The sequence below is a fragment of the Perca flavescens genome, chromosome 8 (genome assembly GCF_004354835.1).
Source record: "Perca flavescens isolate YP-PL-M2 chromosome 8, PFLA_1.0, whole genome shotgun sequence".
Classification (NCBI taxonomy): Eukaryota; Metazoa; Chordata; class Actinopteri; order Perciformes; family Percidae; genus Perca; species Perca flavescens.
In genome coordinates, this window is record NC_041338.1 from 28518910 (window position 1) to 28663088 (window position 144179).

At 38.2% G+C, this 144179-nt stretch overlaps 1 protein-coding gene across 2 annotated transcripts; it reads right to left on the bottom strand.

Annotated features, from left to right (window-relative positions):
• Window positions 1–55350: 55350 nt before the first annotated feature.
• On the bottom strand, window positions 55351–117612 carry lingo1a (leucine rich repeat and Ig domain containing 1a). Of its 2 annotated transcripts, none has more exons than XM_028586504.1 (2): window positions 117544–117612; window positions 55351–59294 (listed from the first exon to the last, which is right to left on the bottom strand). In XM_028586504.1, the coding sequence occupies exon 2, from the start codon at window positions 59280–59282 to the stop codon at window positions 57435–57437; it is 1848 nt and encodes a 615-aa protein (XP_028442305.1). In that variant the 5' UTR covers window positions 59283–59294; window positions 117544–117612; the 3' UTR covers window positions 55351–57434. The 2 variants fall into 2 exon arrangements, with proteins under 2 accessions (XP_028442305.1, XP_028442304.1); XM_028586503.1 differs by lacking the exon at window positions 117544–117612 and adding an exon at window positions 82092–82558 and having other exon boundaries at window positions 55352–59294.
• Window positions 117613–144179: the final 26567 nt, after the last annotated feature.

Below are 144179 nucleotides of genomic sequence, written 5' to 3' on the forward strand. Positions count from 1 at the left end.
ATAGAGGTGGGACTCCGCTATGTTCAAAATGGCAAACCTAATGGACACAACCTTATTTCTGTTTGATTTAGTGTCTTCAATGCTTGTTTATTGAAGAATTCAATTTTCTGATTATTTTGAAGGCTTTGCATGCCCCCCTACTTAGTTATCTTTCTGAAATTTCAATTCCCTTTGAGCGTGCATGTGGCCGTTTTATTTTTATGTATGTGGCAAAGCTTATCAGGCACATAATTCTAGATTCTTCCTTTTTAGGTTAAAGACTAAAGGTTGTTGCTATGGGAGTACCTGCCTATGATTTTCTTATTCTCTTTATGTGTTGCTTTGAACAGTGTCAGACCTAACCATTCTTTTTTTTAGCACTGTAAAAACATTTGAATATTTGTTCTTAGTTGTAAAAGATGCTTCATTTTTTAGACGTATCAAAACATATTTTGGCAATATAAACTCATTTTTCTATTAACTATGTTATGCCCTGCCTGAATTGGAGAAATTGGATTGGTTTTTGGCAATCAGCCCATGAACAGATCCAAGTCATATCCCCTGTCTCCTGACCTTGATAGGGACATGTTAGGTGAGCTCTTGGAAATACCTTTTGGAGAGTGACATTAAACTCACCTCTCTTGGCGCCCTGGAAAAGCAATGGTCTGATCCCCTCTTGTTAGCCAGCGGAAGGGAGATAGTGACTCCCTGACAACATTGGGACTCAATTGCCTGTGCTTATTATCCTTTGGCATAGAAACATCTCACGTCTTGCTTGCTGCACAGGCTGACCTCTATTTCATCACTTAACCGCTGATGATAAGATGGGGGGGACTCGAGCTGACTTATTCATGTTGAACCAACCAAGGTGAATACACAGCATGTTAGAGTTCGCAGGTCAATCATGTTGACACGTCAGTTGTTCAATAAATTCAAACAATAAGAGTGAAGGTTAGTTCTACATATTCAAGTAGTAATATCTTTCTCCCTCGTGTTTTGGTAGGAAAGTAGCTTCATGGCTTTTTTTTTGGTTTATTTTTTATGGCAGATTGCATTATTGAACTTTCATTGAGTAATCTGCGCTATAACTCTGCATATACCTTTTGAATAATGACTACACGTACCATTAAACATTCAATATCCCTTTCCATTGCAGCTCTAGGGTTCATTGTGGAGGAAAGGTCAATGGTGTAGGGTTTGGTGATGCTATTAGATATCTGCAAGCTAAACCAATCATTGCCCAACCTTATGAGAGTGCCTACCAGCTATAGAGTGTAGGCCAATCTCACATATTCTTGTTGAGATTGTTGACATGAAAGGATGAATGGCCAAAATAGATTAAAAGCATTCTTGGATCCTTGAATGATAACACTTGCAGCATAAAATCCGCTGGTCAGCCTAACATAATTAACTCATGTTTTAGATTTTTACTGTTTCTGTCTTTTTTGTTTTTTTACTGTTTTGTTTTCTGTTTGAGTGAAAGAGTGGGCAGTGATAATCTTTTATTTACACAGTTAATGTAGCATTTAATAGAATATTTACAAGGGTTTAGGAAAGGGCAAAGTGCTGTTAGTCTCTAAGAGCTGATTTGTTTTATTTCCCCATCATGTGTTCAGCTGTTAAATCATTTAGAGTTTTAGGAACCTCCTCATCGATAATGTATTCTGTTATCTTTTTTGATTTACCATTTGGCGCATGAGAAGCCAATTATAATATAGTTGAGTTTGTGCTTAATGTGCTGTATGAAATAAAAATGACTAAAATGCTATCTTTATTTAAATGAGAAGTTGCACTTCATTAATCTTGCTTTGACGTGATATGGCATTACACGGAATTCAACGCAGATAGAAAGAGTATAATATGTTTTAAATTCATAATCAACGTAAACAAAACTAACATTGAATGAAACGCTAACCTTTTCCAATTGTTTTAAAATGTTATTTTCATTAATAATCTACTTCTATCATGTTAGTGTTCCAGACAAGTATGACTTGTCAAGAAGGACATTTATTGCACTGCATTCATGTGAACTCTTTGATTCTGTGATATGCTATCAGCAAGCATGTCAAAACATCTTCACATGCCATCTGTCGACATTTTCAAAGGTGCAATGAAAGAGATCCTGTGAACCTTGTAATACACACAAACTCACACAGATCTCCGCTCCTACGGGGGTTTTCAGATCATTAACGTACATGCACATGCACATGCACATAATTGTGTCCAGCAAAACTGTTAATGAGAGGAGGAAGCAAATTTAAGTACATGGGGTGACCTGCAACGTTATGATGCATGCTTCCCAGTTAGTAGAGGTTTACATGGGTTAACTGTCTGGTTTGATGAGACAGAGATAAATGGATTATTGTTGCTGATTAAAGTGGTTGCCGTGTTACCTACTGACTCACTGTCAAGGTAGCAGAATTTGATACAAGTATGCATACAGTGGCCTTCTCCTGTAATGGTACATTTACCAAGGGTAACATTTTTGTTTATATATGGAATCTGGATATTTTTTCATACTTACAGAGTTTTGGCTATAATTCCCATTGATTGTGATAACACCTTGAGCTTAGAATATGAGCAGAATAGCACAGGTATTAAATGTTAGAATTTAAGAAACAGAATATGGTTGTGGCAACCAATTAACAGTAAAACAGCTTTTATGTAGACTTAGTTTAGATTGTTTTGTCTTTTTTTGAAAGTGATGTTAAAATACAAATCATGCTTTATTATTTGATTAGTTCAGGTACATGGTTAAAATATGATGTTTTGTATATTTTGTTGCCAGCTATAGATGCATGAGGAGAATATATCGTGGTCAATTGCAGAAAATGAAGTACAGATATTAGACAAGCAGATACAGGTTAGGGCTGTCAATGCGATATCAACTTGTGTGATAAACACATTGCAAAAGACTATGACACTTCCAAAAGAGACTTTTTTTAGTTAGTTAAAAGAGAGTAATTTGTAAAACTGATCTTTAAAATGTCAGTTTGATTTGTTCAATTATTCCAATGTTAATTACCTGTGTAAAAATAATTTTATTTTATTTGAGTTGATGTGACAGACACATCAACATTAACAACAGAAAAAATATATAATGTGTGTGTGTGTGTGTATATATACACTACCAGTCAAAAGTTTGGGGTCACTTAGAAATTTCCATTCCACTCCATTCCAGACACAATACCTGCTGAGATCAGTTGTATTGTTTTTTTTAACCAGGGCAGCAGTTTTCAGATTACATTATTTGCTTACATAATTGCAAAAGGGTTCTCGACTGTTGTAGAAAGAAGTGGCTGAAGAAACACTTGAAAGTCATGCTTTTTGGTCTAAACGTCATACCCAAATTAAAAGTGGTACAGCTCCCATATACTTTGACACTCAGGGGTGTGCCTGATATCATTGGAAAGGTGATTGATGTGGGTTTGTTTGTGTTTTTGAGAAGTGTTGTATTTTGTAGTTTTTGGCTTTTTATTTGCACTTTTCAAATAGAAATAAAAAAATCTAAACGCACAGACATATTTGTAGAAAAGAATTCATATAAAATCCATTTTTGAGTTTTTTGTCTTTTAGCTTCTGAATTTTTCTGTAGTAAGCTGAGACGTGGCTAATGCTGTGTTGTCTGTCACCTGTCAGATGTGTTTACAGCAGTGTATTTTAATAATTTTACAGATTTATAACTTGGACAGAAATAAAAATCTCCATTCTAGCCTCTGTAACTCTGTGTCAGTAAGGCCTAGAATCACCCTGACACAACTTGAGTGTTTCCTTTCCAATGATATCAGGCACACCCCTAAGTGTCAAAGTATATGGGAGCTGTACCACTTTTAATTTGGGTATGACGTTTAGACCAAAAAAACGCATGGAATTTCAAGCATTTCTTCAGCCACTTCTGTCTACAACAGTCGAGAACCATTTTGCAATTATGTAAGCACATAATGTAATCTGAAAACTGCTGCCCTGATTAAAAAAAACAATGCAACTGATCTCTGCTGGTATTCTGTCTGGAATGGAAATTTCTAAGTGACCCCAAACTTTTGACCGGTAGTGTATATATATACATATATACATATACATATATATATCAATGCGGATTCCGGCCCTGGTCGGAACAACGGACCAGCTCTTCACTCTCGCAAGGATCCTGGAGGGAGCCTGGGAGTATGCCCAACCGGCTCATATATATGTGTATATATACACACATTATACATTGTTTCAACAACATATATGTATATACACACACATACATACACAACTGAAATATCCCACCCCAAACAAACCAATTTATCAAGCAATCTGTTTTAGCAATATACTGAAACCAGCAGAAAGGCAGAACTGAATACTTTAACTTTAATACACACCAAGGGCCCTATCTTGCACTCAGCGCAATTGCCTTTGTACACCGACGCATGTATCATTCCTATTTTGCACCCGACGCACAGCGGACTTTTCCCTCCACAGACGCACGTCGGTAAATTAGGGAATGTATTTGCGCTCCCTGGGGTGGTTCAGCGAAAAGAGGAAGCGTGTTCCGGCGCAAACGTTACTTGGTGCTATTTTGCAGTTTCAGAAAACAGTTCCGCCAAAGACCAGGAAAAACCTGGTCTAAAGTCAGTGGCGCTAGTCTAAAGTCAGTAGCGCTTTATTCAGATGCTATTTTAGGGGCGCATGCTTGGCCATAATGTAGCGTGTGCACAATGCGCATACACTTCTCTCATCTAAACGGACGCAGCAGTTCCCATTTTTGCAAACCATACATAATTACAAAGGAAAAATATTACTGAAAATGCGCTTCAGGTGTTTGGATAGGTCAGGAGGCACTATACAGTACAGTCCTCAAAGCGTCGCAGCATTCTTTGTGGCTTGTTGTGATTTACACAACATATCCATGAATCATGGATGTGTTGATGACATAAATGAGGAAATATTAGAGGACTTAAGGAGACGTGATGTTGAACCACGGCAGGATCTGGTCCGGGAGTAATGCGCAATGTGCTCCTGATGGAGCGGGTGGACGGAGATGGAGTGGGGGGAGGAGGAAGGGGCACAACAGGTGCAGGTGGTGCGTTTGGAGGCCCACGCTCCATGGTTGCAGCAATCCTCTCCAGACTTGAGGAGATGCGCCCGAGAGGCCGCAGCAACATCGCCACCCGGCCAAGACGGGCATTTATTACTTTGCCGCATCTCGGACAGCTCCCGTTGGCGTGTGCCAGGCAAATGGAACAAGTGTGCCTGCTCTTAAAGGGAATGTGAGATGACGCTCTGATTGGTTTATTGCACATTACGCCCAAACCACAACTAGCTACTTCAGACCAACCCATTTTAGATTTGCGTCGGACGCAAGACTCATTTATCCCGCCGGTATAATAGCAACAGCGCCAGAGATCCGCCCACAAAGCTACTTGCGTTTTGCGTTTCATACTTGCGTTTCAGATCGTTAAAATAGGGCCCTAATATCTGTTTATTAGGGCTATCACGATTTGCAGATTTCGTGATTCCCACACTATTTTTTTCTCTCTCCACCCTCGCCTACTTGTGCACGTCTGAAGAACACAGTGTAACTTACCAGCCGGTAGAATGCAGCTAATGACACAGGCTAACACTAGCTTATAGCCTGCAGCTTGACTATTCCAGACACCATGGCAACTGACGAGTCAGAAATAACGGAGAAGCAACAGAAAATCTTCTTGCTTTCCTGAAGTCACCAGCCAACCACCAACATTTTACTTTTCCCGCGAGTGAGTTATGTAAACAAACAATGAAGTTAAGCATGTGGGCTCCAATGGGACTCTATGGTGCCTTAAGGTACACGTCATTAAACTAAGGGTGCATTCAATTGCGCCACTAAAAAAAACTCTGAGAAACTCAAAATGTTGTTGCTATCTAGTAGCTCTTATTGTGGCATTGCTGTCCCTTGAAAAAAAAAAGAGTTTAAATTGAAAATCGAAACGTGACCTCAAAATGGAAAGTCAAATCATGGATTTGGAGAATAATGACACCCCTACTATTTATTTATCCCAAGTAATATTGTTATTGCCATATTCAACGTTATTACATATTTTCCTTAAAGGAGAATTCCGGCCAATTTTTACGTTAATCTTGATCGCTATAGCTACGCGAGTACTTTCGATAGAAAAAACCCTGACCCGAATCAGTGCAGGTAACACTGAGAAGCTGCAGCTACGTACTACAAGCGTCCCCTGAGCTAAAACGGCAGTGCTCGGGGCAAGTTTTAGAGTGCCTTTGTGCCTCTTAACAGACACAAAATGCAATTAATATGTCTGTGCCACAAGAACAGGGCCCTTACGTGTCAACTCAGACATTGTTTAAATTCACCTACCCTGGTCCCTGTCTCGATCCTGCCAGTAGCTAGCCTGCCCTGCTAGCTGATAGCCGTTAGCTGCTAGCTGCCGTTTGGTGAGTGTATTCAGACAGGCTTCTGTGATAATCATCCCAAAAACAATCCACGGAGCGGTGGTGGTGTGGCTATGTCCTCCAGAGGACAGGTCATGTCATGTCTTGAAGTGTATTCCCCCCTAAAAAAAACAATAGTGCGGTAGTAGCTGTTAGCTGCTAGCTGCCCTCCGGTGAGTGTGTACAGCCAGATAGCTGTTAGCCGTTAGCTGCTAGCTGCCGTCCGGAGAGTGTATTCAGCCAGGCATCTGTGCTAATCATCCCAATAAAAATCCACGGAGCTCAGGGGACGCTTGTAGTACGTAGCTGCAGCTTCTCCGTGTTACCTGCACTGATTTGGGTCGGGGTTTTTTCTATCGAAAGTACTCGCGTAGCTATAGCGATCAAGATTAACGTAAAAATTGGCCGGAATTCTCCTTTAATATTGTGTAGCCCTAATACAGACAGTAGCTTTGTGTTATTTCTCTCTGTCTGACCAGGCTAGAAAGTATGTTTTAACATGAGTAATGAACTACCTTATCCAGAGTTTTATGACTCCACTTCCTTAATGTAAAAACAGAGTGAGAGGGAAACGGGGATGGCCTGAAGTGGTAGAAAATAACAACTGGACTTGAGCTTTAAATCTGTCTGTCTGAACTGTCACACACACATATACACAGACAAACACCAGTCATGGACTGGATGTGTTTTATTATATCAAATGTCTGTGCTGTCAGTGAACAAGGCTGTTGGCTGTTTGTTGCCAAAAGATGGACTGCAAAAAAATTCCAGCTGTCAAATATGGCCAAATAAAACGAGACAAGTTGCATCTGAACATAGCTTGCTTGTGGGATGTGGCAGTCTCTTTGAGTTTGGAGGACACTTTTACTTTTAGAACAACTGCTTTGCACTCTGGTTCCCACACCGCACTGCAGCTGCTCAGGAACAAAGGCAGCCCTGTTCCTCTAGAGTTCACTTTAAAATGCAATGAGTTGAAACCCATCTAACCAGTGGTTGTGAGTCTGATTCAGAGAATGTGCCTTTGTCCTGACAACCACTTCTACTGTACCCCAAGAGACTGGAGCTTCATAGAGCACCTACATATCATTCCTTGAGTTTGTTTTAGAAAGATTCTTCTTACTGCTAAACGTACAGTATATTAAGCTTAAATATAAGATGCCAGATCCATAGTCACCAACCTCAGACACAGCACTTCACTTCTACATTACAACTTTTTGGCAAACTAATTCCATTTAATACTTTTATATAATAACTCATGCAATTGTTTGATCATGTGTGGCTTTCCCCCCCTCATGTCCTTTTGTTGTATGTGAATCATTTTCTTAAAAGCAAAATGTATCTCAATTATATCTTAATGAGCTGCAAACACACAACAATTGCAAATTGGCTAATACAATGATATTGAATTTAACATGAAATACCATCATTTGGCATAATGTGACATCATGTATTTAAATGCTTTTTCAGAGAGTAGGTATCACTTTTTTATAGCGAATCTCTTTATCAGACATTGTTAGAGAAGTGCTACAGTGAGGGAATCCCCTTAGTTTATTTTCTTTTCTGACAGTGATGTCATGGTACTATGCATTAATACTTAGCATCAGCATTATGAAAATACTTTTTTTTTTTGGTTTGCTAAAACCACTTGAAATTAATGTGTAGCAATGGAGATAAAATTACATGCTACTGAAGCCTACTCAACTAGCAGAAACATGTTCACTGGGGACCTGACACATCAGCACCTGGCATCACAAACATCACATTAGAGTCTAATTATGCATGATATGCATAATTAATAAAAATTAAGTATTCCTTTTACAAAATTACAATCCAAATTACTCAAGATCATAGCCACAAATTGTGTGTGTGTGTGTTATTTTTAGCAAAATAATCCATTTCCCAGATGGTAAAATGTGTCACCCTTCATAACGTCATTGTTGTAAAAATAATAATTAAAAGCAGTGATACTTAAGCCTCTGAAATGATGCAGCTCTGCTACAATAAAGTTCCAACCTGCTCCTGCCTATTGCTAACTAACTACCCTGCAAACAGAGAAACCTTTCCAGGCATTATATTGCCAGCACTGTAATGTAACCAGACTTGAAGGGCTCAGGCTACAGCACACAGTTAAGCATTTGCACCATAAAGCTTCGTTCACAGAGTGAGCCAGCAAAGATTTCCGAACAGCCCAAGTCCTGGGGGGAGATGCCAGTGACTTAGCTCAAAATCCAATCAGACGAGGAAAAGAACAAAGAGGATTGATTGCACTCTACCTGTTCATTCCATGTAAAGTATTGACAGTGCACTGCGCTGCAGGGTAATCCACTCAAAGAAGAGGAAATTGTAATTCTGGTCCACCGAGGCTTGGTAAACAGTTTAGAAGTTGTAGCAAAATAATTTATTTCCCAGATGGTAAAATTGAACCGAGATGATTACTTATTTGTTTGCGTTCCACTAAATTTAAGTTGATTTTGGGCTCAGATCAGATGCTCATGCACATTTAATATCATGCGTTTGTTTTCTTTGTTTGGTTAAGTTCACCTGGACTCAGTGTTTGCAACCATTATGGTACTGTAATGCAGACTTTTTCCTCAATAGAACTTTTATGTAGATTTATTACTTAAAATCTGGGCTTAAATAACATGATGGCATCAAGAAACGCATATGAGCATAGCCTTTATAGTACTGTTTTATGTATTTACATAATAATACATAGTACTTTTCTTTATCTTTGGAATACCATATGCAGCATTTTAATCCTACTAATACTATTTATAGATGTAAACAAGTGAAGAATACACAACAATGATTCAATTGAGAGATCATCTCATCTAACAAAACAGATTGCAGGGAAGCTTTACTAATAATCCTGGACTCTTAACGTCAGTCTCTGCTTTGTGGGCTGCGCATTTTCATGTAATTAAAATGGGGTGGCAGTAGCTCAGTCCGTAGGGAGTTGGGCTGGGAACCGGAGGGTCATTGATTCATCTCCCCGTACAGACCGAAGTACGGAGTGTGGACTGGTACAGGTAACACAAATGTCTCAGATTTGTTTCAGCACCTCAGCAACATTTTCCTGTAAAAGACTGTTGGCTCAACTATCTGGTTTCGCTTCACAAGAACCTAATGTTGACAAATGACGCTGTCTTGTCAAGGTGGTTTATTCATGGTCGGTGTACAGTACTTATTGTGTGCACAGCTCAGTGACTTGACGGTCTGACATACCTCCACCATCTTGCATCTCAGCTCTCCAACTTATTCTGTCACTGCTTGCCAGATGCAACTCCGCCTGTGTTCAACAAAATACTAATAACTTGTTTGGATCTTTGCTGAACTTGCCTAATGGGTAACACTTTATTTGAAGGGTGTGCAACAGACTAACATGACCCTGACTGTCAGATGCATATACTGTATAATTGAAGCCAAAACATCTTGATCGTCCCTGGCGGCTGGCAGTATAGGCCATAAATCCACTCCATGTTAGCGGATGGCGCATGTACCAAACTAAAAAGTCAGAGTACATGTTGAATACATTTTTCCCAAAGATGGTTTCTGTTGTTTTAGTTATCACTCTGATGTATGTTCAAGTGTTCATTTTTCTGATGAGTTTGTTTTTCATTAGTTATTTGATGCTATAAAAACTAGGGCTGCACAATTTGGAGAAAAAGTCATATTGCCATTGCGATATAACGTTATCATGAGTCAACTTGCTTGATTATTAAGGAAAATACACAAAATACTAAAATTTTTAAATATGTATTCTGCAACTTGAACATACAAAGTTGAACAAGCATAATAAGGAATACATAAACAAAACATGTGCAATACTTTTTTAAATAACAAAATAATCTTTTCAAAATAGACATTTTTGCATGCATTTCTGCATGCTTTGAAACCCTCTACACTTCTGATACTCACGTGATCATGCATGACACAGACGCTACAGCCTAAACAGACTGACTGGTCATATAGTTGTACATTGTAGACGTTGTAGGGGTAGGGTAGCGCTTAGTCTATATCGACGACGTTCCCAATTCCGGGAATGTTCCGCTGCCATCGGATTTTACTCTTTTTGGCCAGATGTCCGTTACCTTCCAATTTTATTGTGTTGGAATTTTAAACTCTGGTCGATTTATAAGTATTAATTATGGTCAACTGCTCCTCAGATCTCTGCACGGTTAATTTGAGACAGCTAGGTAGACTATCTGTCCACTCTGAGTTTTCTGTTGCATGACTACAACTTCTGAATGTACACGTTCCACCACAACAAGTTCCTTCCCGAGGCTATTTTGCAGCAGCACCGTGGCTCCATCGTGTGCTTAGCGCCACCCAAGACGATGGTGATTGGTTTAAAGAAATGGCAATAAACTACAGAACGTTATACTCCCATCCCAGAATGCTGTGTGGAGTCCACACAGGATTCTGGTGTGAACTAGCCGGACCCTCCTCTGCAGCGCTGTGCACAAAGGTCTGGCAATGTAGCGCTTAAACATACAATATGTAACTTTCTGCCGCTAGGGGTCTCTCAATCAAAACAATGGATGGTAAACATGGACTTTTGATGATGTTGGGAAGTTGCATGGAATTATGGGAGTTGTAGATTTTATTGTTAAACACCATCGCCACGTTACGTTTAGAAATGTTTATTCATTTTCATTCTAATAAAATAGCTGCATTTTCCCCAACATAATTAAATTTTTCTTGATCCAATTTGTATTGGTAGCTGACCAGTTAGCTAATGAGCCAGCAAGCTAACATTAGCCAGCAGCTAAAACCACACTATCACAATATATTTCACATGTCAATTTCACCTTTTGGATGTTTTCAACACCGGGATGGATGGGGTTTATTGTAACGTTACTCAAGGTGGCTGAGAGACGGGTGTTTTTGGGGATTCCTGGGGGAATCTCCGGGACAAGGGCGTTTGATGACTGTTGTGCAGCAGAAGAACATCTCCCAGCTGCCTGGAATTATCTCTCCCTTCACTTTGCTGTAATCTTAACTAGTCGTTTTGGTGCTTAACCTACCTTTTGTCAGGTTAATTAACTATAAAGACATCTAAACGTGAAGGGGGGGGGGAATTCGGCACAAACACCGGTAGCGCTAATGGAGACGTAGCTAACGTTATGGATGGATGCTGTTATGACTTGGGGGCCTGGGTCTGATATGGTCTGTTTCCCGACGCTTCATTAAACCACCGTTAGCGTTGTTAGCACCCGGCACTGAAGTTAAGTGCTGGCTGGGTTCGGATTGCTGTAACGATAGTGGCTTGCTGCAATGATAGTGGCTTGCTGCTAGCTAGCTGGGGGCTAACGGTAATTATATGTCCCGGGGCTGTTGTAAGTTGTCATCCCGACGGAAGTCTCTGTGCCGGGGGAGTGAGGGAGACTGACTGGGGTGTGCTAGCTGGCTAAATTAGCATTAGATTAGTTGTCTATCTATACAGCTAACGTTACTGGTGAACTTATTTGTGGGCTGGAACAGTGCTGTTATCTGTGGTCAAAACAATCATACTAAAAATAACTTTATGAATGTGTTGAACGATGTTGTAACCTTATTGTTAACCACCAAGCATTAGCATTAACGTTAGCTACATGTCAGCCAGCACATTGTAGTAAATACATTAATACAAATAAATAAGGTCTATACTGTATTACTGTGTTGCAAAGTGGCATGTAATTAATTTAGGGTGAATTTAGGTGAATTTAGGGTGACCAGATCCGGAGCTAAAACCGGGACACTTTGTGCGTGACCGTAGTGCTTGTGCACGCACACGCTTTTTAACATGAACATGTGCCAGACCAGGTCAGACATATACACAGACAGGAACTTCATTATTTTGATCGTAGGCTCCTCATCTAATAAGTTTTTTTTTTTTCGTTAAAATTAACTAAATTGCAGTAACAGTCTTTTTCAGTTCATTTTGAGATTTATGTTGAGATTTTTTCTAAAAACAGATTTTTTACTAAACTTTATTACTAAAAAACTAAATGATTTATTTAAAATTTTGAGCATTAAACACTTCATTTCCTGCATTCTGGTGAATTTTTATGCACCTATTTCTACCTTTTTCTGAATCAATGTATGCTGCAAATATCTTTATGTGAAGAGAAACATAGATTTCAATCCAAACATAAAAGCATAATGGAATATATTGAAGTTGTGATGTGTGGCAGAAGATGGAGGACCCAAATGCAGGTAGAGGCAGGCAGGCAGGAGATGGTTTTTAATATAACAAAAAACGGCAGTACAAAGACTGGAAAACTCACAAGTCAGGGAGAACTAAAAAACAACGGCAGCAGGAGATAACATGCACAAATACATGTATAAACATGAGGTAATGAACAAACGAGGGACAGGTGATACAACAGGTGAAACACATTAGGAGAGACAGGGTAATCAACAAAGGCAGGAAAACACAGGAAGTAAAACCAGACAAGACAAGACAGAAAACAGGACTATCAAAATAATAACAGGAAACAGAAACACACAAAACAGTCAAAACAGGGTAAACAGAAACCTACACAATGAATAGGGAAATAAATAAACAGAAATAGACAACAGAAATATACAAAACAGGATAAACACACAAAAGGGAACAGAAATATACAAACATGGAACTGAATTCTGCATAACTGCAACAGAAGTAAGGCTCTCAGGCATTCTGTTTTGCTTTCAACTATGTATTCTCCTGTAGATCTACTTTTCTAATTATATCTGAGTCAGCACACATTTAGCATAATACTCCTCCCTACTGTTTTGCGTCTTTTGTTGTTAATGTATTAATAAACACCTGGACTGTAATATTTCAGATGTGTTTGAGCAATGTCCAAAACTTTGTGCACATTCAAAATACAGTATATCTGTGTTCTCTGTGATTTGGAGGAGTCGTGATATTTTGAGAAAAATAAAGTTATAATAGGCTATCACAAGAATAAAGTCACTATATTTCAGAAAATAATCTATAGGCTACCTAGCTGCACCACAGTCTGCTGTGGTGCAGCTTGATTGCTCTGCTGATAAGGTAGATCTAAGAACTTCTGACAGACACAGAGCCCCGTTTGGGTGTCTGAATCAGGCACGGCGCCAGGATTCCAGTTTTGGATGGGCCAGACCAATTGTGGGTGGGCCTTAAATTAAAAACATTATCAAATCCCTGTTTAACCTAATACAAATGACTGGCTAATATACTGTTATATTATATATATATATATATATATATATATATATATATATATATATATATATATATATATATATATATATATATTATATGTGCTTACATAATAAAGATTGTAATAGCTTGATGCTATTTATATGTTGCTGCATTGTAAAAAGTTTCGGTGCAAAGGACGGACCTATCCGCGATCGCTCTCCTTGGTTCTGCCCAAAAGAAGAGCGCTTTGGAATCTCCATTACGCACCTTACCTGGCTGTGCTATAGCGCATCTCTCCTAACCTAAGGCCTATAGACTGTAAAAGTAGTCAGGAATCTAATATTTCCCCAAAACATAGTTTAGTTCTGCTCGTATAACATGAGGCCGAATATTTCACAATTCTTTTCAATTGTTTTAAGTTTTCAACAATATACAAATCAACAACACTGCCCGACAGTTTCAATCAATACTCGGCCACAGAACTTGTTCATTGACAACGTTATCTGTCATGATAAACAAGACTCAAGTTATTTCCTTACTTTAGTGTGATGATTCATGTTATAAACATGTTTAACAAAAATAAATAAATCGCATTAACAAGCCCTAAAGCATCATTGGCCATAACAAGAGAAAATCATGAGGGAACAACAACTTGACAACAGTAACAAGCTGTTATAGAAATAGAACTGCGCCTGCAACTCTGTAGCGGGTTATGAATTGATTATTTTAATCCATATATCTCATATAACGACATAATACAATACAGGCAGAGTAGCCACATACCTTACTGTTATCCTCTGGCAGTCCTACACAATTAAACTCCCTAAAGCAGAAGAAGTGACCGGATACTTTAGAACTGGTTGAGTTGCGGGCTCATCCACGGAATACCGATCCACAGGGCTATATCCATAGAGGCTATATCATCCACTCGCAAGGCAGAGGCAAAGGCACTAGCACCGGCGCAGGTCGCGCTAGCCGCGCTGGCCGCGCTTATCCGCTAACATCCTGCGGTAGCCGAGACAAAGATGAGCTAGGCGTTGTGGATCTCAGCTCTCCTTCATCTCCTGGTTGCAGCGATGACTCTGAGACCGTTCGTGCACGTTTAAGGTACCTAAACAACGACTGTTGCAACCTTGTCCTTTACTGGAAATGATTTTCATACTCTCAGATCACTGGGAGCTAGCCTAGCATACCTACAAGCTACATCCGATCCAAACCTCACTGTCTGCTGAACTTGCGCAGAAACATAAAATTAGACATTTTTGAAAACTAAACATTTAGACAATTTTAGCACAAATTATGAGATTATTTGCCGATTTTAATAATTCTTCACCAAATTATGATATATTAATTAATTAATGTTTTTTGAGGAAATGTTTTGGGTGGGCCTGTTGAAAAGCGGGTGGGCCTAGGCCCGTCAGGCCCACCCATAACGCCGTGCCTGGTCTGAATGAGACAAAGAGTTTAGCTAGGGAAGTGGCTGAACGCTGCTCTACATCGGAGGTGGAAACCCAAAACTACTGCAGAAATACTCGGAGCACAAACTCAACACATCTGCCGCAGCATCTCAACAGCAGAGCGTATCCATAAACCTGAAGCTGCCCAGCATTTTACAGAGAGAGTGGACACTAAGCGACGCACAGGTCTGCTTCAGAGCTCCGTGTGTTTGAGTGTTAAAACCACAGCTGTTCACAGCTTTCGTCACGTAGAGACGGTTGCTAGGTGATAGCAACAAATACAGCATGGTCGGACCCCGCACGTAGCTACCCCGTTCTATTCGCCTCGGAAAAATAAACTGGACAAAGTTACATTCGGGGCTACATTCAAAACATTCGGGGCTGAATCCCCGGCAAAATCAGCTGACGCCGCTCATGGTGTAAACCGGAACATTTTAGCGCCCCGACAGGCTTTTGTCGGACGTCTGGTCACCCTAAATTAATTACAAAATGATGCCGTGTGGCAATAAAACAGCAGTATTACTGTTATGAGTATTTCTTTCTGTGACATTGTATGATTTACAATTACTCTCGACGTATCATCTGGGTGCCCGTGTTTTGACGGACGTCACAAGTAACGAGGGCTTAATTTGAGCCGAAACACCTCCGACGTTGGATCCGGAACCTTTTTAATTGGATCCAGCACCTCCTGTGTCACTATGAAAAATTAATCGCCTAAATGAAAAAAATAAATTACTGTTTGTGAAGTGTTCAATTTTGTTATCAGTCTTGTTAGTCTTTATTCCCCATTGAAGTTCCACAAAAATCTTGTGTTTGCATTTTCGACGTGTTTTGAGGTAAATTTTCAGGGTAAGACAGAGGGGGGAGAGGGACGGAGGGAGGGAGGGAGGCACTTCAAGTGACACATGCGCTTGTGCTGGTTGAGATTGTTGTTAGCCTCGTTTCACTCAGGGGAAAAATGTCAAAAAGACAACAAAGTTTGCTTAACTTGTTCAAAGACGCTGGCCAGTCGGATCCCAAACAAGGAAAAATTGTTTCCGCCAATCAAGAATGTGGAGACATTACATTTTGTACCAATGCAGTGCATGTTCTGAAATTAAAATAAACATTGCCCTGATGTACACACAGCGTTGTTTAGGTTATTTTAGTCAGAGAAGCTACATAGGAAGTGTAATTTGAATGCGTAAGTAATGTGTGGTAGAGCGAGTGAGAGAGTGATGGGAATCAGCTTTGGGGCAAGTAGCGGTGTCGGACTAAGCGACTATGTGAGGGAAAAGCGAGAGGAAAAAGAGATAGCAAAGACGATGTAAAGTGAGTTAACTGAAAAATAAAATCATCAAGCTTTTTAAGACATGGTGGCTTCATCTGTTAATATGGTAAAGTGAATGGTGTTACAACGTGGATCGGTCTGGTGTACGGGTGGGACTTCTATGCCGCGGCTCCATCGCCCGATCTCTACTGCACAGACACTGGCTCCAAATTTACAAGATGGCAACGCCCGTATCTGGTACATTATGATTGCACTTTTGTACAGTAGGAGGAAGGGGAGACGCGTCATCCATCTTTTTTTACATTCTTTGGTCATGACCATGACATGACCATTGTCATGAACATGGAGTCTTTATGAATGTTGGACTGTTTTCATTAAGGGCCATTTGGTAAATTTGGACACTTTTAAAGTTCACATTGTTTGAAATGTCTTTGTTATGACAAACGTTAATGTCAAGTTGTCCAAACACAGACTTCCTTAAGCAATGCGAACTGTATTTACATATAAACAGAATAATGAACTTTCTGCTACTGCATGTCATTCTACTGACAAAAGAAACCTCTCCTCCACTGTTTATTAATTTCTATTATTGTAAAATGACGAGAAATTAGCAATGGAGGAAGATAAGTGGGTCTGAATGGTGTTGATATTTGAAAGAATATAATAATGAATGCATACAACAAAAGCAGGTACAGTGAATTCTAAATATTTTCTTATTCCCTGCCTTAACCAGTGGTAGAAAGGACGACTCACCCCTTTTCCTTACCTTGAGTTCTCCCCCCTCCCTCCCAGTGTTTATTAAATCACAGAGCACATAAACACTTTATTAAATGAGAAAATTTTGAAATTCAGACATTCCTCTCCAGTTGAGTTTGTTCTCACACTCCTCTGCTCTTAAATTGATTTCACGCTCTGTGGCTATCTGCATGGGAAATAATGTGCAGCATTATTAACTGGGAGAAAGGGAGGAGAAAATCACATGGGAGGACAGGAGGCTCTAACTAAGAATCTGGGCCCCAGATAAACTCCGGCAGTCTGTCAACTAAAGCTGCATCCAAATCTAAAGTGGGTATTCAGATCAACTTAACATTGTTCTGTTGATGCCGTGCTTCTTCTAAGGACGAAGCCATTTGAGCTTTGGGAAACTAGTGTTGAAGGGCGTCTCTAGTTTTAAAGTTTAGACAATGCAAAGTCTTTTTGTTCTGCTTCTGATCATTGATTCTTTTTTAATTAAACTCTTTCCTAACATCACATTGTTTCCTTGAAAACCATGTTGTAATTGTAAAGTCAAACAAATGAGTAGAGATGTTGATTGCAACACTTCAAACTGAAAAACATTTTCTTCTTGCTGTGCACCAAAACACCTGGTAAACTAAACTATACATCTTGCAAGTTCTAATCCCTTGCCGTTGCATTCATTGTTAACTTGGTATCTCGCAAATTTTCATTATCAAAATATTAAAAATATTCTCCAACATCTTCCATGAAAAATGAATTCCCCCTACAGCTCCCATCTGTTCCATCCATTAGACAATGTGGATGACGTAGGTGTGGGTGGAGGCCAACAGTTCTCTGCAACACTAGTTGTTCTGAGTAGTTCTGAGGGTAGAAGTACACAGAACACCAGGAAACACTGACATCGCCTGCACCCGGCCAACAGTGGGCAGATCAATTGTGCTGCCTGTTCGGATTAATTTTAAAACTGCCCAAACTCCGGTTAAAACTGTTGCTGTTTACCAGGAAAGTAGACCCTGGCATGCTTGTTGCACTCTGTGTATCTACACTGAGAGCCCGCACTCGCTAAGTAATGCACACTTTTGAGCAACCAAATCAAATTTGGAATAGTAATCACTTTTACACCCCCACTACATGTTTAATTTCTCGTGACGATATGACAGCTAAAACACTTTACGCAACTGAGGCTGCATAACGCAAGTAAATGAAGTCAGTAAAAATTAATATCTTAAATTGGTGAAATAGATTCCAAAATATACTGTAGATATTGTAGATTCTGCTAAACTGGGGAGAAACACTGGTGGAATTCATCCTGTAAAAGTAGAGCCTCATACTCTATGTATTACAATTTATGTACGGTATATACAGTTGTTAATGATGGGGCATGCAGGGAATGAATTCAACAACAAAACCAGAAGAAATGCATTCATTGATTCAGTTTTGTTAGTGTGGCATAGTGCTTCCTACATCAGGGAAAACAAATTCAACTAAAAGACCCCAAACATGACAGCTTGAAAACACATTGAGTCAGATAGCTGGCAGCACAATGTCTGGGAGATGAAACAAAACTCCTCATCAGCTGCCCAGTATCACAATTGGAATCCCTTGATGATGGCAGGAAAGCAAATTACACAGTTTGAGTTCAACTGTACCGTTTTAGAGCTCAAACCATGTTGAAGACCGAGTTGTGTCGATCATTCAGTTTGAGCATTTGCTGCCATGCTGTTTCATAACCCACTAAGAGATCTGCTCAGCAAATAAACATTGTTATGAATACCAACAACAAGGTGATTAAAGACTCAAATTGTGTTTCACTTGCATAATAACTTGTTGTTTACTACACTGTGTGTTTTATGTAATCCAAATGCAATCCAAATGTTGTTTATGGATGTGATGGCAATCTACAGGCATGCTCTATCTTTAATTTAAAGCTAAACAGGTTAAACGAGATGGTACTAATGAAAGCAAGTACTTCATTTATAACAACTGCAGTGTAGCTGCTCTAGAACAGAAAAAAACATGATGAGAACAAGTGCAAACTTGGACAGCAGTATAGTCTCTTACAAAACCAGATAAGAAAGTGCAAATGTTACACCCATAAATCCTGAGGGCAAACACTGAGCTTGATACTCTGGGCCAGATTTAGAAAGTGTGCATGGACAAAAAAGTGTCTACACTTCCTATTGGTTCAGGTGTTTTTGGAAATCTGTATAATCAGTATATGTGCCTGCTGTCTATATGTAGCCTTTGTCTCCATTTGGATATTCCACTCATTTTGTGTAAGAAAATTAGATATTGTCTCCAAATAGCCTACGTTTGATCATCAGAATTAATAAGGAATTGTAAATCTGCCATGACATGAATTACTAAAAGCACATAATGTCTTGACTCATTGCTGTAGGATTGATATGTTGCAGCGCTGTAACACATTCTCACGAGTGGGTCCGTATGATATCGTACGAAAATGTATGCGCACCAAAACATATGATATCCTACGAAATTAGAAGACCACGGGCTGGTCATGCGAGTGGCAGTTGCTAGCTGTTTAAGCCGCTACAGAGCTTTGCAACACGGGCTACGGACCTCAGTCACAGCTTGGTCGTATCAGTGGCAGTTAGTAGATGTGTTTAGTCGAAAAAGGGAGACTTTGAGCTGGGTACAGAGCACTGCGAGCTGCCGCTCGTTTTGGCTGATATTACGGTTAAATTTAGTCCACAAAATATAAGTTATCTTAACAAAAGTTAAGATTAGGCACCAAATCGACCAGATACATTTAGAAAAGGATCGTGGTTTTGTTTGGATTAAAACACCCCCCCCCAGGAACACACATTTCCTGGGTGAATGTCTTTTGTTATCTCCGGGAAGCGAACTACAGTCCCAGGCTTGATAATCCTGTGTGTTAATGCCCACCCATCCACCCCGATCACCTCCCTATGCAGCCAGCCGAGTTCTTTAAAAAGTGGCCGTCAATGTAGTGAATACAGCAAAAAAACAAAAAAAACATGGAATGCTTACGAATTACAGTGCTTAACTTTTTGTAGCATTTTGAACAAATGGTTCATAAGAACAGGCTGTGTATTGTTTATGTGGAAATATGAAAATGTGTTGAGTCAAAGCTGTGTTAAGTATAGCCAAGACTGGAGACGGGGAAACCACTAACCTGGCTCTCTTTAAAGTCCAAAAATACACATACCAACACCTCTGTAAGTGTTTTATTAACACAATGAATCTTTCTATTTTAGTTTGAACGGAAATATAAAAGCAGTAATTTGTGATTTTATGTGTTTCTGCTATTTCCTGATGAACAACAGTTTATTCACCCATCCAGCACTTCTGTGCAGTTTCTCTGGCTATGACTAGTGAGCACAAGTTTGGATTTAGTGTCTGTACAGGCACAATGATGCCAAACCTTGGCAGTCACTGTGCACAGCTGTTGTTCACAAGAAATAGTCAGAACATAACTCCCCTAAAGCCACAAACTGTTGTTTTTACATTTCCGTTAAACAAAAAAGATGCATAGTGCAAGTAAGATGGTTTTAGATTTGGGGTTCAGCGCATTTCATTTTTGAACTTTGGATAAAGTTGGCTAGCTGTTTAGCTGCTTAATGCTAAGCGAGGCTAACTCCAGCTCTGTACTAAATGCATAGATATGAGATTGACATCAATATTTTGATTGCACGGTCAGAAAGACAATGCATAAATTTGCTTCTCAAAATGGTAAACTAAATGATTTAACACACAAAATTGAATCTCCACATATTTACATTTCAAAAATTCAGGATGGATTAGCATCAACTCTTCAGTGCACAAAATAATCCATCTGTCTAGGCTCACCTGCTTTTGATTTAATACACGTGTCTTTGTCTCTCTTATGAATCTTTGATGCACTGTTGGCTCAGAATCATTTCTCAAAACACTAAACAGAACATACAGTGAATCAGGGACAACATGATCCATGAATTGGTAACTGAAGAAGATCTGGTCAAAAAAAAAAAAAAACACACAACAAACCTTGCAATCTGGCTCACGATGACGCAGAAAGTGCTTTTTAATCTAATAGAGAGCTTTTGAGCTGTGAATTAGTGTGTGTACAGAGTGGAGGTAGTAATCCTCGAACTGGCATGAGCTGGTGCTCTGAGTCCTCCTACGCTGCTACAGGGTGACACAGACAATTCTCTCTGTAAATTCTCTTCCTGTCTTTGGGTTGTTAGCGATGTATGAAAATCTTTGTAAACAGTCCTGAGAGGACCCTGTCAAATACTGAATAATGTTTTGCTGCACTACAGTGCTACATTAGACTAATATAGTACTTCATGCTCCATTTGCGTGTAAATACACTCATCTTAGTGAAGTGAGCTTGGAACAGCGTGACATCTGGTGCCTTGCTCAAAGGCATTATGACAATGATGGAGAGTTTTTGTACTGCAGTCACTGGCTCTCATGGCTCTTGCATCACTACAGACACAAGCGTATATATTAATAATTCAGCTGACATGTACTCTCAGTTGCACATTTCAGTTTACCTACTTTCCAAATTGAGAGAGTGGAATTCCATGTTTTGTTTCTTTAATCTCTGTCACTGAGTGACTCACTCACTCCAGGACACAGGAGGTTAGGAGAGATACACACTGAAGGCTGGGGACAGATTCACAGAATGTCAGTCTGGGGAATTGAATCATTGCTTTGGAGGACAGTGAGTGAGTCTCCAGGGCCAGCAACTGCTCTGATATACTCGACCAGACATTTCTGCTGCTTCCCCTGCTAGCCTCCTGTGTCCTACTGTCCTCTCACTTTGTCAAAACTGCAGCATCCCCGGAGACAAAGGTAAAATGAAAATGGGGAAGCTCTACCTTTGCAGGCTCTACCTCACTGTCTTCAAAATAGCCCATCATTCTGTAAATGGTAAGATTTACACTGAACAACAGCACTCTCAGGTCATTCCTTGCTTTGTTTGCAAAAAAATTATTTATTCTTTGTGACTGTTCTATATTTAATATTTCTGCTGAGATCAGGAGTTTATAGCTTTGTAGAAATGTGTCCATGATCCGTTCTGAACACCTGAGCACATCACAACAGCTAAAATACACCGTACAACAGATTTATATTGGTTAACGGGTCAGGTTTGTTTTCTTCAAAGGCTTGTCTTTCAGAAAATTGACAGTTGCCAGGAAGGCTTTTTTACTGTTTTTTCAAAACCACAGCTATCATAGATCTGCTTCAGCTCTAGCCAGCTTCCAGACCATTATATATGACCACCCACTTCTCAGATTTGTTGAGCGATGCAGTGCGTTTGGTGTTGTCATTGACTGTTGTTTCCCCTGGTTGGAGAGAAAAGCTGAGCTAGGGCTGTCATTGAATATTCTAAATTTGAATATATATTCAAATTGCAAGGAAAATCAGACATTCCAATCTGATAACTTATATTAAATAGTATTAACTTTTCGTAGAAAACTAATGAATGGTTCATGAGAACAGGCTTTGTGTTGTTTATGTGGAAATATGAAAATAGACATGCAATACTATATGGTGATGTTATAAAAACTTTCAAAGAGTAAAACATACTAACTGATGTTTATTTTGTTATTTTTGAGAACGAGAAGAGATTGATCAATTACATGTCCGTGTGTTAAGTCCAGAGGTGGAAAGTAACAAAATACATTTACTCACGTTACTGTATTGAGTAGTTTTGTTGTGTATTTTGTAAGTAGTTTTTAAAATCGGTATTTTAAAATGTACTTGATTACATTTTGAGTGAAGGATTGTATTTCGCTACATTACAAATTCTATCCGTTACTGAGTAAAAAAAAAATATGCAAAATTGTATGCACCCTGAATGCACCAGCATTCTTTCTTTTGCGCGAACGCATGCAGCTTCTTCTTCTCTGGTTGCAAGTCGCAATTAAAAAGAAGTAGAAGAAGAACTGCAATGTGTCGCACCCAAGGGGGTAAGCTTCGCTTCAGAACTCGAACCTCCTATGGCGCCATTTTGATGCTACAAAGCGATCACCTCCCGTTAGCATTCCATTGACTGCCATTCATTTTGACGTCACTTTGACAGTGAATAACTTTACATCTGAAGCGTTTAAAGACTCTATTTGTCCAATGTTTATTTCTAAAGAAACAACAATACATAAAAGGCTCCATTACCTTGTATCTCACGTTATGGCTCCGTAACAGACGTTTTTGTAAAAATAGGCTAACGATTGTGTCATAACCACGCGCCTTGCTGTCGCATAGGAGAGGAATTACCGCATAGTACAGGAGAAGCTCGCAGGCAGTTTCGACTTACTTTAGCTGTTTAGTTTAATTACTAATGTTAACTAGCATTTTAGTTAGCAATAATTAGCCTGTGTCCATGTTATCTCCTTACATATGCCTACGCTCTCCGTCTCTGCAAGATTGGGAATGATTGAGATTTCTCTTGACGCAGCTACCAGAAGACTTCCAACTTTCAGACAGGTTGCTCACGTCACATTTACGTTGTCTCTCTCAGTTGGAGGCTGCGCAGTAACACTCAGCGCTCACCGGAAAAGTGCTTCTAATATCCTTCACTGGTCTCCGTCCAGAGCAACAGGGTCTGTTGGTCCATTATATACTGTCTATGGTCGCACCGTCGCACCCATGGATATATATGTATATATCTGTATATATCTATATATATATATATATATCTATGTGTCGGACCCATGGATGTATTAGTCTGGGGTGTAAGTGCTTGAGAGAACGGTCAAACCTGGATGTGTCGGCGAGCGGCGAACTGAGTGGGAGTCGTTAGCATGGACGTAATTGAGCTGTTATCCCTCAAAAATGACTTGACTGATGCAGAGTGCACACCGACATCTGAAGCTTTGCTAGTTAAGCTGCAAAAGCAACAATGCATCCAGGTATGCAGCAGTCAAGACCAGCTTTGTGACAAACTACAAAATCGCCAAAACAGTAAGCCATTTTTTGAAGGGGAGTTTATTAAAGAGTGTTTGGTGGACTCATGCTGCGCTAATATGCCCAGAGGAAAAAAAGAGACTTTTGAGAATGTGTCGACTGACATAAAATTAATATTGAGCAGAATTAAGTTAAGCCTATTGGTCCGGCCCTCCACAACAGTCCCTGATTCTCATGTGGCCCCTTGGGAAAATGAATTGCCCACTCCTGCCAGGACAACGTATGTAGAAGACTGGCTAAATGAATTCACATACATCTAATTAGCTCATATGGGCTACTTAAGTGTAGAAGCTAGCTGCTAGTCTGGGCTGTGAACATCAGGGTCTGTTTATATTAATATAATATGGAGTCAAAACACGTGTTTTGGCCTTGATTTGCATTATAACTGTTGTTTGTTTGTGAAGAAAAGAAGGATGGCCCTCAGAACTAACAATGTATGGTACTTTCACTTTCAGTTGATTGTTTGAAAACATTTTATGGGATGGATGAATAAAGCTTTTCTGAAAGTGTGTATTCTGTGCAAATGTACAAGTACAATATAGAAAGCTAACCTTACCCTAACCTTAGTAGTGTTCAACTTGTCATTATTTAAGCATGCTCTAGCTCTAGCTGTTTCAGAGGCCGGGCAGAAGGAAGAGGTTTTTGTGAGACAACTGATATCACCACAACTGCTGACACATCCAGAGATCCCACAGCATCCTGTACCAGCGTTAGTCACTAGGCATGATCTCAAAAGGTGCCACAACAACAGTTCTATTAAATGCAAAGGAACAGAGATTATATAAACAGATTAAACAGGTGGCTTTGCGACTGTTTTTAGGTTTTAACAGACACACACTGCCATTAGCAAGACACACCACTCTACCATCCTGTCTTATAGGTTGTTACAGAGCTTTTGGGCCATAAGGTATCATCAGTAGACAAGGATGGGGGGATACAACTGTCAGATGGATGTGTTTGCAACTTAGAACAAAGGAGCACCTGTTTTTCTTGGTTTGAGAAGGGTTTGTCGAGCATTAACATGGACGTGTTTCTTGGAGAACATGAGCAGCTAGATTTTCAGTGGGGACTGGCATTTGTGTTGTTGCTCTTCTTGTCTAGCATACCGACACATTCATATCACCTTTGCAGCCAACGCCAACAAACCAGGACTCTCATTTTTCTTATTTCTACGGACATATTTGAGCTCCCGCTAGCAACAGGACACGTTATTTTGAAGCAGCAATGTTTGAACAACTTTTAAAGGCGGGACATGTTCCACTCTGCCATTTTATTTACTGTACCCAATTCCCATTCTTAGTTAATGTTAAACTAATCCATGTTCTGATGTATCTTTCCAGAGGGAATGCTTTTTGCCACATTCGATTTCACGTCTCAATAACCATTTCACAGAAATTAGTAAAAGATGAGGTGTTTCAGATAACTCAGGAGGGCGAGAAACACACCTTTACAGTAACATTTAAAAGCATTGCCTCAGGCAAATTCCTGAGAAGATTTCAGCGGTTTTGTACTCCTTGGTGAGAAAAGAGCAGCAGCTTCTATGATGCCCAAGAACAGTGAAATACTGTTGGCAGTTATTGCAACATACGCTGAAAACACGCACAGCTTGTCTTTTGACAAACATGTCATAGCTTTGAACTATAGTGCCAGCAACAGCAGTTAAGAAAGAATGCAAAAGATTTACCAAATGTTTCTCTGTAAAGGAAGATAAACTGCACAACAGTTAAACACAGTTATTCAGCCATCAGACTTGTGGAAAGAGGTTTGAGCTAAGGTGTGCTGCAGTGGCACAATAAGAGTTAAGAGAGAAGTGCACTGATAGCATCCTATCAAAGAAGCTGTCATGAAATGTTTGTCAAACCCTATATGCAAGTGGTGTTTACCCTCTCTGAACAACTTCTCCCCTTGCACTCAAACAAGGCGTTCATGCATATGGCTGTCAAGACAGAGAGCTACATTTTAGCATAAGCACACATGCACATCGGATAGACACCTTTGTACAAGTGAGAAGCCCAGGTGCCAACTCTATTTAAAGCGTTGGGGTAACAGTAATGGGAAGAAAAATGAGTGGTCATGGCTATTTACATTTTTTATTGAACATCACAAGTCACAACACAGTACATTTTTAGCCATCCAGCCTTTATTATTAGGTGTTAAGAAAGGCATACATTTTCGGTGCAAAGCAATGCTTGTACAATGGGTTACTCAGATGTCCACATTTATTGTATAATGCATACAACTATAATCTACGGAGCCCCTAAGGGGACATGAGCAAAAAAAAAAAATCTAAAGTTTAGTTTCATGTGCTCACACAAAACTTTCATGCGCGCACGCAAAACCTTAAGTTTAGTTTCATCGCAAGTGCAAAATTGGTTTCAAAGCGGCGCACATGAAAACAAATCTAAGGTTTAGTTTCATGTGCGCACATGAAAGTTTCACGTGAGCACATGAAAGTTTCACGTGAGCACATGAAAGTTTCGTGTGAGCACATGAAACTAAACCTTAGATTTGTTTTCATGTGCGCTGCTTTGAAACCAATTTTGCGCTGTTATGAACAGCAGAGCCGCAGCACTGCCGCAAAGAACTCCGGTTAGAAAGGATGGCGGCTAAAGATGAGTTTATATAGATGCCAAAAAGGCTTCAATTTGTCATAAGATTATTATTAAACCACGTTAAGCTTTTTCCTACAATAGCCTCACTGAAGCAGAAACGCTTAATGTCAGATAACGTCCATAATAATAGGACTTTGGGTTAGATTTTTTAACCGCTTTCAGTGGTTATGAGGAGCAATATAAGAGAGAAATTTGGGGATCATTGATCGTTGTTTAGGTACATCAAACCACGTTGAGCTTTTTCACCTTAGAACTCATAAAGCCCATGAGAACTGTTGGGAGTCAACCCACAGCTGCTCCGCTGCTGCTGAAAATGTGAAGCAGAAATGCTTAATGTCAGATAACGTCCATAATAATTGGACTTTGGGTTAGATTTTTTGGTAGCACTTTATAATAACTATCCATAATTCATCATTTATTAAGCATTAGTTAACTATTAGTTAATGGTTTGTTCATTATTACTTATTAATTGTTCATACATAGTTCATCATGAGTAAAGTATTTGATCACACAATTATAAATGGTTTGTTCATAGTAAATAAGCCTATTAGTTAATGGTTTGTTCATCATTATTAATTAATTGTTCTTACATAATTAATCATCAGTAAAGCATTTATTCACATAGTTATAAATGGTTTGTTCATAGTAAATAAGCCTATCTTGAAAAATATGTTTGTAAGTACATGATTTATACGTAACAAATAATGAAACAACCATTTTTAAATGAAATAATTTTCCCATTATAAACCAGTTACTAACTATTGCTAAATGCTTTGTTCATCATTTGTAAAGCACTGCTCCTATGTTAATTCTCATGAATGAAGCATTTGTATACACACTCATGGTTTGTTCATAGTAAATGAGGCTCTCGAAAATTATGTTTATAAATAGAAGTTTGACACTTTCTAAGTATTGCAAAAACCATTGGTAAATGAAATAATTTTCCCTTTATAAACTATCTACAAACTAGTAGTAATTTATTTGTTTATCATTTGTAAAGCATAGTTCCTACATTCATTCTAATCAGTAAAGAATTTGTAAATGCAGTTAGTAAATGGTTGGTCCATAGTAAGTAAGCCCATGTAAAAGGTTTATCAGTATATTTTTTAATAATAATAATGATGCATTAACAATTTGTAAATTAAGTAATTTTACCATTATCAACTAGGTACTCAGGAACGTAAAAGGTTGTTTAAAACTGGGAAGTTTATGATTAACAGACTATCTACCTACATTTTTTCATGTCTTAAATAAAATGTTCTGATTTAGAAAAAGGCCTAAACTAATAGCTGTGGTGTTAACACATCTGTTACAAATACTTACCAATAATGTAATCCATGACTAATTCAGGATTTACTACTGGTTAGTTAAGTATATTGTGTGAGCCCATCTAAAGTGAGTACTTTCTATGCTTTACAAAGCATTTATAAATGAGTTCCAAAGGCTAACCGAACCTGGACACACACATGTATTGTGTCCCTTTTGCCGCTACATCGGAACGTAGGCGGCCGTTATTCACTCGGTAAGAGAAAAAGAACGACATTTAGTGAATTAAATCCTATCTAATACTGGCTATGCTTTGTTGTGAATAGAACGAAAGAGAGCTTTGTCTAAATCCACTGTCGTCACGGAGTTAAAGGCAGTGAATTCCATTAAAATGGTGAGTCATTCCTTAACACTAGGTTCGCTAGCATCCATGCTAATCGGTGCTAATCATGGATGTATTAAGAGAACGGTGCTAATACTGTCTATTGCTAATAGTGCAAAGCTAACGGGTTAGCTAAGATGCTGTATTCATATGCTAATAGGGTAATTAGCTACAAAAGCCTAGCGGAGTACTGTGTATTGCCTGTGAAAAGGCTAATGATTGAGTTTATGGAGAAGTAACTTAAAGAGGCTAATTTTTAGTGCATTCTTTATACTGTTACCTGTGAAGGGAGGGATAAATAAGCATGCATGTTTTAATGCCTCTAAATTACAACACTGTAGCTTAAGTTAAGGGAAAATAATACAATTTGAGAGATGTTTACATGCAATTTATGCAATTATATTAAGAATAGTGTTAATGTTACTAAGGTAGGTTCCATAAAACTTGAATTAGAAATGTATTTTTTGTATAAAGGTTACAAAATAATATAAATGTACTTTTGATACCTGAAAGGGATTTATATACTTTTGATACTTAAGAGGAGAAATTTATGAACAGTTGTACAACTGAATAGAGATTTAGATATTTCAATATGGGATATGAAATATCACCTCATTTTATTTTCATTGTAGCCTAAGCAATTGATTTTATTACTGAATAGTAATTGAGAGAACTGATTTGGCCTTATCTACAGGTGGAGGAGGTGGAGATTTGAGAAGCGCTACGCATGAGAGGTCCGGTCCAGAGAGGGATATTGGATCACATTGATTCTTCAGATCCCAGAGTCTTCCAGGGGTTACAGATTCCCAGTTCAGTGGGCTGGGTGGCGAGCTACAGGATCAAGACTCAGAACTTATACGGATTGCCCTGGATTCCTTCTTCATGGTGGTAGGACAAACAGAAACCAAACTCATATGGGCCCCAACGTTGAACATCTCTAAACTCTTGTCATCAAAGAACAATTGAGCTCATAGAACTGAAAAGGGTTTATTTTATGAGCGCGCTTTATTATTTTAGTTATTATTTTTCATACCTGTGTTTTATCTGTTTATGTGTATGCCATGTTTCTGTGTATATTAATACACTTCTCAAACTTTATCCTGCTTTCCTAGTCTCTTTATTGATGTTCAATTCTCTGGCTCTTAACAATCTAGTTTTCTTCTGGTTCTGGTCCAAATTCACATTGATATCAACTACATAACACTACTAGGAGCTATTTCATAAATGTACATTCTTACTAGGGCTGCAACAACGAATCGATAAAATCGATAAAATTCGATTACTAAAAAAGTTGGCAACGAATTTCATTATCGATTTGTTGTGTCGCGCAACTATTACGCCACTCAGTAGCGGAGATTAAAAAAAAATTTGAGTTGAGCGTGGAGCGGAGCAGCGCGGAGCGAAAGAAAAGAAAAAAAGCGCAGAGCGGGGGTAGAGGAAATACGGAGAGAGACCGGAGAGACCCGTAAAGTTGTTCTGAAACACTCGGCGGAGGCAGAGAAATCAGTACGACCTAAGTCATCCAAGGTGTGGGAGCATTTCACACTAAATAAATCAGAAACGTGTTAATTGCAAGATAAGCAAAAGCGACACGGCATGGCACGGGCGCACCACGGTGATGAGTCAGCACCTAAAACGCAAACATGTTGGAGTCCTTGATGAGGAGGAAGGGAGTAGGGTAAAGTCACTACACTATCCTACTTCTGTTCCGTTCTGAAGTGAGGAACGTACCGTCCCTCCAGTAGCTCTTCTGGTGCTGCTGTTTACTCGTTATCCAGCTGACTAGCATGACAAGCTAGCGTTAGCTTGTTAATAACAGTAATAAAGCAGGGGCGGTATAGTTTGCAAGACTAAAGACACGGTTTTATTCACTCGCCTTTTTTGGCACATTCATTTTTCAATCTGTTGTCATGTATATATTATGTGCTTGTCCCATATCAGTTATTGTTGACAAATATATTAGTGTGTGGTGTATAAATGAACTTAACTTGCACTTACTACAATGATGGTAATAATTTAATGAATAAGTGTGTGTGTGTGTGTGTGTGTGTGTGTGTGTGTGTGTGTGTGTGTGTCTGCGTGTCAGTCTGTGTGTATCTGTATCTGCTATTTGGGTTACTTACCTTTACACAACTATTAACTAAAACAACAAGTATGTATGTATTGAGTTGATGTAAATTAATGCTTTTTTGTTTTTTTTTATCCGATTCATCGATTAATCGAAAAAACGACAGATTAATTGTTAGTTGCAGCCCTAATTCTTACTACATCGTAATAAGGGTTACAAATACTTTTTTTTACTTGTGTTTCTGTTGTATCTGCTAGCCTTTGCAACTCATTTATAAATGCTTTGTAAAGCATAGCAAGTCCTCACTTTAGATGGGCTCACATCATGTAATCAACTGATCAGTAGTAACTCATGAGTTAATCATGGATTGATGTGTTGGTAAGTGCTTGTTAAAGATGCATTAACACACTAACTATCCGTAGGCATATTTCTGAAGGCATATCCAAATAGAATACATGTGTGTGTCCAGGTTCTGTTAGCCTTTGGAACTCATTTATAAATGCTTTGCAAAGCATAGAAAGTACTCACTTTAGATGGGATCATATCATGTAGTCAACTAATCAGTAGTAACTCATGAGTTAATCATGGATTACATTATTGGTAAGTATTTGTAACAGATGTGTTAACACCAGTTATTAGTTTAGGCCTTTATCTAAATCATAACATTTTATTTAAGACATGAACAAATGTAGGTCTAGATAGTCTGTTAATCATTAACTTCCTAGTTATAAACAACCGTTTACGTTCCTGAGTAGTTAGTTGATAATGGTAAAATTACTTAATTTACAAATGGTTAATGCATCATGTAGGAATTATTAAAAAATATACTGATTAACCTTTTACATGGGCTTACTTACTATGGACCAACCATTTACTAACTGCATTTACAAATGCTTTACTGATTAGAATGAATGTAGGACATGCTTTACAAATGATAAACACATAAATTACTACTAGTTTGTAGATAGTTTATAAAGGGAAAATTATTTCATTTACTAATGGTTTTTGCAACTCTTAGAAAGTGTCAAACTTCTATTTATGAACATAACTTCCGAGAGCCTTATTTACTATGAACAAACCATTTATGAGTGTGTATACAAATGCTTCATTCATGAGAATTAACATAGGAGCAGTGCTTTACAAATGATGAACAAAGCATTTAGCAATAGTTAGTAACTGGTTTATAATGGGAAAATTATTTCATTTCCAAATGGTTGTTTCATTATTTGTTAAGTATAAATCATGTACTTACAAACATATTTTTCAAGATAGGCTTATTTACTATGAACAAACAATTTATAACTATGTGAATAAATGCTTTACTGATGATGAATTATGTAAGAACAATTAATTAATAATGATGAACAAACCATTAACTAATAGGCTTATTTACTATGAACAAACCATTTATAATTGTGTGAACAAATACTTTACTCATGATGAACTATGTATGAACAATTAATAAGTAATAATGAACAAACCATTAACTAATAGTTAACTAATGCTTAATAAATGATGAATTATGGATAGTTATTATAAAGTGCTACCGATTTTTTGACAGTTTTCAGTGGTTATGAGGAGCAATATAAGAGAGAAATTTGGGGATCATTGTTTAGGTACATTAAACCACGTTAAGCTTTTTCACGTTAAGCGTTTTAGAATGATCCTGTTCAGTTCTCGTATAATTAATCGAACATTCTCTTTCCTTTGTTTAATCCATTCTCCTTGCATTTTGTATACATCCACCTATATCCGTGAGTTGGCCAGATGTTTTAAACTGTTCATAAATTAAAGTAATTGCCCAATCCAAATCACTGTATCCCCGAATAGATTACAAGACTTTAAAATTTTAAAGTCTAGTTTTAAATGTTTTATCAAAACAATATAATAGTGACGACTTGCAAGCAAAGAAGCAATGTCCTTATAATGAAGACCTAGATTAAAATATAGTGCAACTAATTAACTGTACTGTGGTCATTCTCTAGTTGTCTCCAGTATGACCCAGGCTACAGCTCAAACTAGTTTTGCGTGCTCACACGAAACTTTCATGTGCTCACATGAAAAGGTTTTGCATGCGCACATGAAAGTTTCACGTGAGCACATGAAAGTTTTGTGTGAGCACATGAAACTAAACTTTAGATTTGTTTTGCTCTTGTCCCCTTAGGGGCTCACATATGTTCACAAGACATGTTCACATATTAACTTGTTAGGGTTATTGATCAAACAGGTATTTCTCAAAGGAGGCTAATACCACTGAGATTTACTAATAAAAGCCTAGCTTCATTAAGCGTTTCTTCATACTCAGTTTAGATCGATTACACTAACATGTGACTACTTCAGCTAATACCACTGGTTAATTAATGCAGATGGTCAGATGACTTGTGAGCTGTATGGCCTGAAGCACGCTGAGCAGAGCAAAGGGATGCACAATTAAAATCAGTGTTGGCAGAACACACTGAAAAATTTAAGATTGTGTCCTACATGGACAGCATTACATACATTTGTTAATGCTACATGTCTATGAATGCAGCAAGTTTCCAAAATAACATTTTATTCATATCACTGAAGGACAATGTTGTTCTTAAAGTGCTCATATTATGCTTTTTGGCTCTATTGTAGTCCAGCCTTTACTGCCGTAACAAACGTTTGTCACTTTGTAACACACGTTATAATGCTCGCCTAGCAGCTAGTGTGGCATGCCCTCATACTCTGCTTCTGACTAGCTAGTAGTCCTTACCTAGCTACTGCGCATGTGCGACTCCCAACAAAGATGGAATAGAAGTGAGATACCTCAGTCGGTAGCTAAAACAGAGAGCTCAACACACAGGGTGAAAAGAGGAGCTGTAGCAATGTGCAGTACAACAAAAATATAGTGTTTTTTGAAAATGAAACCACTTAAACCTATTCTGGTACAACCTCTAAATACAATTATGAACCTGAAAATGAGCATAATATCAGCACTTTAAGAGAAGCCTCAAAGAAGTCAGACAAAAATGTACAGTACACAAAACTTCTAAAAAGAAAAAAAGACGTGTAATGCTGAAACGATTAGTCAATTGACTAAAGGCAACCCTAAAGATGTTAAAAATGTGCTGTCTACAGCTTCTTCACTTGCTGCTTTTCTCCATTTTCCATTTGTGTAAATAAAATGAACAACAGGTCCTTGCTTTAGCAACTACGTTGTGGCCGTTTTTATATTTTTCTGACATTTTATAGACCAGACAACTGATCAAATAAACCAAAAAATAGATTCATCAATAAAAATCTGTGGTCGAAGCTCGTATTTCTATTTATGTAATTGCACAACATTTAAGCAGTATGCTGTTGTCAGACAAGTGCTATATGAGTCTGTACTGTAGATCAATACGCTATGGATTTATATACAATAAGTTTGCTGTTTGCTGGCTGGCACACCACTGAAGCACAACAGCCTGAACCAGTGGAGACTTTCTATTACGACTATAGAAAGATTACTATTAATACTATTTGCTCTCTGAAGAGGATCTTTCATGGAGAAAAAAATTCCAGATGTTGCATACGGAATGTATCTTTACACCAGAAGCTTTTGAACAGATGAGATCCTAAAGGAGGCTAAGGGGCAACACTTCCAGTGAAAGTGGATGTAAATGGTCTCTCATAGGAGCCAGCCACAGGAAGGGCCCTGAGCAAGAGGCAGAAGAACCAAGTTTCCCTTGGGCCTTTTCAGTTTCCCTATTAGGTGATGTTAAGGAGGAGAGCACAGCTGGCTGGGCTCATTCTTTCCACTTAATACTTTCTAGACATTACAATATAATATACTGTATATATGCTAACTTTGAACTCATCTTCTAATGCAAATTACAGGATGTCAAGAGATGTTGAACCCTAAACTTGTTTACTTGTTTTTTGTTCAGTGGTGTTTACTGAACCGAGGAGACAGTCTTGTGTAACAAGAAATGGCTGTTTGATAAGGTCCAAACTAAGCAACTACTTCTTTGCAGGTCTCAAAGTGAGTGGAAGTAATGAAGAACAGACAGTCATAGCTTCACAGAATATGTGCTGACACTTTCAACAAAATAAAATAGATTAAATTGATAATTTAACACACAATTTCAAAAATTTCAAAAAGGGTGCTAGAGTGGTAGTTGAAAACATGATGCTGTGAGGTTCACAATTTGTCACTACTGGTTAGTAACTTGGGGGTTTAGAACCCAAACAGGTAACACTTTATAATAACTATCCATAATTCATCATTTATTAAGCATTAGTTAACTATTAGTTAATGGTTTGTTCATTATTACTTATTAATTGTTCATACATAGTTCATCATGAGTAAAGTATTTGTTCACACAATTATAAATGGTTTGTTCATAGTAAATAAGCCTATTAGTTAATGGTTTGTTCATCATTATTAATTAATTGTTCTTACATAATTCATCATCAGTAAAGCATTTATTCACATAGTTATAAATGGTTTGTTCATAGTAAATAAGCCTATCTTGAAAAATATGTTTGTAAGTACATGATTTATACGTAACAAATAATGAAACAACCATTTGGAAATGAAATAATTTTCCCATTATAAACCAGTTACTAACTATTGCTAAATGCTTTGTTCATCATTTGTAAAGCACTGCTCCTATGTTAATTCTCATGAATGAAGCATTTGTATACACACTCATAAATGGTTTGTTCATAGTAAATAAGGCTCTTGGAAGTTATGCTCATAAATAGAAGTTTGACACTTTCTAAGTATTGCAAAAACCATTAGTAAATGAAATAATTTTCCCTTTATAAACTATCTACAAACTAGTAGTAATTTATTTGTTTATCATTTGTAAAGCATAGTTCCTACATTCATTCTAATCAGTAAAGCATTTGTAAATGCAGTTAGTAAATGGTTGGTCCATAGTAAGTAAGCCCATGTAAAAGGTTTATCAGTATATTTTTTAATAATTCCTACATGATGCATTAACCATTTGTAAATTAAGTAACTTTACCATTATCAACTAGGTACTCAGGAACGTAAACGGTTGTTTATAACTAGGAAGTTAATGATTAACAGACTATCTAGTACTACATTTGTTCATGTCTTAAATAAAATGTTATGATTTAGAAAAAGGCCTAAACTAATAGCTGGGGTGTTAACACATCTGTTAAAAATACTTACCAATAATGTAATCCATGATTAACTCATGAGTTACTACTGGTTAGTTAAGTATACTGTGTGATCCCATCTAAAGTGAGTACTGTCTATGCTTTAAAAACCATTTATAAATGAGTTCCAAAGGCTAACAGAACCTGGACACACACATGTATTCTATTTGGAATTCAGAAATATGTCTACGGATAGTTAGTGTTAATGCATCTTTAACAAGCACTTACCAACACATCAATCCATGATTAACTCATGAGTTACTACTGATTAGTTAACTACATGATGTGAGCCCATCCAAAGTGAGGACTTGCTATGCTTTACAAAGCATTTATAAATGAGTTGCAAAGGCTGGCAGATACAACAGAAACACAAGTAAAAAAAGTATTTGTAACCCTTATTACGATGTAGTAAGAATGTACATTTATGAAATAGCTCGTAGTAGTGTTATGTAGTTGATATCAATGTGAATTTGGACCAGAACCAGAAGAAAACTAGATTATTAAGAGCTAGTGAATTGAACATCAATAAAGAGACTAGGAAACCAGGAAAAAGTTTGAGAAGTGTATTAATATACACAGAAACATGGCATACACATAAACAGATAAAACACAGGTATGAAAAATAACAACTAAAATAATAAAGTGCGCTCAGAAAATAAACCCTTTTCAGTTCTATGAGCTCAATTGTTCTTTGATGACAAGAGTTCAGAGATGTTCAACGTTGGGGCCCATATGAGTTTGGTTTCTGTTTGTCCTACCACCATGAAGAAGGAATCCAGGGCAATCCGTATAAGTTCTGAGTCTTGATCCTGTAGCTCGCCACCCAGCCCACTGAACTGGGAATCTGTAACCCCTGGAAGACTCTGGGATCTGAAGAATCAATGTGATCCAATATCCCTCTCTGGACCGGACCTCCCGTGCGTAGCGCTTCTCAAATCTCCACCTCCTCCACCTGTAGATAAGGCCAAATCAGTTCTCTCAATTACTATTCAGTAATAAAATCAATTGCTTAGGCTACAATGAAAATAAAATGAGGTGATATTTCATATCCCATATTGAAATATCTAAATCTCTATTCAGTTGTACAACCGTTCTTAAATTTCTTCTCTTAAGTATCAAAAGTATATAAATCCCTTTCAGGTATCAAAAGTACATTTATATTATTTTGTAACCTTTAGCCTATACAAAAAATTAATTTCTAATTCAAGTTTTATGGAACCTACCTTAGTAACATTAACACTATTAACTTAAGCTACAGTGTTGTAATTTAGAGAAATTAAGACATGTATGCTTATTTATCCCTCCCTGCACAGGTAACAGTAGAAAGAATGCACTAAATATTAGCCTCTTTGAGTTACTTCTCCATAAACTCCAGTTAAACAATTAAACACACAACTTGTACTAACATTCATTCAACAAAATACCCACAGCTAGCAATAGTTTTGAAAAGCAACATTACTACAGGATCAAGACTCAGAACTTATACGAATTGCCCTGGATTCCTTCTTCATGGTGGTAGGACAAACAGAAACTAAACTCATATGGGCCCCAAGGTTGAACATCTCTGAACTCTTGTCATCAAAGAACAATTGAGCTCATAGAACTGAAAAGGGTTTATTTTATGAGTGCACTTTATTATTTTAGTTGTTAGTTTTCCTACCTGTGTTTTATCTGTATATGTGCAGGGCTTGACATTAACTTTTTGAGGCACTTGTCCTTCGGACAAGTACATTTACGTTTCACTTGTCCATGAACAAAAGTCACTTGTCCGGGTAAAGATTCATCATTTTATAATTTCTTTTGTGTTTTGCTAATGCAGAATTTGAAGAAACCATTAAAAGCATCCAAACACTATCAACATTAATACAATTCAGTTTAAACAGTAGAAACAAATGTGTCCCAAGAATAGATTTCTCCTTCAACAAGAAAAAAGGATCTCCAGACTCATAATACAAAATTATACTTTGCACGCCGGTGTGCAGAAGTTAATATATTGAGATTCTACGTGAATATTTTAAAGTTTCTCATTACTTTCAGATTCCTAGTCAATATTCTAAGTTACTATGTCAATATATTGAGATATTCTGAGTTACTAAGTCAATATATTGAGATACTGAACCAATATGTTGAGTTACTAAGTCAATATATTACGATACTAAGCCAATATATTGAGATTAAGTCAATATTTTATAGTTTCTCATTACTTTGATATTCTTTGTTTATATTCTGAGATACTGAGTCAATATATTGAGATACTAATTCAATATTTTGACCAGAGGTAGTGGTGACTTGAACTTATACTATATCTAAAATAATTTTGTAGACATAACAATGGATTTTGCCACTAAATGTTGGTGTCAGCGTGTTTTTTTTTTTTTTTTTCTACAATTTCACTTACCAAGGGATCCTTTAAAAAGGTGTAGCTACTTTACAGTTGATTATTACCTGATATTTAATCCGCAAAAAACGAGTAGCGGAGCAGCTAGTAACGTTACGAGACAGAGAGCCAGCCGTCAAGAGTCAAATTAACTTCATCCGCACAAAGCACACTTCTATCGCCACGAGTGACAGCTTTATTCGGCTCGTTTTCTGTGAACGATGTGGGGACGGGGTAACGTTAAAGCGTAGTTAGCATGCTAACGTTAGCTAACTAACACCGGCTGCCTGGCTTGCTGGTTCCGCGGTGCTTTCATGCTGTATCGCTTACAGAGAATGAGCTGAACAGTGGGCTGGGTCTAACGTCAGCGGTCCACTCTCCCGCTGCTGCTGGGTCTAACGTTAGTTAATGTATTTGTTTCAAATCGGTAAAGTAAAATCTGTAACATAAACGGAATGAGTGGCACATAATAACGTATTTAATGCTTCATCCACACAAAGCACATTGCTATCGACTATTGCCACGAGTGACTTCTGTTTTCAGCTTGTTTTCTGTGAACGATGTGGCGAGGAGGTAACGTTAAGGTGGAGTTAGCAAGCTAACACCGGCTAGCTCGCCGTGCTTTCATGCTGCTTCGCTTTCGGAGAATGCGCTGAACAGCGGGCTGGGTCTAACGTTAGCGGCCCGCCGACTCGCTGCCCGGGATTGTGGGGTAAAATATGTATTTGTTTCAATTCTGTAACATTGACGAAATGAGTGGCATTTTGTTTTGTTTGAGTTTTAACTTGTCCAGTGGGGCAAGTAAATTTCTCTTCCACTTGTCCTACAAAAAATCCACTTCTCCCGGACAAGCGGACAAGCCTTAATGTCGAGCCTTCATGTGTATGCCATGTTTCTGTGTATATTAATACACTTCTCAAACTTTTTCCTGGTTTCCTAGTCTCTTTATTGATGTTCAATTCACTAGATCTTAATAATCTAGTTTTCTTCTGGTTCTGGTCCAAATTCACATTGATATCAACTACATAACACTACTACGAGCTATTTCATAAATGTACATTCTTACTACATCGTAATAAGGGTTACAAATACTTTTTTTACTTGTGTTTCTGTTGTATCTGCCAGCCTTTGCAACTCATTTATAAATGCTTTGTAAAGCATAGCAAGTCCTCACTTTGGATGGGCTCACATCATGTAGTTAACTAATCAGTAGTAACTCATGAGTTAATCATGGATTGATGTGTTGGTAAGTGCTTGTTAAAGATGCATTAACACTAACTATCCGTAGGCATATTTCTGAATTCCAAATAGAATACATGTGTGTGTCCAGGTTCTGTTAGCCTTTGGAACTCATTTATAAATGGTTTTTAAAGCATAGAAAGTACTCACTTTAGATGGGATCACATAGTATACTTAACTAACCAGTAGTAACTCATGAGTTAATCATGGATTACATTATTGGTAAGTATTTTTAACAGATGTGTTAACACCCCAGCTATTAGTTTAGGCCTTTTTCTAAATCATAACATTTTATTTAAGACATGAACAAATGTAGGTCTAGATAGTCTGTTAATCATTAACTTCCTAGTTATAAACAACCGTTTACGTTCCTGAGTACCTAGTTGATAATGGTAAAGTTACTTAATTTACAAATGGTTAATGCATCATGTAGGAATTATTACAAAATATACTGATAAACCTTTTACATGGGCTTACTTACTATGGACCAACCATTTACTAACTGCATTTACAAATGCTTTACTGATTAGAATGAATGTAGGAACTATGCTTTACAAATGATAAACAAATAAATTACTACTAGTTTGTAGATAGTTTATAAAGGGAAAATTATTTAATTTACTTATGGCTTTTGCAATACTTAGAAAGTGTCAAACTTCTATTTATGAACATAACTTCCGAGAGCCTTATTTACTATGAACAAACCATTTATGAGTGTGTATACAAATGCTTCATTCATGAGAATTAACATAGGAGCAGTGCTTTACAAATGATGAACAAAGCATTTAGCAATAGTTAGTAACTGGTTTATAATGGGAAAATTATTTCATTTCCAAATGGTTGTTTCATTATTTGTTACGTATAAATCATGTACTTACAAACATATTTTTCAAGATAAGCTTATTTACTATGAATAAACCATTTATAACTATGTGAATAAATGCTTTACTGATGATGAATTATGTAAGAACAATTAATTAATAATGATGAACAAACCATTAACTAATAGGCTTATTTACTATGAACAAACCATTTATAATTGTGTGAACAAATACTTTACTCATGATGAACTATGTATGAACAATTAATAAGTAATAATGAACAAACCATTAACTAATAGTTAACTAATGTTTAATAAATGATGAATTATGGATAGTTATTATAAAGTGCTACCCACAAACCAAACATAACCTTGTTGGCTTACTTAGATCTGTTTAAACACTTTTGAAATAAAATATTTACTGTATGGAGCCCATACATGTTGAATATTAAATAAATAAATAAATACATGAGAATACATTATGATCATATGAATACTTTGTGTGAACTATATAAATCCCCAAATTGTAAAACAATTTAAGAACTGATTAAACCTCTTGTTGAGTTTGAATAAAAAGAAGAAAATAAATCAAATGTGGTTGTTATCGTCAAACAATCATAATACTTAACATCAAAATCTATCTTTTCAAGGGCAACAATCCCATTGCTTAATACATTAACCTGTAAAGCTACAATTTGGAAAGGAATCTAAAAAGCAGGTAAAAAATAAAATACTGGAGAACAAAAATATTGACCCCTTGAAGTTCTCTCATTCATTTGTCTCTTGCACATGTCGTTTTTTAATAGCGCCTCGCTGTATTCCACCTGTTTTAGTAATTTAATTGGGTCCATTTCAAATCTGGGAGGATTTCTACGTGGAAAATTCCTCAAACTGAAATGTCTGAATGTGATGGAGATCTCTATCTCTGGCTGAAAGAGTCAACACATTTCATCCTTTTTGTCCATTTCCGATTTCCTGCACTGAGCCCACCCATTCACTCCCCCGACCCACAATACATGCATGGAGGCTAATCCATCTTCTCTTATGTAAACAACAACCTACACAGACTCCTCTTCCACTTCTTCTTTAATTTCTCCCAACACACAGTATGTGGACTCTTTATATCAGTGTTACGTTTGAGCCATGGTAAAATAGAAATCAAACAGATGCTTTCCCTATAAGGAATTTGTGCAATACAGTGATGCATAGTTCTAGGACAGATCAAGGTTAGTCTTGTGTGGTCTCTCTACATGAATTACAAATAGGTGTGTGTGTGTGTGTGTATGAGAAACTGTAGAGACTGAGAGCGATTGAGCGTGTGTGTGTGTGGCTTCCTAGCAACAACACTAGACTATGATACATGGATTTCTGTCTTTTTCATATTTAGTTTTCATTTACAAAATGTATTTATCATATGCCTTGTAGAACTTGCAAACATTTTTTAAACCAACGTGTAAGTTCTTCATGTAGAGATACAGTATGTGTTTTGCCTTTCCTAGCATATTTTCACTTCTTTATTTTACAGAAAACACAATGTAATTTCTCATTTAAAGATACAATGGAAGAAAAAAAAAAACAAGCACTGTATAGCATTAGTTCAACATTTTGGGAGCGCACTTATTAGCTTTCTTTTAGCGTTAGATGAGAAGATTTATCCCACTCGGTATCAATCTTCTCATCTAACATTCAGAAATGAAAATTTGCATATTTCACACACAAGGATTTGCTTTTTTCTTTCAATACTGCATCCTTCCTAAATTGCTGCCCCCAATGTAAAAAGTATTGTGTTCCAGGAGTGCTTCCAGTATTAACTGTGTCTAGCTCTATGTCACAGGATTATGTTAAAGGTCATAGATACCAATTCAATCCTAGGCATGTGTTGTTTTTGTACCAGTGTTTCCCGCATCGTCAGTAATTTAAACACTACACTGCATTCTCTCTTTTTTCATTAATTTTACATTTACCACATTATTATTGTAGAGGCCTTGTTGGTGGACAAGCATAATTGATGGTAGAATGCAACATTTTTTAATTTGGCCGCAAGTTCAGAGCAAATGCATTTACCTTGCACAGATTAGTTTCAAATGAAACTTATATAACATGGGGTCTAAGCATTCAGACCTTTCTCCTTTCTTTGAGCAAGTTTAATTATCTTTAATGGCAAAGTCAGGCTCTGCTTATCTAGTGAGAAACAAGGTCCATTCCTCATACATTCATTATAGGCTACTGTTGGGCCTGGGTAGAAGATGGTGCTTAAGGCAAGTAAATATCTTGTGTCATTTATGGAAATGTGGAGGATGAAGTTGATTGTGGTATTTTGAATTGATTAGACTTGAAACAAAAAGACCCATTAAGACAAAAATAATTAATAGTAATCAACATGTATTAAAAAGCATGCACAACCTAAAAGATGGACACATTTTCAAATATGTTAAAATAAATCTATATCAGATGTGCATGTGTGTACAGGCAGGGGTTATTTTTATTTTTAGTATGGGGATCCAGTCTTAAATTCACTTTAGATAGCTTATTTGAAATTATTTTTTTATTAGAAAGGGGAACATTATCTCAGTGCCACTCTGTATACACTACCGGTCAAAAGTTTGGGGTCACTTAGAAATTTCCATTCCACTCCATTATACTGTAGACAGAATACCAGCTGAGATAAGCTGCATTGTTTTTTTAACCAGGGCAGCCGTTTTCAGATTACATTATGTGCTTACATAATTGCAAAAGGGTTCTCCAATGTTTTCTCAGTTAGCCTTTTAAAATGATATCAGATTAGTAAACAGAATGTGCCTTTGGAACATTGGATGAATGGTTGCTGATAATGGGCAATGTAGATATTGCATTAAAGATCACCCACCGACTCAGATCAGCTGGCATTCTGTCTATAATGGAGTGGAATGGAAATTTCTAAGTGACCCCAAACTTTTGACCGGTAGTGTATTTCATATCATATTTGAAAAAAATAAGACAATTAGGTAAAAGAGTTGTTTAGATATCAGCTGTTGCCTTCTGTTGTTGGCTGTCATTGGCCTGAGTCACTTGATACGCGGTAATGTATGATGTGTGCTGTGTGTGAGGTCACTTGTGGAGAAGGATGACTCCGGCAAGATTAACTTATTCAATTTCATGCAGATTGGAGTTTTAAATTATGCAAACAATACTCAGAGTCAGAGCTGCTCTCCAGACAGACATGATATCATTGGCTGAGTTAAACCTAAATGGATTGAGTCAGAAATCCACCACCCACATGTTTTCTGGCTAAGTAACACTACACTGAAGCTCGGAAAAGACGAGAAGTAGGAGAGGATGAAACCAATACTGTAAAACTGTCTCATGCTACTAACTGAAAGAATGTAATTTAGCTAAGTATTTACTGCAGGTGACCCAGTTTAACTTACCGGCCAAGTTATGGTTTCTGTAATGGGCTCAGGATCGAACAGATGCAAATGACACAGCCTAGAGTAGCCATTCTAAATCTTTCTGCTACTTTAACTATCCCAGTGGAATATATCGTTTTAGTACAAACCCCTATCAATCTGAAATAAATAGCAAATGCCCTTGGTTATTCAAATATCTGAATACAATGAACTATGAATCTTAAGGAGTTGCACCAAGATTTTGCAAATTACTAATTATATTACCTGTGAATGGTTCACCCATTAAATTAAACTTAAAACGTTTTCCATCATCAGCTATTCAGTACTAGCCCACTGTTTCACACTGTAGACCAGCATACAGAAGTTGAGTAACAAATATGTAAACCTGTCAACCAATGAGATGCTGTGAGCTGGCTTGCCACATGTCACAGTCTCTCAGACAATTAATGTGGGGGTGTGTATGACTTTCTTTCTGAAAGTTTTACTGTATGTGCAAGTACTTATTTCTGCTATTGCAGTCATAGCAGAGTAATTACACTATTGTAAATCCTTGTTGAACATGACCTGCTCACCCAATGATTTAGTGCTTCTTCTAAGAATGGATATAGTCTTACTTTACTGCCCATGTTATTTTAACTTCACATATTGCAATTTAACATATTAATTTCAGAACCAAACATGTATCATAACATTTTTAAATCTATCAGAAGACGCCAAATACTGTATATCTGAATCCGGCCTTGACTTGAGTAAGACGTCCTCCTTTACAAAAATCATTAACAAAAACAACAACAACAAAAAGTTCTGGTGTAGCCCAACTGTTCCTGGCAATGGCTGTATATAGTATCCATGGAAACCAGAAAATAACCTGGAAGAGCTAAAGAGGACCCTGGCACAAAAAAGGGGTTGTCAAGTTTCTTGCCTGAGAACAAAGCAAACAGAGTGGACACTTACTACTATTTAAAAACAGCAACATAACACAATTCAAGTTAATTAAGAAAAGCATTAGACTACACAAGTGAAATATAATGAATCATATGGTGTGGTTATGCTAATGTGAAGAAATTACTAGAGGAACCCCCAGAGCACGATCTTACCTAGGGCCTCAAAAAGGCTGAGACCTTTTGGAAAGAAATCAAACTGCTAAAGAACAAAACCCTTTATTTGACAAAGTTCCACACCAACACATTGGCTCTTATGAATCAAATTTAATAAAATGTAGTTTCTGTAAAAAAAAATATCTTCAATTCCGACTCAAGTCACACTGTCTGTAACCTCGAGAAAATCTTGCCAAATACAAGCTGTACTATTTAAAACATGAGGAGTTGTTGCAGTAAGTTACATGTTCTGAACAACCTTGTTTATCACCCTATCAGCTCCCAAGTATGCTTGTAGTGCCGTATTTGATACAATGTGAAGCTTAACAGCCCCCTGATAACATGAAAATAGGGAAAAGACTTCATTTAAAATGTGGCACAATCATGGCAGTTAACTCAGCAATTTGGAAGTGCTGCTTTAATATTGACCACCTGCACGAAATATATCCTTTTTATTGAGCACTTGGCTGCATGCTGCTCCAGTGTTTTTTTTCCCCTTTGTAATTTGTATCCTTTCAGCAGCACCTTTCTTTTCTTTTCCTTTATCAGGTGTGCACCTCTGCGACTGCCGTGAGTAGTTATCTGTGCCTGTGCATATGTGCCTCTGCACCATTTACACAAATTCATATCTTGCACATCTATGACTAACTGCACCATCATTTGTTTTGTTTTATTTTTTTTACTATATCCCAATCTGCTGCTTCAGTACCAAGCCATAGTGTAATAACACACCTGTTTTTCACCATACTTTGGAGAGTAGCAAGCGCTCAGTTTATACGGCTTTCTTGGTTTCAGAGATCATGGAGGTTTGATTCTCTTGAGTCTCTCTTTAATGTGTCAAGATAGTCCTCAGATAAATTCACCCCCAAGAGCACCTGGTCTCTGCAGTCGGATGTGTCACAGATCCTGTCATAACAAGGACTATGGGATTAGTGAACCGATTCTTCCTCACTGCCTTGTACCATTGTTCCAGATTGCTGAGCCTGAGATAACCAGCCAGAAGGTATAAATTCAGATCTATTGTCTCCAGGGCAAAGTTGTGCAGCTCAGACTTCCAGTCAAAGCTGCTCACATCCTTAATAGGGTCAAAAGTTACATCTCTGCTGTAGTGCTCATCAATAACCTACAGTTCTTCCAAAACTTTTACGTTCCCACACAATGTTTTGCTGTAGATGCTCTGTGGTTCACACATAAACACTTACTCATCCACACTTTATCACTGAGCAGATTCACATAAACAACTGAGCCTGAAGAAGGCCCAAAGGCTCCTCAACAACAGTTTAGATGCCTTTGAGCAATGTAATGTAATTTGGCAATATACGATGCAAATGAGGAAAAACACTATGATATAATATTTCCATATATTGCACAGCCCTTATAATGTTATTAGTCTGGAGTTCCAAAACATCAATTGCAGAAGCTGTCTTCTCTCATAAATGGCAGTCTTCCCCAAAGTCCCAAGTGGAAAGAGGTGTGCTGTATGCCTATCAACAGCTGTTACAATCAAATGATTGGGCTTTTTGTTGCAAACAATCAGTAATTTTTGGTGACAACACCAGGTGGTTCCTCCAACCTCACGTCAGATTTAAAGTGGCTGGTGCAACAGTGACCTCAACGTTAGAGAAAGTTTCTTCAGACTGAGTTTTTTCAGAGTGAGATAGAGGCCAACAGCAGAAGACTGGGTGTAGGCAGCTCACAGCTGTGAATGTACTCTAACTAAATGAGTCAGGCTGTTGCTCAACAAGAACCAAAAGTGCTCAAGCAACTCCTCTCTGGAAAAATGGAGACTAAAACATTCAGTCAAGTGTAGACAGCTGCATAATATGTATTCCAAAATACATGCACACAACGTCACGTGAACATGCACACAAATCAACCAATATAAGCAGTTGATGCAAATGCACAAAGAAAAGCATGGGTGTTTAGCTTGTTCTGAATCTTGTGTTGTGCTTTTTAAGATGCAAGCTCTGCAAAAAAACTATTTTGTGAAATAGAAAAAGGGGACATTCATTCTTTGAAAAGAATTGATTGAAGGAGTAGAAGTCAACACAGTGGTCAAAGCCTTGTAATGTGTTTGTGCAACATGCAGAACCAACCTGCCAAAGCTGCTTTTGTGTTTCCTTAGAAACCTCAGCTCAGGTTGTACTGTCTGGTATAATGTACTTCTCGGGTACAAACATATTTCCATGGTCGTCTATGCACTTTCACTGTAAAGTTTTCTTGCTTGTTTTTACCCAACTGTTCTTTCAATGGGCTTTTCTTATCATGGTGATGTAGTTTACATTATTTGTAAATTACATTACATTTTCATAGGATTTCAGATAATACAGTTTGCAAAAAACACAAACATACTACCTTATCACCCCCTAAAGTATTTTTTCCTTGCCAATCATCAGAATGTTTACTTATGCATTTTGTAATTTTCCTTCTCCTTCATCTCTGCTATACATGTCCCAGTATAGTAATACATCATTGATATGGACTTTATATAAATTACTATCTCTTCTATTATGAAAATTCTGGCATTCTTGCTATGAAGGCCAGTTACTAATTGGTAATTTGTCTGCAATCTGTCAGCTTTTAAAATTCTACACAAATAAAAAAAATAGATTTTTAAAATCTTGTTTTCTATCCCATTCCAGCTAAAAATGACAAAGCGCTTGTAGGAGAAAATGAATTACCTAAAAATGTTCTCAATATTCTTTTTCACTGATCAAGTCCTTGCTGTAGCCTTGTAGTTTGCTTCCCGGGGAAAACAAAAGACTTTCAACCAGGAAGTGCGTGTTCCATAGGAGTGTTTTATTACAAACGATCATCTTTTTCCAAAATGTAACTAGTCGTTTCGGTCAATTAGCTGTTTAGTAATTAAGTCTGTCTGCCTTTCTGTCTTAGCCTAGTGTCAAGAGTAAGCATTTCACTTTGATAAGACCTTTTGTTCAGAGCCCAAGTCGGCTCCACCGGAGATTCACATCTTACCTAACAAGGGACCTTTTTTCAATAATTTGAGCAGACGGTATTGGGTCTTTGCAAATCTACTCAGATAATCTTGTGAGTGAATGTCTTCTCAGCTTTGGTTATTCTGTTGCTTCCTGTAAACTCATGCTGGTCAGAGAGAATCCTACAGCTTCTTGTGAGCTTCTGTCTCCACAGCGCAGTGAATGAAACTCATCTGAACCAGCCACTTTTCTTCCACACACTCTAACCCTTAAGGAAGTTATTTAACCGCTTCGAGATTTTAAGTTTACTTATGTTGCCCTAATTAGTTGAGACAAATTTTCTCTTGGCTGCCCTAATATTGTAGTAAATGTCTTGAATACCCCACAGCATGTTTTCAGCAGCGATTTATATCTGTGGGTAAAACATGGATTTGTTGGCTGTAAGTTCTCCCTTTAAAGCTAATGCTGAAGTAATAACTGAAAAATCATCTGATGTCATTTGGAAAATACCAAAGCTCAGCAGAAAAGTCTGGCATTTTGATAATGAATACACCTTTTAAGCGAGATACATGATGAGGGGTGGTATTGATGTGGTTTTGATACAATGAAGTAATTCCACAGTCAAGCAATGATTGAAAGTCAGAAAAAAGAAAAGTATTTCAGAGCACTCTGTATTATTTTATAAGAAAACTGACCTCAAGGGCTCTCCTATGCAGTGTAATGTGAGAGAAACAGAGTTTTCTCACCCTCATCTTTCTCCTTGTGACTCCTTTTAAATAATTGAAAGCTGAGCTAAGCCTGGCAATTCTGTCCTATTGAATGAGAGACAATTCTTCTGTGGGCTCCTGCAGTGAAACTGTTGTTGAAAAGCCAAAACAGTTTAGATTTGTAATATCTCTACAGCTATGTGGTGTCTTGCCATTGTTGTATTGCTCTTCCCCAGGGCTTTGCAAAGAGAAAGTCATTGCTGGGGCATTCAACTGGTTTCTGACATTTGCACTATTTTACTCAAAGCGATTTTGGTCAAAGAGAACAACTGGATTGATCACAGTCCCTTTTGTGTTGTTCAGTCTGTCTCCATTACAACTTTAGGATATCCATTGATCTGCTAAAGTTACCCTGACATGCAGTTATTACATCAATAGAAAATGACTGCCTCTGGAAATTGCTGTATGTGATAAAGCACACTCCATATAATAATTATGGTGTTGTCAAATGTAAGTGATTTTAAATACGTCTCTACTTTTTGAGAACAGCCTGCAATTAACATCAGTCAATAAGGAGTGTGAACAACAGTTACTATATGTGCATCTAATATAGGAAGTCTATCATAATGTTGAGAGCATTTTTAATGAATGAATGTGAATATGGTTAGTTTGGAAAACATGCCTTTGATTAGGCACAGCTGTGTTTTGGGAATTACTGTACTTATCTCTGGAATACAACGCTTTAGAGATTCAAGCGCATTCATTAACTGTTCAGGGAGTTGTTTAGGCTACCATATACTTATGTTTACAATATATAGTTGTTCGTGAGATATCTTACAAATTGTTGCGCCATATCATACGAACCTGTTCATGAGAATGTGTTGGGTCTGACTAATTTAGATTTGTTTGCATTACTTTGGAATGCAGTGTTCTCCTGCATACCTTCTGCTGTAAAATCCACTCGATTACGCATTTTTCTTTCATGTAATTACGAGGAGGGAGACACTTCAGTGAAAGCTCTGTGCCTGTGAGTTTTGATCCTGTTCCCCTCAGGACCAATGGATCTTCATTGAGACCAAGTTACCTGAGACCAAGTTACTCCAACATCATCAAGATGGCCTTGATTATTGCTCTTCCTGCCTACTCTGGGACTGTAGTACGCCTGAGCATGTTAGTTACGGAACATCCAAATCAGTCAATACCTTCAATTGATAAATTAGCAGCTAAAGAGACTAAAGTATTCATGTTGAGGCCTGGGAATTAAATAGCTTTGGGCTATTGCCTCAAGATAAGAAGCCTAGCTAAGAATTCTGGTACACATTCCCATCAAGTCAGTTGTAGCCCAATATCACAAATCACAAATTATCCTCAAGGGGCTTTACAATTTGAACAGCATATGGCAACCTCTATACTTTGATCTGTGTAGAGTGTTTGCTTGTCTTAAAGTACAACACATATTGGGTTTATCAAAAATACAGTATGGACTTGGCCAACAAGCACAACAACAACAAACTTAAGTGGCATCCCCCAGGTATGGGGGCTTTGGTTTGGCGGCTACATTTGCAACCTGCGTTGCGATCCGGTGCAGGGAAATTGAAAAAATGTAGGGAGGGTGTAACAAAAACCCTATTAATCAGAAAGCAGATGGAAAAAATAATGAAAAATGAAACCCACACTCACCTGCCGATATCTTGGAACAATGCTGACAAATGGGAGCAGCAGCCTGGCTCTGCTGTTTTCATCAGATCACTTCGTCTATCTCGCAATGGCACCTGCCTCAGCTGCCCCATCGAATTACAGCAGCCCGCGGTCCTTGATTCTAGCAGGCAGAAGCCAAATTATTTGCACACTGGTTAGCCACTTCAAGGTGAAACAAAACCTGAGCTCTCAATTATTTCACAGTGGCATATTCAGGCCTTACGCAAGAGAATTGGAAATAGAACAGAATTACTGGATGGATTATGGATTGGACCCTTACCTCCTCACCTATTTACCTTGATACTAATTGCCCAGGTCACCTTGGTAATACAGCTAGCTGCAAATAATCTGCTGCCCTCTAAAGTGGGCACAAATTATAGGTTCAGTATAGACATTCGCCAGCAGTTTTAGCAGGCAGCCAAGAAGATGGTTTTAATGGCAGACAGATGCAGTCTTTTGGCTGTCACATTTTTCGCATTGGGAACTCATGACTCTTTCATGGGGTTATTAAATAAATAAGGAGGTAGATTGAGTTGCCCAGAAACGTGGGCTGTGGCATATGGCCCGGGCAAAAATGGGCCTCAACAGATCGCCTTATTGGATGCAATACTGGTGCATGCTTGATCACCACGAACCGGCCAAGACAGTAAAACAATAGCAAAGCAGTCAAAACGCGAGTAAGAGAGGGGAGTCAGGTGGCTTATTTTAGCAGCAGGGCTCGGAGAAGTGTTTATTGACTATGCAGAACTGTCTGCTCAACATCAAAGCAACTGCTAAGTCCCCTCATGGGAACCCAACCAGACATAAACCTCTGAACCCAGAAGATCAAAGTCTCACCCACTATTCAACTTATAGCACATTCAAATAAAATGAATAGTATGAATATTATGTAACAAATATAAATAGACAACCAACCACTTGGAAACCATGGTAATAACTATGGTTATTTTGAGATACATTATTCATACAACATATATACATATTTTTGTGGGAAATAAAACTATGCATATTTACTAATGCACTGCAGTAACATGCAATTTTCACATTCATAAATTTGCATATATGTTAAAAATCAGCACATGCTTCACTATAGTTGGCACGTTCTAGTTAATTATTGAAAAACAAGTATGCATACGTGTTTGAAAAAAAATGCTTGAGATCAAACTTTTTTGCACTTTATTACGTAGTAATAGTAGTTTACGTAGTAAACAGGAGGTCATTCCCAATAAGTACTTGAGAATATACATGACAATGTAACATGGGATTCAGGCCTTTATCTTTAACTTTATCATTCAGTCAGTGGAAGCCGGTTCACCAACAATTCTCAGTCAACAGCCTCCAGAAACAGACACATTGCTACTCACTTCTGAATGAAAGATGTTGCTGCTTTGATTTTGACTTTCACTGAAACAAGACGAGACAATCCTACTTTGTTTTGTGTGTCCAGTTTCCAGTTTTAGAAGAGCTGCGAACCGCTCAGCCTTGGGGATTTGTCAAAAGCAGGAAGTAGTTATGTTCCGTTATGTTTACATTAAAGCTGAAATACTGAATGTGATGTTTATTTTAAATCATGCAGTGTGAATCCAGAGCCCTGAATAAATAAAGTTAACATTTTAGCACATAAGCCTGTGTACTCCACTACAATGCTCATTTTCAAAAATCACACGTTATTCTTAAGGTCTGTGTTGAACCTCCATAGACAAAGAAATTGGGAAAGACATTATAGATGACACTGACTACACCCAGGGGAATGTTCTGAGTATATGGGTACATTTTCTGTTTCAGAACTGAAAATACTACAATGGAATAAAGCTCAGTTAGGTATAAAAAAGACAAACATTTTGTGGGTCCACAAAATCATTATCTATGGAGCAGCGTTGTACTTCATATGTTATACTTGATGACACCCTAAGTTTGAGACTTAAGCTACTTTTGTAAGTTTCTGGCAGCATTAGTACTTCATAGCTCTTTTTTAGGCCATGGAATTACCTTATTGGAATTCTTAATTTAGGTGGTGTTACCGTTTATGTAAAAACAGCCCTTCGCCAGTCAGTCTGACATCATCTGGCACTTTTAAATCTATTTACTTAATCCTCTTCCTCTTTTTTCCCAGTGTACAGTACATAAGGTACTTAGCTTGAGATGACTGAAAAAACTAATTATATAATATCAAGTAAATGTCACACTTAGCAAAATAGGACCATTATTTTTTTTACAAAAATACCCAAAATGTGGAGAACAGAATTTAAATCATCATTCATCATTTTGATATGCTACAGTATACATAATGTGGCATTAAGGAAGTAATGATAAAGGTATTGTGTAGAAAACTACTAATAATACATTTAGAAGAAAAAAATAATTAAGCTGTCACATGTAAGTTTCTAGGAAATGCGTTTCAGGAGATGTCAGACTTTTGTTGGCTGCTATATAATTTTTTTTTCTAAATAAGGCATGACACTAGTCATGTTTCCATTTAACTGTCAAGCGAATTTTAAGCAAACTTTTAAAATAAAAAATGCGAATGAGAAGTGTTTCTGGTTTAGAGCAAATAAACTAGACTACGCAAAGCGTAGTTTTGTGACAAGTTGACGTTACGCATGGTTATAGATTGCAAACCGGCTTGCTAAATCAAAGAGTTTAGAAGCTAAATTGTTTTGCTAAATGGAGAGAGGTAGCGTTGTACAAGTTGGCCACCTGTGCAGAATACAGGGTTGTGGCAGAGACATTCAAACGATTCAAGCTGTTGAACCAATTCGTCAATTTACCCGGGACTGTTAGTCATGTGAGTTACATTACATACACGTTAGCTACGTCACAACTTATTCGGCAAAGCTGTTTCTATCTCCCCAACTCTTTTTTGAAAAAAACACCTCAAGCAAATTTTGCCTTTTCCATCAACATTTGCTAATGCAATACTTCAAAATGTGCATAAAAAAATAAGTTGATGGAAACATGACTAATGACTATTTACAGCAGATGGAGTTTTTAAACAGTGGAGCAATACATTCTTAAATACCACATCACTCTTATTTAAGCATGATAAGTTCTATCACTCTAAGTTGATCCCATCATATATTCGTACTGGTTTTTGGCATTAACATAATAGGCATTCCAATGCTTAAAGTGACAATTTTGAAGCTCTCTCTTTTGTTCTCTTTGGCAGCACCTATGTCAATAAGCGGTAATTGCAGATATGGTTTTGGATCTCACTTTCACTTTGTTTTTGAACTTTCTTTGTCTGTGAATCAGTCTTTTCTTTTGTTTGTTCAACCATAGTAACCGTTTACTGCCAACGCTTGCAGAGACCAAAAAAAACAGTATGCCAGCTTCACACAAAGGTGAGTTGAATAGCGAGTCTGTTGCATTAGCTCCGCCTACCCTCTCTGGTGTACAAACCACCGCAGAGTGATGGATAATACTTTATTTTGACCCCTACTATTTAACATCTATAAGCAAACAAACCATTAATAAATGGTATATTATACACTATATTGTTGCCTATATATACTGTATGATTTCAACTTTTATACTGTATTACAGTAGTCCGGGTAAACCTTGGACTACCGAACTTCCGGCAAATTTGAGATTTGCTCTGCAAGTCAGTCTGGCGAAGAGCCCATTCAAACCCATTTCCAATGTCCCCAAAATCGAGGCACCAATCACAACCGTTGAGGCAGGCTTTACGCAACGACGATAGCGCAGCGACGGCGAGCAGCTTTTTGAGATTGTTGGTCTGATTGGTTGAAGGACTTTCCAACCTGGTGTCAACCAGGCTAGTATTACAGCTCTACTGTTTATAAACAGTAGTGTTTATGGATGAATCATGGGTGAAAAAAGGTTGTTAATGTATCTAGTCACAACCAAATTATGTGTTATAAGGTTTTTGCTCCTTGCCAAAGACATACAAACATGTAGATCGTGCTCGCATTAATTAATAAATATACAATATGCTGTTTAATGCAGTAGCCTAATTAAAGTGATTAAGATGTAAGCCCTTTCAATTAGATGTATGACATTTAAAATTAAATGAAAAGTACTCTTGCTTTTCAGTCCACTTATGTCTGTTCCATTAGTAAACTATTGAGACTAACTTGTAATTAACAAATTCATTCATTTTAATATATATAAAGGGTTTGGCTGACAGTGACTGAAATAGGTGAAATAAGATGCAATAGTTATACTATGGAAACATAGACCTAAACAAGTGCTAAAATTAGACCCTTTGATATGGATATAATCTGGATATGAGAAACGGCCTCTCTGTCGTGTCTTTATATTCCACGTCTAAATATAAATTTCCAAAGACTTGCTTTTTATTTTAGGCATCTGATGCTTCTTTTATGTGACAGAGGTATCACCAACTCAAACTCACACTTTTGTTTGCTTACATGACGTGTTTGCCAGATGTCATTAAGCACATGGATTTGGATGAGTGCAAGGAACACCCAGAGGTGTGTCTGTATTTTCATGCTCAGTTGAGGAGAGCCGACTTGTCGCACGGTGTCAGAATCCATCAGCCTGTTCCTGACCTAGAAATTTAAGCACAGATCTAATATCTGAGGAATGAAAACAATGGATGTTTCCATTACTCCCCTGGGCTCTGAGGCCTCAAGAATAGCTTATCTCCTCTTCCATTCTGCCTGTCTGTTTTCAAGTCAGAAGATAAATGAGCATGCTTTGATACAGCCTGAGGAAAAAAGGGAACGTCAAAAGTCCCCTTGGAGCCCTAACCAAGGAAGCAAGGATGTGGAATAAAAAGGAATGGGATAGAGATTCAAACTTAATGCATAGCAGCACCATGTTTATGAAACTAAGCTGTCCTTGTCATATCCCCGGTCATTTCCCATGTCCTTCAAAGGGTAACCTAATTTGCTCATGTTTCGCTAAGAGACACCCCAGAATAAAACTGATCTAGAATGATAAACATCTACTATTTTTTGTTTATTTTTAAGGTCACTAACTAATGACTACCAATAATTGTCTCTTTTAAGATTACAGATGTGCAGCGTAAATTAATAACATTCCCTATACATATCTCAATGTTAGTGATCCTTTACTAATGGTGGTTAATTAATGTTTAGAGGCCAGGCAAGTGAACAAGGGAACTACCAATGGTCTGTAACCAAGTAATTAGCGCTGAAACACATGATATTAAATTACCTAGCGGTCTGCATCATCATTTAATGCGGTAGTCAATCAAATATATCAAACATTAAATTGCTTATATTGTCACTGATGGATAACAAATTTGACCCAAATGCTCAGCTAGACGTAAGCATGTGCTTGGGTAGCAACACAGCAATGCGTTATGGCACTATATTTCATTTTCATTAATCTGTGTTGATGAAGAAGAAATTGTATCAAGATCAATGGGACTATGCCAGTTTACAGTGGCCTGTAAGTGAAATAATTCATAAAATCATAATTTAACAATCGTGACGAGGGAAAGAGTTTTCGTCTCAAATCTCAGCACCTGGAAAAATAATCATTGTGTCATTGGTACAAACCAATGTTATCCAAACCCCACACATACGCAGCTGTCTTTTTTGGCTATAAAACAGTGCTTAGTCCTTACTAATGGGATTAAAATCAAGATATGACCATCATATGTTTAAAAAAGTCCATAGATTGTTTAATACAACATACCATATTCTCAACAATTCAACATCAACAAAATTTTGTTAATAAAAAAAAAAAAAATCTGCATATTACCTTTTATTGCACAGAACAATTTGAATGTATTTTCCATAGATTTCTTTTTTAGTATCTTTTTTTTTGTAAAAAGTTGGCTTGGACTACATGGTCAGTATAGTCCAGGGTCAAAATAAAAAAAAAGGAATAACAAGGAACAAAAAACAGAATCCCGGGTCACTCGGGACCAAAAAAAGGCTAAGTACAGTAGCCACACTTTGAACGAAGAGAGCATTCATAATCAGCAAGAGGGAGAACCATGAGCCATATCCAGTGATTTTTTTTTTTTCCTTTATGCAAAACGGATTACACCAAAGCTGCTTCAGATTGCTCCATGGGTGAAACCATCTGTGTCACTCGAACCATCTGCATATTCTATCCATACTTCAGCCCATTACTGAGTCGTTGTCTGTAATGTCATCCATCATAAATAACTTAGCCTTTATCCTTACACACGTTTGCAAAGCCCAGCTGTCCACAGTGTGTACTTGACAAAGAAAGGCTGTAACCTCAGATTTAATATGCAGGACCAACTGGGAACCAAATATGGACAGTTCTTTTTCCCCTGACAAAACATTGCACATTTCTGGGGAATAGCAAACCTGTAAATGATCCTGGAAGGTAATATTTCCATGGCTTTGATGGGGGGAGCATCGGCATCAATAAGTCTTGATTTCATAAAACAATCAAAAAAAACAACAACAATGAAAAGAATATTCTACATTTTGAGGAGCACATTGTATCCAAAAACGTGAGCACCACAACTTTTTTTCCTTACTATCATGTTGAGCACAAAATTATACCAATACATAATAGCTTTTGAAATGCAATTTAAAAAGTCAGTGATAAGCAGTATAGTATAATGTACCAACACTAACCATTCTGTTCCATGGCAAAATTGTAGGCTATATGCTGCATCCATTGTTGGTACAGATCCCATCATATCAGCAGCATCTCACATTTGCTACTGTATCACAATCCATGTGTGTGCATTTTCTGGGTTACATATGCAAATTAGGGATGAGTGACACTGATATCAGATACTGGGCTCAAAAGGCTTCATTATATTTCCCCAATGCTAAAATCCTATATTAAGAGCCACATTTAACAACAGGATTTGCTGCTACTCTTCAACACTTGATATTGTTATATTTGTCATTTAAAAAAATATTTTTTACAGTGCATTACTGACAATTGGTTTTAAAAGTAAAAGTTGCACTAATGTATCTCTATATCACTGAATCTACATATATTCAGAGCATTTATATTTGTATATCATTCCGTTTTTCACTTCAAATAATGACCACTGTAAACTGTTTTACAGTTTCCTTCACTTTACTTTCTTGGTCAAGAAGGGGGCCACTAATTAGCTGCTGTGACTTTCAAATTGAATTTTATATAGTCATCACTAACAATTTTGTATTTTCCATAATATAATTGTGCCATACTATGGTAAGTATTTCTGCTAATTTCTGGGACATACTCTTTCTCTTTTATCAGGTATTGTGATACAGATATACAAAACAATCATCACTGTAGGAACACAAACAGACCATATGTAGCATATAGTGATGATGTACTTGAAAAGCATCAATGTTATCAATGTATAAATGTGCTCATCAACCCATACAAATCTCATTCATAACTTGACATTTAACCTTGGAAATAAAAAAACAACACTAAATAAAAAAATACAGACACAAAACAGCAATGGCCAAAATATGATCTGCCCCCCGCATTCTGGCTGTTTGAAGTGTTTTTCTTTTTCCGATATATTTTTCCCAGTATAAATCCACAGGAGAACTGCTTATGACAAATTTGACTTACAATAAATGCCCCAACAGGCCTTGTAGAAACCACCAATGCCCTGTAGCACTGGATGTGCTTTCACTTGTGAAAGTCTGGAACTGCCCTCCTCTCTAGGGCTTCAGTCAAGAAAAAACATATACAGTAACTCTATGTTAACAGACCAGGATCCACAGGTTTGTAAGGGAGGAAAGAAAATGTCTTCTTTAACATTTGTCTTATTTTTTAGTTCAAAATTAATAAATTCCACAGCTCCGTTAAATCATTTTCATGTTAAACTTGCGAGGAGCATCCACTGTGTTGCTGCTCATGCCAGCGTCTGATTTCCGTGGCACATACTCAATCTCAATGTTGTGCTTAGTGTTGCCTTTACCTCTGCTCCAAAGAAAGAGCAGTACCAGGCAAAACAAGACAACACCGAGGAAAGAGATGAAGCCCATAGTGGTAGCAATGATCAATGTCTTTATATCAAAGGGGAAAGGAGCATTGGCTCTTGTACCATTAGCACCAGTTTCTGCGGGCTGGTTGGAGATGAAGGCAAAAGTCTTGTTGGGCTGGTGTGGCCAGTCAGGCGAGTAGCTATGAATGTGCAGGTGAGCAAGAGAGGTGTCATTTCCGCCTGCGTTGCTAGCTATACACACATATGTACCATTGTCCTGAATCTGGGCATAGCGAACCTCGAGGGTACCATCTGGCAACACGGAGAGCCTTCCAATTGTCTTGGTAGTGATAAACTTTTTCTGCGGGGATAGCCACATTATCACTGGAGCAGGATCTCCATCTGCTTGGCAAGCAAAATGAACAATGGCTCCCTCGTCAACAAATTTCTGCTGGGGTTTGCGATCCCTAATCCTAGACTTGCGACACGTGAAGTAGTTAGGCTGCAGGACATCCGGGAAGTCTTTGAATTCTTTGCCTTGGACAAATTCAGGGGAGGCACAGGTTGGCTGCTGCCTGTTGAAGTTCAGTCTCCAGCGTCGTCGGAAAACCCATAACAGTCGGCAGTCACAGGCCAGGGGATTATCATACAAGGCAAGGGTTTCCAGGTTTCCAACTGAATGGAAAGCAGACTCTTCTAAAGTGCTAAGAGAGTTTCCAGACACATTTAGAATCTTCAGGTAATTTAGACCACGGAAAGAGTAGGGCTCAATCATTGCCAGTCTGCCTCCTACTAGGTGAAATTCCTGCAGACGCAGAAGATCATGGAGCTTATTCCCCTCAATTGTGTGGATAGGGTTATATGAAAGATTAAGAAAGCGCAAATAAACCAAGTGCCGCAGGGCTACGTAAGGAACTGTGGTCAGGTTGGCATTTGCAATGGTCAGGGAGGTGAGATTTAATCCATACAAGCAATTTGGGGTCATCGTATCCAGATATGGCCAATTGGCTATTTCCAACACTTTCAGCCGATAGAGCCGTTTGAAGGAATAATCCCGTATGACATTGATATTGAGGAGGCGCAGCCTGAGAGTGATCAAACTGTGAAGGTGGGTAAAAGCCTCTGTTGGCACAGAAGACAAGTTGCACTTCTCAAGACTCAGGTGCTCAAGGCTACTTAGGCCATGAAAAGCCCTGTGGGAGATGAAAACCAGGTCGTTATCACCCACTTCTAAAGACCGGAGGTTGTACAAATCCTGGAACATGTAGTCCAACAGGATGACGATCTTGTTCTCACTAATGTCCAGCTGTGTGAGATTGCTCAGGCCTGTGAAGACACCGAGCTGGATCAGCTTAAGCTTGTTGCTACGCAGCCCCAATGTCCGCAAGCCGTAAAGGTTGTTGAACGCTCCAGGTTCAATAGTGGAGATTGTGTTTTCACTGAGCTCCAGGTGTTCGAGGTTGGGAAAGTTGGCAAACTCGTCTGGGTTGATGGTTCTAATGCGGTTTTTGCTGAGGTCCAGCAGTCTTGTTTCTGCAGGTATGCCCTCGGGAACTGTCATGAGCTTCTTGCGGTGGCACATCACAGAGCGCTCTTGAACATTGCACTCACAGCGGGATGGACAACCTGTTGTGGAGCCAGACAGCACGGTGCCGAGCATCAGTATCAGAATGGGCTGCCAGCAAGCCACCAGGTAGCTGTGCCCAGTTGCTTCCCCAGCCGCCATCTTATCGGTTACCTGGGGAGACACAAAAATTTTATTCACAAAACTGTCACACTGATTTTGACTACCTAACATTTGGCTAAATTGTTAGTTGTATTTATTTTTTAGATGAGGGGGGTTCAATACAGATTGTGGAATTATTCAAATATGTAGTTCTCTGCTGAATTCAGCAATTTCACATCATACGTGGTAGACATAATGCATTTATTTTTATTTATATAGTGCTTTTTGCAACCCTCAAAGACAGAGTTTTTAAAAAGAAATCCACATACTAAAATACACAAACATTAATCAAACATTAAAAACAGCTCTAGAAATGTGAGTTTTGACATGTGATTTGAAAATGGAGAGATTGGACATGGAGTAGTGTGAATTGGCCACAGTATGAACTTGTTTTTAAACACTTTCCTTTGGCTTTGAGATGGTTAGTTCAAAAATGGTGTGAGGGTTATGAATTCTGCATCCTTCAGGTTTCTGCACAGAGCTTCAAAAGATATTTTCAAATGCAAGTAGCTACTGTGAATGCACAGCATTCTATCAGACCTATTTGTGATATAGAATAGGAAAAACTGATCCCAGCAAGAAAATCAAAGGCCAAATAATTCTAGTAATCTACGTACATCTTGCCCTGCACACTCATTTTGTCTGCTGTCGAATGCTCAACACTATTTCCACTGCACACCCCACAGACGATCAATCTGATATGAAGTGAAAGGGGCGCAGCCTTAAATGGAATTAACAGCATTTTTCAGATGGTAATTCAATTTATGCTGTTTCACAGACACATATGCTGAGCACATCTGGGGTTTGTTCTGGTATCATAAACTATTTTTTCACCCCTACATCTAGCCTGGATTTGCTGTATGAGTTAAAAAAAAACAGTAGAGGGGTGGAGCAGTAGTAACAGGAGAATGCAATCAAAGATGGATGGTGGCAAGTGTGATGTATGTGCTGTGGCTGACACTCGGCTCATGCAATCCTTTACGATAAAATATAGACCTTACACCAACAGGGAATTGGATACAGAGAGATACACAGGGTTTAAGAGCGAAAAAACAAACCATATTTAATTTCAATCCCATCTGTTAGCATGCCTCCACCCCTTCAACTAACAATGCAATTAACGATTGATATTATCATTTCATTCCATTTCCACTTATATGCAATGATGGCATCGTTTACATCATAAAATAAATTGAACATGGGAACATCACTTATACTATGATTTGCAGACATTGATTCTGAAATATTAGCTGTATGATGGGTTCCAGTTGTGAAATGCAGATGAAATTAGATTACATTAAAACATTATTTCCAACATCTAAGCACATGCAGTTGGATTGTAATTCAGTGACATGATAAAATATGTGTGAAAACCCCCCACAGAAACAAAATCCTTACATCTAGTTCACACTCATCAAGACATGTCCGTAGGGGACTCCCGTATATGTGTGATGGCTGTTGTCACAGTACGTAGATTTTTGCCATTGGTATGCAGTTTCATCTCCTCTAAATTTGCCTTTAAAGTTGATTGCCAACTGGTCACATGTTGCTTTTTCCAAATGAATACAGGGTTTATGAAGGATAGTGCATGTTTGTGCTTCAGCAGATTTAATGGACCATATTACTTGTGACAGATTGTGACTGTAGAGAAAAGGGGAAAACAAATCTGTGATATTATGGTCACATTATGGTTGACTGTTAATTATTGGGTGACATGTTGCTACCATTGTTGTCACCACTAACTTATTTCCCACTAAATCAATAACCAACTGGACATCAGACTCATCAAATAAGTGTTTATGGGTTAGATTTACTTCATTCAATTTCATTTTATTCCCTCTAAGGTCAAAGTTCAGGTTGGGGATTTGATGATACCATCTGTAATCAAGTGAAACCAAGAGATCTAAAATCAGGTAGAAATGATAGTACAGAGTTGACCTGCATCAGAGCCTGCTGTGCTCCTTGCAGCCTTGAGCCTTTCTCAATCACTCTTATTCCATAACTCACATTGATCAAGTCAGTGCTGAGTACTGAAGGATGGAGTGGTGTGGAGCTTTGTATGGCATGCTAAGACACTTAAGAAGAAGGAGTGTCCTTTTCACAAGCTCAATTCCATCTGTCACCCTCTATCATGTGGCTGTCGCATATTGGATATCAGTCAATAAGATGCTATTACCACTGACACTGAAACCCAATCGAGAAAAAATGATCAAATCATAATCCCTTGTTGGTAAAGCTCCATGACTGCAACTTCAGCAGGTTACAGACCTTACCTTACAGTCAGACTTTTTAATGAGTCTTCTCACTCCTTTGCACAGGGTGAAAATTCCAACAAAATTACACTGCACCTGATTTATCAATCATAATTCATCTGATTATTTATCAGGATCCATTGAAAAGAGATGTTACTCAAGCTTTTACCATCATCCCTTCAAAATGTGCGCCCATGTGTTTAACAGAACAGCTTTATTGCACATGGCTTCAGCAGCAAATATGCAGGGAAACATGTAAAGATGGGGACACATTAAGATGAAGAATGCAATCTCCACGGGTAAACATTTTCAGCTATGTTTTGTTAATGATCTGGTGTTATCATTCCCTCGTAGGCATGTAGTCTAAAAGCAGTTCTTCATTCCAATCAGCCCTCAAGTAAGCTGCCAGACAATTACATTAATTGAGGTGAAGTGAGAGGAGGCGTCCATGATCATAGAAAAGAATGTGGCCGAGGAGAAGTAAGACAGTGGTACTGAATAAATGAGGACCCACTGGTCCAAGACCAGTAATAACTAGATCAATGGATAGTGAGATTAATGTCTTTATGACAGAATCCACTGGGATCCAGAAGATGTTCCTTGTATCAGGAAGTGGATGGTGTCCTATGCGCCTATTATAACAGAGTGGCTTAAGAGTAGCCATCAGTGGATGTACAATCATAATTAAACAACAGACAATCAGTACGATTTTGCTATCTTGTCCAAGCTGCAGTCATTAAGTTCATTGGAAAGTTTTAATCAATTTTGATTTTGAACCTTTTCTCTGAACATTTTCATGTCGAGACTAGACTAGGCCCCAATCAAAAATCTAACTACAATCAAATCTAATAATTAAATAGGTCTTTATGAGGAAAAAGCATTTATATACTGTCGTTCATCTTTGGCGCTTTACACAGGCAACTAGTGCAAGACTTATACAAAATTCAAGCCACCATTTCTTTAGTTTAGTCTCGGGTATTTTATCTTTTAGAAGGATAAGGATCTTGTTTCACTCACTGTATTTAAATCTTGTGGCTCCATGTTCAACAGTTTTTACCCACCCATTTGTAGTTAGTTGTTTAATTGCTTTCTTTCCACCTGCAGCTTTCATATACAACCTGCTATCACTCCACTAAATCTTGTTCCATGCGTCTGAATGAGGCTGTCTGTCATCATTACACAATGCACAATAAACACATCAAACATAATTGGGGAGGGTTATTGTTACGACTTAAGCATTGCCCAAAGCTTTAGTTCACCTGTCACAAGACATCACTCCTGAGCCTTGTTTAATACCATAGTTAAATACCTGTAAGCTTCTGGGAAATCCCTGAGATAGTGCTGACGTTATCTGTAGCACAAAGTGTTAAAAGCCTTTAAAGCCCATTTCTCTGCAAACTGCTTAGTCAGCTATCAGGCAAATCCTGAATGGACAGACCAAGCTGCACATTTTTTTTAAATTATATTAGTATTCCTATGACTTTGACAGAATGTCTTCTGACAATTTGTAGTTAGCAGTTGACACTATACCCAATATCCTCCTTAGGTAAATGTAACAAATTCATATAGGGGAAGTATGCCCATTATGGGTATTATTAATTAGTTGGTATTGTCAACCACCATCACAATATTACTTACATTTTTCATCAATTTATAATTCATCTGTTTAATTGTGTATGCTGGAAGAAAGGAAAAAAAACAGCTGCTGAGATTTTAAGTTAAAGTGCTTTGTAAGACGCTTATTGGTTCAATTCTTTACAGTAAGTAGCAGCTTGTAGTTATAACACAGAACATGTATATTGACAGCCATACTTTGGCTAAATCCATCTTAACCAGGAGAGTCTGACCTTTCGCTCACCAAGTAAGATCACTTTCACACTGCTATAATGTCGCCGAGCTGAATTTCGAGAGAAAGGTTACCCTTGTGTCATTGAAAAGCTAAGCTGCCTGGTGGGATTGCTGGTTGGGGCTGGGCCTGTGAAATGGCAGGGCTTAAATGTAAACCGACGCCCGACAGATGGACAGCAAAGCCCTAATCCAGGCGAAGAAGCTGGTTGGTGCAACAAGGTGCAGAATTCCAACAGTGGCCAGCTGTTGTCCTGATGAAACTGCCATGAAACCTGTCGACATGTCCCTACTGAACTTCACCCCAAAAGGGGGTCGTATACTGTGTCTGTGCAGGGGCTCTGCTTACTGATGCCTAACTCCATTACACAGCTACAAATATATTTTTTTATAAGAAATAATCATGTTTAAAGTAACTAGGAAAGCATCAACAGTAATTCATCTTATGTCTTAGTCTTCCCCCCTTGACATTAAATGAGTGGAGAAAACATTAGTAACACTTCCTTTTCCTTCACTTTGCAGTACTCAGGTCTCTCTTGCAAAAGTTATATCGATTGAATAAAGATTAGAATAATTAAAGGTGATAATGATAATGCCTTACAATTCAACAGCACCACAAACTATGGCCTCCAAAATGAAAAATGTTGAATTAACTCTATAAAATATCAATAACGTAATCATCATCATTGTAATTATCAATTACGTTTCCTAACATACACAGACTTTCACTCCGAAGACTGGGGTTTGTGTCAACCAAGTCAACTTTCATTTTGATATACAGTAATTAGTAGTTTTACATGACATTCTTTAAGCCAATACCCGTTTGTTTTTTAAAACCCTAACTAAATATTTCTGTGTTCATAGTGCTCATATTATGCTTTTTGGCTTTTTCCCTTTCCTTTATTGAGTTATATATCTTTTTTGTGCATGTAATAGATTTATAAAGTGAAAAAGCCCAAAGACTTACCATCTCCAACAGAAAACACTGTTCACAAACTGCTCCAAACTACTCTATTGTAGTCCAGCCTTTACTTCCATGACAAACGTGCGACACTTTGTAACACACGTTATAATGCTCGCCTAGCTGCTAGCGTGGCATGCCCTCATACTTGACTAGCTAGCAGTGCTTACCTAGGTACTGCGCATGTGAGACTCCCAACAAATATGGAAGTGTGATGCCTCACTCTGTAGCTAAAACAGTTTTTTAAATTAAACCATGTAAACCTATTCTGATATGACCTCTAAATACAATTATGAACCTGAAAATGAGAATAATATGAGCACTTTAACGTAACTAGTTCAGATTCTCAACGTTAACTACCTGTTTAAAATGGTTAAATTAAATTTTGTGTGATTTCCGCTCAAGTGCATATGTTAAATGAGTTTTTAAATAAAACAAATACATTGTTAATAATAATGCCAAAACTCCATAATTTCTAAATGGGTCGCAATATGTGCAGAGATCAGTAGTCTCATGATTGGGGTTGTTAAAACTCTAAAAAGTCATGTTTCATTGCACCCAAAGCTCACCCTAATTTGGCAAGCTTTTTACAGATGTGGTTGGGTGTTATCTGTGAGAGAGGGAGTGTGTCCATACGTGGTGTTCCATCATTATTAGGCTCATTAGCCTCGTCTCCCAAGCTCTGTTCAGAGAATCCCTGTTCATTTTTGGTTCTTGAGGAGATGTGTTTTCAAAGAGGAACAGCCCCCAGAATGTCAGACTTTTATAAAGTGGATGCAGGATTTTGGAAGGACTCAGATCAGCACTCACTAATGAGCACTCACACTGCTTTCACAACATCCAGGAAAATAAATAAAAAAGAAGCCTGCCAATAGTTGCTTTTTTGGATGAATAACACAAAAAGCAGATATAACTTCCTAATCAAAGCCAAATTAGACTGACATTTAGGTTCTAACAATGTATCAACAATTTATCACCACCTGACTGTTACCTTAAAAAGCTGCTAACAAAATCAAAGATGACAGTATTTTTCAGTCACTATGTTTTTATAAAAGATATCTTGTTTATAGAACCATTATAATATTTCACTAAGTGTCGGCGGTCTCTAAGAAAAATGTATTAGCATTTTGGATATGAGAGCTATACAGGCACACAGCTTCAATGTAAAGTATAATAAGCTCATAATAATATCACTTTAATCACTTAACTGTAATGCAACCTGTATGACCAGGGAATGACAAAGTAAACTGTATCAAACTATGAATAACCAATTTTGAGAATATCACTTGTAGGGGCCTATATAGATGAATCTATAGCTTTAAAAGCAAGCAATTCAATCTATAATGGTATAATCTTGAACCTTGAAATGCCTCTATCAGTCTGCTGTGCATTTATGTTTTTGAAGCATTTTTCAAGCATCTTAGCATCAAAGATAAAGTTAAAGTTCACTAAATTAATAAGTATTTATCTAATACCAATGTTTCATCTGTTGAAAACATGTTAAAATGGAAAGTTGACTATAGTACAGAAGTTGCTGATTCTAAAACAGTAATCAATTTAAACCATTTTATTTCTCTCTACTATCCATTTCTTCTGTGTGCTGTTGAAAGTTTTGTTGATTTAAAACTAGTCTATATCCACAATATTCCACTTCCGGGATTGCTCTGGTCCTGCAGGAAATTCTGCCGGATGCATGTCTTTTCGACGATGTCCGTTTCCTTCCGCTTTCTTAGTGTTGGAATTTTAATCCTCAGGTGGATTTATGAGAACTATGTTTAACTGCTCCTCAGATCTCGGCATGGTAAATTGAGACAACTGGCTAGGCTATTTGTCCAATCGGAGTTTCTCTCGCACAACTAAAACAACTTTTGAACGTACACGTTCCACCAAAACTAGTTCCTTCCCGCGGCTATTTTGCAGCGGTGCCATGCAGAGCTTAGCGCCGCCCATGACAGTTGTGACTGGTTTAAAGAAATGCCAATAAACTAGAGCATGTTTTTCTCCCATCCTGGAATGCTGTGTGGACTAGTCAGACCCTCCTCCGCTGTGTGTGGAGGATGGTCTGGCAAGCGAGACTAATTTAAAACTAACAAGGCTAAGAATCGAGCAACTAACGGCTCTGTGAGGTTCTATAGGCACAGCAGAGCTTTGAGCTAAATGCTAACATCAGAATACTAACATACTCACAACAGCAATGCTAAATACTGATGTTTTGCAGGTATAATGTGTGCCACATTCACCCAGTTAGTTTAGCATGTTAGTGTGCTAACAGTTGCTTATTAGCACTAAAATCAGTTTTACTGGCAGTAGATGAAAAGTCAGAGGATTAGAGGTTATTAAAATGTATGTCTGATTTTAAGAGCAAACTACATATAGTAACTTTCATATTCTAATGAAATACAAGACTGCAAGTTTCCCCTTTTTAATACATTAGTCCACACTATGCACTAATGAAAGGGTAAGAACCTGAGGTATTTATCATAGCAGCTGTTGTACATTTAGAATGTTTGGGAGCTGAAGGTAACTAAGCTAAACAGCTAGATTGTGAACGATTGAGCTCTCCCAGAGAGAGCTGCTGGAATAGCTGTTTCTTTTTTTTCCCCTAAGGCTGAGAGAAAATGCTTCACAGGTGGGAGGGCTGCTTCTAACACACATACACACACACACACACACACACACACACACACAACACACACACAAAACACACACACATACAGAGATGCGGTTATACAAATTTTGTCGTATTGTGTATTGCTTTGTCCCATAATGCTGTGCCCCACACTCTGATGCCTGTTCTTTTGGGTTTGGAACATCTTGCTGACACCGCCTTTAAGGCTTGAGGCGTTTATGTCATATATGGACTCTTCTCCAAACACTGCAGGAGATGCCAACCTTCAGTGCACCGGGACACCACTTGCTGCTACACTGGCAAAAATGAATACACTGCAGCCATGGCAATACATTAAGGAGAAACAATAACCACTGAAGGTCGTAGGGGTTTACTTTTCAGACTGGATGTGGATTTTGGACGAGTTTTAGCATGTGGGTTGAATCTGGCTTGTTGTTTAGTTCGGCAGATTGAGAGGCCAGCACTAACTTGGCCCCATGAGGTGCTTTAAGAAAGTCTGTTTCAAGCAATGTGCCAATGAGAATGTGTTTTTTTTTTCCATTCAGCAGTTCTAGTCAAAATGTTTTTATAAAACTTTAAGAAGAATGAAGTGGATATACGAGGGTAAAAGGCTCTCACATCTGCTACTGCTTGATTTGTCGATTCACAGAACGTAGAGTAGACACCTAATTTCATACATGATTAATCATTGAAGTGATTTATCGTGCAAAAATGTAAAATAGCTTGTTTTAGATGAATAAATGTAAAGATGTGATGCTTTTTTATTATTAAATGAAATATAATGAATATAATGAAATATCTTTGGGTTTTGGACTGTCAGTCAGACAAAACAAGCAACTGCTATTTGCAAACAACAACATGCAGTTGCTTACATTAACTAGATATGAGCTTATTTCAAATTGCAACTCAAAGCACATCTGTTTAAAACTGCCTATTCCACTTGATGTCAATTGCTCTGCCTCTTTCTGTTGTTTATATTGTTGTTTTATTCTTTATTTTCATTTTTGTTCATTTGCTGCTTTTAAATCCCTGTATCCCTGTACGGTGTCCTTCAGTGCAGAGAAAGGCGCCTTTAAATAAAATGTATTATTATAAACGGTTGTTTCAAATGAATTGGTCCTGTTGGAACTTGAGCTTGGTTTTAGATCTTCAGTATACAAAATAGTCCCTTAGGCAGTGTTAAAACTTCAATGAAATTAGCCCCAAATATTAATTAATCTTGAAAGTTGCTTTTCTCATGCTAACGGTAACAAAATGATGTGGCTGTTTGCACTACATAGTATAAAGGACCCACATAACAATTAAGATAACTTGCACTTAAGATATACATTTGTATTTTATGAGTGGAAATCAATTTCCTTGAATCTAAAACTAAGAACCTTTTGTATGCAAGAGAAGGCTCTTGCATAATGTACCCACAAGCTTCTGATTAGAAACACTGACGTCTTATTGCAATGAATTCACAGGAGCTTAGGCAAATGAACAGGTTCCCACATCACTGCTTTGGTGAGCAGCCATGAAAATATTTACTTATGTAATCATCCATCTTTTCTTCACCTACATAAGACATCTACATGTTTTTTTCCACAATTTTCAATAAATAAATAATTACCTTCTGTATGTGTATATGTATGGCAGTCAAGACAGAAATTCAGCAATTGAAGTTTACAGCCCCCGACTGAAAGAGATCTGATTCAGACATAGTCCCTGTCAACGCACTCACATATCCTGCCAGAGCATCCAATAATCCACATGATGAGTTAATATTATGCAGCTAAATCAAGCCCTTACTTCTTCTATTTCACATAAGCATTCACCTAGACGTGTCAGATTTAATTTAAGAAAATGACAGTACTTATGGAAAGCCAAGTCTTAAAGTACTGCTTTTGGGGAATAATAATTTTTTGAAAGGTGAAAATTTAGAAATTCTACATAAGAACCTTACTGAATATCTCCCAAAAATGAATCAACTTTTTACGAGGAGGATACTGAACTTATTCACTTAATTTGTGAGTGAATATTTTTTTGAGTGGACTGTTGCTCTGAGAGTGTGTTTGTGGGACGGGTGTTTGTATTTGGGCAAGCTCTGATGCTGGTTTATGGAATAACCACAATATTACTCATCCATATACGCCTGTAGGATGTAGCTTTAATAGCTGTGACTACACCGCAAGCTACATTGGTTCTTCAATTAAGGGAGTCAACATGGAAACATGCCTTAGTTTCATAATGAATAATTTAAGCTATATCTTATCTGCTGCTACAGTAGGAAATGTGATCGGCACAGTGTGGAGCGGCTTAGGGCCATATTGACTTTAATTGTGACTGGCATCTAAGGGCTTTCCTCCCAGTGTAGCAAAGAAAATGTCCCCTTTGCTTAGCTGGCTCTGCAGCTCACAGTGAGGCCTCTAAAGAGAAATGAGCTGTAATTAGTTGATAGAGAGGCGACCCCAATGCAGAAAAAAAGACACTGGAGGATACTGCTGTTGCCTGCCGTAGCAGAGAACAGCAAAGATTGTAGACAAAACACTGGCAAAGGGGAGCTCCAACAAGAAGAATAATGTAATGTATGTAAAAGATTAAATATTGGCTGATGTTATCAATTTTAAATTCAAATATCATCTTCAGTATCAGCTTTAAAAATCCACTATCAGTCGGGCTTTACTCTGTAAATTTACTAGGTATTGATCTACTTTATGACTTTGAAGGACTCTGATGCATATCAAGTGGCTTATCTGCATTTATTTCAGTTCAAACTGCTTGCATCCAAAGTTATTTAGCACATAAATTCCAGATAACTTTAAACTGATACTCAAGAAAAACTATGAAAAGAACGAGCCTTATTTTTTCACCTAAAAATGTTTGACTTGGTAGGCCTACATAACTTTATCAAAATTCTTTAATAGCCAAATATAAGAGATCCATCTCCATATTTGTGTGTTTAGGTAAAAAGAAAAACACATTTTTAATAACAAGCCTCGTAAATCCAATATTGGTCTTATTATAGTACCTTGTGCATCTATACAATTTGCAATGTCAGGCAGTTTTTAAATTCCTTTGAAGATTAAGAGTGTAAATGTTCATTATCACTTGCAAAGACGTCGAATAATGCAGACCCAAACTGCAATAGTCATTCCTATTTAATCCAAAATTTGGTGGCATTGAATGGATTAAAGCAACAGACATGCCATACATCTCCCAAGGCCTTCCTTCCATCTCTAGTACCATTTCACAAATCTCGCCACTGCCATGTTTTCACCACAAACCAATAAAAGAAAATAAGCAATAGAATAACTTCCGAACCTCAACCTTGGGTCATTTTTTCTCATTTTTGAAATGGCATAGTTATTTCAAATAGTTGTTTTTGTAGGACATCCATGAAAGTGAACCTAATTCACAGACAGGGAGGACTGTATTTCATGGATTTAAAATGGTTGCCAGCGCAACCACACCTTTGGAAAGATGACAACGTACAATGAAACAAACAATTTCATCTTTAACCATTAAATGAAAAAGCAAAGATAAGGTCTTTGATTTTTTTTTATTCACAGTTCTTGATTTATGCCTTTTAAATGTACAGACTCTTGTATAAAACTGCCTGAGCAATGTCACTTCAGCTAACTCATTTAGGATTTATGTCCTTTAATGGTCCGGACACTGTCTCATTAGCCTGGTCCTACTAGCCTGGTATAGAGAGTCTGGCCTCTCTCCATTGACAAGTGTTAACTTCCTTGAAGGCGGGTACTCTGTTGAAGTTTAAAACTATTGGATCTGCCCAGAGCCACTCTGGATCTGCCATAACCAATCGCTAACGTTTGGTTGTGACGTTGGCTTAGCATCGCTAGCGTTAGCCTTAGCCAACTCCTTCACCACTAACGGAGCAATCTGGAAAATCAAACTTGATGTTGGTGGCCACAACATCATGGCCACCAACAAAACTCAGCAAAGATTGTTCTTGCTCGGGCTTTAACTTCTGGATATTCGGCAGCGTTGCCATAACGGACCGAATGGCTTCGCTCGCATCTTTCTCTGCCACCATTACGGAACTACAACTCAAACTAGCAAACACCATAAAAGGTCATTGTTCTCAGCCACTCCCTCTGTTCACTGATTGGACAGGTAACGATTGGCCAGAGAAAACCCACAAATATACCGCAAACTGAGACGTACTGAAGGAAAATAAAAATTGAGTGGAAGTACGTAGGAGGGCGGAGCCAGGCTACTGTCTCATAAGTGCTTTGTCAAAAATCAGAGACGCATTATAAGAACTGAACATGAGCCAGCCAAAGCTCTGTGGCAGATTGTGTTTCTGCACAACAAAAAAACAAAATGTATTTTCTCCTCTCTACTACAATGTGAGAAAAGTCAAAAGGTAGATATAACCTCCCAAACAATTACTGACAGTTCTGCAGGGTAATTCAATGTTTAATGTGTTGACCCAGACTTTCATCTGTTGACTTTCAACACTAAAATATAATGAGTGGACCCAGAACAACAAGGCATTTTAAATTTATACAGTGCTGTTCTTGCACTGCCAAACAGTGACTCATGATCCCTATTCCAACCAAAATTAATCACCTGATTGTAGATGCAAAAGAAATGGCGCCTGTTAAAGCATGCAAACTGATTGTAACTGAATTGTCCAAGGCTACGGTCTGCTCAGTTATCGATTCAAATGGCTTTCTGCTGATAAAAAAGGCTGGACAACTGACACATACCGGCAGTGAAAATAATTGATGGTATTTAGGTTACAGTGGGATTTATTACACATTGTAGCTAATAAATAAGCGTTTGCACAGAAGACCTGAATCATCCAAAAACCAAAACAATCCTGGGCACTTTGAGGGTTGCGGAACCAAGATGTTTGCCCAAACTGAGTGTACTTTAATATAGATTTTTCCTATAAACCTATACCACAGCTCATCAATAAATCCTTTGATTCCCATTTTCAGCATCCAATATTTATATTTTTCTCCTTTTCTGAGTATCATTTCACTCAAACAACCTGATGTCAATGCTTTTTCCCCCTCCTCAATCTACATTGTGTGGAGCAGCCCTGGCCGACCCCATCGTGGCTCCAGTGCAGAGATAGGGGAGCTTAATCCATGTCCTCTGAGAGATTGCCCAGAAAGATGAAGCCTTAATTAGCCAGATAAAACCCCAAATAATGGTGCTATTGATATAGACTGGGAAATGAGGACTAAGCAGAACAAAGAAAAACAAAGACTACTGTATATAAGATGGCCGAGATGAGCTTTGGAGACAGTTGGAAAGTAACTGCAGCGGATGGAAAAAAGGGGCCGTTCACTCTCACTCTCAAATCCAGCAGGGGAGCATTGTCTCATCTCTCTGAGCAATCCACCTGCTCCAAATTCTCTCATAAGAAGCTTAGAGAAAAAAGCTGACCTTCATATAATCAAAGATTATGTGGAGGAAAACAACAACAGTTTTTTTTTGGAGAACTTAAGCAATAGCACTCATGGGAGGTTTGAGCAATTAAAGGCAAAATTACTTGTCTAAGCTGTCCTTGTATCCTCCCGTTCCCTCGCTTTGGTTCCCTGTAGTATGAGAGGAGGTCATAAAGATAGTGAAAAGAATAAGAGAATCACATCTCACCAGCTCTGCTAATCCTAGGGGTACTAGAGAGAGAGCGGAATCTCACTTTTAGAAAGACAATCTAGGTATTTCACATGGATCAATGACAAGGTGACCCTCTATATTAATACCAGATGGCTTTAGGGTTGGCAAAACACTGCAAATCCCTTGTCAACACTTCTGCAACCCTTAAAAGAAGTTACAAAAACCTGGACTAGAACTTTATTCCTTTCAGCTTTGAATCCTTGAAGTAATTGTGCTAAAACAGATTTAAAATGGTACATTATGGTAAGCTCATATAGACTATGTGTGGATTACTATCTCTTAGGAAAAACCTCATTAGATTCTGAGTGCAACTCATATCAAACCCCATCCAACCTCAATTTGCAGAGCTAGGAAGTGAGACCTGTTCTGCCACTCGTGCCTTCATTAATGAGAATGACTGTCTTTTTCTTTGTGTCCAAGCAAAGAGCAGTGCCTTTGTTGAAACATGCTGACAGGCAGACAATATGCTTGTGGATACACGTTTTAGAATTTCATCTTTGTAGTCCTGTCATGTTAGCCTTGTTGTAAACTTGTATGACATTTACAGAGGAGATGGTGCTGAAACACTGCTACCTATGCTGAAAAATCTTTCCAGATTTCTCCCAGCTTAAAACAAAATCTTTATTATTGCAGTCTGGATGATTAAACACATTATTTATAGAGTTGGCATGGGGACCAAATAAATAAAGGAAAGGTGTATCAAACAAACCAACAAACACCATCCTACTGAGAGATACCTCATGAAACATAACACAAAGGCTGTGCTTCAGGGCATTAAACAGTTGTACTGCAGAGTTTTAAATTCCCAATGACATTTGAATGTTGCATTTAGAACTGAAAAAACCAGCAACAATTTTAATAATCAAAAGTCATTTATCAAGCAAAACATTCCCTTGATGCAGCTTCTCCAGTGCAAGGGTTTGCTGCTTTTCTCTGTTTTATATAATTGATAATTAATTTATATAATTGATGGTTTTAGCTCTAGTTGCTTTACTTTGTTAACATGAACCTTAATAAAGAAAATGCTATTTGAGACCTTTAACATGATGGCATAATGCACATGATGAAAATGCTTGGCTATTATCTGTCCTAAAGCCTGTTCACATTTTCCTTGCACTGTTTTGCTCATTATTGCCATCATGGTAGGAGCAAGCAGAATGCTGAAGAAAATCCAAAAGAGCTGAATTATTTATATTTCACATTTGCATATCAACTACAGGTGAGGGCATATTGTATTATGGAGGGGAGATTACGCCTGAGGTTTCTTTTATAAGACCAATTTACAGAACCCATTACATCTCATAATAAGCAAGATTTTAATGTATAGTGAGACTTATAGAATAGTTCACTACAAGGCACGCAAAACGCAATTTTTTTTTTTTTCCACCTTAAATTGACTCATTCTGTCATTGTAATAACTTTTGTCCACCTTTACACCCTTGAACAGAGTCCCTTGCTAAATCAGTTATGAGATGGAAGGGTTAAATTGCCTGGACCATCCTCTCGCCCCACATCAGTGCTCTGCAGACCTGATCTCTCTCCCTCCCGATTCCCAAAGGTTCCCAAACTACTTTGCACTTCTGTGGCAGCATGTCACTCGCCAGCATCCAACAAGGTCAAAAGCCATTTCATTTTCTCGCCTTTGATCGCTGCCTGGCCCTTTCATCAGTCTTACCCTCCCCATCCACCCACACACACACTACCACCACCATTTCACCGCTTAAACTGCCCTCACTCATCCCCCCCAGATGTCAAAAATGTGACTGGCAGTGGCTGGAGTTAGAATATGTTTGCCCAAGGGTAATACATAAGCAATCAATCAACTTGAACTTGTCAAACTCGTAACGTCAGAGCCATGCTTTGCTTTTAGAAAAAATCTAAAATAATAATAATCCAAGTAGACCACAATGTGCATTTAGGTGTGGAATACATACATCTCAAAGCCTTCATACAGTAATTCTGCTTTTCCAGTCCTTGAATGAGGCTCCGTGCATTCTGTTTTCCTGAATGAAAGCTGAAACACATTGACTAAATGAGAATCTCAATCTTGATTCATCTTAACCAACCCCACCCATACTGTGCAAGTCAGCTTATAGAAGATGGCTACGTTTTACTGTACACTGTCCTGCAAAGTTCTAGTAAACATATTTTTCAAATCTACAATGTCGCAATCACAGCACTGTAGTACGCTATATCAGCTGTAAAATTGCCATTATTAGGGCTTCCTAGTGGCCTAATGGTAATCTGAACGTCTCTGGTTTGAGTCTAACTGGGAACCTTTGTGACGTATCACCTCTCCTCTCTCTCTCCCCTAATATCCTGTCACCTCTCTGTCTTTTATCTACAAATAAGAAAGGTAAAAATGCGCCCTAAAATACTTTTAAAAAAATGACATTGTCCTCATCTTATCACTCATCATTATGTATATTTTAGATCCAGTATATTATGCTTCCCAGCTTAATATCCCCTATGTAAATAATATCGAAATAAAATGGACACAAGCCTGCCGATGATGGATATGCCAAACATTTTAACATGTCAAATTAAACTGATTTTAGGAATAGTAATACTTAAATAAAACATTTGATACATTTTGACTTGGCCCATGCGTCATGTAATTCAGCAAACAACTCCTTCAATTACAAAAGAAATATGTTTCAATACATGTTTCAAGCAGTGGTGTAGTCTAATGTATTGTAGTGGGTATACTGTACTGTATATGTTTGGGGGGGTGGGGGTCTTAGTTTTTGAGTGTCAAAGACATTATTTCCTGCATTTTGATACACTTTTATGCACCAATTCACGGCTGAAATACCTTTTATTAAGCCTATATGCAAAGAAAGAAAAAACACAGATGACAATTCAAAATATGTCAAAAATATAATGGGAAGTATGTTGTGTGTCATTGTGCATTTTTAAGTGGGTATATGCAGATATATCCAGGAGCTTTCTTAGTGAGTATACTGCATATAGCTGAGTATCACGTAGACTACACTACTGGTTTCAAGATGTATTTCAAATGGTTAATTGTTTAATTGAAAATGTAGTCCAGTTTTGATCAATGGTTAGCCATTTATTGGTAGAACAATTACATTTGTATATTTTTGCTGCATCTGGGGTCTGAATAATTGCTTGCTTTGCTTGCTTGTTTTCATAACATAAATTGAACACTGGGTTTTTGGCTGGTGGTCAGACTAAGTAAGCAATTTTGACACAGTAGTTTGGCTGTGACAAATCGTGATGGGGATTTGTCATTATTTTTGAAAATGGTGTTGAGCAAATTAGGATGTTTAGAACAAACGTTAATAAAATAATTATTAGTCCCAGCCCTAATTCATGTTGGAGTTCTCGATGTTTGCAGTGTTTATATATTGTGAATATTTTTTAGACTTAACACGAATACAGGTGGCCAAATGGCAAGCATTGCTGCATTGCTTGTCACATTCCAAAAAATAGACAGGGTCTGTTTGTTTTTAATGTTTTTAAGACAATAGGCATATCCAAGCTGATGTATTTATTTTGTAAGTTATAGACTTATCCCAAAAGATGGCACCTGCATTCAAATGTAGATCATTATGATAATGAATGTGGGTGTAAACACCTTTAGTGACACGGCATAAGTTCCAGTATTTCTACAAGACCCAAAACAGCTCTTTTTCAAATCTATCTGTAGGTAAGATTATTGCTGCTTCTTTATGTCTAGCAAACTATCTCCTCATGCCACCCTGTCTGGTCGATAACCTGAAATCTGAACCCTTGTTTCCCTGCACTTTTGCTCCCCTCCGTTGACAGTACTAGAAGTTCTTTGTTACAATGTTCTGTCATTCCTTTCTCTCTCACTCTCACATTGACAATGAGTGGGTGAAAGAAAGCCAGAGTGAGGGAGGGAGAAAGAGAGACAGACAGACAGACAGACAGAGAGAGCTTAAAGGCAAGTAACAGCGAGATTGAGGGAGAGCACCAAAAAGATGGAGAAAGTGAGCTTTCAGGGAACTAAAAGCCTCTGCCCCTTTATACCTCAAAGCAAGGTGCGTGTTGTCTTGCATCACATGATGAATGGGAGCAGACTAGCAATGGATAGAAAGCACCTACACTTATCTGACGAAAGGAGGGTATAATGTGCTTGAAGCCCATTAAATGTTTGAATGATCGGAGAATGCCACAATCCAAGTATCACAGAGGATAGCCTTTCTATACCGTGGCAGCATTTGAACAGGGGTGTCCATGGTCTTAATGAATACTAATGGGATTAGTGGCTGTTAATCACACTTTTTGAGTGCCATGAAAAAACAAGTTCTAAGACATGTTCACATTCAAAGACAGAGGCTGGTCTGCATATTGGTTAGTTAAACCCTGAGCAGGTCCATTTCAGAAATACCCAAAAGAAAAAAAAAGAAAAATATTTCATATTTTGCACTACTGCGTCTTTCATTTTAAAATCAGAGGAGACCTGCAGCAGATACGGTGTTAATGACAACTTCACTTCTGAATAGATCCATCGGTCAGCCTACTAGACAAAGGAATTGAGAGTCGAGAGTGCTAGTACTACAAACTAAACACCGAACTCACTGAACTCTGGATCTCAAAAGGGTATTCAAACAGCGATTACATCAGACATCAGGTGAGGCAGAAACACAAATCTTGTTCCCTCTTATGGAAAATATCATACGCTCCATTCAAGTGTGTCTGTATAAGTGGAGCTTCTGTTGTCCCACAATTGGGTTTCCAGTCACCACTGAATAACTGTCTGAATAGAAGCTTTCAGTAGAACAATTGCAACATATTGTAATTTTGCTGCACAATACCATTCATTACCACAGCAACAAAATTCATTCAGACACTAGTTATAAATGCCTGTGCGAATATCGAATGGGACAATAATATTCATTGTCTACGGATGGAAAGGAAGGCACTGTAAATAACAATGGACATGGAATTCACACCCAAAATTCATCAAATTTGATGTTTTTGTTTTCATGAAACCTTTTTGCCCTTTACTTCAGCAACTTGTAGTCAGGTGTTTTAGTTCTAGCCTCCTATCTCAAGCTGTTGAGTCTGAGGCCATAAACTGCCTCCGCCGATGTGATACAACCAGCTAACCAGAGTGGCATGCGCGTCAACCACACAATCATCTAAAAGATAGGTGTCTAGCTTTAAGTCTGGCTGGCAACAGGAGCACCAACATAGTCACTGATTAGTCCGTATGCAGTGAATACAAATGCCCTCTCCAGAGGGTTGGTGAGGAGATTTAGTAAGCACAATAACACCTCCCCAACCCTTGACCCAAACCTCGTCCACCAAACCTTTTTTAATGATGCATCCTCCAAGAGACTCCAGGTGGTTTATGGCAGGATGCTATTCTAACCTTGGCACAGGAGTGTGCATTTATTTAATGTACATGGTTGAGAATATAATTTTATTGAAAGCTAGAGGTAGGCAGATTCAAGGGATCATTAAAATGCTGGCAATGGTCAAGCATTATTAGAATAAAATCTATATGGATGCTGTATTTACATGCAGACTGAATAGGGTCAAGGCTTGTGGAGGTACAGTCCTAAGCTCGAGCCAAGAATCCATTTCTGCAGGCTGTTGATATTTGAAAACGTGGTAATCCACTTTGTGGACACCTTGATTTTTTTTGACACAAGCATAACAGGTGAAATTGCTCTCTCAAGGCACCTTTGTAGAAACTCTCTCAAGACAATTTTCACAACACTGTGAGGCAGATCAGAATTAGGGGCGCCTGTTTGAGCTTTGTATGAATCCTTTAAAGGTGAATGGCCCATACAGGCTAATGTGAATGCAGACCTTTAACAATGCTGTCATATAATCATTATTGGTCACTTCAGATATCCTTGTTTATTTTCTATGCATTGCTGCTTTTAATTAGATTTTTTAAATGTTGTATTTTAAAGCATTCTGGCCAGTATCATTGATGTGATAAATACAAGGTTACAATTTTGTGTAAATTCTGGACTAGTGTATAGAATATTATGTTAATACACCCAACATTACAAGATCTAAGGCAATGCAATCACAGTTGGACAAAAATTTATTTCTGAAATTTATGAAAGCCACAATCACTCTGATGAAGGTAAAGTGGAGGGCAAAGCATTGGTTGCATGCCAAAATGGGTGCTTATACAATGTGGTATTTACTGTAGGAACCCAGATTAAATGAGTACAATTTAACAGAACTTTGTTAAAGCAGTATGCTTTGTATGGAGCCAAGCACATTTAATTTTTGGTCACCCAGATGCCTGAAAAACATTAAACCAACAAAAGAACAAACACATTTGGTTGGAAATAAATCAGCAGGATATACAGTGTCACATCTGTGCAGAGGCATGTCCCATGCATGACAACCAAGTTGTGAAAAAGGGAAAAATCTTTCACTCAAAAGGAATTGCACTGCTGAACCTTTGAAAGAAAGACAAAAAATGCTGATAACTTTCAGACTGCTCGTCCTGCTAATCTAGTTCAAAAGACATCCGCCAAGGACAACAGTGTCTTGTGAACAAGAAGCCCTCTCCCCCTCCCATCAAACAACTACTATGATTCCACTGCAGGCCTTTTATAAACATGCTATCCAGCCCCAGGCATTGTATCAAGACAGTGGCATCAAGTGGAATGACAGCCTGGTCTTATAAAAACAACATAATTGCTGTCCTGGGTGAAAACTCCCAGCACTCTGTCATTGTAGAATTATGTAGGCATCATGGCCTCACAACTGGGAGCTAATAAACACCTTGTCAATGCAGTAGGTGTCAGCTTTACACCCAGGGTGAGTGTCTCCAAGAGACGTACTAACACGTCATAAGCCAGCATTAGCCCACTAACACTATTGGTCATTTAGTGTGTTGTGAGAAGGCAAGCCTGTGATCAGTCATCATGCAATGACATCATGGTCCACACCATCACCAACCACTCTGTCTCGACTGCTCCTCTGCCCCGGACTGCTGACAAATCTATGGTGAAGCTGATTTCCTTCACAAGTTATTACAATGCAGCACACACTCTTATTCTCGGCTTATTGGTTTGCTATTCCATTCTTTCTGCACAGGATTGAGTTACAAACATGGCAAGATGTAACCATACTTAAATATAATGCTGTTATGTAAAGCATAATTTTACTGTGACATCTGATACTCTGTATTATATTGGCCGCTATGTAGAGATTTGGCTTATTGCAAACATTGATCAACGTGTTGTAATTCAATATAGTATGTCAACAGCAGCATAATGTTGTAGGAGATGAGGAGGGGGGGGTCTTTGCTACTGGGTCCTATAGCCTTATTGTGGGGCAGAGACGTGAATACTATTGACAACTCGTAGATGGCCAAGGTCAGCGGCCGCACATTTATTTAATGACGACAGCCAGGGCATCTGGACAGAGAGGAACACACACCTCAGCAGCCTCTTGGCTGTTGCAAGGCAGCCATGCTTGCGTCAGCAGCATCCAAATCATCAAATAGATCAACAGTAAAACCTGACAAATATGATGTTTTTGGTCCAATGTGTAGGAATTTCTCCCATCTAGCGTTGAGATCATATATCGCAATCAACTCTCTCGCACCACGCAGTTCAAAGTAAGTATTACATCTACGGTAGCCTTCACGCTTCAAAAGGCTTGCTCTTTTCAATATCATTGTTATTTTTTCTGGGCGAAGAAGAAGACTCCTGCTCCTGAAATTTGGATTTTGAATACGTGTTGTCCTCCATGTGTCCTTTTTCAAACTTGCCGGGGGCCGGGAAACTACGATACCCATTAGCAGCATTAGCAGCACCTGTGAGTTTATCATGTGACAGCGAAAACGCGAAAGGCGGAGCAGCATGTCCTGTATGTCCCTTACCGGCTAACGTATTTCAGCCGGTTACCCCAGTTCATGCGAACGCAAATGTAAAATTTCAAGCCAAAAGGAATACTTGGAATTGATGGTGGAGGTAAATTTTGTGAACGGGCAACACAGATTTTGATAATGAACAACTAAACACATTACACACTGGACCTTTAAAGCCTGTCAGTGAAATTAAAAAAACTCTATTGGAATGTAGTGAACAGTATAAGGGATTAAAGGAAAACATCTGTTGTGATAAATTCACTCTGAAATCCCTCTCGAGTGCTACAAAGACACTTAGAGACCAGGCAGAGGGAAAATACTAAATACTAACTTCTTTTTTTTAATAAGGAAAGCACATCACACTGGGGGGGGGAAACAAAGACCTCAGGCTATAATGCACCTACTGTATGAACCCCCCTGTGCCACACCCTTGCCCGTGCATCTGTGTGATATCTCAAAGTGTATCAGCTATCTATCATCTTGGATGGTGAACACAGATAAAGCCTGGAGAGGCTGTGCTGCTGCTGCTCGAGCTACGGGAGGCTGCTCTGTTCTATCTGGCTGTCCGCTCCCTCCGGCTATTTATAACCAATAGAGCTACAGCACTTTATGAATGTCTGCAGGCACAGCATCACACAATCTTCTGATACTCTGCCTCAACTGTTTTGGTGTGTCATTATATGAGGCAGTGCTGGACAATAAAGTGGGAAACATTTCAGGGGGGAATTGTCATATAGGCTATTCTCTGCAAATGCTGCCTTGAATAATAAACAGCAGACGGTGTGTGGCACCACAAACACACAAGTTTCATCCTGTGTCCTGTGTAGTCGCAGTGTAAGCTATATATAGCTAGATCTCATCCCTGTTGTCTTGTTGAAACCCCAGAAATTGCCAAGTCGTTTCTGAGGATCAATGCAATGCATGACTCTGTTGCAGCAGAAGCCTGCTTTGCCTATTTTAACAGATAGCCATCTTTAAAGATAAATAAAATGTCATAACATTTTTGGGTTTTTTTTTTTGGGGGGGGGGGGGATCGACTGCCTCTCACTTCTACACAATGAGAAATGTTATCTCAGCAGAGCCTATACGTGGCCAAATAAAGGCTAGATTAAGATAACATAACGCCCCCCAGTTCCCATTCTCGCTCACACACACTCACATTCACGGGACAATTACATTTGATTAATGGCTTAAGCCTACGTCCTCAGAGAAAAATTGGCCAAAAAGAGATTACACTGTCAAATGTGCATGGATAACAAATCTATAAATTAATTTCGAATGTGCTAGGATTAGATGCATTTTTACCTGCAGAGGACGCGCCTAACCACGCTCAAGTCACCGTTTGCTTTTCTGTCCTGTCAACCCATTCTGCCCTAATCATAGCGGACCTTCAGGAATATTTTAGCCGATTTGACATCACAATGAAATCCGAGGAGTTTTAGGAAAAGCCTCTGGTATGAATCAATGCCTCTACTGGCACAGTAAAATTCACATATTTTTGAGTGATGTCTTCTTCAAAGTAGCCCAGAGAGACCGCTGCAATCCACCTCTCTAAAAATCTTGGCCTCAACCCACATTATTAAACCGTAATCGCCGTTACAAATAAAGAACAACCCAATTACTTTCTTAATCTGATACTCACCTGCTGTAGCCTTCACTGCTTCCAAGCATCCTTTCGCATTTCTCCCCGACGGCAACTCCCAGCCACAAACACTCAAATTGAGACGCACTATCTCAAGTCCATCGCCGTGAAAGACAGTTTACAAAAAAAGCAACCGATGGTGGTGCGGGGGAAGGAAATACAACAGCCAGTCGTTTCTTGCAGATTTCCAATGAGTTTCTCCGCAACGGCAGTGCCGCGGTTCTAGAGAGCTTGTACGTAGTTAAAACAGGCAACCCACACTCACAGACACACACACATACACACACACAAAGCCAGATAATTCCTCGGTAATGGGACTCCCTGTGCGACTGAACTCTTCCGAGAATCAGTGTGGAGAATACAGAAGGAATGAAAATGGCAGGTAGAGAGAGAACAACTCCCACACACCGTTCCGATGCAAGCGCGCTGTTCTCGTTCCTTGATGCAGTCTCTCTCCACAGCCTCGCACTCACAACACTGTGACTGGCTGTCGTCACAGGCAATCTGCTTGCTGAGGGGAGGGACGGAGATGATCGTCGGAACGCACTCTGCCCGGTGTCCTACTCAAGTGTGTGTGTGTGTGTGTGTGTGTGTGTGTGTGTGTGTGTGTGTGTGTGTGCTGTGTTTGCCTGTTATAGCCCTATGTGTTTGATCACCGCTCGCATGCAGTCTGTTCATTTGCTGGTTTATTTATTTAGACTCTGCGCTTTTTGTCAACCAGCCTTATCTGTCCAGATGTGGCTGTCCAGATTTCAGCCTCCCCTGTTAGCGCGCACACAAACCTTTACGCGCACGCAGACGCACGGATGATACGCATTCAAAACGGAGAATGTCTTCTGATGGTGAATTGAAACAAAAGACCTCACATACAAGCTGCTGGCAAATAAAGAAATAAGATCAGATTGAAGTCTCTGAGCCCGGAGTGGAGACATGGGGAGGGAGGGAGGATCTATAAGAAAGTAGCAGTTCCTATTTTGAGAGCCTGATGGCACTGTGGGCTTCAGATACTACGCGCTACACACACACACACACACACACACACACACATGTTCGCAACACAGCTTTTTGCAGAAGGCAGGCCACTGCATGTTGTCTAATACATACAGTATCTGATCTTTCATCTGTGATTGTAAAGGGGGTCTCAGTCACAATCAGTCAGAGATTGCAGGGGGCAAAGCAGGAAGAGTAAATATTTCATAGGAGCCAACTCTTGTCCAATCCACTGTTCTCATTGCACTTGTCTTTAATGTCATGCCAAAGTGAGAGATGATCAGATTGTTGTTCTTAAATATATAATAATGAGTTGAATTAAGCATCACTGGATCTCCTTTAAATATTCTTGGATCAATTCACGATAAATTAAGTCTGTTTTAAATGCATTTAAAGAAAATGTTGGTAGCTGAGTGATAGGACTGTGTATGTGTAATCACTGCCCATGTTGTACATTGATTGGCTAAAGTTTGTGGGGAGACAGCACATCTGATGGATTTCTTAAAACTAGCCTCAGCTCACCCACGAGAGGCCCCAGTTAGTCAGTAATCTGCCGAACATTACAAGGGGGTGAGGGTTATCCCATTTGTGGAACAAGAATTTAGTCACTTGTTACAATTTGAAGGGTTTGGTTTTGTTTATATTTTATTCTTTCATTCTGGCATTTAAAGAGTTGAGAGGAAGACAACAAGAGAAAGTTCTAATCAGGATTAATCTGTAAATTTTAGGCCAGTGACAACAGGTGGCATACAAATATTACCAATTTAACATGAAAAAAGGCATTTGGTATAATGCCCCCCAACACCACAGCCAGCTAGCCACTGAAAGCTCAAACACTGTAAAGACAAGTGTGCATGGTGTGCACGTGATGTCTGGCAGCAGAGGCAACAGACTTTAACAAAGTGCTAACATTGTACCAACACAGGGCATTTAGCTATCTGAAATGTTTCTCTCGTTCACTCATAGATAATAACAAGACGTCAAAAGTGAGCAGTAGGTTGAGATACATGGGCCTTATCATCATTTTCCTGTCATCGCTGACAGGTGTATTTTGCATAACTGTAATCTTCACATCTATTATATGCATTACACTGTATTGTGGGATTGTTATCAAAAGTACAGGCATTACTTCCTTCATTGCATTGTGGGAAAATTTTCAGCTGCTTTATAGAGCTGAAATTTGTACTCATATAAAATGTCTGACAGTGAATATGGTGCATTATAGTTAATACATTAGGGAGTGGTTTTGCTCACAGCCTTTAACCCTATTTTCCTATGTTTTTGTGTCTAAGTGACTGATGGGAACAACAATCTTTCACATTGGTCCAGTATTAAGCAAGATCGCTGCAGTCAGCAGCAGCGAAACAAGCTACAATTTAAGTTAATAGGGCAATTGTCCATCTTGTATTTACCTTCACAAAAGTGCTGGTTTTGCCACTGACAGACTCTAAGTGTCTGACAACATTATGGACAATATCCCTTCACAGATAGACCTTTAAAACATCTTTGAGACCTTTTTGTTTAACCAGAAACATCTCTGAACTCGCAAATTTACGATGCTAAAATTACTGTTTATTTACATCGAGTCTGGTGGGTTTAGCGAACACAATTTCGCGGATGTTTTTATGTTTAAAAAAAGGATCTTACTCTTTAACAGAAAGGTTGACCTCCTTAGAAATCATTTCCATAATGTTGTCAGACACTTAGACTATTAATCTGAGCCTGTCAGTGGCAAAACGAGAACTTTTGTGAAGGTAAATACAAGTTGGACAATTGTCCTATTAACTTACATTGGAGCAAGTTTCACCGATCTTGCTTAACCCTTGTGCGGTCTTCCCGTCACCCTTGAAACCTTTTTTTTTTTTTTTTTTAACGCCTTTTTTTCACAGTTTGTTTTAAATTGTAACATTTTTCTTCTTTACATTTCCAGCGCTTATTTCTACGTCCCATATTTTCTGATATAAAACAAAAATTGAAAACAGGTCAATTTGACCCTAAGTCAACACAAGTGTTAACACTGGACCAATGTCAAAGATTGTGGTTCCCATCAGTCACTTAGACACAAAAACATAGGGAAATAGGGTCCAGGTTGAAAAAAACTGTAGTTACCCTTTAAGTACTTGCCATAATTAATTTAATCAAGATAATTTGAGTGTGCAGAGGATTCTAAAATTAAGCAGTGTAAATGTTTCATGTGTGATAACTTTTCAAATCCACTGCTGTCATTATACAAGCATTCCAGTTTGCTGTGTGTTTAATCATCGCTGTTAGCCTGACAAGCCAGACCAACATCAAGATGTTGGGTATGGGAACTCACCATTGGCAGGGCTCAAGGCTCCCTCCGAGGGGTGGGATAAACGGTTGGCTGTCAAATTCCCACTACACGCAATAGGATAGCGCTACAACCAAGCACAGCAATGAAGAAGGTAGCGGAGCTAGTTGATAGATTACATTTTTGCCGTATCCGGTTGGCAAAACTCCGAACACATCTTCCTTTTTTAAGAATGAGAATAACTCCAAGTCTTCCAGAGTCGTGGCCAAAGCCGATTTGAAAGACCACTGTTCGCCAGCAGCAGCAGCCATAAGCCCGCCCACTGACTCTATACACGATGTGATTGGCCCGGCCAGAGTTTGGTTTTTCCAGCTCGCAAGCCAACGGAGAGTTGCTAGACTGATCCAGGGTGCATCTAGATTTCTAGGCTACATCGCTGACGCCTGAAAGGGACTTGTGTGCTTTGTCACTCTTGGGATTAGTTTTACTGTATGTAATGTAGTAACTGAAATATATCCTCGGTAGCTACCCATCCTTACATCCAATGTAAAACAGTTTGGGTTGCTTTGGAAGGTTTTAAACAAGCTTACATCCACATTTAAATTTAACATGAGCTTAAATGTATGTGATCCCAGTTTGGTCAAGTGGTTAGAAGAGTAACAGAACTCAGGCATTAAATCCCAAATTACATTTCATGTTTAACCTACCCTACATCACTGCGAGTATATTCCAGTCAAGTTTTCTCTACTCATAGCAGAACAATGAAGAAAATACCTCTAAAGTATTCGTCTGGTTAAAATATGTAACTGTTCTTCTTGCATCATCAAGCTTCTCTGCACAGACCCTCAGAGCAACTAAAGCCTCTCAGGCGTCACAGCTACATGTGAATGTCATCAGCATCAGTTCACGCATGGCCAAGACACTCTTGCTATAAATACAGAGTATTTTCTCTGTATTTTAGAGCTGTTTCCCAGTGTCTGGCTGTGAAACCATTCCTTAAGGGGGGACACACAGGCTTCTTCTTTTCCAGATCAGTACACTAGTCCAGATCAGATATAAACTTAGCTGCAGAGGTAACTCAACAGCTACTTAAGTGTAAAAGTTGGTTGATATTATATTTCCCTATGGATATGCAATTAAAGAATACATGATTTAAATAAGTTTCATAAATGGATAAAAAGAATTGTCTGAGCATATATGAGACAATCATCTGCTGGTCGGTTTAACAAATTAACCAACCATTGTTCACATATTAGCAGCACTAGTCAAATGTGTCTAGGACGTTGGTAGATGTAGAAAATCAAGAAAGAAAAAGGTTAGAAAAGCGAAAATTAGCTTTGGCTGAATGCACTTTATGGGAAGGAGGAGAAAGGCTAAGTTTGGGGTCTTTATCCCTGCCTGCCTCGTCTCCATCTTCTCTGCCCTGCTAAGAGCTGCACACAACAACAGACGTAACAATGGATACCTAGTGACGCCATGGACTTTGAAAGCATCCCATGAATAATTAATTTGTTCTGCTGTGTTTATCAACAGTGGCACGCATGCTTGTCCTTAATCTTTTGCAATACTGGGTGTTAGATGTCTGTCAGTCTTGACATTAAAATATAAATGGTTCAGTCATATGATGATAAAATAACCATTTGCTTGTTATGATAGAATCATCTCCCATGTTATTCAGCAGGTATGTGGTTTTGCATACCTGCATGGCTGTTATTCTTGCAACTATTATTGATAAGCTCCACCTTTTAATGAACATCAATCATATTCTCGTATCAATACACTTCACAGCATTATTATAATAGTCTATTGCACTATTCTTTCACAGAAATACTGACATTTTTAAACAAAATCTTGAAATGTGTCTGCAAGGGAGAGAAGCTGCCACTCCACCTTGATTAAATTTCCCTTTTTTCCAAATTAAATTCTGGTGTTTGGAATTAATGTTGTTTTCCCCCCCACAATGAGTGACAAATAGAAAATTAAAAAGTTGAAATCCAAATTGTATTTTACATTAATTAAAAAGCAGGAGTAACCATTGTTACACCGTTTTGAATCAATTGAAGCAAAATTGAATCAAAATTGTTTACTAGCAATTTGCACAAGCATTGCCACAGCAACACCAGTCAATCCTTATGTGCTCTACCCCTGGTGGCCTTTTAGCAGTTGCTCCCTAAAAGGCACCAATTTCCCACCATCTTGCAACATGCCTACCCTTCTGACCTTTAAATTGTATATACCTTAGTGGCACAGCATGCTTATTACAATTCTGAACTACTCTAGTACTTTCTTGTGGGTTTTCTGGCAAAAGCATCGCACAGACTCGTTCTGCCTTTCTCTACTCCCACTGTACGATCACAGGCACACAAGCACAAGAAGATTTTCTGTATGACACATTCATCGTCAAATTCATATTTCAAATCCACTTCACATTATCAGTGTGCATGTAGACAGGCGAAGTAATGCTTATTAATTGGAACATGGTTTGCAGAGTAGAGCTTGTTTAGAACATCACCAATGTTTCTTATTGAAAACACTATTTTATTCATAAATTAAAGTGGCTACGTCTTTTTGTGACATGACGAAGGTGTGCAAAATTAAATGTTTAAATATTCACATACTGTATGCATTTGCGAGAGAATTTGCGAAATTCCTAACAAATAGCCCCGCACTTTCACTCTCGTTCACACTCACACATACATAAACACACAAACACACATACATTGACTCACTCATCACTCACTCACCCTCGCAGTCATTCACTCATTTGCCCTGGCTTGTATTATTGTGCTGCTATGTGAAATGCCTGGTGCAGTGAAAATGAAAAGCAGTATATTTGGCGAGGTTGGAGGGGAAACTACCCTCAATGGGCTTTGAATTGCCAAGATCCTGAATGAGCATTGTAATACTGGCTTGCAGCAACCAAATGTGCAAGGAATTGAATTTGGCATTACTGACATCTGGTTTTATCCTTGCAAATTTATAACCTACAATACAGATTCAAAATCCAACACCAATGACATCCGGTCATACTGTAAAGGGTATTATCGAGGGACTGCATGGGGTTTAGGGCTGGTCATTTGGATTTTGCAGTATAACATTCTTGGATGAAAGCTATTTTTAATGACGGTTCAAAGTCATAATGTTGCAAAGGTGTCGAATCAGTGTGATAATGAAGTCATCCAGATCATGAACATCTGTATGAGAGAGTGGCAGTACACAGAAATATGCACACTTAGAAGCAGCTAACTACACGGCATCTAATCATGGCAAAATAAATTCCTGAAGTTACAGTAGCTTTTACACAATGGTTTCCACATGTGATTGGAAACCCCGAAGAAAAGAAGGCTAACTAGCTCCTTGGTTGCTAACTCTGAGGCTTGTATTGCACTCAAACAATCAACTTATAGCAGATTGTGTGGTATACACTGCCTATTGTATTGAAGAATAAATGCGTCACAAGACATATCCAGTGACATTAACCAAAATCTATTGTCAATTTCAGAGGGATAAGAAGGGGCTTATTTACAGCAAATTGGACCTAGCTCTGTTAGGCCAGTGGTCATATGAGCAACACTTTGTCTTCAGTGGTTTAGATTTCCCTCAAAACAATTGTTAGGCTGCTGCTCTCTCACTGCTACTCAGCCTCAGTGCTGTGCAAGAAGTACTGCAATGAAAAATGATACTCCAATGCTACTTGCACACACTGCTTTGGGCAGACTATCATTCCCATTAAACTAATAACAGTTAGCTTCTTATCTCACAATGTCTTGGCAAAGTCACTTCCACCCTTGAACAAAACACAATGTCTTTGAATGCTGGGGCTTAATCTATCACTGAAGCCCAAATGAGACTCCATAATCCTCTGCAATTTGCTTTCTTGTATTCTACATTATCACTGATTTCTACTGCGTTTTTTAGTACACAAATTTCTCTTTATACGGATAATGATGCTGCCCTTCAACTTCACGAGAAGGCAAAATGTGATTATTTGTTTCATCAAGATTGTGGTGTATTATATTATAGTTATTATGTAATAACTTTTTAAAGTTGAATTATACAAATTGTAGCCACTAGGTAAGAAGGAATGCTTTAGGTAGTCTTTTAAATCTTTAAAGCATAGTCAGTGGGTGAAAGACCAAAGGGTGACAAGGCAGATTTAATTCCCTAATATAAAATGATGCTATAATTACAGATTGGCTGTTTCTCTGATGCAATGTGGCCATGGATTAACACATGGCTCTGAAATGCCCAGTAAAGAGCTCCTCTTACATTAATATGTCATGCAGAATTCTTCTGTCCCTAAATAAGTCCAGTTACCTATTTTTTTCATTATACAGGTCTTTCTAGCCATTAGTGGAAGGTGAGAATTTTCTGTAACACCAGACTGAATAGTGCCTTCTGCTTTACCATGATATGCAGAAGCAAAACTACAATCTCCTCAGTTGTGAAGAGAACATGTGGTAATGTTTTAAATCTTTCACATATACAAAATATCATCTGCATAGAAAGATATGTGGCGTTCCTTTGATAATTACCGGAGAGATTGAGATAGGTTCTACCAATGATTTAAAAGGAATTGCTAGTGCAGATAATTAATTTATTAACACAGTGTGTGGTTAGTATGGTGTTTTGCTCACACTCATGCATTACATGTAAAACAGAATTAAAAGTGTCCATCAATATTTCCACACAGTCATTGTTGAAAGCTTTCTCTGTGTTCAGAGACAAAACTACTTGCAATTTTCTTCATTTGTATGACCAGAGGGAAAATTGGAATTTTTGCAAGTAACATCAGTTTAATACTGAAATTGGATGGGAACTACATATTTCAAAAATATCCTTTCCACTCTTTAGGAACAAAGTTCAAAACAAATGTTTATTTCCTATAAGAGGTGTCAGTCTTGACAGAGTAATTTGACATAATAGGTCCAATTACATCAACAATGGCTGACATGTCCTTTGGGATGCCGTGTAAATCAGGGTCTTTTGCTGTTGGCATTGAGTGCTAAGGGTGTTTAAGCTCTTGTAGAGTAAAAATAGCATCCAAACTATTATGTCTGGATGGCAGACAAAAAGGTAAAGGGAGTTGAGGAATGGCAATATGTGTACTATCACCTTGAGAGTGAGAGGAGTATAATTTAGAATAAAGACTTTTGAAAGCATTATTCACCTGTCAACATACTGTGAATAACTCAGCATGCTCATTTTTGACAGGCTTTTTATTGCCAACAGCCAGCCATATTTTTTGTACTATTATAAAATGTTTGTTGTGTCTTTGATAAATTGATTAATTGAGTTTTTGTGATCACATTTAAAAATGTACTGTGTCTGTTTGGAAAATCCAGCCATATGCAGCCCAGGTTTTAGGACGATGTGTATAGTAGATATAATTAATCAAAAAGCCAATTTAAGAATTAAAGAAATGCATTCTTACTGCTTGAACATTTTTTGGGGAGGACCCAAAAATGTACTGTCAAATTCCCACCTGATATGAAACTATGACCATACATTTAGTGGTCAATAACTGTAGATGCTGTTTTATCTTTTCTGTTTTATCTAGCCATTTGTGTTTTCGTTTTGCAGGCAAGACAAATGTGTTTCACTATAGAAAAGCTATTACGAGCAGCGCTTTGGCCTCAGACCCCGGCAGACATTCTGCTCATGGCCTCTGAAACAATGGCTCCATTTTTATTTATTTTTTTCATCTGCAGGGCACCATCCATTGTGAGGACTACTCGCCTGTCAACTCGGCAAACAGACAATGGCTTCCTGACATGAGAGCTCCTTGTAAAAGATGTTGCCACCCCTCGATCTCTGTGCAGTACAGGCATGCATATAAAAGTATGCGTACAGACAAACACACACATGTGGGTACATGAACACAGAAATACACACACACATAAATCTAATCTGGCCCTGAATCAAATTCCATCCTTTTGTTTTTCAGACAGTAAAGGGGGGTGAGGGAGTGGTATTGGGAGTAGTGTACACTGGTAAAGTAATCACTATTTCAAGTGGTTTTGGGGTCACCCCCCCACTCCCCAACAACGCCACACTGAGAGATTTCAATCACTTTATAGCTGCCAACATGGCTTTAGTAAATTGTTGACAGCCAAATCCATGCCAATCCGTTGAGTGATTGCATGCTGCGAAAGGTCTAATCTCATTTTCTCTTTAGGTTCTGACTCCCTGTAAATGGGCAGACATTAAGTTTAGGTCTTCATTGTATTTTTTCTCTATACAATGCAATGTTGCGTCATACAGCAAGGACATTTTATTAATTGAGAAATTGTGAATACTGCCACTTCCTTGAACTGATGAATGTAAGACTGACCTTACAATATGAACATTGTATGCAGTGTTCAAACTATACCATGTTTTTTTTTTTCACGGGGTGGGGGTGGGGGGGGGATTGTCGACTTACAAAGATACATAACAGCTACAAGTGTATGTGTATATTGGCTCTTCCAGTCTCTCCACTGCTGGCTGTTCCAATTTAACAGGAGAGAGGAGCAAGAGGGGCTAGGATCGTGACCGGCCTCTGACGAGCTGTTACCACCTGCATCTTCAGCCAGAGAGGACATTATTTCTTCAGCTTCTTCTTGCTTTGTAACCCCGGCAGGAGGTGTGCTAACAGGGCTTGCAGCAGGTGAATTGGTCGTGCTATTTCCGTCATTGCTACACAATTTCTTAGTAAAACCAAAATGTATTAAACTGCCTTGTTTTCTTGTTGCCATGGCTATATGATGCTAACAGCAGAATGGATTTCAAGGACTTTGTGCGCCGATTAATGGCCTCCAACGTTTATATTTTTTCTATAAATCTTTGAGTTAACATGTACTAAACATGAGTTGAATTTGCACCGCAGCGCCACCACGCCTTGATGCTCATGACAAGAATAGCATGTATAGTTATCTTTATTGAAGTGAATTAGGTTTAAATCGCCGTCATGCATGAATGAATATTTTTGCAATTTTACATATAATAATCCACGATGATCACATTACACAAAACTGAAATTGCACGTCAAAATGACGCACTGTTAATATTTTTAGAGATCCCCCCCAAAATTTCACAAATCATGTTTTCAGGGTAGCCCATGTCTTATTAAGGGGAGCCGAGCTCCCCTAGCTCCACCGTAGTTCGCACCCTGATTGTATGACTAAATCACTTTACACTTTACAAAGGTTTTACAAAGACACAGATGGTCACAGTTCATCAATTTTGCTTATGTCAAACACATACAAATGCTTATAGAAGCCCAGTGCCTCTGGCTTATTTTCAAATGCCTGCACTCTTAATGCTTTTCATGCATTTAATATTTTCACTAAAAGGCATAAATCATGGAAACATGTTCTGAATCGCTTAAACTGAATAATAGGGATATTTCATTCAAAATCCAAAAGGTAGATTTCAAGGAACATGCTCAATAAATATTATAGTATTGCTGATTTTAGTGACACCTGCCTCAAAAACACTGTTTATAGTCTCCTTGGAATTGAATTAAAAATGAAGAGACATGAAATCAGGATCTATTTTAGTATAGCTTTTGATGAATAACATGAGGAAGTGAATACACCTGAAATCCTTTAGTAAATGTGTGCGAATAACTGCCTACTCAGCCACATTTACAACTATTCCAGAGGGACCTTGTCAGTTTCTCCTTTGTGAATATTTTTGTTTGAGCAGTTTGTTCTGCTTTGTGTTACACAAAATCCCTTAATTTATTCATCCCATATTTATCAGTTGATCCATATTATCTCACTATATAGGATACTCAAAAGACAAAATTTCTGTAAATGTGCCAGTGTTGGCCAGCTGGCTAATTTTCAACTGTAGTTCTTTGGCCAGATGATGTTAGACCGAGCAACAGGAAAAAGCAAGACATTAGTACAGGTTAAACTATACAGACAGAAGTCAACAAGACACCATACAGACAGCTAGAGCAACAAGTAAGCTTTCTCAGTAAGCCACACAGAGCTACAGGAAGCAGCAAGACATTAGCACAGTTACACATCAACAGTATCCTGATGAACAATATGATCACTTTATCCACAATACAACTGTAATGGAAAATCATATCGTTATCATGCCAAAATGAAAGTTTCACCCTCCGCTCTTGAACATTGCTTTGCAACATGACAAACTGTCTACACACATGGGAATTGTTTGTCATCTGCTGTACATTAGAGCTCCACTGGGGCATCAAAAATCCATTACTTTTTAAAAATCATTTGTTTTCTTGGCAGAACATTTTCATACTAAGCAAATGACAGACAGCTTACTTTTTAACCTCTCACGCATTTCACTGTGAAAATGTCTGAACTTGCACAAAGCTAATGGCTTACATCTGATGCCTCATTTGAACAAGGTGGCAACTTGGACCAAGAATATACCCACTTTGTCATTTTGTCTCTAAAGGCTAGCATTAACCCTAATGCACTGATGTAATACCACTGTTACAGACCTTTTAATGTAGCTACCTCTTCTTTTTTTTTCGCAAAACCTTAGACACTAGACATTTTGACATTTTCTAATAGGAACTATACCAACCGGTGACCACAAATATGCCCAGATTTTGATGTGATTACTGTAGTGTAAGCTGATGCCAAGCAAGGAAAAGAAATAAAATAGTTTTTTGGTACTTTCTGGGTCTGTAGTATTACGTAGTGCTTCCAATAAATACACCGTCCCAATCTTTATCTTGCGCTGCTTACTCATAGCATTTGTTTAAGCTAACTACACACTGACAGTGATCACAATTTAGCCTTAATTCAGGGTTAACAATTCACTCACCATACTGTATGAGTATTTTCATTAAAAATAAATAAAAGATAAAAATCAATGCAGACAGACCAGAGGTATTGTCTTTTGTATTCCACACATTCTTGTCCTCTGTCAAATCCTGGTGCCTATGTTACCCATCTGCAGCGCTGTGGATATAGGTCTGGAAATGCGAGACTATCCATAATGTAACTTGATTGCAGACAGTTTGGCCTGAGATTCTGGCATGTTATGTTAGTAACGGTTAATGTAGCCTCGAGCTGCTAGCCTCAAGCATATGAATAACAAGCTACAGAGTTTGATTAGTTCACTCTTGTCTAACTCCAAACCCCCAGGTTTATTTCATTTTTACACTAAGAGTCTTCAGCCCCACGTGACATCACATGAGGCGATTTATCAGATTTCACGCAGCTTCCTCTGAAGCCACAAAACACTTTATACAACTTTATTCACAAATGCAGCAGTACTCACCGAGACCTGTAAACAGACTTTGATGTGTAAAATCAGTGCTTGTGCTTACAGAATCTGTACAAACTCACTTTGCTGTGCTCTAAATCATTCTCCCCTTCTACAGTATTAGCTGAAAGCCATTTCTTGTGTAATCTTTGTTTCACTACAGTAGTTCTCAGTGTCTGAATTTATTTCCAACACCATCTCCTTTACCATGATTCACAAACTCCACCTTGTCTTGGACGTCCATTCACAGTGACTATATCATGCCATATTCGGTAGCCCTTAAGAACCAGCAAATATTATTGATCTCAAATATATAGATATTGTTACTGTATACTGGACCCCTTGGGTGCTGTTATATGCACTTTGGCTATATTGGTGATTAGTGCAATGTGCCCATCTAAAATTGTGCAATTAAATTAGGGTTTACTCATCTGGGTCGCATCTTCATCTTTATTCTGGGAAATTATTTTAAGTCCCTGAGTATTTTTCTTTGACCTTGCTAGAAATCTAACAGCTGCTCTTTGAGTTAAGCACAAAATCACATGGTGTATGGGTTTATTAATCACAATGAATCAAATGAAAACAAATTCCACTGTTCTGTCTTGTTTGATTTACAGCCATACCCATTCCAGCACGGACAACCTGCTGTGATCCAAATCTGTCAGGAACGCAGTCAAACAGAGCTGCATCTGTCAACATTTGCTGGGACACAAATCAGTAATTATTTGTTTCACAATTTGGGCTTACCGGAAGTGTCAAAAGTCATAAAAATTTAAATGTTATAACCTGGAATGTTGAATTGCCTCCTCGCCAAACAATTAATCATTTTCAGTTCTTTATTTATCTCCAAAGAACAATTCTCTTCTTAATCATTCCTATTCACAGGCAGGTCAGGGGTCATGATTAGATACAGAACATCAAGTTAATCACTAACTGACACTTACCAGTCTAGATGCTTTTCTGATCTTTATGCTTAAACTCTGATCTTCTGACTGAAGGGCAGAACCTCCAATTCATAACATTTAGTCCAATAACTGTTGTGAAATGCAGGATTGGATAAGCAAATAAATGATATGCCTAACAGTATATCAGGTGGTGGACTTACATTGTCCAAAGCAGAGGCTAATGTTTAGCAATTTCATTATTCAATCTATTTAAAATATACTTCTTAAATTAATAGCCAATGCTAATGATTTGAATAATAGATAATTTAAATAATAGAGAAAGGAAACATAACTTTTACAGGAATCCTGCAGAGTTCCCCCTGCTATCAGAAATCCCACTTAATCATAGTGAATTGCTTGTATTATAATGCTGTAAAAAGCAGTAGGATGCAATCTGTTATCATAACAGAGTCATACTTTCTATAGCTTTTTTCAGGTTAGAGGATAGAGCTATGATACAGCAGCAGTTTCATAGGAGTATGGAGATAGGAGTTTCCCTGCATCGCAAACAGAAAATAGTAAATAAAACCATTTAACCTCTTCAACCTGTCTACCCTGTAGAGGCAAATGGCAAATGTTTGGGCATAAACATGCAACTGCTCACACACACACAGCCAAGCAAGAAAATTGTGGAGAGGTTGGATACAACATATATTGTATTCACTCGGGCCACTGCATTGTGTCAACAGAATCTCATTATTTCCATGCAGTTTCTGAGGCAATTATTGGGTGGGGATATGCTTGCTCACTATTGGTTGGCTGTCCATTTGTTTCAGGGTTATGGCCATTTCTCAATGTGTGGCTCCGAGGAACATGCCGGTGCCCTTGTGGTGTGTGTTTGTGTGGGTGAGTGTATGGAGGATAGGGAGTGCATTGGGATCATTATTAGCCATTTCAGTGACGAAAAGCCAATGCGGAAGTGGCTGCTGGGAGTTAAAGTAAGTGACTATAGGGTGAAATGTCAAAGAGGACTCTGCTTTTCTTTCATCTGGTAATTAGAGAGAGCTGAACTGAACTGAACCACGCTGAGCAGAGCTTAGCCAGAAACAATACAGAGAGCATCACACTGACCCCCTCCTCTTCCCAAAGTGTCTGATGTAATCATTTCCTTGCCATTCAGAGGGCCCAAAACAGTGCAATGTCAGAAGAGAAGACACATTTTTCCTTGCAATACTCACTAGAGGGGATGAGAGTTTCACTAACAACTTGATTCTGGACTTTAAATGATGGCTGTTAACTGAGCCCCATCTCAAGTTCCTCATAAGAGTAACATGCAGCTAAATGCACCAACAGTAACAGTAAAGTAAGTGTAAGTCAATATAATTGGAAATCCTACTGAGATGTGGTATCTGCTTGATTGCATGTCAGCAGTTGATGAGATCAGTGAAATCTGTGTGTGCGTGTGTGTGTGTGTGTGTGTGTGTGTGTGTGTGTGTGTGTCTGGTGTCTCCTTCCCACACATAAAGAGAAATATGCACTTCTCACAGTCTCTGACTGATTTGAATTATGGCCGGGACTTCAGAAAATAAGCCCAAGAAGTCCTAAGAAATGTAAGTAGTGAGTAAGCGAAGACGTTTAAACTTAGCTGCTAGCAGATGTGGTGGCTGCAGATAAGCAGTTATGGTACGAGGAAAAATAAACATAACAGAAAACGAGAAGAAAAAGAACTGTCACTGGTGTTGTCCACACTTGATCGTTTTGTCCCAGCCACTTGTTGTACTGTTACAAAGTGTAGCCAGGCAGCTAGTGTGTTTTCATATTTTTATTGTATATAGTGGGGTGTTTTTCCTTTTGGTTATTTTCTTTGCCTACCTAGCACAGAAGCTAGGATCCCCTAATCAGGGGAGATGCTGGATTAGCACAAGGACACTCTCCAAACACACCGGTAGCGCATCTCCTAATGAGGTAAGATAGGAGCTACATACTGTATGTGTTCTCAGGCTGAGAACTGGGGGTTGGAGGTGTGGAAGAGACCTGAGGTGGTGTGGGGCTAGTGGGCGTCAGGAAATGCGGAGGCACCATTGGGTGCGCAGGACAACGTGCAGTGGGACTGGCATGGACGGGGACAGGACCTGAGGTGGTGCTGGTCTAGATGGTGGTCGAGACCTAGGGTCAGGACCTGCGGAAACCCCCTTTGGGAGTGCAGGACAATGCGCAGTGATATGTGCAAAGGACAGAGGCGCTGAACCCAGGATAAAGGGGCAGGCTGTCAGACAGCAAGAAGTACACTAGGCCACCAGCACTGCACGGACGCACCGACCAGTTGGCGAAGAGTCAGCTGGACAATATTGGTGCCACTGTCACCCTTCCCCGCGTGACAGGGTAAAGACTGTAGTCCCTCTAAAAAGAACAGAATGTTTTATAGCTGTTTTAACTGTCAAAAATAAAATGTGTACTTATGCTGCTGCTAGTAAAATTAACCAGAAAGACCATTTAAAAAAAATAATTGTGTGTGGGGGGGATTTTAAAGGAGCTAAAATGTCTACTTTGTGACGGTACTGTTAGCTGTCATTGTAAATGATCCCTGTATATGAATTGAATGACTGATGCTGAGGATTTTGGTTAATAGTCATGCAGTGTAATTGGGATCAAGATCTCTGCCTCAGCTCTGGCAAATAAAGAAAAACCCAATGGAAGTGGAAACATGAGTAGCATGTGGGTATGGGCATGACAGTGAATTTTACAGAGTTTTTCCTTTTTTTCATCGAGGATATAAGACATAATGTGACAGAATAAAGGACTGAAAGCACAGACCTAATTACAGACTAAGACTCAAGACAGGTATAGTTACTATAAATATATTTTACTCTCTCAGTCAGAACCACAAGGCACATTAAACACAGAAACAAAAAAGCTTCACCACAGCTGAACACTTCCCTCTATACACAGGTATAATGTGGAGAAAATCTAATGAGCCTGCAGGAATGACTGTCTAAAGCTAAGCTGGTAATTGCAAGAGAGAAGGGAGTGGAGGCAGAGGAGGAAGGAGAGGAATATGGTGTTTCTATCTTGTATTTAGTTTTCTTGTTTAGATCTTGTGTTTACTCTGCATGATGTTACATTTGTTTTGTGGTTTATTGATGCTTTGGTACAATTAAGTTTGTTCTTCAAAAACGTTTTGCAGCAGCAAAACAAATTATTACATATATAATTGCATTTGGATTAAAACATGGGCCATGAAAGTTACTCAATTCCCAGAGAAACATGTTGCAAAATGCATTTGGAATATGTTTAGTAACATTAAATACATTTCTCTACATTTGGCATAACTGTATCAGCCTCAGCAATTTACTTTTCCACATGATGGTTGATGCATGGCTTAGTGACTCTGACATTAAGTGCATACTTTTCCTTTGAGTATGTAGGGTATACAATTAGAGGTTCACTGTTTTGTTGTGTGAGTTGAAGTAATCGGAAGTAGTAGCTCAATTAGTACGTTACATGCTCTCAAATATTATAGCCTTTCATTGTGGGAGAACTTAACACATATTAACCATTTCCTGCCTCAGGAGAGCTATTAATAAAATTGCAAGTGACCTCTTCTGTACAAGGAGACCCCTGTGGTGCTACATTTCATTGATAGAATTATAGTTGAAACTGTTGATTGAAACAATGATTGAAGGTTAATAACATGCCAAAACTCACGCCAGTATCCTCCCTTCACCCCAAATAATAATAAAAAAGAAGTATTTCATTTCTGTCCTCATAGGTTCAACCAATCATAGAAATACCACATGGACATAAAGTTTTACTAATATCTAATTTGCCCTAATAAACATGGAGACAGTGAGAGAGCGGTGACATTATTCTGATCAGTAGGTTTTCCTTAAAGCGTAACTTTGGCCAGACTGCACGTGCATAAACCCGGGCAGGTTCGGGGGGAGACCGTGGCTGGAGTACTATTTCTACAAAGCTAGATTCATGTTTCTGTTTCCCCTGTCGCAAATTTGTCGCATCCAATGAAAGAGATATAATGTTTACCCGGCAAAGATTTAATAATTGAAAACTGCATTGGCAAAAGAAAAGATTCAACGAGGTGAAGCTCTGCTCCTGGTCAGAGGAGGAGTTGTTGCTGTTAGGCGCAGAGCCACCTTTGACCACCTTTTCAAGTGGACTTGGGCACGGATCACATTCGCACTAAGGGACCGCTCGGTATTTATGGAATGGACCACCGGAGGAAAATAGGGGGGGTCATGTCTTTTTATTCTTTGCTGGGGGGAGGGGCCCAACAACTTTTACTCTGGGACGGGGGTCACTCAACTTTTGTATTCATGAAAAGAGCAACATTTCAAAGTGGCTTGTTTGGTGCATATTTTTCCATGTAGCTAACAGCTGTGCGATTGGCGATTGATTATTACCCATGTGTGCTTTGTTGAATCGTCTCAATGTTTTATTGTTTTATTTCATGTGAATACTAGTTTACTAGAAGAGTGCATTTACTTTCCATGCTTATTGTGTTTCCCCAACAATGTTAGTGAGTAAATCTACTGAAATGGCCACCACACCATAACAGAGGAGTGTGATGCGTAAGATGAGAAAGCAGAGGTTAAGCCTCATATCTCATAGCTGTAAAAAAAAACAATGGGCATCTGTACGTCTTTACCAAGTGCAAACCGGTATAGAAGGCATCCATTAAATGTTGGGGAGGGTCATGCCTCTTTTCCTAATCGTTTTGGAGGGTCGTACAAAATGTATTGCCGGCGAAGGGAGGGTCAAGTCTTTTTTGACAAACGGTCCCAAAACTCCTCCGGTGGCCCCTTAAATAAATAATGATCAGCCCCTAATCAAATGACCTGGACTTGGGGTCAAGTGTACTCAGATCAGGGACCAGGTCCCTGATGTAAAAGCCCTCTTACTGCCTTATATTCTATAATATTTTTAAATATTTTGAATTGTCACTTGTATTTTACTCCACATGAATAAAGATGTTTCCAGCATGAATTGGTGCATAGAAATGTATTCTGAATGCACGAAATGAAGGGTTTGCAAAATTTCCTGGGGGAGGACCCCCCAGTTAATGTGTCCCCCAGAACCATTCGCAGCCAGGAAAAAATGTGAATTAACACTAGTGAAACCAAAACCAACATGTCTTATTGCTCTTACTGTTCAGTTAGTCTCATCACTCCTGGTCAGCAGTTACTGCCAGTTATAAGGGAACCAAGGAAATCTGCATGACTCAAAAGGGCATGCTACAATACCACAAAACCCACAAAATCTCCTGCCTAACCCAGACACACTTATCCTTAGATAACCAACCTTGCTGCATTACTCGCCAATGCAGAAAACCTTGTCAAGATCTCCTATCTGTCGATTTATATTCAAATCCTCCAAGTCCTGTATGTACAACGTAAAACCAGGTCTCCCAACAAACCATAAGTACCATAATCACTTTTCCGTAATGGGTTTTATCCAATTGGTAGCTCGCTTTAGATTCTCACTGGAGCCTTGACTCAGTACTAAACTGCTGGCAACAAATTCCCTTTCTTTCTCTCACAGGGAGGAAACAAATGTTATCCCCCCAAATGATGCAGACATGCCATAACTCAACCTCATTTGGCCAATCTGGGAAATATGATCGACTAAGAGTGTTAGAACGTTTCAGTTTCAAGTTTTGAACTTTAATAACACTGCCTCATCAGACCAATTAGTGTACCAGAACAGTGTTTCAATATTTATCATGATAGCATGATTCATCAAATCAGGGCAGTTTCTTTGTCATCATGTGTTGGTTAAAAATCTTAATTGTTAATTTTATCACATTTTGGTCTGGTCAGCTCAGTAGCACAATGTGAAGATTTATCATCCTTCTATGTTTTGTCGAACAAATGAAGCAAACCAGGCCAATCGATAGTCTCCACTTCTATTTCATGGGGGACAAATATTGTGGCTCTCTGTGACAATTCTGCAGATACAACTGTGGTTTACTCTATTCAGGAACCTGGGGACCAGAGTTTCTAGTTGATGGCTGAAGTCAAAGAGGGACTTGACGCAGTCTTGGCAGGAATCTCAAAATTAAAGCTGAGGCAGGCCACCACAAGTATCCTACTGATACCAAAGCCAATAAACACTTGCTGTTCCCAGCTGGAGACCAGCCAATGCCACAGGGAAGCAGCAGGATTAAAAGGTCTCCTGAACGATTGATAGGGCAAGATGTGTTCAAGAAAGTGTGTACAATGACACATGCTGTGTCACCCTGTATTACCAGTGGTGTGTAATATCTTAGCTGAAAACACTTATTATTGGTACCTGATTCTATTCCTTCAACAAAAATGCAGGAAAAAAAAAAATCTGTCATTGTGTTTTAAACCCCTCAGAAGATACTATTGTTGCTAGCAATCAAATAGGTCACCTGACATTGTATAGGACAATGGAAACTTCCACTAAATACCAAACCAGTAGTTATGTTACATTATATGTCATTTAGCTGACACTTTTATACAAAGTGACTTACAATTGCTATTTATGTCAGAGGTCACACACCTCTGGAGCAACTATGGGTTAAGTGTCTTGCTCAGGGACACATTGGTTGATGTATCGCAGTGGGAATTGAACCCAGATCTCCCACACCATAGGCATGTGTCATATCCACTGCACCATCACCACCTCGCGTGACTGTCCACATTACATAAACAATTTAAGTGTTTAACTAACAGATAAAATAAAAGAATTATGTTGTTTACTGTGTTAGTACTACCATTACTATTGTAGACAGACCTTTGAAATGATCAGTAGACGTCACATTAACATTAAGTGCTGGAATTCCATAACTAATAGAAATGCCGTAAGCTTGACCGCCAGATTCCAAACTCTATAATCTCTCATGATAAATACCAAATTGTGAGATTAATGCATTTATTGTGTTATGATGACTTTTAATCACATTAAATTTAGTGTTACTCCATTTATTTAAATTGGAAGTAAGGTGTCCTGGTGACCAAGGGATTAAGGCGCCTAACAACTCAATGTCCCTGGGACCTGTGTTGCATGTCATTCCCCATCTCTTTCTACCTCTTCTTTTGTATCTCTGTACTGTTGGATATATAATAAGACATAAACCCTAACCGTAATTGCCCTAAAAAGTGGAAGAGAAAGCACTTCCCAAATGTTGGCGGTAGCACTAAAATTTTGTTCCTAATTGGATTTAAGATTGTGCCTTTAACCCTCTGAGGTGCAAGGGCATTTTCACAGATCTTCTCAAATTCACCTTTATAAGGTATTTGTATATCATTGATCCCCATGTGTTTCATATCAAAATGTTTAGAACAAACTCAGCTTTCCATATAACCCAAAAAATGTCTAGAGCAATGTGTAAAGAGATAACTTGGCGCTAAAGCTGAAACGTTTGTTTTAGATGGAATCCAAATTTATGTATTTATGGGTGCATGACTGTGCATTAAGTGGAAGTCCAAAACAAACTTGATGCCAACTGCTTGATGAAAACTCCTAACTACATTACTATTTCACTTTCAATGTCATTCTTTTACCAAGCGTAAGCTCACAAACAGTTTTGTAAATCTCTTCTGTCCCTTCCCATTCCACTGACAAGTGGTGTGCTTGTTTATGCTGTATTTCTAATAGGCCCACAGTATATTTATGTAGCAAGATGGCATCAGACAGAAGCCAGCAAGGGGGGACCTTAGTTTAATGTATGGGTCGTCAGTATGCAAATTCTGCAGAATCAATATTCTATATGAATAAAATTGCTTTCAAAAATGATTCCAGATTGCACGTTTTAAAAAAGCAGCCCTGTGTGTGTATTTTTCTCTTCCCTGTGCTGTCAGTGCATCATACATTTTCTGTGTTTGTGTGATTTATAGCGGTTCGTGCCATACATTTCTTTCACCACTGAATACATTCAAATATTTGCTTGAATTAGTTTGAAAAAACTGCTTCACAAGAATCAAAAGAAGACCTTTTGTCTTTATTTGTAACTTTATGAATCGCTAATTATCAATGCCTTACTTTGATTGTCGTGACATGCCTAAATGGCATTCGAATAGGGCATTTGAGTGAGACACAGTACACTTTTTCAACTTGAAGTAGTAGGCTATAGCAGGGTACCCATTGCATGCAGCAGCACTGGGGCAAATTGTGTTTATGAATAGAATAGAGGAGAAGTGGAATTATTAATATTTACAGTGGTAACTGTGATCTTGATCGGTGGGCATCAAAAATGGGTGTGCTAAATTTAATTATTAATATAATAAACTCTCTGTTGTACAAACCAGTGAAATTTGAGTTTGAAATTGGAGGCTTTTAACATGTCATGCTGAACATGTTATTCATCCTGAAGCCATGCCACTTTGTAAGGCAGATGTTTATTCCAATGGTACCATGGCTCCACACTGTGCGTCTACTGAAGCTTTTAACGCCTGTACCAATCTTAATTGTAACCCTATAATTAATCTGCACTTCCCAGATAGAGCGGAACACATTCCATTCTTCTACCACCTTTATAAACTAGCCCTTGCACTGGTAGGCCTAAATGTGCCCTTGCAATGACATTTTGCACAGCCCCTTGAGTCCTACTTAGTACTTTAATTTGAAGGCTGTTGACACAATGGGGTGGCATGAAAGAGCTTTGAAAAAAACATGCTGCATAATTGCTTTTGAAAGGAACCCTTTTTGAAGTCTCAAGGGTTCTAATGTTAGTCCCATGATAGTGGTATTATCTAACATTGCTTTCACCTTCTTACCGTGATATGCTGAGAGCTGCAAGTTACCATGGGCAGAGGAAAAGATTAGAAGCTGCGCTCTGAGGATTCTGGTCTGTGATCACCTTGATGCATCTCTTTTGCTAATGATTTATTGCCATTAACCCTTTTTCAATAATGCCCTTTCCAGATCATTAAAGCACCTTTGGCTTAAACTTTGGTGTGGCACACATCATCTACAGCACACCCCCGCCCACTGACCCGCACCTCCAGTATCGAGAAGCCATCCTTCACGTTGTGAAAAAACAACAGCCAACAAATCGCTTCTCCATAGGGAGTAAATGACTCTTTCACAATCAATGCTATTTTCCTCAGATGCTACACATTAGTTACTGCCACTTGGTACCATGGCAGGCTGTCAAACAGCTGGTTCATGTATGCTTTCAGCGAGTCTGTACAGTATTTCTAGATTGGTTTCCCAGAGAAAAGCAGCAAAGAGTCTGAAGGCTCATTTCAACATTAGAGCGGGCATGATGAAAAATCTAACTTTACATGTGATATTAAACACTCCTAAACCTCACGGAGAACATATAAATCTTCTCAATGCAGGTGCCTCAGATGATGTCAACTTAATAAAAGTGCTGGGAGACCACACAAGCTTTCCCCCACTGCAAGTTACTGACTATGGGTCTAATGGATTCTTGCTGTGATCTGTGTCTTATATCATTGCAGGCAACCACAGTATTCCCCCTGTTGGCAGTCCTCATCAAAGTCACTGAAACCAGTACTGGGACACCTAGTCTCATTAAACCAATGTGCTGCTAGCTGTAACGTGCCACTGGCCACTGTAACATTAGTTGCCAGCAGACAGAATAATTGGCTGTATCAATTAAGGTCTGCTTACTATCTTACCATCACACTGGCACACTTCACTGCCCTCCAGGGTGGAAAAGAACAAAGGATGTCCAGCTCCACCTAAGTACAACCAATAATTTTAGAACAAATTATGTGTTCATTAAGAGTTTCTCTGAATAAGGGAATAAAGAAGCACATTTGCTACTAAATTCAGTTCTGGTACATTTTCATTATCATTGTTTTTCCTTGGAATCTGCAGCCTCCAAAAACAATTTATTTGACTTATTCAAAGGGGTGCCTTATTAAAGCAACTGTCAATCTTTTCCAATTTAGCTTTTGTTTACAGAAAGTATAAGACAGGGTAGTAACGAAGTATGTGAAAAATAAAATCATCAACTTTCCGTAGGAGATTTACCTTTGCCACTGGGGATAAAAAAGCAATTTCTGGACTTCTCTGTCTCTATCCACACTACATTTGACCTTGAAGAGGAGTACCTCAGCGATTATTGTCTTTTATTCCCACCTGTCTAACCTGAGTTGAGAAAATGGGCTACTGCTCGAAGAGGCGAAAGCTTACTATGCTAAATATTTGCTGTTATTTGTTTGTCTTTCTCTGTGTATGTAAGTGAGTGAGAGAGAGAGGTTTAGATTTAGTTCAGTGTATCACGTGATTTTCAGTTATCAGCTTCGCTCATCATACAGGAAAGCATTTATTAATGATGATATGTCCTATTGTGACATACAAAACATATGGCCTTGTGACCTAATATATTTGAGTAAAAGCTGTCATTCTGCCAAACGTGCCTGTGCGCACAAAGTGTGAGTGGGTTTGTTTGGAAATGATAATTCTATACTTGCTGTGAAAAAAACACACTTTAAAGTATTCAAAAATGTGTTCAGGCCGATGGAATAGATGGAATTGATTCCTCTTCTCTTCTGAAATTTATTTTAACTGGAGGTAGGTCTGATGAAATATGAAATTATGTCATTTTGTGAATTCCAAACTGTTGAATGTACATGTTGAAAATTTTTGTCCCAAGTAAGGCTTAATTGGTCATTCATCTGGAGCAACCAAAAATGTCACAGGAAATCAGATTATACTCGTGAATGCATTTTCTGCATTGTTTATTCACTTCAAAGCAATTATATTCATCTTCCTCGTGTTAGGGTAACCTCGCAAAACAGGCCAGTTCTCAGCTATCCCACAAGTGTGACAGTATTTATGTCCTGTCATAATAAATAACGCTTTGGATGGAAGAACTAGTTCAAGAGGAAATGTGTAAAACAGTTGACCCTTTTTAGTTTATTTCCAGGCAGTAGTTATGGAAATAACCAGCCAAGTAATGCTGTAGTACACATGTTTATGTATTTCTAATGTATTTATTATCTAGCCTTCCTTCCCTTTCCCTAAGTGGCTATGCCACTTGTCAGGCCGCTATTGTAAATAAGAACCTGTTCTTAATGACTTGCCTGTAAAAATAAAGGTGAAGAAAAAAAAGTTTATTTATATAGTTCATTAATTTAGTGGATAGACATTGTGTAGATATTGTGTCATTTCCATGGAGCGGTATCAAGCACTTATGATATTTCAGGCAGAAACATTCTCAACTATAGCCCACTATTATGGCAAATAATAATGAACTTGGTATTATGTCTCCAAAGCATCTTTCCTGCCCAATCAAAAAGCCATAGGGGCTGAACTGAAACAACTACCGCTCCCTCTTGAGGTAATATGGAGATCAAGCCATAACATACAACTCATTACATTGACACATGCATAGTGTAACACACATACATGTACTGTATAAAGCATGTGATGAGGTTAATTGAATGGTAGCATATGAGGGCAGGATGGAATGGTGCTTGATGCATTTCACTTTGCAACACAGCAGTGGCTGGCAAAAAAACGTTTTATAGATTCATAGAACTGGACATTTAGATAGACCTAGTTTTATGTGAATGGTTGTGTAAAGCGTGCAGATGATGCTCATCTACGAGCTCCATTTCTGCAAGTTTCCCTTTTCTCTTCAGGAGGTCAATAGGGTGACATTAGCCTCAGCATATGAAATGAAAAGGCAAGATACAGTATCTGCATGGCTAAAATGCAGTGAGGTAAAACTCTTCATAGGGCGTATTTCGTACAAAAAGAAACGGGGAAAAAGTAGGAATATTGTTAAGAAAAATAAAGGAGACACAGAAAGACGATATATAACTACCATCCTCATTTGTTTAGGCCAGTAGTTGTAGAATCAGGGGAATAGCGCAATTTAGTTGAATGAGCCCAGCAACAAAAGGAAATTACATCACACCAAACACTGATACAAACGCCACATGAAGTGCATCATAGGTTTTGAGTCTTGGCAGGCAGGAGGGACACACCACACATTCTAAAGAATGCAGCGAGGTCATACCAGAGACAGGAAAGAAATGATTACGCTTTTGTGTGTGTGCAGAGGTAGTTGTTAAGTGTGGGGGTGCATTAATCAGGGTACGGAAATAGAATAGTTTGCTCTTGTGTAATAGAAAACCATGCAGTTAGTGGCGGCAAGGTGGGTACTGATGGAAATAAGTTTCTTCTTCTCGTTCTTCAACCCTTAAAGCAGAAAGAAAAACAAATAATGTGTATACAGCAGCATCCTGTACCGACTGGGCTACATCCCTCACTGATCGTAAAATAAAACAACTGGTAACACTGGTGAAAAGGGTGAACGCTGAAGACAAGTAGCATGCATTTGTGTCAGTCATTGCTTAACATACAAATAAATACAAAGGTGTTCTGAGCCTATAACTACAGCATTTTGATGTGAGGGTTTATTCAAAGATAAAAAAAAAAAAAATCTTATCTATAGAGTAAAATCATAATCATGACTGACTTCACACGCATCGGACAGCATGGTGCCCTAGAAAACAAACATAACAATCTTTAACCAAAAGATAATGAGCTAGATCAAATTGACAGCCGCTCATGTGTCCATTGACAACTATTCCCAGTGAAAGTGCCCTTGTCCTTGAACAAGATACTAAAATCCAACAGGCTCATTTACCAGGGGTGATTCTAGGATCAGACCTTTAGGGGGGCTCAGCCCATAATGAGAATGTGACACGGATACAGTACCTTGCAAAAAACCCCCCCGCTAAATCAATCATTTCATTCGCCGATTATCTCTGAGCTAGCTACTGAACAATAACGTCAGCGAACGTTTTTTGACACTATTGGAAGTAAACCTCAACACTTTATAAGTCACAGTAATAATGTTCTAACATTCAGCAATTTTAGATGCTTACCTTTCAATTTGGGTTCTAATCTGCAACATGAAATTACCAATTTATTGTTTGGGGACAACCAACATTAAACTTTAGAACCACACTCCTGCTCTCCCTCTGACAGATCAGATAGAGACTCAGCCAAAGGCGGGAGTCTGGCACAAGCACCTCCGATTGGCCAACACTACGTTTCTGTTGACCCTTTCCTTGACTGGGTTACAGATGCGTAGCATCGGCGACAGACACACAGGATATTAATCCTGTTTCAAGCCCTTTGCACCTGTAATTGTTTGTCCTCTGTCACTAACAGACAAGTTTGCAAACTCTAACTTGAAGCACTAAAATTGATTTCTGTTTTTATTTAAAAAGTTGTTTTTTATTATTATAAATTTTAGGGGGGCTGAGATGAGCCCCCGTAAAAGGGTCTAAAATCACCAATGCCTGATATGATCATCAGCCAAACGTCTAAAACAAAATGAACATAATCAAAACCATGTGTCAAGAAGGGCTCAGTGTTCACAACACACAGGATATAAAAATCAGTTTTGGAGTTATTACTTTATATGATTTTATAATACAGCGCACCTCTGAATTATCTTCTTTTTTCATTTTCTTTGTATTTTTGCTATTCTACTGATTTTATGTAACTGTAATTCATAACTGTGCATCCGATTCTTCCCCATGTCTCTGTAACTCTGTGTTTCTTGGTAAACTGCATCTGCTCTCTCTGCTGTAGTCCAGCCATTTCTCGTCAGTTAAACGCATCAATATTTGATGTACAATCAGCTGTAAACCATTACAGCCATTCAGTAGGATAATCTTTGGTAGCATAGTGCACCCACCAATATGAGAGGTGATGACCTTCATGCTTTGCAATCATTTTAAAAGCAGAATCTTGCCACAACAGCGTACATGAGATGAGACTAAACCTTCACAAGAGAAAGTTGCTGCTCACGCCTGAGCCCAAAATCTGTTTGCAAACTCGAAACATAAATCCAACAAACCGCTAGAACTCAATTCAAACCAGCTGCGAGTTTGAACTGAAAAAATTGCCATTGCCTACTGTGATTGTTCATTAATTTAGCAAACACATTGACGTCCTACTGTCAGTTCTTCAAAGGAAGATCCTCGTAGAAATAATTACAAAAGCCATTTAATATTTAAGATTAATGACTATTGAATATCCATTTAGAGGACCATTAAAACATACATCATAAGCAATAGAGATTAAATACGAGGGACATTTTAATATTACTTCCGATAATGAGGTAAATGTAACAAACACACACAGACACACACACACACACACACACACACACACACAGACACACAGAAACACACGTATAAAGAAAACATGATGCATTTGCATTACTTGTCCTGCTGAGTGTCAATGAGTGTGCTGACATCCACAAAAATAATATTTCAAATCCCAGTTATGCTCTTACTAGAGACAATCTTTTGTGTATCTTCATATTCCATAAGCAAACACTCCTATGTACATGAATATGCTGCTTGTTGCCATGGCAACTGCTTACGGCAAAACCAATGACAACTGTGTTCATACACAGGGCAGACGTCGGTACTGAAGGTGCCTGTGTATTTAAAGAATCTTCAGTCAGCTTTCTCTATATTATTATTCAGCATTAGAGCCTACTTGGGTGCTTATTTTTTTTTATGCTACATCCCATCCCCAGAAGCCTTGATTTTCTGCGATACACTAGTACAAGCAAAAAAAATGAAATGAAATTTTTATTTATTTCTATGGCTATAACTCTTATTTGTCTTCAACCAATAAAATTACAAAAAGTGTTGATTTTCCTTTCATCTGAAGCACGTGTGTCTAGGCATTTAGTGCACCACTGCCACCACTGTGCAGCCATACAAAAAGATACATTTGAAAGCATTCCTTGGGTGGTATCTTTTCAGCTTGTGCTTTTGCTTTTGCTTTGTGTGTTATGTTAAACTTTGTCTGTGTTCTCACAAAAATATATACAGTTGGTGCAAGACAATGGTAGGAGAGCACTTATGTACCACAATGCTGTGCCCTGTAAATCCTTTTACATGATAGAGCTAGGGCCCTTGCATCCTTTGGAAAGCTGACCTTGGATTCTTGTTTCATGCTTAGCAGCTAGGATTAAAGGAAATCTTCCTCAAACACACATTTTGCTCCAAGAGATCTGGGCCTATTTTGCCTTAGCTCTATTTCAAAAACGCAAAACAAGGCTACTTTTTAACTGCAATATGTGGCTATTGACAGAAAGGGAAAATGCTGTGCAAAGGGCTGATTGTTCTCTTATCATTTTCTTTTCCTGTCAAAAGTAGGTCGCGCTGAAAGGCAAAGAAACTTACTAATATTCAGTTCTGTGGGAAGAAAAGACTTTTCAAAAGTCAAGCTAAACTCTTGGGCAAAGTGACCTCCCCATAAATTAATGAACCATTTTTTCCCCTAGCTTTTTGGCTCTCTGTTGCTGCCATAGTGACCTATTTATGCCAATAATTACTGAACTCCAGATGGGCTCTGGATAGCTAGATGAAATTTGTATTGGACAAAGTAAACATCATCTATTAATTTGTCATCATCAAATCAAATTTTCTAAATCTGGCTTTGCTTTAAATAAGAGTTTTTTTATATGTATAATCCTGATGTCAGTTAAATGGCTAAGTGGCTGTTCCCTTTCTGTATCTGTATTTAAAATCTAAATCGGGACCAAAAGTCAAAAGCAAGGTTTGGAGACAATAATTGCAACAATCAGCTAAGAAGATGTAATTAATAGGAACGTATATCCATCTGGAAGAGAGTCAAGAATCTTTTTATACAAATGCATGGTCAGAAACTTTGAAATCCAGATCCTGTGTGATGGACATCAACTGGCTGAACTTTGTGTTCTTTAATCTCAAATTGGACATGCTTTTTTGGTTTTATTCTAAATTCAGGCAAACCAAAGTAACAGTGGCATTAAGGAGTTGTTACATTTAACAAATAAATGTTGAACTCTTGGAAACTACAACTGGTAAAGCAGAGGTGATTTTATTTTAGTTTTATTTATATATATATATATATATATATATATATATATATATATATATATATATATATATATATATCATTTCAGTCTAGTGGTGGAAGTGTTATGACACTTCCTTGTTAGACCATTAGTACACTGCATGAACAAGCTTTGGAACATCTCATAATCACTGAAGTACACTTTACACTGAATACGGATGTGGAACTGCTTTGACTACCTTTTCACACATTGGTGAGCTGGTTGAACAGCTTATCTAAATGTAATGGTAATGTAATGTAATGTTATGATACATGATGTATCACACCTTAAAAGCGAATAAATTCCTCGAGGGCCAGTTGTCGAGTTTACAGAGACACACCTTGAATGTAGAATATACATTTTGGTGACTGGCTATTTAACATTCTACAACATAACATTCATTTCATGTCTCTGAATTTTAAGACCACAATGTCTTTTAAGTCAGTTGCCTTCTGTTGCTTACACAATGTTACTATTTCCCCCAATAACCCTAGCAGGAAGATAAGGACAGTGAAAGCCCTTGATAACAGACAGTATAGCATTCAATGAAAGCTTGCATGACGCTGAAGCTCTGCAGCTAGAATAGTGCAACAGGAGTAAACACTGTCAACCCTGGTATATTTAATGCAAGGTCATGAATGGAAGATTTCAATTTGTTACTGAGGTTAGAGTTAAAAGTTTCTTTTGTGTGTTAAATGAAAGAGATGCAGGACCTTTGCTAACATGCTTGCATTTTGTGCATTGACAACCTTTAATACAACCCAAACACTGGAGAGCAGTACTTTATGATAAACAAATGCCTCATCCATCGGTCAAGTCAACTGAATACACCAGTGGGTACAAAGCACAAGTGGTGAGATATTTGAAAAAGAGCATGACATAAGAGGGATCTTTCTTTGAAATATATATATAACAATATAACAGCAAACAAAAACTCTGCTCAATCTAGCAGCTGCTGTCTGAGATAACTGCCCAAAATGACCACCACAGAGTGGGAAAAAGTTATTACTTGAAAGAGTCAAACCAATTCAGTTTCTAGCAATAAAATACTAGTCTTGTACAGCTTTGCAAACATCCATTGTATGTCAATGACAGAAGCTATTATACCATAAAAACAGTAGTAGTAGTGGTAGTACAGAGTAAACTGCAGCCAAGGGCTAATTACACATTGTCTCAAAAATGTACTATTTCATTTCCAGTGCAGTTGGAGAAAAATCATTGCACGTTCTGGAAGTATTCTACAAGTGTTAGAGTTTGTCCACTGGCATTTTTTTTGACTGTTTGCTCTGGTTCTGAGATGCTATTATGCTGCTAGAGATGTCATGACTTTGTGAAGCTGAAAGAATTATAGTGTATTTTGTGATTGAAAATAAATGGAAATGACAATACATACAATACTGATAGGGTGTTAAAAAAAATACAGACATCGACACATTGCTAAGGAAAGAACACTGCTCAGGACTCTAAAAACACCTTGAACTGTGTAATTTCCCTCAATACTTTTCCCGTTTGAACTTTTTCTTTTATTCAGAACACAAGACAAAATAAGTGTTTAGTTGGAAAATGTAAATAATATACAAAATACAGTTTTTTTATTACTTTGCTTTTGTGATCAATAAAGCCAAAATCGTAGTCACAATCAAAATTTGATTAATTGCACAGCCCTATTTGTTTCCTCATCAAGTGTTTCAAAATACACTTTGCGAGAACATTTTGAGAGTTCTCTGTCAAAATTGTTATTTGTCAAAACAGCTTTGAATGTGAGTCCAGGCAGGAATATCTTGTGAAGTATTTTGTTCTGAGAGCTCAGACAGAGCTTACATGGATTCTCCAAAAATATCAATGAAGATTCCAGTTTAGCTTATTTGATTTTAAACGGTTGGTGAGAAGATATCCTTTGGTTAAATCTGAACAAAATTATCTACTTTTGACAACTTGTATTGAAAACTAAAGGGTCCTACTGAGGGGAAATTGTTTCTAATTGAACAAAGAAACGATGCACTGCCCCAAATCGTGAGAAACCATTTATATTGGAGGTGCTGAAAATAAAACAGGCAGCTTCGGAAATCGTTCCTTCAGGAGTAATGCATGAATTCCAGATCAATCAAATACAGTCAGGATGTCTAATGATGTGCACAGATACATCATGGAGTTGAAAATTGACAGGACAGCATGTTTGAAATGCAGCCACTGTGATAAAAACAAGAAGATGCAGGAGTTAATTTTCCAGCACAGCCTGAATAAGGACGTTAGCTTTCCTTAAGGAATCTGATACACAGACCTCATAAAGTAAAGTGAATTCATGCATATTTCTCAGCCCTAAAAAGCAAAATTTAAGAGCACAGTGACTCACAACCATTAACTAAATGGCATTTCATTGCATCTCAGGATGTTTTACTTCATAGAACATTCCTCTTCTGTCTTGTCGACATGGATGCAGGTTCTCACAGTGGATAATGGTCATGTTCTTGATTCAAAGGTCAAGTTGTGATGGGTTTGTATGCAACGTGGAGTGCAAGCTATCGAACAAGAACATTTCTCATTAGAGCTCGCTGAGAGGTGTCCCTTCATTGTTCTTATGCAAATGATGAACCATTTTCTGATGCTGTACATGGCAGTTATCCTTTGCAGCAGAATATACAGTATAATCTCCTCTCTTAGGGCACAGTACACAAGCTTTTTTATGTTTTATCCTGATGTAGAAGAATAGAACTGACAGCTTAGGCCTCCATACGTTTATATATATTAGGAGATTATTTTGGCATTTTTGATCATTATTTAACTATGCGTCCATTGGTATACAACTAGATGGCTTGTTGAGTGTTTTTTGTGTAGGAAATAAAAGAGGATAACAGGGATTTGAGTGAAGGTTTTAGAGGAGCGAGTTTCTGGTGCTCCAAGATGTTTATTTAAAAAACATTTAATTCTATTTGGCCTTGATAATTCAAAGCCATTTACAACTTTCAATTTATTGTCAAGGATACAGTACAGACCAGTTTTGCGCGATAGGTCAAGAGGAACCCTTAGCCTGAAACACAGATTGGTAAAATACATAGACTGAAAGATTAAAAGAGAGACTGATGTGTGGACTATTTTGCGCAAAATGGAAAAAACACCACTTCCATCCTGAGGTGGCTTCTGAAATGAAGTATAATAAGCAAATAATGAAAAACGCACAAATTACACAATGACACTGCAGAAATGAGTCTCTCATATTGTATATAATGAGGTGACGAGATAGTTGCACGCTCCAAACATGCAGCTTTATCTGTTTTCATTTCAGAGGTGTTGATCCATCAATTCTTCTCCAATAATAACAGGTTAAAATCATCTTCTGTAATTTATGTGTAAGCCACTTTAGACAAAAGTGTCTGCCAGATGAATAAATGCAATCTAAAATACCTCTTCTAATTTTAGACTGTTGATAAAATAACTACCATATATTTGGTTGTAAAATGACTGTAAAGTCACAGTGGGTTTCAATATTAGTAAGACTAATAAAGACAAACAAACAAATAAAAAACATCAGGAAGCTTTAAACTCAATCCAGTCAGAGGCATGGTATCCTATGCTATTTTCCATGTTGGCACCTTATGGTGGCGCTGAAAATACAATAAAGAAAAGCCCCACTAGCTCGCCTGCATGTTTCATACATCTTCAGTCATGCGGAAGGCCGTCCGTCAGTTTTACTGCACATCGGCTTCCTCTCAGCGCAGCATCGATGAATGATGGCCCTAAGTGCAACTAGATAACTACGGCAGGGGATGATAAAAATGTGAAAACACACATCCTAGACAGGAAATTGGCCATTTTGGAGCAATTGACACAGAGGAGCTAAAGTGATGGCACTTCCTGTAATGCTCATCCCTTGAAAAGCAGAGATGTCTGGTTGTCCGCTGGGAGATAGCTACAGTCTACTGGACATATTATATATTGAGGTGCACTAACCTAATAGATCTCTTTTCATTTTTTTCTCTGTAGCTTTTTCTTCCATTTTAGCTGTCATAGAGTCAAACCTAACACATGTCATAGAGTCAAACCCAAGACAGGCTGTCATGGAAAAAGTTTCAGTCAATATCCTGGTCATCTGCAGTGAAAGAAAATCAATTGTAGTTAGGGAATCGAGAGCTAATATGAGGTAGAGTCATCAGAAGAGGTGGAATTATACAATGGCTTAGTAAAAGTAGGACAATGAGGAAAAGTGAATCTGAACCTATAAAAATGGATCGCTGGTGCCTAATAGCGAGTGCAATATCGAAAGAGACAGGCAGGCATATGGAATTATGTGGTGACTAAACTGTACTTCTGTGGCACGAAGCTCTGTAGCGGCTTAAACAGCTAGCAACTTCGGAGGTCTCCTAGTTTTCGTATAATATCATACGTTTTAGTGTGCATAACTTTTCGTACGATATCATATGAACCCATTCATGAGAATGCGTTGAATGACGACGATATCTAAATCTGAAAATATATCTGTTTTCATACTCAACCTCATATTATTTTTTCTCATCCTTTATCTCTCTCCTTCTATCCACGTCCATGTGAAATAGTACATTTTTTGATGATAATGACCATAATTCTACAGCTGCTCTTCCAGGGTTATGCACATTAAAGAGGTCAGCAGTCTAACCTTTCTTCTGCAATCAAGGAATTGCATACCACCTCTATATTATCTGACATGAATAATTGGTAATCATACCAATTGAACTCAGAAAGACTCATTCATGGTAAAATTCTAATTTTCCATAGTTAAAACTATTGTATACAAGGGGTTGTGAAAACCACTTCAGTGCTGATTAATATTTCATCTTTGTGTTGTCATAAAGTGTTACTGGTCTAATGCTTATCAAATTGAGACCAGATGATTGCATTGCAGAGAATGTTTTTCTTATTGACCAGCTATAAATAAAATGTTCTGCTCTTGATTAGGCAAAACAACTTAAAAGGCAAGTGGAAGAGAATGTGTGACACTACAGCAAACACAGTGAAAAGAAGTTAATTCATGTTATGTTTAGCACATAATTTAATAAATCAAATAAAGCCAAATAAAAGGTCCACTTTAAATGCAGGGGCTCACAGACATAGATTAAAACACTCTGAAAGCTTTTGCCACAACGGTCATTCAACACTAACTACAGTGGGGGAGTATTATGGTAAAATCAACTCTGTCTCTCAGAAAATACATTTATATAACTTACAACAGGAAATATGTTTTGAAGAAAACGTAATAAGGAAACTTTTTTAATTCATGTATCTGCCAAGTTGCAAAAGTGTTGATTAGGGGTAGGTATTGGCCAAAATAACCCAGTACCAGGTATAATTTTCTCCAGTCAAACGTTACTTGCTTTTGATCTTTTTTGTACCCATATCTGGAAAACAATAACTATTTGTATGGTTTTGCTTATAGCCAATCACCGCAAGCATTCTTCAAATTAATGCGACGTGTGATTTGCCCACTGTTGTAGCAGCTACAACCCATACAATCTGGTTGGTGTGGTAAAATCGAGTGTAGTGTATTTTATGGAGTCGGCAGGTAAGCGTGCCAAGATGCTTCCATTCACGATGGGTATCGAATGAAGTAGTCTTGGTTTAAAACTGTCCACAGTGACTTGAAGCATGAGACACAATATGTTTACTGTTTTAACATTTAACCAAAACCATATTTTGTCCCCTAAACTTACCCAAAGTGCTTGTGTTGTCTACACCTAACCCCACACATGACCCAAGAAGAAAACCCTGTAAAATAGTCACTAATTACTGTTTTGAAATGCCTCAAACATCTGCTTTAGAAGCACCTAAAGTCCATCTATAAGTTCATGCATTCTAAGGGATGTGTTGGTTGACATGTATGGTGCAGTGATCTTGATTTAAACAAATGAACTCCGGTGAGATGAGAGGATCAGATGTTTCAACACTTGAAATGTCTTTTGTGACCGCTGTGAGATGAGTCGGCATTGTTAAGCCTAGGTTGATAGCAACCTCACACTTTTCCATGCCAGTTGGTGTCATGTTGTTTTCTCCATACTTCCCATAACTGTGCTAATTGTTGTATTGTTTCAAAATGTGTCAGACAAGGTCTGCAAAATCAATGCATGTCAGTGGATTGATGTTAGAAACCATGTTAGAACTCAAATTATGTGTGCTGATCAGCAGGAATATCTCATAATTGGGTAGTGCAATAATACTCACAGGCAGTAATAGCTGTCCTGCTGATTCCAAAGAGCTGCTGGAGCTGCTGGAGCTGCTTACTGCGCAGAAGGCGGTAGGCTGAAGGTGTGAGGTGGGCAACGTCTCCCCTTAACCAACATACCCTCGCAGCATTCCCTCTTCACTTTATCAGCCACCTGCAAGAACCAAGCAACATTGGAAAACTTACTACTAAGTTTTCATTTCTAAAAGTGACCATTTGAGGAAGTATAACAACATGCAGATAAATCCTTTATTCAAACAACAGCCACAATCTATTTTTCTCTATGATAAAAAACAATTTAATCAGGTGTGCATGGAGTTCCTGCTTCTTCCGTTGGCATTAAAATATAACTTATTTTCTCGAGTAAATTGCTATTTCATTACGCTCCACAAAGTCAGAAGCAATTTAGAGAAGAGATGTTTTAGTGGGCGTTCATACTGATCTTAAGAAAACCCTTATCATCTGATAGTTAAGCAGCACTTACTAACATTAGGAGGGGGTGTCCTTTGACTGAGGATCCCAACCACAGCCCACTCCTGTCACAGTGAACAAAATTAATTACTGTTTCTGATTTCAAGAGCAGGAGTCTACGAATGTGTACTTAGGTGCAGCAGAAACAAGCTATCAACACAACACTGGCAGATGCAGTATTCCTGGCCATCTAATGTCCAATATTCACTTTATGTTTAAGTCTGTTTTGGTCACCTCCAACTCCCAGGGGAAATACCTGTCTCAATAGACGCTCAATTCTCTTCTATATTCCCCAGCAGTCTACTGTTTGGTGCTGGACAGCGCAGTGGGAATGAACCAAAACACTGAGCTAAAAGATACTAAAATGCTTCAAAGAAATGAAGTGGAACTGCAGGGTCATTTGATTCATTGTTAGAATAAACATTGATTATAGCATCTTTAAAAAGACCTAGATGATATTCCAGAAAGGATACCAACATTTAATGAAAAGTCTGGCCTCAGTTAACCTAAACTGTCGTTTATGGTTTAAGTCATTCCTGGTTTAAACAATCAACATGATTGCAAGATTGCATGATTCACAGCTTTTAAACTACCGGCAAGAAAATCCTCATATCTCAGGATAACTTGATAGATAAAACAAGGCGTATTTAACAGAGTGGAGTCTGCATAAATGTACCTACTGTAAGGCAGAATTAAATAAATAAATACATTGAGCATAATAACAAAACCTCTGACATATACTATATTATATAGTATTATAGATGTGATCTACCATTCACAAAAAGAACATTTTTTTTATGTGTAGCAATATACAGAGGAGGCTCTTTGCAAAAGTTCACAACAGTATTTCTGCTTTTGGATTTCACATCTCTACTTGCCGCCAGTAATAACCACATGCTCCATTTCCCTCTCTGTGGGTGAGACACAATCAGACTTTGGAAATGCCAAAGATATCTTCAGTGTTCAGAGGTTGTGGATGGCACAGTTAATTTGTTCCTTCATTACAGAACAAAAATAACAAAAGAGCTTATGGTGAAATAATTAATATTCACATTTCCAATAATTGATTTTGTATTACAGTATTTTACTTGAGAGGCTAATAGTATTGCCTGATGACGATGAAGTTTTGTCCCTGATAATGACCCAAAAATCCAAAGCTGTAACCATTTGTTATGACCTTTATGACCACACATTCCTGTAATATCATTATAAAGTACCAGCTGAGATACATTGATCAGCAAACCGTGCAAAAGGCAACAGCCGTCAAATGGCTTGGCAAATATTTGATCTTCCACATACTGATACATACTCACAGAACTAGCTGATGCATTTAAATCAGAAGGGATGAACTTCTCTTTGATTTCCTGGCTGGGGAAAGTAAGACCTTGGATCCAATGCAAAGTTTTGGAGCATCTGTGCTGCTGTACCTTGTCTGCAGAGTTATTGGCAGTTATAGAGACACCTTGTTCTTTCTTGGCAAGACGTTCTACATCTCATCTGCCTCCTTACTATTAAAACAATTAATTTCAAAGCATGGTATTTGGTTTCAGATTATAAACAGCATCTGTTTTACATGTCACATTATTAGCGACACAGTGTGGGACAGCTGTAAAGATACAGCTGCAAATTCTAAACTTACATGTTACTTATGTACAGTACATTGACGTAAGACAGGGCATATTTCGGATAAACAATATTTGGCATTTGTGGCAGGTACCACTTTAAAAGAAAAATCAGATGGGCAGCTTAATTGAATGAATTTTTTTGGGGTTTTTTAAATTATTTTTGTGGCATTTTAGGCCTTTATTCGATGGGACAGCTGAAAACAGGAAATGGGTAGAGAGAAGGAGAATGACATGCAGCAAAGGGCTGCAAGTAAGAATCAAACCCGTGAGCTAACAAGGTGTCCCGAATGTTGACTAAATGGATCCCTGTTGTGGATTTATAAAGCATGAGTTCGTCATTTTCTAATGTAACCAATGAATGTGATTATAATTTTACTTTAAACTTTGGCAAAATTCAAGATGTCATTATGGTCTATGACAAATGCCAATATGGAGTATAAAGCAAGAACCATGCAGTGAAACTTATACTGTACAAGTTCAACTTAAACACAGCGGCAAACACACACAGATAGTTGCCATTAAAAACTAATTAATTCAGTCACTAAGGAAATGTATTTGACATACAAGTGTAAAGCTATAAATGATGAGAAGCATCAAACAACAATGGTGTAACTTGCTCTCCGAGCATGCAACCTTGCTAACAATGTACAGAACACTATACAATCATATCTAAATAGCTTTTTAGTGGCTGGTTTAGTTGGTTGGCTGGTTGGTGGAACATAAACCAGCTGAAGAATGCTTGGAAAAACTTATGGTTAACCTTTGTTTAATTTGTGTCAGTTAGCTTTTACGAAGCAGTGAATAAATGAATAAAAAGATTTTCAAAGAGGTTCTGTGTTATTTATAACCCGTACCCGTACTTTGTGCAATAGTGGGCTGAATCAACAATGGCAGACAATTCATGAGGTCAAATCTTGTGGTCAGGGAAAATCAACTCATGTATACAGATGTCCTTTCTTTTTCTTTTTTACCCATTATGCACTTTTCTATCAGACCATGTGTGATCTGATGTGAGGTATTGTGCTATTCTCCCTATAGAGTCCTAACAGCTGTATTTAAGCATTAACAACATTATTTTAACTTTGCTTAAATAGCAAACATATTACGCTTGGCTTCACTCTGATAATGCACACGGAGCTGCTTTTACAAAACATGGAAATCAGCTCCCCATAAAAAACTGCTGCTGGATATTTTAAGAACAAAGCATAGGCTGATAAGGGAATTGGCCCATCGTTTCCACACTGAAAGCCGTCAGCTTTGGCATTCAAAAATGATTCCTGCCACTTCGTCACATTGACAGGACCTCCGAGAATATCCCTCTTACCACCGCCACTGCTGCCGCGCTACCACCACTACGGCATGCAGAGTAGCAACTAGCTACATCATGTTACTTACTTTGAAGTATAGCTGAGATTCCAAGGCAGCAAGGGTGCTTCACTGACATATTATGAAGACAGAGTCAGAGGGAATAACAGGATACAGACAGTTACTTGACAACAAAGCAACTTCTCCTACGACAACCTTGGGATAATCACAGCTCAAAGACAAAAGCACACACATTTATTCTACATAGAAATTGAACACTATATAACAAACAGGGTACTGGGGAGAGAGACAATGAGTCTTTGATAAACACCATCTTCACAGCATTTAATCTAAACATTTAAAATGGAGAACAGGGAACCAAACAAGATGGAAAAATAAGCATGATAGACAATTGTGTAAATTAGCTCTGCATAAAAGTAGTTTCAAGGGTAAGAGTTTGAAATAATAAATAATAAATGTATGCATTAGTAAATTGCAGCTCATCAGCAGCAAAACAAATAAAAAAAAACTTTTCTCAGTTTCTATCATGTGCTAGCATTATTGTACAAATAATCTTCATGAGCAGAAGTCTTTGCTACTGATAGCTTGGGACTTTCCTTCCTTTGATTGTTTTTTACAATGCTAAAATTAGTTTATTTACATGGAGCCTGGTGGGTTTAGCAAATGCAATTTCGCGGATGTTTTTATGTTTAAAAAAAGGATCTTAATCTTTAACAGATAGGCCGAACTCCTTAGAAATCATTTCCATAATGTTGTCAGACACTTAGAATATTAATCTGGGCCTGTTAGTGGCAAAACAGGCACTCTTGTGAAGGTAAATACAAGCTGGATATTTGCCCTATTAACTTACATTGTAGCTTGTTTGGCCGCTGTGGACTGCAGCGATCTTGCTTAATACTGGACTAATTTCAAAGATTATTGTTCCCATCAGTCACTTAGACACAAAAACATAGGAAAATAAGGTCCAGGTTGAAAAGAACTGTAGTTACCCTTTAACAAACAACAAATCTGTCGAGAGGATTGGATTGGTTCAATTTCCCATATTATAAAATTGCAGACTCATTCAAGCAGAGTGTTTATCTGTGTTTAAAGCCCCCAACGGCACTACGATTAGGCAATGGTTAGGGTTAGGGTTAGGCATTGACATATATAAAATGGACCAACAGAGCCCGTTGCTCTGCACAGAGCGTTACTGCGCAGCCTCCAACTGACAGAGACAACGTAAATGTGACGTGTGCAACCTGTCTGAAAGTTAGAAGTCTTAGCTGTGCCAAGAGAAATCTCAATCATTCCCAATCTTGCAGAGACGGAGAGTGTAGGTATATGTAGGAGATAACATAGGCACAGGCTAATTATTGCTAACTAAAATGCTAGTTAACATTAGTAATTAAACCTAAACAGCTAACGTAAGTCGAAACTGCCTGCGAGCTTCTCCTGTACTATACGGTAATTCCTCTACTATGCAACAGTAAGTCGCTTGGTTATGACACAATCGTTAGCCTATTTTTACAAAAACGTCTGTTACGGAGCCATAACGTGAGGTACAAGGTAATGGAGCCTTTTATACATTGTTGTGTTTCTTTAGAAATAAACAATGGACAAATAAAGTCTTTAAACGCTTCAGATGTAAAGTTATTCGCTGTCAAAGTGACGTCAAAATGAATGGCAGTCAACGGAATGCTAACGGGAGGTGATAGCATTGTAGCATCAAAATGGCGCCACATTAGTGCGTGCCAAAGTATTTGATACATCACTTTGCAACAAAAAAACACTGTCATTGTGTTTTTCATGATTTCAGTAGTAATCCCTGTTCCAGTTCCTCTTATCTTCATTTGGGGATCAACTTTCTGTCAGTGTGTTCTCTATGAACTCAGTACTTTTCCCTAATCTGGCCTCTGTAATCCTTAACCAAAAATTCCTCAAACAAGGAATGGTACAAAAAAAGAAAACTTTGAGATGTATTTTTATATTTTGAAATGTAAACTGATGAACAATGCAGCAAGTATTAGATTTTTACAAGCACAGATTATCCATGCCAGTTGGGAACGTCAGAGCAGCCGAAGCATTGCAAAAAATTCTCCTCCTTCTCAACAATTAACAGCTTTTAAAAAATGGCTTTGAGCAAGACACCTAACCCCGACTGCACTATTGGGACTATTCACTGACCTGAAGTAGAAATCTCACAAGCTCCAAGGCAGGACGTGTTATCACTGATCAAGTAGGTTGGTGTATTTTGGAGGAAAATGTGTGAATGATAAACCTTCACTAACACAATAAAGGGAAAATGCAAGAAGAAAATCAGCAGTAGCTAGATACTCTGCCAAGCCCTAAATATGTAAGTACCTTAGAGGTGTCCATCGTCAGGTATTAATTAACTTTGGCGTGTCGGACAGTTCACGCCTCGTCATCGTCCATTAATACCTGACAATGGACACCTCGTTGGGCATTAACCCCGCTTATACCATGGTCACTTGCCAAATAACATTTTGTTTCCCTGGCTACGCCTGAGGGTTTGTCTGGAACAATCATTCCCATCCCGTAAGATTATTATGCAATGCAAACGTCATTCCCTGCTCCAGGAAATAGGAAGGACCTTAGATACAGCTTGCCATCCGCAACGGGAAACCATGGTATAATAGTTTGTAACATGTACATGTACAAAGTGCACTGTCTACATTTAGTAATGTTGTTGGGTACACCCATTTCTCAGAAATTTCTCCAATTACAATTCTCCAGAAAGAAAATATGTCGGTATTTTGTGAGTACGTAGATTACAATTATCTGTCAGAATGAGTTGGTAAATATTTCTCATTAAATACATACTTAGAGTTAGACTAGAACATTTATAAAATTCTCATCTTTGTTGATTAAATATAAAGCTAGAGCCCAGAGGGCTATCTTAGCTTAGCTTAGCTTAGCTTAGTTTAGCTTAGCATAAAGACTTCCTGGAGTCTCTGCTGGTTTCTTTGCAACCTTTCAGTGATGACAAGATTGGTAGGCAGATTTTTGTTTTCCCTTTCGTCCAGTCTTTATGCTAAGCAAAGCTAACTTCCCCTGGCTGTAGCTTCATATTTTATGGACAGATATAAGAATTGAACTCACCATCTTATTCAATTGTGGTTATTATTTGTTTATACTAAAAAACACAGCATTAAGAAAAGCACATTTATGGCTCATCAGAGCAGATGAGAATGACAAATCTTTGTCAGTGTACTAAACTTTAAACTGCCTTTCCCCGGTTCCACAATGATGAGGAGGAAACAGTGTGTCTCCTAAACCAATGAATATTACATGCTCTGCTTTACTTCCACCTTCTAAAAAAACATCTAATCTCACATAGTCGTTACGGCAGTGTCAAAATACTTTGTAAAAGCAAATATAGCAAATCACTTCTCAGGAAGCTGAAGCTTCATTTGAATTAGTTTAACCCCATCACATTACAGTACTTACAGAAAATACATCTCCCATTTTCTTGCCCTTTATTACATTTTTTTTATAGCATAAAAGCAAGGACAAAAACGCTATAGGCTACAGGGTCATGTGAACCACTGCGCAGAAAGGTCCACCAGCACAGATGATTAAAGGAATACCTTCAACCTTGACATTCTGTATTTTGGTTTGTTATTTTTCCTCTGCCAGCTCAATCCCAGTGCAGTGAAAGCTTGTGTGCTATTATTCTTAACTGAAAATTGCATGATAGCATTATTAGTAATTATTCCTAAAACCTATGGATAATACAGGCTGATCTGCATCGTACGCTGTACATTACTGTACAGTGAAACAATTTAATTGCATTGCAATTTGATTAAATTAAGTAAAATGTCTGTCAAGATGAACATAAGCATGATTTCAGAGTTGTTAGTGATGACAAATTCAGAAGAGCTATGCATGCCTGTTTTCACAGTGCAGTGCATTAAGTTTATTGTTTTGGATCTTTACTCCATTGAATATGAAATATTATACATGGTCCTCCACTGCAAGACAGTGGTACAGCAACAATGGACTGAAAGTTTTTTCTTTAATCACCAAACTGTAGACTGTTCTTTGCTTTCACCGTGTGTTTTACATGCCAAAGCTCAGACTCAAAAAAAGCAAAACCTGAAGATGGCTTCTGGTGCACACTCGGCAGGTCATTTTCTACATTCGTTTTTTAATGTGAATGTAAAACTCTCAAATTAAAATACATAAAAAAGCTGGGAATGTTAAATATCTTACTGCACAAGCTTCAACAACACACATTAAAGAGCATACGCAACGTTCGGAAGAACATTCGCTTATTCTGAATTAAGTTTATTTATATAGCACATTTCAGCAACAAGGCAATTCAAAGTGCTTCACATAAAACATTAAAAGCACCGAGACCAAGTGCAAAAGAAACACACCTCAAAAGAACATTTAAATACAATCAAAAAAAGTCATTAAAGAGCCGAGAGAATAGAAAATAAAAACAAGCTAGAACAGACAGGTAGAATAAAAAGTTACAGTGCAGTGTAAGAAATGAATAATTTATTGAAAGGCAGTGTCAAACAGAAGCATCTCCAGTCTTGCTTTAAAAGAACTGAGAGTTGCAGCGGACTTGCAGTTTTCTGGAAGTTTGTTCCGGGCATATGGTGCATAATGCATAATAACTGACCACTGCTTCTCCATATTTAGTTCTGACTCTGGGGACAGAAAGCAGACCTTTTCCAGATGACCTGAGAGGTCTGGATAGTTTATAATGCAGCAGAAGATCAGAAATGTATTTTGGCCCTAAACCATTTACTGCTTTATAAACCAAACAGTAGTATTTTGAAATCAATTCAAATAGTGATGTGATTCACTTTCTTGGTCTTAGGGAGGACTCAGGAATCATCTGCAGCTGTCTAATGGTCTTTTAGCAGACCTTTGAAAAAATTATAGTGGTTCAGTCTTCTTAAGATAAATGCATGGAAAGGTTTTTCCAAATCCTGCTGAGACATAAGTCATTTAATCCATAATATATTATTAAAGTGATAATAGGCAGATTTTGTAACTGTCCTAATGTGGCTGTTGAAATTCAGGTCTTAGTCCACAACAAGAGTGCTTAACTAAGATTTCTACCTTGGTCCGTGGTTTTTAACATTGCCGATTAAAGCTGAGCGCTGACTTTAAATCTTTCCTCCAACTTTAGCATAAAACACAGTTGTGTGTTGCATCCTTTGTCCTTATATGAGTATTTGTGTACAAGGTGCAGGTATAAGTATTTGGTACAAACTTGTTTTGTTTTTAAAAGGTCCCTGTCAGTAAACTCAAAACTATATTAAATGTAACATTATTAGCCTAAAACTTGGGTTGCTTTCACATGAAACCTGTTTGGTGCAGTTCAAAGAAATGCTGTCCTGCTACTGTTCTTGTATATTTAGGCAGTTCCTCATTCAAAAGTGAGTAACATTATGAAAAAAGACACCACTTTCATCACGTTCATCCTGTTTCTACCTGTTGGTCAGTATTTGTAACACGCTACAGTCTTGATTTATAATGCTCATAATAAGTTATGTCTGAGCTCTTTGTGACACCCAAGAATATGAATAAACACATAGGAAGATCACATTCCCAATCTGCTGTCAGTCATAGAATTTGATTTCCCCATCAGGGTCCAAATATAGCTGATGATGCAGCGTGACAGTCACCAAAACTGTCCAATCAATGAGTACTTATTAGTCCATATGACTACATGTTTACAGCTCCAGGCCTGTGTGAACTAGAAATAGTGAATAGCATGAACTACAGGTATAAAAGAAACAGGTCCTTGTTTGCAAAAAAACACAACACTCAATGTTGGTTAGTAGTTTTCTGTATGGGTAATATTTGTTTAATTTTACATGTACTGTATATTATAAAAACTGACCAAAAGTCCCTTTTTTATTTTACTTACACATTTAACCATTCCCAATTCATTCTCGGCATAACAATTTGAGGAGATTGGCTATTTATGTAGCACTAGTCAAGCTCAAAAACACATTCCAAATAACCACAGTCAATGTCCCACAAGGCAAAAAAAACCATTTTGACCTGCAAAAGTAATCATGCGCTCCACCGAGCCCTTGTTTCGACGGTTCATGACGCCTGCTCCTGCTCAGTCCTGTATGTCCCTTACCGGCTAACATGGCGCATGAATATGGAGCGTCTACCCCAGTTTGTGCGAATGCAAATGTAAAATTTCAAGCCAAAAGGAATACTTTGGAATTGATGGTGGAGGTAAATATTCATGAAAAAGGACAAGTTTGTGAACGGGCAGCACATATTTTGATAATGAACAACTAAGCACGTTACACACTGGACCTTTAAAAGTACAACACAATCGAGGTAATTAATGAAGCCAAGCAAAGTTTGGGTGACAGTCAGATTTTAAGTCTGTGTCATCAAGGGGAAAGATGCTGCAGGTGCCGGCTGTCACATTAGTTCCAGCTCTAAATGGAGGGCAGCAGTTTAGCTGGCATGGATGAAAGAGGTGTTCAGGGAGCTCTGCAGGTCCACCTTAATTAACGGATAAGCAATTAATCAGTTACTCATTTGTGAGGGGCAATTAACAACAATTTCAAATCTGATCTTAATTGTGTTGTTATTTGCTTTAAAGGTGCAATATGTAATATTGTGTGTAATAGCCTACTGGCAGCCAACGGTTAAAATAGTTACTGCACTACCAATTCAAAATACTGGAGAGTCGTTTCCCCCGCCCCCTCCTGCCCAGACTCGAAGTTCACGGAGGTTGCCAGGCTGAGACCGCAGCATTCACAACAATGTTGCTAGACGCTTTTCTCACATAGCCAGACGTTACTCCACAGCACAGCCGAGTAGCTAACGGTAGATGCTAGTCTCACATAGCCAGACGTTACTCCACAGCACAGCCGAGTAGTCATAAAAGCCCATGCTCACGCGGAGCTCTGTAACCAACTGACAGACACACTTTTTCGGCTTAAAATTACAGCATGAACCGCTAAAAACACAACAACCTCACTGTCCTCTCCACACACCAGTCAGGCACACTTCCTCGGCTTAGAATTACAATATGAAACGCTAAAAATACCACTAACTTGCCGACGGAACACACTTCATTGGCTTAGAATTACGGCAACAATCGCTAAACACACTGCAAACTCACAGTCCTCTCTTTCCGATTTACCGCCCCCCTCTTGTGGCTTAAAATAACTCACCGTTGTCTGCTCGAGCCGCTGAACTACACGTTGTAAACAGCCATGGGCTGCTTGCCTGGTCCTCCTGGTAACGTTAGCAGGGTTAGCATGGCAGCGTTAGCCAGGACCAGTCGGGATCACTTTACTGGCTATGTCTCAATTGTTTTTGCGAGTAACCAACTCGGGTACTCTAGCTATATAATTCAATGTGAGTACACAAATGTTGAAATGACAAAAAAATGCCCATCCCTAGTAGCTGTGATAAATTAGCATGAAGCTAATGCTTACTTGTTCAGGAGAAAATAAGCCAACTCTGCGTCCTTTTGAGCTCTAAGCTGTCTCCATCTTTCAAATACATCTCCAATATTTACCAGGGGGTTGTTACATCTCTGGTCACGCAACTGTTAGAAACATGCTGTTTTCTTTTTTTTATGTCATGTAGAATCTATCTCCGTTGATCCTGTTCGTTTGTGTGCTGCTTTCATGGCTGTACTAACGTTACAGCTGTAGCGCGCTGGGTTTACGTTTTTACAGGTATATCTGGCAACCCGGCCTGCCTGTCAAACTGGGCCGTTGATAACAACACACATACCAAAACATAAACATAAATTCCGTCACGGAATGTAAATTTCAAAAAAAAAAAATACTGACATTAGCATTGTTGTCAGAAAAGATAGTATTTCAGTTTAACATGTTTCCTTAATATCTGATAAGGCACTGGTGTCATTTTTGGATTTATTACAGTACAAATATTACATATTGGACCTTTAAGTATGCACTGTGCCTTTCTAGGTTTTACTCTGCAGCCACTAAGAAAGGTCCAGTGGTGATTAAATACATTACCATATGTTTTGGTCATTTTCAGAGCACAATGAGGAATCTGAGCACAGTCATGATTCAACATTTGCACCGCTCCTTGCCAATTTCTATCTAATCCATCAAATAATTTCCTTCACACAAGCAAATTAATCTTACATATATAATTATAATATTATTAAGTGGTTACGTATCCCTGAAAATGATGCCTAAATTATTTCATGAATCATTCCGTCCAAGGTGTTAGAGGAAAATAAAAAAAGCTGCAATACAGAATGTGCCTCTCTCACCAAAGAAAATTTCAGCTTTGTTTATTTTATCACATAAAACATTAGCACAAACTGTTTTTGGGTCGTGAGCTATCATATTGAATAAACTCAAAAGATTATTTTCCATATGCTTTAACAGAAAAGAAATGCAATCATATATGTACAGTGCAATCACTAAATATTGTATTGTCTATTATCATAACTTTAGGAACTTCAGCCAGACACATAACAGTATCAGTCCTGTAAGCAGATGCAACTTTTTGTCTTTTTTAATTTTAAATTTTCCTAATGGGTGTCTGTCTCATAATTAAATTCTGAAATATTGCTCTCACTTACTGTAACTGCCATCTCGGGTGGCTTATTTCTGTAGAGATGAGTAATTACATTATTAAGAAAAGTTTACTAAAGGGATCAAGTTGCAGAACGTTTTTACCTCCTAGCATCTTTCTAAGGGCATATCCTCCTTTCAGTGGCGATAGAAGCACCAGCATCTCTTTGAAGACCAAGTCATTTTACTACATGAGGGGAGGGAATGTCTGATAAAGTAGCAGAGAACCATTATGACAGTGGCTTAACTTTAATGATGTAAACAGTTTATAGACACAGTGCCGACTTTAGGGTCAAATCAACAACTAAATGACATAACTGAGCAACTTTTGGTATCCATCTCACATTTTAGGAAAGCACTGACCCGGGGTCAGTCTCAGCTTTTACATCAAAATGAATAAGATTACATATAGATCAGAGGATTCTAACTTTAAAAACTCCTCCTAAGAAGATAGAGAAGATAAATATACCCCATACAGTAGGCCGTATTTCTCTGTGATTGTTTTGGGCAGCTATCCATTAAATTAATCAACAGGGATGCTAAGGAAATGAGCTAAGAGGAATCAGCCTTTAGACAACTTAGAAGAACATGACTGCACATTTAAAGTGCATGATATATCTACTCATTAATGCATATCCACTAAATGCATACTTATGCTCAGAATGTTTTGGCCTGATGGCTGTCTGGACAGAAGAAGCTAGCGCAGTTCATGTCAACCTGCAGCCCAGTCATGAATATTAATGACTATATCATGAGACCACAGAGACTCATTATGATGCTGGGCCATTATTGCAGACCTACAGCACAGGCTGCTGGATTTGCAACCTTGGGTCCAAATAAATGACACTGAGTTTGGCCCATTTACATTACAGAGAGGCCAACATACAATGGCCAATAGGAGCAAGTACAATTCTTACCTTATTGTAGTTGTGTTAGTAAGTGTTGCAATTTATTTTGATTTTGGTGGCTTGTGGCTCGGAGGTAGAGTGGTCACCCCAACCACAAGGTCGGCAGTTCAATCTTACGCTGCTCCGTCCACATGTCAGTGTCCCTGAACAAGACACTAAACCCCAAGTTGCTCCCCGGATGCTGTATAAATAGCTGTCCACTGCTCCTAATACTAGAATGGGTTAAGAATGCAGAAATAAAATTTCACTACATTGTAATGTGTGCATGTGACTATTAAGAATAACATTTGTCTGTTTTTATTTTATGGTGTTATTTTCATGATGACATAGAGTATATATTTACAACATTGATCTACAGACTGATTCACACATGGCAGGGAATGTTTCCAGTTTTGTCTAGAGGCAGACATTCCATCTAAATAGACAAAACACCAGTCACTATTAACAAATGCACTTCACCTTGAGCATGTGTATTTGCGTGCCTGGAAAAGACTGTCTCATGATTAATTTATAACAACTGCTTCTATCTACATTGCATGCCCTGACTGCAGCAGAACAGTAGCACCATGAAGGATGCTACTGTATCTGATGGCCAGATGTTGCTGTGGCATTACACAGTCTCAGAAAATACACAAAGGTTCTCCCCTTGAACCTTCCATATCAAAAAGGTCAGCCACACACACTGCTTTGTGCCGACTCAGTATCACAACTACTATTACTGCATCACTTATGCAATTGGTGTCTTGGCTTCTGTTTTTCCTCCCTCCAGACTGATTGCCAGTCTATTATGTTGAAAAATAAATCAACATCACGCTCTTCCTCTTCTGTCTAAACAACCGCTAATAATGCAGTGGCACATTAAGCCCTCCCTTCCCCTTTAATAATGGTTTTATGGTGACACCCGAGAGTCCCGAGACACACATACTGTATTCCCTCACTGATGCTAAGGGAATGATTTATATTAGCGCTGCAATGTGATACCATATTCATCACATGGCATTAGGCAAAATAGTGAAATTTATACCCAGAGACACTTAATTCACAAATGGATTGAGGAGTGGTCCAAGGAAAAGAAAGGAAAAAAGAGGCAAATAGAGCAGCAGATGGTGTAAAATGACTTGAGATTTTGGTGTGAAACAACTTGAGATTTAGTGCATGACTAACAAAAAATGTTGCCAAAAGCACTTGAGGTTATTTTATAAGCATTAATGAGATAAAGTGCAATGCAGTGGCTTTTTAGGGTCTTGAGATTAATGGTGAATGTAAATTTGTGATTCTGTAAAACGTCCAACTCCTGACTGGCTGGGACTCAGAAGTACAAACAGTCTGAATAATTTGGATAGTAAGATAATAGGATGCTGACACATTTTCATACAGTCAGCCTCTAACAGTGGTTGCAATCTTGATTACGGATTTAATTTTGTGTTTTCAATTTAACAGGAGTGAGGAAAACCTTATGTTTGGGCAAAGTTTCACTTTCCTGAGCTAAACGCTATAGAATGTAAACAAAGCATTTAAGTCACGAGTTTCCGATTCTTATATCTCAAAATGCATGGCTATTATAGCATGAATCAATGCATAAGTAGCATTTTACTGATGTAGCTGATGGAGGTGGAGCTAGTTTAAACTACTTTATATACAGTTAGTTAGAATCCTAGTTCCAAACTGCATGGGGTCCAGTCACCTGCAAAGGGCCACAAGATAAATCTGAGAGATGATAATGCTGGAGGAGAGAAGAAGAAGAAAAAAAGTTATTCTACACAACTTTATATTCTATTTTTGTGTGTGTTTTTTTTCTCAAATCTTTGCTTTTTTTGTTTAACAATGCATTGTATTTTAGCATAATTTTTTTATGTTAATACTTCATCTGAAAACTTGTATTGCTGTAAAACATACATTTACCTCTGAAAAGCATTGGAGTAAAAGTATAAAAGTATAAAAATTTAAATGACACTGCAAATCAGTTTTCCCTTTGGAATAATATAGTTCATCAGTCAAACAGTCTCAAAAGATCTGTTAAAAGTTAAATAATATGACAAATTACATTTAGATAAAAAATATATATATATATATATATATATATATATATATATATATATATACGTATATAAATGACCACGTCTTAGAAGATGTGTACACAGAGGTCCTAAGATCTAAGCACTGTAGACTGCATGGGAAGCCCCCCTGAGATTTCTCCCCCCATCTCAATAGCCTTATCTGTGATGTGCAACTGATGAACTCCTAAAAGACTCTCTTAGTTTCGCCCGTATGGATCAACTGACAGAGGGACAGGGGGGGCTTGGTCCATTTCTCTCTCACTGGGAGATAAGCGCTGTCTGTCAGCTTGATTGACGTATCAAAGAAGAGCAGCCTCTGTCTTTGTGGGGGGACTGGACTTCTAGATAGAGGCTTTCTCAGCCATTCGCTGGACTAGTTTCTAATATAAACAAGCCAGCCAGACAGACATAGCTGCTTTGTTTGCAGTCATAAAGAGGTATTATGATGCTGAAAACTGAATAGCAAGACCTGAAAACTGAATAGCAGACTTCAGCAAATGCAGAAAGGGACAATAAGGCTTGAGAATGGACAAAAACTGTGAATTTAGGATCCAGTATACATGTCTGGAATCAATGATTACAGAGCAGGCATGAAGTGTATGGATTTTTTGTTGTTGTTGAAGAAAGCATGATTCAACTGTTACTAGATAACTAGTTAGATTTCAGTCCTCGTTGAAATTCTAAAACCCACTGGCGTCATTTGTTCTGTTTCCCGCTCAAAAGCGTATTAAAAAGTGGCATTTAGAGATACAGCAGCCATTGGCAGCAGCCACTGACCACTGACTGCTGCTTAACCAGCTTAACAAATAAGTAGAATATGAAGGTTTGAGCAGCTCTTGAGTTATCAGTATTAATCATAGGCATCATTTGGGAGAAATGTTTATCTGCAGAGTCTTGTCGACTTCAAGGCATCACAAGTAAATAAAAGACTGTAAATACTGACCGACAGGCAGACTGTCACGCAGTGAGGCAGAGCGAGAGAGTTTCACAGTGAAAGAACAGCTTTCTCCTTTGATACAGCAGCAGGCTGTTTGCCAAAACACCCTTATCCTCAATTCACCACTGCTCAAATGAGGCTTCCATTATTTAGCCGGAGACCAGCGAGGAATCATAAGACCTTGTGCACTAATGGCGCTCTGTGATGCATTCCTCTGAGTTTTCCATTGACTTCTTGAGTACATTGAGTAGAGAATCCAGCATCAGGTGGTCGCATTAATTGCATTCACATCACACCGCTGCCAAGGAAGTTTGCCTGACTAACGTTGACAATAAGTGTTTCAAACCTGCATTGACTTCCTTGTCTGTTCCTGTTGACAATACACAACATTACAACAAGCACAAAAAAAAGTTGTGAGGAAAACAACCCATACATATTGCAGCCGTGGGCTCACACGGGGCTTCATACATCAAAGGCTGGAAGCGAAAGGCTGCCCAAAATCACAGAGGCTGTTTTGCATTCACCTCTCCGTCCTTCAAAAGCTGTATGGTTACCAGCCCGACTGAAGATGCAACAGAAAAGTAATTGGGAATTCAGCCCCACACAAGGAGCCACCATTCATCAGACAATGATAGGTACAGTTGCATTTTGCTCGACTACTTTTAATAGTTTTTCTGAAGTGGTTTGTTGTGATGCCGCTGGGCAATCAAAGCGTTTTCATGTTTGGCCAGTCATTGCTTTTATTCAGCAGATGCTACAGCTCGTACTATCTGATGGCTTAAAGCTGAATAAAAAATAAATAAAGGCAAGAACTCTACATTACCATGTGTGCACACTACCATATTACTTTTATGTATTTAGTCAATGTGTTTACATATGTATAATTGAGTCATTACCTTCCATGAATTAGTGAAACTCACCAATTAGAAATGAATAAAAATAAAACACAGTCACAACTGCTGCAGAGCAAGGATGTTTTAATCACAGCCACCGCTCTTTCTGTGTGTACATCCTCACTCTCTTCATCCACGTTAGAGTCCGCAACCAGACAGCCAGGTCAGGAGGTTTGTAGACTTAAAGGAGAACCCCTGGCAATTTTTACGTTAATCTTGATCGTTATACCTAATGTGCACATTAGGTATAACGATCAACACGCTTGATATAACGATAACAAGCATGGCGAAGGCGTGGGCAAATTGTCACTCCATCACTGGTGTAATACAGAAATACAGATACTCACATCCATAACGTCAGGCACTTTTAAAGGAGAACTCCGGGCATTTTTTACGTTAATCTTGATCGTTATACCTATGTGAGTACTGTCTATAGAAAAAAAAAAACGAGCCGAATCGGTGCTTGCAACACGGAGTTAATACAGCTAATGCCCAGAGCTCCCACTCAGCTAAAACGACAGTTATGGGGGCATAAGATAAAGAGTGTCTTTGTGCCTCTTAACAGACACAAAATACAATTAAAATGTATGTGCAACATGAACAGGGCCCTTACATGACAACAAGATGCGTTTAGCAACTTAGCAATTGTTTAAATTCACCTACCCTGTTAGCTGCTAGCTGCGTCTGTGGGGTGGGAGCCCTGGGCATTAACTGTATAAGCTCTGTGTTGCTAGCACCGATTTGGCTCATTTTATTTTTTCTATAGACAGTACTCACATAGGTATAACGATCAAGATTAACGTAAAAAATGTCCGGAGTTCTCCTTTAAAAGTGCCTGACGTTATGAATGTGAGTATCTGTATTTCTGTATTACACCAGTGATGGAGTGACAACCTGCCCAGGCCTTCGCCATGCTTTCTTCCCAACTGAGTACTTTTCTTGATAGTTTATCATAGATTATGATTGTTTGGACAATTTGTGGGCCCATTCAGGTCCAATCCCAAATATATTTTCATTTGCCCTTTTTTGCGTTTGTTCTTTTGCAGCTTGTTAAGGTTGCCCCTCTCCTTCTAATTAATCCAGATGTTGCACACAGGCAGTGTAGCTGAAGATATCAGGGCTCATTTGCTGATTGATTAATTCACTAATTGTTCCAGCTTAATTAAGGTAATCTGTGTCAGAAAATAAAAAAAGTACTCTTCTGACCTTCTTATCGGTGCATGTGTTATGTTGCTCTTTGCTTCATTCAAAATACAGTTTTTCACCTTCCAACCTTCATTGTTACTGTAGATTCATGTCTGATTATTCTTTGAATCTTTGTTAGCTGGGACAGCAATTTAGTTAATTTGCTCCTACATTATATATAAAAAAACCCTGATATGAACAAGTCTAATCTAAAAAATCTAATTACATATGAGTTGCACTGCACTCCTTGCTTGCTAAAGTAAGAGCTATGCCATTGCTCTAAATTGCATCCCTGTTCCAGCCTTAAAGGTTGCCTAATGTCTGTCAATAATGTAACCAAATGTTTGTTTAATTCATGCTTTGATTTTAAACAGTGAATAACTATAAAGTAGCCTCTAGGTCTCATTAAATGTGAACAGCTCTCAAAAATGACAAGATACAGTTGGTGCATGTGTTTCTTTGCCTAATTATTTTAGTTTTTATTAAGTTTTTTCTTAGCTCACCTTCAAAACTGTTAAAACAAGTTTGTTTTTCGAGAACTGAAACAGAAACTGTTTTTGAAATTATTTTTCTGGTTTGTTTACAAGTTCGAAGTGCTGACCTAAATTTCCTGTCTCCCATACTTCCTATCTAAAGTCTACTCTTATTTCCTGTTTACTGATACAGCATATGCCATCTGTGAGCCATTACCATTAAAATCCAAAGACTGACACCCCACTGGCATGCAGGGAGAGACATGATTGAGTGAAAAAGAGCAGACACTTTTTTATTGTCAAGAAAGATTTCAAGGTGGCAGGAGAGGTGTCTGAAATGTGATTGATCACACTCAAATCTAACAGAGTCCAATAACACACACAGCTGAGTCAAACCACCTGGATCAATACAGTTCCAAGTGACTAAGGTGGATATTTATTTGTCTTGTCTTTGTCTGTGAGAGCAGTATGTAATAAATCAAGTGCAGTTGGTAATTACCTCATATGCTAACTGCCAGACACTATGATTAGCTTGGGAGTCCAGGTTTATTGGTAATTATTGCCAAAGCAACTAAACATAAACAAGGGGCTACTTGATGTGCAACTTGTGAACACTCACATGCAGGCTTGATAGCAGGACAGATGGAGAGCAGAAGCACTTCATCCTAAACAGTACCACACTGCAGTCCCTGAGTATGACATACATAGCCATACACTGCAATATTAAATGTTATTTCAACATTGTGTACAGTATTTTCTGATTACTCACTACAAATCTACACATACTGAATAAACTTTGATATTTCACAAAAGTCCAGTAATTTCCATAATGGCACCAAATTGAAAGGTCACTTCATCCAAGAACTATTTAGAACTATTTTCTACCAAAGTACCACCGCCATTTACTTCCAACAAGGAGATGGTGTTTTTGGTTTCTTTGTCTTTTACGGAAAAACAAAAGGGCCAATTTGAATGAAACCTGGTGGAAGGGTGTAACATGGGCCGAGGAAGAACCCACGTTGTGGATACACAAATTACTTTTCTCTTTTCGTTAACATTGCGGGATAGGGCATTTGTGCTGCATTCATATGGTGTCGAAATAATCGGGAAACTGAGTTACCAACTAAGAAAATTCCCATTGTATTAAAGCTTAAGTGTGTAACTTTTTGATACTAATGAACGGCCATTACATTCAAGCCATTGCCAAATGAGTTGCTCCAAAGCTAATTAAGACTATCAGCTCCACACAACTCTCTCTGTATTTCTCAGTATGGCTATGTTCAGAAGATTGTGGAATCCGGTGACTTTCCCGCGCAGAAACTCGAGTGAAGATAATTAACTCTTCTGAAGAGTCCATCATGTTTTTTAATCCTCCGTGTCCTCCTTGGCTATTAGCAGCTGCGTGGAGGAGGAGGACGGGGGCGGTGCAGTGCTCGGTCACATAAGGCTTGTATCATGTGGACGCGACAACAGTTTTGTTGTCATTACTTCAAATTCCTCATGGGGGCGGCTACGCACTATAGCTTTAACATTGTGAGTTAGGGCATGCCTTGGTAGAGGTTTGTGCTCTCCGAGTGCCCTTCTAGTTCTCAATGAAACCGTGGAGTGCAAGGTCTGTGGATTGCCCCCAGTGACAGGGATATTGTGTCTTCACACATTGTGTTTTTTGCAGATGTCATTTTTTGATGGAAACCATATTCCCTTCTTCTACAGTGTGTCAGGGTGGTAGCAGAAGTTGCAGTGACAGAGATCTCAAAACCTCTGGAGGAGGATCTAATCAATTAAGCAAGAACTTTGACCAATGTTGTCTCTGTCTTATGGGGAACACATTTAAATACATAATTGAAAATACATGGCCATTGTGTTTTTATTAGGAAAGTATCAATGGAAAAGACAGATGAGCAATGATACTGATCCTATTAGCTGATCAGGTATTGGCCATGACAATCAATTTGTTATATACAGTACATTTTTTTCAGTGTCACTATACAATTCAGTGTTTCCTATTGGCTATATTTATTTAATCACTGTCAGCCACATCCCTGATCCCATGTTGGCTCACAAAAATTACTCCAATGGCTTCCACACAGTGGGGCATTAGCTGCATGTTTAAAATTTTTATTGGATCTTTTTTAATCCCCAAAAGTTTAGATATATTTAATATACTTTGTATGTACGCTCAAATACAAACACATCTGTGTGATGGCCCAAAATGATGTCATGCTATCTGTTGCTACAGTATGATACAGTAGAATATGTGGTGTGTAATTAAGTCATTTTTAACCAGTATAATAACCCTCAGACAGTATTTCATTTTATGTAATATGCTGTAATGGTGGTAGTAAGGTTGCAAAGTAAAGTAATTTAACGGCAATATAGTTTAACAGATGAAGGCATCAACTATGGAGCTGAATAAGTGAAATTGTTCATACATTTGTAATTACAGTATGTTGCTTAGTCGTCACTATACAGTATATTAGAGAAACTTGATAAACAGAAATGTGAATTCCACAGCACCTCAGGAGTGTATGGGCCCACACAAAATCAAGTGTATGTTCTACTTAACATTTAAGAAAATACTTAATTATTTCACTTTTCCTCTAAATGCAAAACCCTCTCAATCAACCTAATCTTCACTTTCCATTCAGCTCCAATTTCAAGAACATTAACATAGTTGTACAACAGAACAGAATCTCTCACTCAAGTTGCTTAGCCAAAAAGAAAACTGCACCAGATGCTTATGTTAGATTATTATGCATACTAATGGAGGCACACTTTTCACAGCACTGCATCAAAATGTTAATTTTCCCAAGATGAAATAATCTGACATTCTGCAGTTTTAATTAGCAGTTAGTTTTCCACAATTTTGAAAATATGTTATATCTGTAAAAGCCATTATTGGGGCCTTTCAGGGGGAGACTCACACAAGTCAAAACCTGCATTTGCGAATAACCAATATACTTTGGACGGTATGCACGTTATCCCATGGGTCAATAGTCTTTAAGGCCACTGAAATGTTCCACACCAGCCACATAAAACTAAGTCAGTCTAAGTAGCAAGAAAGATATGAGAACACTTCTTTTTCTAATCCCCTCACTCAAGATGATTCTGAGAATGTGCTGTCTAATGAAGACTAAATGAAAGGAGCTGTGCAAATCAGAATGTACCTAAAATAAATTGTTGTTATGTGAGTCAAGGGTCACTTAATTTATTCAAATGTTTTGAACAATCATACTCTCTTACTAAATTTATGAGACCGATAGTTTAGATTATTAGGTGTCTTTTATGAACTGAATCATAATGAGTAACAGATGTGACAGCAACTAGACTTTGCGTACATCAACAAGCTGCAGGGAAAACAAGATGTCCACCAGACCTGAATCAATATAGCATTTTGATGAACCTGTACAGATAAATGTCTAGACTATTAACCAGACAGAGTTCAAATACGTCCGAGGTTCTGAATAGTCTTCTGCTAAACATGTTTATTTAATTGCACTGAAACACAGAAAGGAAACAGAGCTACAATAGCAAGAGTCTGGTGGTTTTGAAGGATATGAATGTATACTTATCAACCTCTTCACACTGTACTGTGCCATTTCACATCCAAAATAGTGAGTACACAGGCTCAAACTCAGTATGGCAATTAGAGTTTTATCACATTACAGCAAGCAGGTTATATTAGTCATACGCTATTTAAGTATGAATATTATTTTTAAAAACGGAAAGACAGTTTAGATTATTTTCAATTATCAGGTAACAGAATCTCCAGAGTATATTTAAGCTATATTACACAAGAGAATGTGCCTTAATGTCCTTATTGGCACAACATTGATGCGGTCAGGGCCGAGGCACTTGCACAGATGTCTGTAAGCATCACTGAAGTTACACATACAGTGGTTACCAACAAACTCAAAGATATAATTAAACTGTATTCATATTGTGGAGCAATTTGCTCACAACAAATAAAATATAAAAACAACAGAGGATTTCTAGTCCTAGCCAACTTGAGCTAAAGTTAGCTTCGTAGAGATAGTGGGATTTCCCAAACTGAATACCGCATATATGCACACAAAGCTGTTTTACTATAATTGTGTTGTAGATAAGATATCAAACTAATTTAATCTGATGAATCACTTTACATAGATATGTTGGAGAGCTTCTGTGTGTTCCACTGTGGTTTGTGATTTATTTATTCAAAATATGCTATTATATGCTAATTTGAGCATGTTCTAAATGTGTAGTTGACCAATCAGATTGGACTGGTTGGATCTACTTGTCGTAAAATGCATTATATTATACCTTTTGAAAAAATGAAGGGGACTTTAAGTTCTGGAAACAGGGTTGCCCAAAATAACTCCCACTTATAACTCTAGAGCGTATTGCAGCAGGGTGGCTTTGTGAATAGGAGACCAGCCTACAATGGGAGGAACAGGGTTTCAGTGGATATATATATATATATATATATATATACACCCTCTCTCAAGTATCTTTAAACAAAACACAGAGTCACTATCAGCAGGAAGGTGATGTTGTGCAGCTGATCTGATACTCTGACCTTCCTGCGAGAGAGGGCAAACAAAGAGAAAGCTTATCTACAATGAGCAAGAGAGTATATGTAGCTTCCTTTAAATAATGCAGCTTGGCTATCATTTAAGAATTTCGGTTGATAAGCGTTATCTTGTTTCTGAATAGACCCTACAAATTTGAACACAGTCTCATGTCAGTTAATCTTTGTTAATTCTGAATGTTAAAAGGAGAAGAACAGGATGTAAAAGAATCCAATGAGGTAAACCTCTTCACAGCCTTACTTCCCTACTCCTTCCTCCTGCCTTGTGCTCAAAGCTCCAGGGAGCTCTTGTAGGGAGGGAAAAGGGATATTTTTAGCAGATTCCACAATCCCTCCTGTAAATAATTACCCTCGTTGCTGTCGAAACTGCCAGCTCATTGGATTGGATGAGCACACGGCCCCAAACGTCAAAATAAAACAAATGGAGATGGGGACATCACATCTACACAGGTCTCTTGTTGATGAGAGACCAAGGCTACTCACCCACACTACAGCATAATGGGAACACTGAAATTGTGGAATTGGGGGAAACACGAGCCAGCACATTTGATATGCGCTGATTAAGAAAAAAGGTTTGAAATATGAGAATGGGAAATGCATTAATCTGGTAAGAGAGCAGTTGACTAGAGGTAAATGTCTAAAAATTAACATAAAGAATGAGATAACACCTTTAATTAAATGAACATTTTAACACCCCAAACTGCTGTAATGGAACTGCTTAGTGACCAACAGTCGACGACAGTTTGTACTGGGCACATCCCCAATGTGAGTGTTTATCTGTGTAGCCCTCCCTGTTCTTGCAACTACTCCCCTAAGCAATGGCTGTAAACAAGAATATGCTCTTAGCCAAGTTTGCCTGGTTAAATAAGGATGAAAGAGAAGAAACTCCAATAAGAAGGTCAACTAAAGTTTGCTGTTCTCTCGTCTTTTCTACTGCACTGGACACATATGCAAATGCTGTGCATTAATTATGATAACACTTGGTTACTTTAGGTAGGGACACTGGTGGTGTCCCTTTCTGTTTATGTTTTGCTGTAAAACTTCTGAATAGATTATTTCTTCAGAGTTTCATAGGTTCATGCACAGCCAATTTGCAAGCTGTTCAATGGCTCACCAGCTATTTATAAATTAAAGGAATACTTTTACCTTTTGGGAGATATGCTTATTCCCTTTCTGGACTGTTAAATTAAGATCAATACCACTCTCATATCAGTCCATTAAATATATGGCTACAGGCAGCAGCTGGTTAGCATAGCTTAGCAAAAAGACTAGAAACAGGGAGAAACAGATCGCCTGGCTTGGTCTAAATGATGGGACCAGCTGCAGGCAACCAGCGGGACTCCAGGAAGTTACTGCCCCCGGCCAAAAAATAGTTTGTCACATAACCCCTCGAATTGGCAAACTCTTGTCTAAGAATGTATTTCTCTATTGAGCCACGTCAAACAGACATTTTGGTTTCTGTTTCTAAATTTGACTGGTAAAAGGGTATAAAAATATTCTTTAAGAAAGCATTTCATCTCCCTCATAAGCTTTATAGTTATAGTTGCTCCAACTTGAACTGAAAGGTTTTTCATGTGCCAAAAAGTGGAGGACTGTGATTACAAAAGCACTGTCAACAGATTCTCAGGGGCCTACTCTTTTCTGAGAAGAATAGGCAGTCAGCCCTCCTTTGGTAATTTATTAGGACTGTTTGACGCAATACCCCCTCTGCTGTGATGTCACTGATGTTAACTATCTGGCTTTCATCTTTTTTCAGCTTTACTGCCTTAGCAGTAACGGCTGCATAGCTGCCTCATTTCTTTGTATCTAAAGCCTGCTATATTTCATTGTGTAAGGCAGCACGTTGATTTTTACATATCCTCTGGGCCTGCATAAAAGAAACCTAATTTGGCCAAACAATGTCAAATCCTCGAGTGACATGTTCCAACAGTGAACCTGCTACATCAGATCAATTATGAGATGAGTAACATCAGTCATTGACTTTCAATACCCGCTGTCAAATACTTGTCCAAGAGAATTTTCTCAGCTGTCCATTTAAACCTTCCCAAATCATCCTTACTTTATAAGCCTTGACACAATCCATCTTTGCTGATCACAAAGACACATCCTTGTGGTATTTCTGTGGGAAACCGCAACAAATTCCTTGGAGGCAAACATTGTTTTTAGGAATTTGTTTGTACATCTCATTTAACATCTACAAGTTATTCATGAACCAATTTTTATTAGTACATAACCAAGATTTAAGCAAAAAATATTAACATGAATCAGTGGAAGGTTGACACAAATATCAAGACATCATGAAACAAATTGTTATGATGTCTATAAATAACATCCATACTATGTATGAATACATTATTTATGACTTGGGTCATACAGTATGTTTGGGGTTAGGCTCGTTTGTAGTTTATTGGATTTCAAACTTGATGGGATTAGTTCATACCATCAAAATACATCTAATTATAAGAGGGTGATGCAAACACAAACTCAGCGACATCACACCCCTTTTTCACCACTTTCAATTTTCATACATCCTAATTTGGCAGAGAAAAGCTTAGCATGGTAGTGTCATCACACTTGGAATGAAGTTAAAAGCTACACATGGTTTCCAAAAAATGTGCCTGTTAATCACAAACTGTATTGAGTTTGAAACATTTAAATGTAAGACCACACTCAGACTGAACCTGGTGATCAAAAAGGATGATCCCTCGGAAAACGTCCTTATAGGTTGTTTGAGCAGCAACTATGATAATGGTATGGTATGGTAATTATCAAACTGGACGCCATTTTCCTGTTTTTGTGTCTAAAGCCCAGTTCAGACCAAAGATTTGCGACAAGATAAAATCCTTTTAGAAAATTTGAGAGAAAAGTTTACCGCGTAAAACACACTTCATTTAAAGTCAACAAAGAAAAAATAAAACTATCAAAAGCTGTCTTGGTTCGTTTTTTCACTGTTCCAACATTCACCACTCTAGTTTGGTTGAAATCAACCCTTAATTAACCCATTTACATGTGAAAATATGCTGGCTCTATACACACTAAAAGTATTATTTATTTAAGAGTCTGGTTGGTTTGGCGAGGGCGAAATCTGTGTTTATGGTTAAACAAAAAGGATCTTACTCTTTAACAAAAATGTCTATCTCTGTAGGGATCCTTTCCATAATGTTGGACGGAAATTGCCAGTGTGCATTCGCCCCATTTATAGCTACATTGCAGCCTGGTTCGCAGCTGACGGTTACAGCGTTCCCGCACAATAATGAACCACTTTAAACGATTTTGTTAGATTAGTCACTTAGACACATGGGAAAATGGGGTCCAGGTTCCAAAAAGACCAAAAATACCATTTAAAACCGAGAAAGTCAGTTTTCTTCTAAACCTACCTAAGTAGTTTTGTTGCCTAAAACATAACAAAACTGCGACCATTTCACAAGTTAACAAAGTGTTTAGAACCAGAACGCTTTGTTTAGATATGAAGAAATGCTCCTATGGGTCGTAATTTATGAAATGCTCCTATAGAGCATTTTAGAGGGTAGGAATAAACAAACTATGTGGTAGTTTGGAGGACTTGCTGTGATCAAACCAAGAGTTAAATGTTTAAAAGAGTTAAATCAGGCCACTCCTGCCAAAAT

Bases quoted from the DNA above. Each gene is read 5' to 3' on its own strand.
- lingo1a (XM_028586504.1), bottom strand. From the start codon at position 59,282: ATGGCGGCTGGGGAAGCAACTGGGCACAGCTACCTGGTGGCTTGCTGG.